Source organism: Diospyros lotus, chromosome 14 (assembly GCF_014633365.1).
Source record: "Diospyros lotus cultivar Yz01 chromosome 14, ASM1463336v1, whole genome shotgun sequence".
In the NCBI taxonomy this organism is placed as follows: Eukaryota; Viridiplantae; Streptophyta; class Magnoliopsida; order Ericales; family Ebenaceae; genus Diospyros; species Diospyros lotus.
The window spans coordinates 13,348,532-13,473,801 of record NC_068351.1 but is presented as its reverse complement, the minus strand read 5'-3'; the positions used below and the strand labels follow the sequence as shown (position 1 = coordinate 13,473,801).

Here is a 125,270-nt window from a genome sequence, read left to right as displayed (position 1 = left end):
AACTGGTGCAAGGTATCTTCCAAAGATCTCCTATGAGGAGGTTGGTAAGTATTGGATGAAGAACCTTGATTTTGTTGAAAGGTGTGTTGTTGTGTAGGGAAGGGAGGTTGAGAATGATTTCCAGAATCATTTCTCCAAGAAAAATTGGGGTGATTTCTATTATTGGGATGGTATGAATTGTAGTTCTGATTATTCCCATAATAGGCTCCACTCTGATTTTGATTTTGTCTCCCCTCAAAGTTGTGTGAATGATTGTTATTAGTCTGCCCATACAATACCTCCTTAAAAGCAGGTAGGGTAGGACATTCTTCAGTTGAATGATCTGTTGCATCACACACAGCACACTTTACTTCCACTTGATTAACAGATTGCACCTTTTTGGGTTGCATGTTTTCAACTTTCTTTGTTAAAGCAGTTAATCTTGCATTTAAATCGTCACTCTCACTCAGTTGGTATCTCCCTCTAGGTTGTGGATTTTCTTTTGAATCAAGAGCAGATGTTGGACCAACTTCCCAGTTCCTTGTATTCTCAGCCAATGTGTCAAAGAAGTGGAAAGCTTCTTCTGGAGTCTTCTCATAGAATTCTCCATTGCACATTGTAGAAACTAGCATTTTCAATTGGGGAGTGAGTGAATCATGAAAGAAACTAACCACTCTCCATTGCTCAAAAGCATGGTGCGGACAAGTGTGAAGAAGGTCTTTAAACCTTTCCCACGCTTGAGCAAAATTCTCATTTGGTTTACAGGCAAAGTTCATGATTTGTCTTTGAAGAGTAGCAGTTCTGTTGGCAGGGAAGTATTTTTTTAAGAAAGTTGTTTGCATTTCTCTCCAAGTTCCTATAGATCTAGGTGGGAGAGTGCTTAACCATATTTTTGCCTTATCTTTCAGTGAGAATGGAAAGAGTTTTAATCTTATGACATCCTCATTTGCTGTATGGTCCATGCAAGTGCTACATACTTCCTCAAATTCTTTCATATGAGTATATGGATTTTCAGAATCCATGCCATGAAAAGTTGGTAACAATTGGATTGTGCCAGGTTTGAAGTTAAACCTATGATGGTTGATGGGAAGAATAATGCATGAGGGGGTTGTCTGCCTAGGAGGATGAAGATACTCCCTAAGGGGTCTGATCATCTCCTGATCAATGGGATCAGGGTCACCGTGGTCACTACCACGTGCAGACATGTTCTGTGGAAGTGGCATGTTCTCATCATGTTGAGACATGAGTGACTGATTTTCTACAGTTTTACCTGACCTAAGTATCATACACTATGCACAAATAAAAAAAAAGTAAAAAGAAACAGAGTTACCGAATTTATCAGGAGATGCTTATTCTTATATTTTTTTTTCCTTTTTGTTTTTGCCTCAATCTCCCCGGCAACGGCGCCAAAATTTGACTGCACTCTCACCCTGCAATTAAAACACAAAACAAAACACAATAAAAATTTTATATTTTATTTATTTATTTAGGCGAGAGGTTTATACTCGTCAGTGTACGAGTGCAGTTGTAGTTCAAATTTAAATTTATACTTTCTGGATAAGTCCAGGTCGTCCACTGAGAGATTTATTTATGGCAAAAGAAAAAAAAGAATGTCACACACACGCACACGCATTTAGATGGATTGATAACATGATTTTTTATAATTTTTTTAGATAACAAATACTAGAAAATAAAGCAAGACAGAAGTTGAAATAAATACTAAACGTGAGAATATGAAATTGGAAAGTACTTGAGTTAAGACAATTTCAGTGCCAACCCGTTGATTCCCAAATATTAGCATAAAAGATTAGCAACATTAATTTAATTTCATATATGAGGATTTGTTATTAAATGCAATTAAAGATAATGATAGCTTTAGTTTAAGCAATCCCCATACATGATATGTGGGATTCTAATTTAAAAAACTACCATAAATTTAATTACAATTAATACACAAAACAACTAAATTAATCATCCGGGTTTGGGTATGATAGCGTTTCCAGTTCTAGTAACTCTCATGCGTGACATGAAAGCTCTAAGTTAGGCTTACGCTCCAATCCAAACCTAGTGATTTTTCAATAATCAAAACACACTCATATTGAAGTTTAAACCAATGTTACTCATTTAAAGCGTAGCTTTCTTTGGGAATCATTGGCGTTAGACACTGTCCTTGCCTTAACCCAAGATTAGATTTAGCTACTCATCTCTATTAAATTAATTGACAACAATTTAAATGACATAATTTAAATAACAGAATTTAAATGACAGGAATTAAAATAGAAGAAACTAACCGGCCATTTAGGCGGTAGATAATTAAAATACAAGAATTAAAATTGCAAGAATTTAAAGGCATAAACTAACCGTCCATTTAGGCGGTGAACAATTAAATGACAAGAATTAAAATTGCAAGAATTTAAAGGCATAAACTAACCGTCCATTTAGGCGGTGAATAATAAAGTAATAATAAATGACATAAGAATTTAAAAGAAGAAAGGAAGAAAGTAAGATCACAAGAGAAAATACTAAAGAAAATGAGAGAGAACAAAAGCAATTCTCAAAGAGAGAATTCTAAGGAAATAACTAAACTTTGATTCAAGAATAATAATCACACTTACAAATGCAATCAAGTGATCTATTTATAGGCCACAAGATGCAATACAAACCACACAATTTCAATTATTCAACTAGACATAATTATATCTAATGGGCACTCACACACTTAAAGTTAAATGGATTTTAGCTATAATACACACCTAATATTAAATGGATTTTAGCTAAAATACATACCTAATAAAGCATTCATAAAGTTAAATGGATTTTAGCTATAATATCCACCTAATAGTTAAATGGATTTTAGCTAAAAAACACACCTAATAAAGCTCTCACATACAAAATAAAAATAGATTTCTATAAATTGGTTTTTAATCTTCATTAGGATTAAAAATAATCCTTGGGCCTTCTCCAAATAATATTCTCCATGGGTTGCTCAAATTGGGTCTTAATTCTTCATGGGCTTGAATTCTTCATGGACTTGATTTCTTCATGGATTTGATTTCTTCATGGACTTTAATTTTTCATGGGCTTGATTTCTTCATGGGCTTGATTTCTTCATGGATTTGAATTCTTCATGGGCTTTAATTCTTCATGCCTAAAAAAAATAAAAATAATTTAATATTATTAATAAATTATATATTATATATATGTATTACACATGGCACATATATATATATATTATATTATATTATATATATTACATGAATGCATATAATGATATATATGTATTATATATAATTTTATATATTATTATTATTATTATTAAATTTTACTTTAAAATTTCATTTCATTCATTTTTCAATTTAAACTTGCATATAACCATAAAATATATATTAATATCTAATTTAAACTATTTTTAAGATCAAAAGAAGGGTATAATTATAACAAAATTTTTATAAAATTAACCACTAATCAACAAGAAGATTGATTTTTGTTTCTTTTACCTGATTGATTCCTTCATGTGTTACCTTTAATTTGTCCCAAATTTCCTTACCTATCTTGCACGTTGACGCTCTGTTGAATTCCTCTGAGCTTAGTGCACAGATAAGTGTATTCATAGCTTTTGCATTTATCTCCATGTTTCTTCTTTCTTTCACTGTCTAAGTCTCAATTTTCTCCATATCAGCTAGCTTGATATACAGCTTGCATTAAGCTTGAGTCCTGCATCAAATAAATTTGCATTCTTGTCTTCCAGTAGTTATAGTTAGTTTCATCAAAATATGGGGGATAAGTGGTGCTTAGACCCTCGGATTGAGATGAGGAGGCAAAATGTGCCATCTGATAAGATCTATTTTACATCCATCATAATCTGCATCAGTGTATGCTATTAGATCAAAAATATTTGATTTTGCATAAAATAGTTCTAGATTTGCAGTTCCTTTTAGGTATCTCAAGATTCTTTTAACTGCTTTCAAGTGAGATTCTTTGAGATTAGATTGGAACCTAGCACATAAGCACACACTAAACATAATATCAGGTTTACTAGCTGTTAAATAAAGCAAAGAACCAATCATACTTCTATAAAGCTTGTTATCGACACCTTTTCCTAGTTCATCTTTATCTAGGCTTTGAGAACTACTCATAGGTGTAGCCATAGTGTAACGACCTGTTAGTGGGTCTAGGTGTTATGGGTATTTTAGTTTGCACATTAGAGTTGTTGCCTTTATTAATTAATTGTTAAAAATATTATATGAGTTGGTAATGGGGGTAAATTAATGAAAATAATATTTGGTGTGAAAAAGTCTCAAAGTTGTGGGCTAAATGGGTTTGGGCCTTATTTGAATTAGACCATTGATAAATAATTAAATCTTAAGTGTAAATGAATTGGGTTGAACCCAAATCTCAAGAAAAGTCCATTGGGCCTTAGTTGGATTGGGCTATATATATATTTTGACTTGGGCTTGGGCTATATATATATTTTGACTTGGGCTTGGGCTATGGGCATAGAGAATGGTATCTTAATTAAAAAGAAAAAAAGATTAAGAAAATGGTAAAATGACCAAAATGGGTAAGAGATATGTGAATTGTGTGTGTTAGTATGAAGGGCAAATTAGAGAAAATTAAAAGGGAGATGGATTGAAAGGAGTTGGGAGACAAGTCTCCCACATTTTTTCCCTCCTTTTCTTTCTTCTTACTTTCTTGTTCCCTTCTTCTTCTCCCTCTCCCGATTTTCTCTTCTTCCTCCATTGTTCTTCTTCATTGAAGCTTTAAGTGGAGACTATGGAATTTTCAATTTCAAGGGGTGTCTTCATCTCTTTGGATTTGCAACCATCTAAGGCAAGTTCCCTTCCTTCTTGTTTCAAATTCAAGATCTTCTTCTTCTTCTTCTCCTTATGATTGTGTAAGTTCTTCTTCTCTTGTTTATCTTTTAATGCAAGTTCTTCAACCTTGTTTCCATCTTAGAAGGCTTGTTTCCTTCATCTTTAAGTTGTTGCTCTTAAATTCTTATTCTCGGATTCACTGACCATGTTATGTTCTTTGGTCTATAACTCCTTGTGTTTATATCCAAATTGAGATCCGTTTATTGGGTTGTAAACTAGACATCTTAAGCTTCATTTTAGACACAATAATCGAATTTTTTGACTAAGATTTGATCATGTTATAGCCTTGTAAATCCCTGCTAAGATCTGGAAATTTTACTACTTTCGAGTAAACTGACCTTGTTGTACTCTTTAGGGTATAACTCTCTGTGGTTATATCCGATTCAAGATCCGTTTGTTTTTGTATAAACTAGACTTGATAATATTCATTTGGTAATTTTTTTAGAATTTTTTGCTGTGTTTTGAGCCTACAGTATTCTTGTAAATTCTTGCCCAGAATCTGGAAATTTTCTGCTCTATTTTTGAATAATCTGTTCTTGCTTCGGTTTTGGGGGTATAATGCTCTGTGGTTATATCCAAATTGTGATCCATTTATTTTTATATAAAATAGACATCATGGGATTCAATTCGGTATACGATTTGAAATTTTTGGTTATGATTTCTACCCATAACAACCTTGTTGAATTCTATGTAGAATTCTGTAAATTACTGATACAAATTCTGCCTTGTTTCGGTTTTTGTGGAATATCTCCTTGTGGTTATTTCCGATTTCAAATCCAGTTGATGTTCCAGAAACTAGACTCATTAGGCTTTGATTTGGTATATCGTTTGTGGTATTTGACCAAATATTGAGCCCGGATTGGATTTTTGAAAATATGCTTGAAATCTGGAAATTTCTGAAATATATTGTTATTCAACTCCTCCTATGTAGTCTATCCTCCCTACGTTTAAAATTATGATTTTTGTATAGTTCTTCCATTTTTTTTGAATTATTCTTGATAACCCTCATTTTTGGATAAAAGGGTTTTATTCTCCTTATTTCGATAAATCTTGCAATATTAATTCGTTTTCTTGATGAACATTGCTAAAATCTAAATAGGGTTTTTGTGTCACCCTACATTTCTTAAGGAATGACATTTATTCATTAGGGTCTAGTGTCATGCAAGATTTGGTGTTTCTTGCATGTATAAATTTTGATTCCTTGAGATTATTTTTGGGGTAAAAATATACCGTAAATATTGGTTGGACATTTCTATAAGTATGAGTAAATAAATGTATTAAAATTTACCATGTGATCATAAGATGGTGCACACATTAATTTATCTAATTGTGCATGTTAAGCATGATTTGAGATTTTTTTTAATCATTGAGGATTGACATGAAATTGGGATATGCATATGTGATGCATGATTATACTGATTTGCGCACCTATTATTTTGCACGACGGCGAAGTCCGTGGGTGAGAAAGGATATCCTATGAGCGCTTGACGCGGGTGAGGTGGCCATCAACCCAGTAGGCGTGGCTCAAATTGTTATTACTTGGCCGTGAGAGCCTTGAGAATTATGCGGAAAAATTCCTTATTATTGGTGCATATGCATGAGCATGAGAACGAGTACATAAAATATGTAATAATCACGGCATGGGAAATTAATGTAAATGGAAAACTTATGAGTCGCGTTATACTAATATCTTCTCATAGAGTTGTTTATTCTATCTTGATTATCCCTGCCTTTGATTCTATATCTCCATGCTTTATAAATACACTTGCTGAGCCTTGTGGCTCACCTTGTTTACTCTCATGTCATTCCAGGTACAAGTAGAGCAGTGGTTGAGTGCGAGCCCAGTGGGGCTAAAGCCCAGGGTTAGAGGTGTACAGAGACCTTCCAAATTAGATGGTCTATGTTAGCATTTGTGATAAGGGCAAGTGTGAGGAAATTTTATGTTATAAAATTTGTTAGTGCCCTTGTATTTCATTTTGTTTAGACTATGGTCTAAGATGTTGTAAACCTTTATGTTAGCTTCCGCTGAGTTTATCTAAGGATAGTATTATGGTGTTGTATGTTATTGTTCTATATCACACTTGTGATGACCTCCTTTCGGATATCCTATGCTAGCGAGACTATCCGGTAGTGGGCCACTACACATAGGTTTACAATCTTGAACATCAAACCTCTTGAGAAGATCTCTTATGTATTTTTGTTGAGAAATATATATACCTTCTTCTTCTTGTTTTATTTGCAATCCTAGAAAGTACTTAAGTTCACCCATCATTCTCATCTCAAATTCTCCTTGCATAAGATTTGCAAATTGATCACATAGAGATTTATTTGTAGATCAAAAGATGATGTCATCTACATATATTTGAACTAATAAGATGTCCCTATCGTGGCTTCTTATAAATAAGGTTGTATCTATTTGGCCTCTTTTAAATCCTTTTTCTAAGAGAAACTTACTAAGTCTCTCATACCATGCTCTAGGGGCTTGTTTTAGACCATATAAAGCTTTAGACAACTTGAACACATGATCTTCATACTTGTGATTTTCAAAACCAGAGGGTTGTTCTACATAGACTTCTTCATTAATATACTCATTTAAGAAAGCACTCTTAACATCCATTTGATATAACTTGAAGTTTTTGTAACAAGCAAATGCTAACAACATTCTTATTGCTTCTAACATAGCAACAGGGGCATAGGTTTCATCATAGTCAATACCTTCTTCTTGGCTATAACCTTGAGCCACTAACATTGCTTTGTTTCTAGTTACAATTCTATTTTCATCCATCTTATTTCTAAATACCCATTTTGTGCCTATAATAAGATAATCTTTTGGTCTTGGCACTAATTTCCAAACTCCATTTCTTTCAAATTGATTTAATTCTTCTTGCATGGCTATAATCCAATTTTCATCTTCTAAAGCTTCTTTGATATTTTTGGGTTCAACTTGAGATAGGAAGGCAGCATATTGACATTCATTTCTAATGGAAGATCTAGTTCTAATGCCTTTGGATGGATCTCCTATGATTTCATTCTTTTTGACATATTTCCTTTCTCTTGGAAATGTTGGTTCTTTTTCTACTTGATGCACTTGTTCTCCTTCAAACGGATCATTTTCTTGAGTATTAGATTCATTTTGCTCTATTGAAAGTTTCTCAAAATTTTGGGTTACTTCATTTTCACCATCTTCCTTATGTTTTGGAGATTCAATGCTTATGTCATCAACTATTACTTGAATTGTTTCCTTTACTACTAAGGTTCTTTTGTTGAATACCCTATAACCTTTACTTTGAGATGAATATCCTAAAAATATACCTTCATCACTTTTAGCATCAAATTTACCTAGTGATTCTTTTCCATTATTGAGAATATAGCAAGTGCTACCAAAGACATGGAAATGACTTATGTTGGGCTTTCTTCCTTTAAATAATTCATATGGAGTCTTTTTCAATAATGGCCTCATTGAAACTCTATTTAGAATATGGCAGGCAGTACGCACAACTTCTGCCCAAAAGTATTTAGGAAGATTTTTATCACAAAGCATTGTTCTAGTCATTTCTTGTAAAGATCTATTCTTTCTTTCTACTACACCATTTTGTTGGGGAGTCCTAGCATAAGATAAGTTATGATCTATTCCATTTTCTTCACAAAACAGTTTGAAAGATTCATTTTCAAATTCTCCTCCATGATCACTTCTAATTTTTGAAATACAAAAGCCTTTTTCTCTTTGAATTCTTTTACTAAATATTTCAAATGACTTAAAAGGTTTCATTTTTGGATGCAAGAAAGATAACCCATGTGAATCTAGAATAATCATCTACTATTACCAAAACATATTGTTTACCTCCTAAGCTTAGAGTTCTCATTGGACTAAACAAGTCTAAGTGAAGTAGTGTTAGAGGTCTAGATGTTGATACTTCATTTATTGGTTTGAATGAAATACTGATTTGCTTGCCTTTCATGCAAGTGCCACAAATGTGATCTCTTTCAAATTTAAGCTTAGGCAATCCAATAACAAGATCATGTTTTACTAACTTGTTTATTAGATTCATACTAGCATGCCCTAACCTACTATGCCACAACCAGGAATTTTGAGATGAATTAGCAACTAAACATATCTCCATTTTTCGTGATTCTAGAAATGTGAGATAGATGTTTCCTATTCTATTTCCTTTTAATTTCATTTCCTTTGTCTTAGAGCATACAACTTTACAAGAGTTAGCATCAAAGCAAACTTCATAATTTAAATCACACAATTGACTAATACTGATCAGATTATGTTTAAGTCTATCAACAAGAAATACATTTTCTAATGTAATGTTTTCAAAAGAAATAGAGCCCATACCTATGATCTTACCTTGAGAGTTGTCCCCATAGAAAACCTTACCTCCTTCCTTGAAAACGATGTTGCTGAGAAGATCTTAATCTCCTATCATGTGCCTTGAGCACCCACTGTCAAGGAACCACTTGCTCCTTGAATCATTTGAAACCAATGCAGCCTACACAAGAAATCATTCACGTTGTTCCCTTTGGTACCCACATCATCTTGGGTCCATTCTTGTTAGAAGACACTATCTCTTTAGGAACCCAAATTTGTTTGAATTTTTGAGGGAAATTTCGTATGAAACATTTGTTAATTGAGTGACCATCTTTTCCACAGTAGTGAGAGGTAATACCTCTTTTTGAAAACTTTGGTTTGAGAGATGATTTTCTTTGAATAAATTTTTGGTTTGATGCTTTAACAAACACTGTTTTACTGGAGCTTGCTTGGAATTGATCAAATCTAATTCCTTATTTATTTCCAAAATTTCTTTGAGCTCCAAGTATCATTTCTAGTTTATTTTTACCTTCAACTAATTTTTCTAAAGATTCCATCATGTCTTTGTTTTCTTTCAAGAGATTTTCCTTTTTAGAACTTAGATTGTCTCTTTCATTTTCCAACATTCCTATTTTGTTTTTCAGATCATTTACCTTATTTTCTAAAGAATTTAATTCTCTTTTTAAATCACTGTTTTTCTCATTCATATGCTCACATTCACCTAGCAACTCATTGAATGCATCATGAAGTTCTTCAAATGTAAATTCAGAAATTGAATTAAGCTGCTAAGAGTTTACCTCGTCTTTAATATTGGCCATAAAACAAATGTTGGCAACTTCTTCATCTTGTGATTCATCACTTGATGAGAGCTCTTCTTCACCCCATGCAATTAGAGCCTTCTTCTTCATTTTTCTTTCCTTGCGATCCATCTTTTTCAGTTGAGGGCAGTCACTTCTAATGTGACCTAGCTTCTTACATTCAAAACATCGAAGCTCATTAGATGGATTAGACTCTTTTTAATCTTTTTCTTTCCGAAATGTTCTCCTTTGATTAAACCTACCTTTCTTCATAAATTTCCTAGCTAACAGTGCAAAATCATCATCTTCACTTTGAGAGTTTTTATCTTCATTCTCAACTTCATTTCTTTTCATCATTATTTCATGTGTCATTAAAGAACCTAACAAGTTGTCAAATGGAAGTGTATCTAAGTCCTTAGCTTCTGTTATGGCAGTGACTTTGGATTCCCATGATCTAGGTAAACTTCTTAAAATTTTTCTAACTCTTTCTCCATTTGAAAATGTCTTACCTAAGGCTTCTAAGGTAGTAACAATGTCATTGAATCTAGTGTACATGTCTTTTATAGATTCATATTCCTTCATAGAAAATAACTCATAATCATGGATAAGAAGATTGATTTTCGTTTCTTTTACCTGATTGGTTCCTTCATGTGTTACCTTTAATTTGTCCCAAATTTCCTTAGCTATTTTTCATGTTGACACTCTGTTGAATTCCTCTGAACTCAGTGCACAGGTAAGAGTATTCATGGCTTTAGCATTTATCTCCATATTTCTCCTTTCTTCTGGTGTCCAGGTCTCAATTTTCTCCATGTCAGCTAACTTGATGTCCTTATGAACAGCTTGCATTAAGCTTGAATCTTGCATTAAATAAATCTGCATTCTTGTTTTCCAGTAATTATAGTTAGTTCCATCAAAGAATGGGGGACGAGTGGTGCTTAGACCCTCGGATTGAGATGATGAGGCAAAATGAGCCATATAATAAGACCTTTTTCCCTAGGTTGTTAAACCAATAAGAAAACAAGGGAACTTGGCTCTGATACCAATTGATAGAATTGAACTGATATGGCACACACCAAGAGGGGGGGTGAATTGGTATAATTAAAAAAATTCTTTTGAGAAGTGAAAATACTTTCGTAAAGTGAAGAATAAAAATGAAATCTTATCAATGAATAAGCAAAGTCAATAGAGCAAGGATGCAAACGTAAAAAAGAAAAGATGAAGAGCAGTGAAGACACAGATTTATAGTGGTTCAGCCTTCCAAGCTTAGTCCACTACCTTAGCTATCCACTAAGGATTTTCAAAACCACTCTCACTATCAAATCCCCTACTCAATATGAGCAGGTCCTCTAGTCCTTGACTAGGAAGTGTACAACCTCCCAATTTAATGGGCCCTCTAGCTACTGTTAGGAAAAATATAGAAATTGAAATAAAGATTCTAAGAGTACAACTCTTAGTTACAAACTCTCTCTTTAAATGAATGATTAAGGCTTAAAAGTAATCGAATAGTAAGATATCAAAGCCTCTTAAATGAAAATACAGAGAGAAAGGGTTAAGAGCTCAATGTAACAATGAAGGCACGATGATTCAAGATATTCAATATTTCCAGCAGCCTTCAATGCGTCTTCAACCACCTATTTATAGTTGATGGTGGGCAAATTCAAAATTTGGACCGTTATGGGTGGTTGGGCGAGCATTTAATGCTCCAAAAACTAGCCGTTATAAATTTCTGTGAAACACATAGTCAATAGAGAAAATAGGTTAGTCGACTATTTTATCAAATAAAACTGGCCATAGTCAACAGACACAAAATCATAGTCGACTATTTCTTACACAAACTTTCCATAGTCGACAGATACAAAGCCATAGTCGACAGATGTTAAAATATGAAGAGAATTTTGAATTTAAAGAACAAAAATAGTCGACAGATGAAAAGTCATAGTCGACTATCCTTATATGATAGTCGACAGATGCCTTAAATAGTCGATAGATCAAAACAGTATAGTCAACTATCCTTAACAGCATAGTCGACTATTTTCAGGCATAGTCAACAGCATTAAACCACATAGTCGACTATCATTTTGAAAACATTGAAAACTCAACAAATCCTCATTTTGATCTTTTTGAAAGCAAGTTGGGATTATCAAAAGTATATTTATTTTGAATCTAAACACACTCAACCATACTCAATATTTCTTCTATAGGTTTTCATACCTTGCTTCAAAATTCATATATTACAAATGTATTTTCTCATTCATATAATCTATATAGTAGAGATTGATTTTCATATAGTTATTATCAAAACCATTTTATTACTAAGAGTAAAATATCAAGAATAAAAATGCTAATCAACGACAAGTGAAAAACAGAGAGCACAAGAGACCAGGATTTATAGTGGTTCAATTTTTCAAACCTAGTCCACTACCTTAGCTACTAACTAAGGATTTTTAAGTAATTTCACTATCAAACCCCCTACTCAATATGAGCAGGTACTCTAGTCCTTGACTAGGAAATGTACAAGCCTCCCAATCAAATGGGCCCTCTAGCTTATGCTAGGAAAAACCACAGGAATTGTGAGAATGAAAATCTAAGAGTACAACTCTTAGTTACAAGCTTCTCTCTTAAATAAATGATCGAGGCTTAAAATAAATGTAACGGTGAGATACATAAGCCTCAGAAATAAAGATACAAAGAATAAATTTAAAGCTCGATGTAACAGTGAAAGCTTGGTAGGTCAAGATATTCAATGTATTCAGCAGCCTTCAATGCGTCTTCAACCACCTATTTATAGTTGATGGTGGATAAGTTCAAAATTTGAACCGTTGTGGGTGGTTGGGCAAGCATTAAATGCACCAAAAACTAACCATTACAAGTTTCTGAGAAACAAATAATCGACAAACAAAATAGGTTAGTCGACTATATTTTCAAATAAAACAAGGCATAGTCGACAGACAAGAAAGCATAGTCGACTATCTTCTAACATAAATACACATAGTCGACAGACACATGCACATAGTCGACAGATACAAAAATATGAAGAAGATTTTGAAATTCATGAACAAACATAGTCGACAGAAAAAAATCATAGTCAACTATCCTTACATGATAGTCGACAGAATGAAAAATAATCGACAGAGGCCATATATAGTTGATAGATTAAACAAGCATAGTCGACTATCCTTATGACATAGTCGACTATATTTAGGCATAGTCGATAGCATTAAACCACGTAGTCGACTATCCATTTGAAAAGATTGAAAACTTAACAAATCCTCATTTTGATTCTTTTGAAAGCAAGTTGAGATTATCAAAAATATATTTTGAAACAAATCACACTCAACCATACTCAACATATCTTCTATAGATTTTCATATCTTGCTTCAAACTTATTTATTAAAGATTGATTTTCTCATTCATATAATTCATATAGTAGAGATTGATTTTCATATAGTCATTATTAAAACCATTTTATTATCAAGAGTAAAATATCATACTTAACTTGTTTTCATATAAATATTGTCTATAAAATTAAAAAAAGAAATTTAACTATCAAATGTATTTTTAATTTACAGGTATATAGTACATATCAAACCCCTAGTATTGAGCCTGTGTCAAATTTTTGAATCCAATAATGCCCTTTAATTTTCTTAAAAATAAAAAATAAATTTATCAAGTTTCAAACTGGTGATTTTTAACTTAAAATAAACTTATTTTACCACTGCACTAAATCTTATTTTTATCAAAATTTTACCTACAAAACTAAATAATATTTTTATCTATATTTTGCCTATAAAACTAAATAATTTGCAAATTTTATTGGAATAAATATTCATTTGAAATCTTATTCACTATTTTAAATAAATAAATAAAAAGATTTTCTCTTATACAAAACATAGGATATGGGGATGGGGTTTGGTGCCTCAGCAAAATAAAAACATCACATGTTGCACCAACGCATTGCCTGTGCCGGACTTTTAGTTTTATATAAGCATATCCACCATTTGGTGTTACTAAGATTAAAACTTTGGCCGTCAGAACATAAGTTGAATGGTAAAAAGGTTGGCGATATATCAGTATAATCTGGTAGATCATGAATTTGATTTCTCCCTTACGTAAGAGCTAAAGGCCTAATCTGTGATTTATCTATTCCTACATAATCGAGGGCACGAACACGAGAGGCTACGCAAGAAAAGTCATCTCAAGATTAAAACTTTGATTATTCTAAAAATACTATTTAATAATTTTAAAAACCAAAAGTACCCAATAAATTTTGGTGTAAAATGCCATTGTCATTAAACTCTTACATGTTTTATAAAGTTAGAACCCAAATGAGAGAGAGAGATGTCGAGAGTTACAAGAACCTTTAGAGAATTAGGTGAAAAATTGAGAGAAGAAAAATGACTTGATTTATTTTTTTGCAACCATGTCTTAGTTTGGTAAAATTGTAAGAGAAAAGAAAATGGATGATTAAGAGAGAGGAAGAAGAACAAAACTGCAAAGAAGAGAGAGAGTCGAGAAAATAAAAAGATCGAGAGAGTGTTTAGTTTGATAAGTTAGGTAGTAAAATGGATTAGTAGTGTAAAAATTAAATTGTTTAATTTTCAAGTGACTCCAAATAACTTTAGCCTAAAAATAAATATATTCATTGATATGAATTATACATGTATTACACATGCCTGACTTTTAATATTTAACAAAATGAACATATATAGTTCTTTCATTTTTTGAAATTAATGAAAATAACAAAATGGTGCTTTGGTATTAATATTTTGTTTTTGTTTTTCTATGACTGATCAACTCTTAATTGATTAAAGTTTCCAAAAAAGTCTTATTGATCAATTTTTTTTTGGTGTCAATTAGGGTTTTTAGGAAACCATAACTGGTGAGAAATCTTAATCAATCGAAAATCCCTAATTGTTGAAAATAAATTGATTATCAAATCCTAATTGATTTTCTAAGAACCTAGTTATTTCCTTGTTTTATGCTTAGATGACTGAGAAGAGAATCTCTCTTGCGCGAGACAAATAACTTTTAAGTGTAGTTTGGTTAGATAGCGTTTGTTAAAATAAGATTGTATCAAAATAAGTTTAGAATGTTTTTCGAATCAAGATAAGTAATGGTCAAAATAAGCCTAAAAAATATTTTAAGATTTTTATTAAATTATTTATTAAATTTTTTGAAATGCACTGGAACACACATGCATTATTTTTTCTTATCTGTAAGGTCTAAGATATACTTATTTGGAGAAAAAGAGAGAGAAAGAGAAACATATCTAAAAAATATCATATAAGAAGTCACGTAGCTTCTTTTCTAAGGGTCGGCAAATAAATTTAATAAACATATTGAAAATGATAAAAAGTTATAATGTTTTTTATATTTTATTTTTTTTATCTATATCCTAATTAACAAATACTACATTTAAGTGAAATAAGGTGGAGAGAATGAAAATTAAAATGAGAATGTGATAAAACTGCGTTTGATTGCAATTTCGAAATGAAACTGTTCCGATTCCATCATTTATCATTTAGAATGTTCATTCCATTTTCCTCCAATTACATATGTAATACTTTTTTTTTTTTTTAACATTTTCAGTTTAACATTGTTACAATTACTATCTTACCCTTTTATTGTTTTTAAAAAATTTCAAAATATATTTTGACGAAAAACTAAATGATATTTTATTAACACCCAAAAAATAATATTTTAGCATCCCAAAAATATTAAAATAACACCCTAAAAAAATAGTATGTTATTTTTATTAACAACATAAAATAAAATAATATTTTATTAAAACTCAAAAGATAAAAATCATATTTTAGCACCCAAAAATATGAAAATAACATTTTATTAATACTCAAAAATAAAAATAATATTTTACTAAAACCCTAAGAAGGAATCATATTTTATTAACACCCAAAAAATAAAAATACTAAGTTGTTAACACTGAAAATAGTCATTCAATTGTTGGTCGCACTCGATAAGTTAATCTCGCAATCAATTTTACCAACTAAAAACAAAACCAATAACTAAGCCGAGAAATTGAATCAGAAAAATAAGCCAGTCACAACAAGAACACAACACAAATAGTACACACGATATACGTACTCAAATTCATAAATGGATCCTAATCACGACAGGGGTTTTCGTCCCTAGTCAATGTACTATATCAAAGAGAGCACAATACGATTACGTACACTAAATCATTCAAGAACAAAACGATTACAGTATTGCATTAAAAAGACAAAATACAAAACTGAGTACAACCTACGACAAACCTTACATACAAAGTACTCATCACTGTCTCTTACTGTTATCTCTCACGACGAAGCAATTTTAACTAAAGATATAAAGATACATCAAAGTTCTTATCGATCGAAGGATTCACAAGTTGTGTTCCCTCTCTGGCTTTCGATTTAGGGTTTCTTGCTTGGAAAAGTAGCGATTAGGATTTCATTAGGCCTTTAAATACCGAGACCAAAAGAATGTAAGCCATATGATCACCGCTTATAAGAGATCAACAGCTGCTAATAAACACAGCCAAATAGCACTATAATGCAAATGAAATTAAGGTCAAATAAATTACACATGAAATGCAGATAAAATGTAAACATTTATCATGTAATTTTGAATCACTTATTACAACAATAATATATAATTATTTTATCCCATTCTAATTCACATTCCGCTTTTGTTTACTTCCAAACCTCTTTTTACATGCAGCATTGGGCAGCTTTTTTTTTTTTTTTTTCAACCTTATCATCTAATCGTATAGTGCTTTTAATGATTCCAACAGAGTTGAAATTATTATTATTTTGTTTGGTACGAATTCTTAAAAATTAGAATTGGAACAAGGCGGAAATGGAATTAATTTTATTTTTAATTGTTATCTACAAAAAAAAATGAACATCGAAATATATATATTCCTGTTTATAAAAACTTTAATTAAGATATTAATTAGCCAACCGCAGAGGGTTTTCTTGCAATAAGATTTACAAGTATGGGTACTTAATATAATTTTTCAAACGTCAAAGGGTTGTCTCTCTGTCTTTATGTAAAACCTGGGGGTGTCAAGTGCATTTTACCTAGCTATTAGCATGTATATTATCTGGAAAGATCCATGAAACGTAACGGAATGGGGTTACAGAGAGATACGAGAGAGAGAGAGAGAGAGAGCCTGCGTCTTTAAAAGGTTCATGAATCATCATGGAATGCGATTGTGACATCATCCACTGCTCTGTAATCGCTGGTTGCAACCGCGATGATAGCATTGAATTTTCTCTGCGTACGTGTCTGGAAGGATCCGCTAATGTATGCAACCCATATCGATGTAACTGACGTATATATGAAGGCTGGGAAGGTGGCTTGGACTTGGATGGGGTTGGTCGGCAATCGAGTGAAAACTTGCGTCTCGGATCGGAAGAAGAAGCGATCGCTTCAACCAGGTTCGTCGGCAACTGGTCACCGGACTAGTGTAGCTGGCCGGAAGAAGAGAAGATCGCTTCGACCTGCACGTTGTGGTTCTTTTCCCCCCTTTTTTGTGCATTTTTAACCTAATTTATAATTATATTTTATTTATTCAATGATCATTTCTTTGAAACCCGACCTCGATTCAATTCCTTGATCATCCTCCGATTTCCAGTCGATGCCTCGGTTTGGTTGAGACTATCGATTTTAACGCGACATATATATATCGTTGTGGTCGGTTGATAGTCTCTACAGGTGACAGAAATTTCTCTTCGGGTTATTTAATGGATGATTTTTAGGTATTGCTTAGTTGGCTGGGAAAAAGGTCGATAGAGCTTCTTTGGGAAGAAGGTTATTGTACCTGCTTGATTAGGAGTTTGCTAGTAGTCTGGAACACTGGTTTGTTGTATAATGTGGCAAATGTGGATAAGAACTAAAGGAGCTCTTGATGGAATAGAGAGTTCAGTTGATAATGTTTAAGGAACAATTCTCGTCTCCTTACCCCCTTTCCCTCTTGATTCTTGACTACAGCTTGTAGATGATATCCGCTTGTAAGTAGATAGATGATGAGCCTTTATTTAAGCAAAAACTGAAATATGGATCCTTATAATAGTCAAGGAACCATGAACCATAAGTAGAAGGAGCAAATTTAGTTTCATTGAGTTGAGTATACAACTAAAGGATGAAAAACTTCTAATAAGCTTCATGTGAATCTAGGTGCGTTTTTATTTCAGTACAACCTGATTTGAAATTTTTGAGAGAATGCTTGACCACATAACATAGACTTTATGGTCCTTGATGTCCATATCAGAAAATAGAGAAAATGATACAATGCAAAACTTGCAGGATCTAAAAGCTGAAAAACAAGCTATTTTCAAGAAAAAAGTATATGATAGAAGAGAAATTGGACTGCAGAGGAGAGGTTGACCAAATGTGGATTAAAATGGCTACTGATATTTGAAATATGACAAAAATCGTTCTAGGAGAGTCAAAAGGAAGCCGCAAACCTAAAAAGTCTTGGTGGTGGAACAAAGACATAAAAAAAAAAAAAAAATCAAAAACTACAAGAGATAGCTTCAAGATTTTACAAAAAAGAAGCGAAAGAGGTGTTAGTGAAGCAAAGTAAAAAACTTATGAAAATTTATATTGGCTCAACAGAAAAAACGGGAAAGAGATATATGTAAACTATATAAGGCCAGAGAAAGGAAACAAGAGATTTGAGTTAATGAAATACATAAAAGATGAAAACTAAAAGGTACTAAAGTAAATGAAGTGGTGGTTAAAGAAAGATGGAAGGAGTGTTTTTTTGAAGTTATTCAATAAAGGTGGAGAAACAAGTTTTACATTGTGGCATATTAGTAACTTTGAAGAGGATATGAGTACATGTTCTATAGATGTATATATCCAAATGAAATAAAGCTAGCATTGAAAAATAGTATTGGGCCACTATACCATCTCAATAAAAGCATGGAGATGCATGGGAGAAGAGGAAATTTTTTGGTTAGCAAAATTATTTAGTATAATCCTTAGATCAGAAAGGATATTGGATGAATGGAGCAAGAGCACAAGAATAAAAGAGATGCCCAATGTTGTGAAAATTATAGAGGAATTAAGCTAGTGAGCCACATTATGAAATTGTGGGGGAGTGATTGAGTAAAGATTAAGAAAAGAAATCAATGTATTTAAAAATCAATTTGATTTCATAACTAATAGGTCTACAATGGGAGCCATATAGTTGTGAGGCACCTGATGGAAAGATATAGAGATAAATAAAAGAATTTATATATAGTGTTCAAAGATACCAAAAAAATAAAAAACTTATGGCAAAGTTCCTAAGATGTCTTATGAAGGATTTTACAGAAGAAAGGAGTCCAAATTACTTATTTACAAGTTAGAAAAGACATGTATAAGGGATTAGAAACACATCTTAAAACATGGATATGTATAACACCAACTTTATTGTGAATGTTGGGTAGTATAGCACCAACATGTGTAAAACATGAGTAACAGAGATTAGGATGTTAAGATGGATGTGCAACTATATAAGAAGAAATAAAATTACAAATAAGATTCTTAGTAATAAGGTCGGCGCAGCTCCTATTGAAAATAAGATGTGCAATGCATAATTAAGATGGTTTGATTATTTGAGAAAAAGACTAATAGAGGCTTCTATTGGGAGAGTGGATTGCAAGAAGTATCCACCAAAAGAGGTAAAGACCCACAAAAACTTGATGAGAGACTCTTGGCTATACTATATTATGAGTTACAATGGCCTTATAGATATGTAACTTAGATATAGATAAAAATAGTAATGAGCTAGAACTCATGTAGCTAACTCTACCTAGTGGGAGTAAGGTTTTCCATGTTATTTTACAGCTTGATCTGAAATTTATCAAGCACACTCTTAGTGAAACTAAAATTAATCAAAATGAAATTAGTTAGCTATTGGCCAGGATCTCATAGTTGATTGAAAATTTCAAAATTTTGAAAATTATTGTCTTTTCTTCATGCTGAATGTATGATCCAGTTTTTTATGCTCTGTTTTTTTCCTTGACATTTTCTTGGTGATGAGATTTGCCTTTCTACAGTGTTTTTATTTATCTTGTGATAGAGTAAAGCAAAGGTAGAAAAAAAAACAATCCGCTACAGGTACATTTCGGGCTATAGGAAGTTTCACAGATGGTGTAGCTGGCGATATTTTAGGGATAAGTAACGAAATAAAAATATCGCGATAAATTGGAGAGAAAAAGCATCGTACAAGCGGGAAATGCAAATCACTTTGATGCTACTCCCAAATGCAGTGAAAACCAAAATCGGCTGAACCCATAAAGGAAATGAAGTGTGTTATACCATAGGAGCTGGTGATACGCAGCTCTTCTTTTGTATTTTGTGCTATAGTGGAGATACGATCCTGCTTGATGGAATTGGTATTCTGAAGGCAAGGTTAGAGGCAAAATGGGTATGTTTTATGCATCTTGTTTACTTCGTTTAGTTATCCTTATAAAAGAATTAATGCATCAACTTTTGTCCTTTAGCTCTGTATACAGTGGGTTCAATGTGACAAGTGTCATCAAATATGTGCAATGTTTAATGGTCGAAGAAATGACGGTGGGAAAGCTGTGACTGGAGAGGCACTCAGTACATTTGTTTAACATGAAAGCCTGGCATGTCTTTTTTAACTACAATATTTTTTTTTCGAATTCGTGCAGTTTGTATTTCTCCTGGCTTTTTTATTGTCATCTTCATCATCATTATTGCTCTCAACTTTCTTGATTATAAATCTGGTTCTTCTCTTCCCAGATTGGATATCTAGAATAGAATATTGCAACAAATGTGGTTTCGCAGAAGTTGCTACATATGGGCTTGCTCTCCACTGAAGGGTGAAGATGATATTTTCTATTGCCATCCAAAGATTCAAAAAACACCAAAATATGATAGACTAAGGGAATGGCGAGCCAAATAACTTCTAGATATGCGTATGCTTGTTACATGAAGAGAGCGTATTTTTTATGAATGAATTTCTTTTCATTTTATGTATTTATCAATGTTTAAAAAAGCTTCAAAAGAGAACATGGTGGTGGATTTGACTAATTTATATGACCGTTTCTTTATATCAATGGGCGAATACAAGGCTAAGGTCACTGCGGCTCGTTTACCATATTTTGATGGAGACTACTGGTCTGGTGCTGCTGAAGATATGATCTACCAGCTTCTTCATGAAGAAGGTAGAGGACAGCATGAGAAACAAAGAACCAAAAAGACCATAACAAAAGGGGCCTTAAAGGCATCTGGTCACTCTGATCTTTCCAGCAATGCATCAAAGGATTTGCTACTGATGGACAATGTAATACTAATGGTTTTTCAGTGCATGTTTGATTCATGGGATAGGATAAGATGGGATACAATCTCTTGGGAAGTAGTAACCTCCAGGAGGATTGTATGCCAGGAAAACATATATTTTTGTCCACTTTTTCTTTAATATTTGGTGAGAGTGGAATTTAGTTGGGGGATAGGTGTAAACATGTTTGTTTGGCTAAACTAAATTGTTGAGGTTGCCCATGACATTATTGTATTAAATTATTGTGTGCTTGTTTTTTGATACCATTTTATAGATGATAATATAACACTGTACAATTACTTTATGCATATTTATATCATTGTTATATAAAAGTATATCATAATTTTACATTAATATGGTTGCATTTTTGTATTTTTTTAATGCATTGTCTAAATATATGTGTCCTATGCTTGTTCACTAAAATTTAATTTCTTTTACACTACCATGCATGCTAATATCATAAGTACTTATATTTATGTTATAATTATTCTTAGCATGTAATTATAATAAGTTCTTTTATACATTATTCTTAAATAATCTTATAATTTTATGATAATTTTTCAATATTTAACATGTTCTCGGTATTCATTGTAATTTTACTATTGTGATATCATTTTGATATTTATAAAATGTTATTGAAACAGTCTTTTTTTGCAAAGCAAAGTAAGGCACCATATAAAAACAAGTCTCCCTCAACCCTTGCAAAGTGGGGAACTCATGCATTAGGGGCATCTTTAATGTAAATGTAAAATAATGTTTGCCAATCATGCAATAACATAATAATGTTATAAATACATACATATATTTATGCATCTAAGGGCATTTTGGTCCTTTAAGTGATGCAGTTATGAGAATAATATGATAACTTGGGATTATCGCAATTGTGCGATCCTTTGTCGCTCGTGTCCTTGATTTCAATAAAAGAAGTAGATTGCACGAGAATTTTTGACTCTTGTCTAAGTGAAGTATCAAACTCATAACTTATTAATACTAATCTCAGCATATCATTTGGTCATCACTTGACCTATGCCTTGAAGACAATAATATGATAACTTTGTCTCTTATTCAAAAGGCATAAAGCCTTGGAGATGACATCCCAACGATGCACGTAACTCATCCCATATATGCTATTTTCAGAGTCAAAGTTGGCACAGCATTCTTAAATTCAAATAATATGTTACACACACGAATTAAATAACCCAAATATATTGAATATTTTTAAGAAGAGGGTGACAGAGTGCGTAAATTCAATAAACATATTTTCATTTACACCAAAAATATATTTATTTTGTCATTAAGATGCGGGAGAATGCATGCAAATTCAACTAACATGTTCTAGTTATGTTAAATTTCACATACAACCACTATGTGCATTAAAAATGGAAAGGTACTGCTCTGCCCTGTTTTGTGTGGTTTAAATTTTGATCATTATAGAAATTCTTGTAAGAAGATGAAAGGAACAAGAACAAAATTATCAGTCCTTGTCAACTGAGGCAGCCAAGCACGCATCTAAATACGCACACAAACACAAATTGAAACAAGCTTTGGAAATTTCGAAAACTTACTTAGAATACATTGATCTAGGGTATCAATATATATGTACAATATATGCTATTTTTCCTTCTAAAATATAGAAGAAATATTAGACTACATATCTCCTAAAAATTAAGAGTTTTTATCTCTTAAATAATAGGAATAGATTTTTAGCTTAATCTCCAGTCCTCTCTGAATTATCTGTCTCTTTATCTTGATTTATCTGTCATCCACTTCTTTAAATCTTCTTTTTATCTTCCATCTCACTTATCTTTATCAACTTCAAAACTCCTCAATCTCGTCAACACTCCCCCTCAAAGCTAGAGAATAGATACATGTCATTCCTAACTTGCCAATCAATGTCTCAAATCCTGGTCTTGCTATAACTTTTGTGAACGCATCAGTTACTTAATCAGTTGTAAGAATGTAGAACAAGTCAATCCCTCGTTCAATCTCCCTATTTATAAAACTTCTATCTATTCTTATATATTTCATTCGATTATGTTGAATAAGATTTCTCATAATGCTAATTGTCAATATACCTTGGTTGTGATATAGGTACCAATAAGTCTTCCATTAGTCTTTCTAACCATATTACCTTGCAAGTTCCTTGAGCTATAGCTCGAAATTTTACTTCAGCACTGCTACGAGCAAGCACTGATTGGTTTTTGCTCCTTCATGTGACCACATTTCCCCATACATTGATACAATAATCAAAAGTTGACCTGCTATCAGTAGTGGAACTTGCCCAATTTGCATCAATCAAGTCTTCAATTCGTTTCTCATCAATCTTTCAAAATATTAAACCTTTTCTAGGTGTTCCTTTAAGACATCTTGGAACATGAAAAACTGCATTCATATGTTTTTGAGTAGGAGAATGCATATATTTAACTGACAACATTTACTGCATAAGCTATGTCTGGCCTAGTAAATGATAGATCAATCTCCCAACCAATCTTTGGTATCTTTCCTTTTCCACTGATTGATCATCATCATTTTCTTTAAACTTTCAGCCTTTATCTAAAGGAGTTCCAACAGATCTCCATGCCAATATTCCTGTATCCTTTAGCAAATCCATAGTATACTTCATTTGTAAGATGAATAATCATTCTTTGCTCCGAGCCACCTCCATTCTTAAGAAATATCTCATGATCCCTAGGTTTTTGACTTCAAATTCAACCCTCAATTGCTTCTTTAAGTTGTCAATTTCTTGCATATCATCCCCTATTACAATAATATTATTAGCATAGACAATTAATATAGCTCTTTCATTTTCAACATGCTTTATAAACAAGGTATGGTTAGTTTGTCCTTGTTTATATCCTAATTGGTTCAAGGTCATGCTGAATTTCTTAAACCACACCCTTGGTGACTACTTCAAACTATAGAGAGATCTTTTAAGTCTACAAACATTTCCACTGTCCACCTCATGTTCAAATCCTGAGAGAATCTTCATGTATATCTCCTCATCCAAATCACCATTAAGAAAAGCATTTTTAACATCCAATTGGAATAAAGGTCAATCTAAATTAACTGCAAGTAAGAGTAATACTTGTATTGAATTCAATTTAGCCACAAGGGCAAAGATCTCCGTATAATCGATCCTATACGTTTGGGTAAACCCTTGTGCCACCAATCGAGTTTTATATCTTTCAATGCTTCCATTTGCATGGGTTTTCATAGTGAACACCAATTTACACTCAACTACCTTCTTGTTGAAAGGTAGTTGCACAATATCCCAAGTATAATTTTTTACCAAGGTAGTCATTTCTTCCATAATAGTAGCCTTTCATCTAGGATCATTCATAGCACTCTATATATTCTTTGGAATCTCAAGGCTATCAATTTTTTCCACAAAACCCTTGAACTAAAGGTTTAATTTAGCATAAGTCAGATGGTTAGAAATAAGATATTTGACACATGATCTTACCCCTTTTTCGTCAGGTTATAGGAACAACCCAGTATAACCCATCTCTCTTTGTAGACTTGTTGTCCATGTTGTCAATAGCAGTATCACCCTTAGAGGAGCCATCCTGACCAACCTTTCGAAAAGAGTGCCGACCTTGTTGAGGTTCATGATGGTCTTTGAGCCTTCTGGACTAGACTCGTAGGGGGCTGCTGGTGGCAGTAGGAGCAACATGTTCAATAATAAGAGCTGTTGGATCGACAATAGGCTTAGCGATAACAAGTAAAAGAGAGGGACTAGGAGAGTTAGGTAGTTGAGGATCAAGAACTAAGAAGGAACTTGTTAGTATGTTCTCAAGAGTAAAAACTGAAGATGTTCCCCTTTGAGAACATACTGGTAGTAAAGGTGCGAGAATAGAGAGAGAAATCAGATGATCAATGTGAGGGCCAGGGATCTCTTCTTGAGAAGTGGTTGAAGAATAAGATGGGAAATCCTCATAAAATGTGATATTAGTGGATACAAAGAACTTTCGAGTGGTAGGGCAATAGCATTTGTATCATTTTTAGGATAGAGAATACCCAATAAAAATGCACTTGAGAGCTTTGGGGTCCAATTTTGTCCCAGAGAAAGAGTTGTTGTGAACATAGATAATGCATCCAAATACCTTAGGTTCAACTGAAGGAAGAAAGAGAACATTTGGATATAGATCACAAAGTGTATTTAGAAGGGTTCAAAACTGCAGGATTTTAGAGGGTAAGCAATTGATCAAGTAGACAACTATAAGGACCGTCTACCCTCAATAAAAATAAGAAACATTGGTAGTAAACATCATACCTCGGGTCACCTCTAAAAGATGTCTATTTTTTCTTTCAGCCACACTATTTTGTTAGGGTGTATATGGACATGAGCTTTGATGCAAAATACCATGTTCAGATAGGTAATTTGTGAAATCATGGGAGAAATATTCTCGACCATTATCACTTTAAAAGACATGAATAAAAGTTTAAAACATATTCAAAATAAATTTGTGAAATATTTTGAACATGTTGCTAGCTTCTAATTTTTCCTTAATGAGGTACACCCAACAAACTCTAGAATGATCACTAATGATGGTTATGAACCATCTAGAACCAATGATATTTGGGTGTCTAGAAGAACCCCATATATCACTATGAATCAGATGGAAGGGTTTAGATGGCTTATAAGACTGAATAGAATGATGAAAACGAGATTGTTTGGCTTGAATACACTGCTCACATGCAAGAATCTGTTCTTTATTGAAAAGTTACAAATACAAAGATTTAAGATAAAGAAAATTAGGGTGTCCTAAATGTTTATGCCATAGTAAGACTTTGGCATTAGTAGTTACATTTAGGACAGCCTTATTAGAAGAACTTGAAGCATTTCCTATCACATAGTAAAGACCATCTCTTGCCTTAGCAATGCCAATCATCATTCCAAAAACTTAGTTATGAAACACACAATAAGATGGAAAGAATTTAATAATACAATTCATGCCTCTGGTTATTCTACTAATAGAAAGAATATTGTATTGTACGTGTAAGACAAAATTTAGCCTTAATTGATATGCACATGATTCCAACTCCCACGTCAGGGGAGGTTGTGTCATTTGCCATAGAAATATTAGTAAAAGTGCTACATGGGGTGTATTCGGTCATTAAGTCAACAGAGTTTGACATATAATCTGATGCCCCGATATCTACTATCCAAACACTCTTAAGAAGCTTTCTTGAAATCAAAGAGTAATGAGAATTACCTTGAAAGGCTATGGATGCAGAGGGCTAAGGATTAGAAGGGTCTGAGAGGTTTATACCTTGGTTTAACAGCCTGTATAGAGTTTGTTTCTGCTCTTATGAAAGATTCAAATCAGTGCACTTCCAATTTTCAATTGATACCTCTGCTACATAGGCTGACCTAGGAATTTTCCTCTTGTTTCATGGCTTCCAGTTGATTGGCTTGCCATGAATCTTCCAACATGTTTCTTTTGTATGATATGACCTCTTACAATGATCACACCACTACTTTTCTCTTGATTCTTTAGTAAAGCTTCCTCTTGGTTGATAGTAGCAAGAGCCGAATTCTGATGACTGAGGCCTTGGTTATTCTGCAGCATCACTTTTCGTCTATTTTATTCCCTCTATGCTTTTGCAAATACTTCTTTAAGTGAAGGCAAGGGCTTTTTACCAAAAATCCTTCCTCTTACTTCATCCAAATCAAAGTTTAGACCAGGAAATCAAAAACCCTATCATTTTCAACCATCTTATTGTATTCGATACTATCAGTTGGACATTCCCAACTGACAGTATAAAAAAGGTCTATTTCATGCCATAATTCCACCAAAATGTTAAAATATTCAGTAATACAAAGATTATAGTGTTGGTTGTTTTAATGGCTGACCTAATTTCAAAATATTGAGAAGAATTCTCCAAGTCTAAATACATATCTTACACTAAATCTCATATTTCTTTTGTTGTTTTATAAATAGGTATGTTCTACCAATTCTAGGCTTTATAGAATTTATAAACCAGATAATTGAATTTTCTACTTCCCAAACACCATAAGAGGCTGTTGTTGTTGGTGGAGTAGGGATGGAACTAGTTTGGTACCCTACTTTACCCTTTCCTTTAATTATCAACATCACTGATTGAAACTATTCTCTAAAATTACTCTCATTCAATTTGTGTTGGGTAATTTGTAAATGATGATTATCAATAGGATTTGTAGAGAAAGTTGGCATAGGATTTGTAGAGAAAGTTGGCGGAGAGGGAGAAGGAATCATGCTCTTTGAAGAACAACCAATATGGCAATGTCATTTATGATCGAAACCTCAACTCTGATACTATGAAACAAGTTTTGAAAATCTCGAAAGCTTACTTAGAAAATACATTGATCTAGGGTATCAATATATCTATATATACAATACATGCTATCTTTTCTCCTAAAAAATAGGAAAAATATTATACTACATATCTCCTAAGAATTAGGAGTGTTTATCTCCTAAATAATAGGAATAGATTTTTAGCTTAATCTCGTGTCCTCTTTGAATTATCTGTGCCTTTATCTTGATTTATCTACCATCCACTTCTATAAATCTTCTTTTTATCTTCCATCTCACTTATCTTTATCAACTTCAAAACTCCTCAATCTCACCAACACAAACAAAGATGAAATTCAAATATCGAATAGGTAGTAGGGTGCAGCCAAAAGAAAGCTGTTTTAGCCCATGGCATATTCCAAGACCAGCGATTGTTGGTTTAGTTGAACCTCTGGATACCTAATCCTCAGTGGCAGCAAGGGTATTTTTGAAACAATCAGCAACGGTTTTTATACACATTCAGCAAGTTCCCCAGCAACCAAACAATTCAGGAAGAAAAATCAAACAAACTCACACCAGTAGCAAGAAACCGATGAGGGTTGAGAAAGTTATGGAAGCTACTCCCTGAGTCTCAGATGCAAACAATGATCAACAAACCAACAAATGAAATGAAATCAGGAATCAAGTATTGGAACCAGCCACACAAATAATTAACAGATCTGCAAGAAGAGATGAAGAAAAGCAAGACAACTGCTCTTTTTATTCAGGCAAGATGCTTTCAGGTACTTTTTGGCAGTGTCAAACTGGCCAAAGGCTACTTCAACAGCCTGGATCCTCGGTATCACAACACTCCTTCAATAGCCTGGATCTCAGCATCACAACCCTGCCTTCAGCCAGCAGCAATAAAAGGACTATATGAAGGTAAGGTGAGAGTTAAGAACGAGAACAAGATCGAGCGACATGGAGAAGAGTTAGGTGAAACAGATGAAGCAGAAGCTGAAGATGAGGGTGAAGAATGTTGGAGAAATTGAAGTGGAAAAGTAACAAAATAATGATGATAAAAAGTAAACTTGAGACGTGATGTCACTGTCCTAAGAGGTAAATTCCGCCACACACAATAATAATAATATCAAAGATGGCTACCCCCTGGATACAACAAGTTCTTCTTGTACTACAAGTTATAGAGCACTAATAGTACAAGACAATAGGAATAACAAAGAAATTAAACCCAGCAACAGACTCAAAGTGGCAGAAAAGGACAAACAGCACTAACAGAAATGAAAAGCAGCAAAGGAACTTAGTGGAGCAAGAGCACCAAACGGAAAGGAAAGACAAGCTTTCTGTCGTGGTTCACAAGTGCAGCAGGGGCTGCCTTTTGTAGGCACTGGAAGGTGTACGTTGAAGGGATAATTGGCCAAACAGGATAAGTGGAAGACCAAATCAAGTATAAGAAGATAAGCAGTAAACGCGAGAGACTCAGTCAGCAAAGACCTGGTCTTCCTCAACTGTTGAAGACCAATTCAAAGGGTTTTCGGGTAAGGCAAGAAAAAGAAAGAGAAAACCGAATAAAAGGTTGCAATGTGCAGGTCAGTCTAACTCATGCCGGGGGGGGGAGGAATTGACAATTTTTCCTTGGATTGGCTCGTGTTCTCATGCGCACGAGGCCCAACTCTCCAACAGCTCTCATAAGCCCAAGTAGAGTCCATGTGTATATAAAGATGATGAAAACCTTCTGTCCTACCAATGTGGGACAAAGGCACTCTACGGACCATTTGAAATATCATTGTTTTACAACAAAGAAGACAAAGGTATCAGTTCGGTGAAGAAGTTGAAGCAGTGAGTCAAGGTGCGATCAGTTCAAAATGAGGTGAAAAATAAATGGGCGATCAGTGAGTCAAGGTGCGATCAGTTCAAAATGAGGCAGTGAGTCAAGGTGCGATCAGTTCAAAATGGGGTGAAAAAGAAATGGGCCAACATGGAAACACCTAAAACTTTTTTAAAACCAGAAACATTTTTACCATATTGTTGCCAGTTTTTCTCTTAAAAAACAAAAGAAAACAGTAACAAGAAATTGAAAACTACAGCAAATTCAAACGGAGCCTTAAATTGGGGATCTCAGTATTCAGTTGTACTCACAAGAATAAATAAAAGGCTTCAGACCGCCACAAGGACTGAAGCCAAAAAGCAGCTGGAGACAGCAATTCATTTGATTCCCATCTCCTCAAAGTTCAGAACATTAAATATTAAGTACAGGATATATGAAGAGTGATATTTTACAAAGGTTACTTGTACAAGCACAATATGACTGACTAAACCTTAACACAGACTAGCACCTGAAGCTAAATATATTGCAATGGCTGCTAAAAGCCTCCTCCTTACCACAGCATCCACATGAGCTACAGATACAATGTAATGTTACTAATCGATCATTGGGTGTATGAAAGCAGCTCAACCTAGAGAAGCTAAGACTCTCACTTGTTGCCCCGAAAACTCCTCCGACTGTAGTCATAATTCTTGTCAAAATGTGGTCTATATTTGTGTACTAGACCAGGTGCAACTGACAATATATACAACAAAGGTCGGTGAGAGGATAAGAAGAAAAGATGCAGAAGATAAAGCATGGAAAAAAGCACATCAACATGACCATAGTTTATTCTTGTGCTGAAAACTTACGTGGTGTTAACAATTTTGGTGAATATGGAGAAACTTTGGTATTGTTCAATGGTACAGGGGGCAGCTCCATCTTGGTAGAAGAATTCAATGTAGGCATGGTTGCTAAGGGCAAGTTTGGTGAGGGCTTGTCCCTAGAAATCTGTTTCTGCAGAGAGCATGAGTCAATTATTTATTCTTAAAGAACACCGCTATCAAACCAGGGCCCTACAGAGGTGGTGGCTGGCTCCTCCATCCAACTTTTCCCTCTTCATAGAGCCTCAATTGACAGCCAGACAACAATGACTTAAGAGTCAAATCACCCAAGCAAATAGAGCTACATCATTTCACCAAACAAGCAAGAATCAATCAATAATAATTGAAAGGTCTTGAAGAAATACAAAAAAGTATCACTTTGCTAAGTCTAAATACAGTAAGCAAACCGAGGTAGACAATAGCAACAATGATTATTGAGAAACAATGCGTATGTAGGGCAGAAAGGAACTCTACAACTAACAACCAATTATTACAGAAAATTGATGAAAAAGCAAATTCATGCCCGAGGCCCTGTATCATGCCAACACAGCATTCAACTAAATTATCACAAGTACATCTTCAGAAGATTAGCTAGTTCTATGACAGAGAAAAAGCAGGGCGTACCGCAAATTTGAGTGTACGGTTATAGAGAGTTACAAGCCCAGTGAAAAGGCTAACAGCATAGTCTGCAATCTCTTCAGTTTCATATTCTGCAAAGGCAAAGCCTTTAGGTCGATTGGTTTCCTTATCTCGAGGAATATGCAAGTCCACAATACGTCCTGCTTGAATGAGAATATCATACAGCACCCTGTCACTTACTCTTTCATCCAAATTACCTACATAGGAAGATATTTAAACCATGTTAGGATCAAAATCAGTATCAATTTAATAACAAATAAATGCTGAAAGTTATCCTCAGGGGGCATTACAAGTTTAAAGATAACAATAATCAACCAGAAAATTGAAGAAGCATGTTCAGGAAGCACAACTCTTAGATTTCTGTTACATCCACTGAACAATGAAAGCATCACTATCATTGAGTGGGGGAGAATATCATAAGTCGCAAGTTGACTAAATAGCATCGTTCATTACCATGGAGAATATCATAAGTTGCAAGTTGACTAAAGAGCATCATTCATTACCATGGAGACTATTATGGTGATCAATGGAGTTTTTTTTTTTTTTTTGAATAATTATTTTTAAAGAAATTACTGGAACAGTACCAGGTTGAAAATAATTACAAGAATAATATTGGAGTTGTCACACCAACTGCCACACAAGCACGCCAGCTTGCATGGCAGTGTCAAAGGCATAAACGTACTTGCAAGTGTGTTTATCAATGGGAACAATAAACGCACTTACCAAGTGCATTTATTATTTCCCACACTTTAGAACAAACAAACACATTTACAAAGTGTGGGAACAAATAGAGTGTGGCAAACGATAAACGCACTTGGTAAGTAAGTGCATTTATTATTTCCCACACTTTAGAACAAATAAACACATTTACTAAGTGTGGGAACAAATATAGTATGGCAAAAATAAACACACTTACTAAGTGCATTTATTATTTCCCACACTTCGGAAAAATAAACACATTTACCAAGTGTGGGAACAAATATAGCGTGGAAAATGATAAATGAACTTGCCATATGCATTTAAGCCTTGGCAAGCAAACATACTTGCCAGGCAACTAGTGTGGCAACACCAATACTCCATTGGTAATATTTTCAACAGAGCACTATTTAAATATTTTAGATAATATTTAAAAAAAGAACTTGTGATCAAGGGTACATGTATGTGTGTGTGTGTGCGCGTATTTAGGAGTGCCTATGTGCACAAGAGCAACCCTCAGTGCTTGCAAGGGGTATGATAACCCCGTAGTTATTGGAGGTGCACCATAAAGACCTAATACGTGAAATGAGCTAGCCGGCTACGTCAAGGGCCTATGCTAGAGCACAATTGGATTGCTTGCACATGGGTTGTGGAACTGTTAAGGAATCATAGTGTTGTGACACATGCAGAGCCCCAATGTGGGCAACACTTCCAACAAAGCACATCGTGTGTGGTCCTCTGGCAGGAAGCTTTGATGATGTTTTGACCCCCCAAGGGGTTAGAATCATGCTCTTTGTAGAGCTTGATACTGTTGGAATAAAGGAAATAGAAGACTTGCTCAGCTAATTGGCTCACCATTGAATGCAGAAAATTATGTTTCCTAATGTAGATATAGAAGTTACAGTTAGCTGTTTCTTTCTGTATCAATTAACTGCCTAATTTAGTTTCCTAATAGTTTATGTTTCCTTAATAGCTAGTTTCCTTTAGAAGGTAGATTGATAGTTTCCTTATGAAGGTGTCAAGACTTGCCTTAAATATGACTGTAAATATGTGCTGTAAATATACAAGAATTATGAGAATTCCTACAGATACTCTACAGCAACTATTGGCCACCTAGAGATGCTAGTAAAGACAAACATGTCTATGTAGGTGCAAGCTTCCTTAAAGAAAAGATGATCTTTCAATAAAGCTTTTGGGTTGATTTGTAGCAAAGCAAACCATCCTTAAGACACGGATGATGGAAATCTGGCTGGACTTGTTCGAGCTAGCTTGTAGGTTTATATGTTAGCATTTGATTCCAAAATTATGTGAATCATTGTTTTTTTGGCTGGGGAGGGGCGGGGAAGGGGAGGTCGACATTAAGATGGAATTGCTTAATTTTGTAATGAGTTCAGGATTTACAATAATGATGATCATAATCACAATATTAATGATATAGCCATACTATATTACAAAAGGGGGAATCACATACAGTCCTTAGTCCTTAGGTTGACAAGGAATTCCTCCACATAATATTTATAGGGTTTACTATAACAGAATTGTTATTGGGAAGATTAGTTAGAGATAAATCTTATTTGTATTGAAAAAAACTACTAACTTAAAAGAAGTGTTTTCTGGGGGAGGGAAGTGAGAAGGGTGTGAGAAAGTATCTTGAGTTTGCTCCACAGGGCCACTGTTCCAATGGCACATGACCTTCTATGATGCTGCACACTTTAGGAGCAGATCTCCTCTTCACTGAAAATGTTGGGATCAAATATTTGATCACCAAAAGGGCATAAAGGTTGTAATCCATCAAATCCATTCTCTAGGCTCTAGCTAACAAGGGAGGTAGATAAAACTCAAATAAATGACCAAAAATTCCTTTCACCATTCATCAGCCAAATTTTGAGGGACACGGAAAACGCAGCCGCATAAGTGTATTTTATTTGCTTTTGTATGCTGGCTCGTAATGCTCCCGAAAAGAATATCAATCAAACAAGAAGGCAATTAGAACAAAAACCCTAGAACTCGATCATAGCTAGCAATTAGAACAAACCAAATATCCAATCACGTCAAAACCTCAAAAGTCTTCGCTGATTTAAAAGAAAGCGGTTCCGATCTAATAATATATTTCAAACAACCAAATATTATGTTCAGAATCGAAGTTGTTCCGGAATGCGGAGCATTCTTTGCTATGAAACCTTTCAAAAGAGGACTGAATAAAAAGAGGAAGATAAGTAAAAGAACATACCGACGTAAACCGAGCAACCGGCGTTCTCAGACATTGCGGATGCCAACCAAGAACTGAACAACTACAACGCGGGGAGACAGCGGAGAGAGAGAGAGAGAGAGAGAGAGAGGAAAGATCCAGAAACAATATCTCCGTCTAACCCGTAGCTACAAATATATACAAATGGGATTTCCGGTATATTCAAACAAATGGAATTCAAATTTAACTTTTTTTAATGTGGAGTTTCAGTTGGATTTGGATTTTAATTGTCTCTAATTTATATAGAATTTTAATTTTAGTGAGATTAAAATTTTTGATATATTATTTCTTTATAATTATGTTTTTATGTATTTATTTACTATATAATATATATTCCTGTTATTTTTCAAGTGAAAAGTGAGAATTTAATCTTTATCTAAAATACCTTTTTATCCTACAAGTATTTTCGTATCATAATTTAATTTTTTTTTTAAAATACATATCCTATAAAAGTCTTTCGTACATCCTTACAATTTATATGTTGTCTTAAAAATATTCATTTGTTTGACCTTTTATTTTTTATTTATTTTTTTTAATTTTACTAAATATTATTCTACTATGAAGTTTGGTTTACTTTAAGAAGACGAGATACTTGTGTATGCGCTAATTTTCATAAATTGAACCTAATTTAATTTATAATTCGTATTAAAAAGTTCAAAATTTTGATTTGTTTCAAAATATCGAAAAAAATAAAGAAAAAACTTCCGGGCATTTTGGCCAAAAAAAAAACTTCAGAAACCTTAGAATAAATTTTTAAGATATGAACATAAAAGTCATATGTTTCCACCAAAATAAGACATACTTTAAATGAAAACTTAATTTGTACATGATACACTTAATATCACTAAAATAAAATCTATACATGTTTATAGTGTGTCACATAAGAACACATATAGCATCTACAAAACATGAGATGTTATAAAATAATAAATCTTCTTAAACCTAACTTTCTTTTCCTTCAAACTACTTGCCTTGACTGGGATGTCTGTATATTCTAGATGATGAAACCCAAATTAATTAGGAGAAGAATCTTCTAAGTAAAAGATATTTCAAAAAAATAAAACATTTATATAAAAGTGAGTGTGTATGAAAGAAAATAAACTATGTAAAAAAATTAAAGAATAAATTTGAGTCAAAATGTATGAATTAAACCAACCAAAATAAAAAAGTTAACTTTTTCTAAATAGATTTGTTGTGTTATAGGCAAAAGCCCCTAAAAGATCAAAAAAGTCAAAAAGTCTAAAATAATTTTTTGAGCTAAATTGTGTAAATTTCTCAAATGAAGGTCTCACACAACATATAAATTAGATAACTCCAACATCCAAAACATTTTTTAAGTCATCTATAAGAGATAGGCATTATTTGAAAAAAATTTGATCCTAATAGGGTTAGAAAAAGTCAATATATATGTCATCTATAAAAATCTTAATTCTAGTAGAGTTAGGAAAAGTCAAGATAGACGTTATTTTAAGAATCTTAATCTAGGACTATTTTGGATTACTCTATATCCATTTATAAATAAGAAGACACTCATTCCAAAAAATGTACATCTCTGATACTAGTATAAATACTATTTTCGAGATTTCAGTACCTATAGTGTCTAACTTAAGCATCGGATGAGCATTTACTTGGGGACTTCTTTGCACCCTTTCATTATTTCTTTCCTTGTAGACTCAGGCAACCAAACGATGACATTTTTTGTCAAATAAATTGATTGTTGTATCTTGACTACAACAATTGGCACTATTTGTGGGAAGTGTACAAAAAGCCAACAAACCAGTCTACAATGGCTCGAACAAGAATACCACTAATCAACAACATCAAGAGATGATGGAGGTCCAGTCCCAAGGGTCTCAAAGGGCTCCTTCCTTAGGGCCAACTGGGGGCACAACCTCAAGGCCATCCAAGTGTTTATCCTAGGGCCAACTGGGAGTCCATCCCTAAGGCCAGCTAAGGGCACAATCTCAAGGCCAACTAGTTCTTTACCCTAGGGCCAGTTAGCAGTCCATCCCTAGGGCCAGCTGAAGGCATAACCTCAAGGCTAGCCAAGTATTTACCCCAATGCCAGTTAAGAGTTCATCCCTAGGACTAGCTGGGGGCATAACCAAGGGCTCATCCCAAGGGCTCGCTAGGAGTCCATCCCCATGGCCAGTTAAAGGTACAACCTCAAGGCCAGCTAGGTGTTTACCCCAGGGCTAGTTGGGAGTCCATCCTAAAGGCCAACTAAGGGCATAACATCAAGGCCAGTAGGGTGATTACCCCAAGGCCAGCTAAAGGCACAATCTCAAGGCCAACTAAGGGCATAACCTCAAAGCCAGCCAGATGTCTACCCCAAGACCAGCTGGGAGTTAAATCCCTAGGGTCAGTTGGGGGCACAACTAGGGGCTCACCCCTAAGGCCAGCTGGAAGTCCATCCCTATAACACCCTAGGTACGAGTATGAATTTAATTAAATAAATTATGAAAATAAGGGCATGTGGCGTTCCAGAATTGTCTTAGGTTGGCTGATGGAAGTTTATAAATTTGAAATATCTCTAGAAGGACAATATGATAATTTGGATATTATCCCATTAAAAGAGAATAATTATGGGTGAAAATGTGTAAATAAATCATATGTGAAAGATTTAATTTTGATTAACTTATAGAGAAATATTAGATGGCCAAGATTGAGGATAGGGGCCAAGTGGGTGTCAAATAGTGACACTTGGTAAGTTCTCATTCAATAAGATGAGATATTAAAGAAATAAGAAATTGCCACATTAAGTGCATGGATGACGCTTGGCAAATTCTTGGGAGAAGAGAGGTGTGAATTATTTTGTGGGTGGATATTTTGAGTAAAAATGAGTGATTAAGTAAATCAAAAATGATTAGAAAAAGAGTTACTTTAGTCTTTAGTGAGGGTAATCATTAGGGTAAATAAGGTCAAGGGAAAATAAATTGGAAAGTTGTTGTGCAATTATGATGGAAAAATAATCTTATTAAATTAAATGGGAAATCATGTGAAATATGTCTTTCAAAGTGATGTATATGAAATAGTCCCATTCAAATAAATTTTAAGAAATTGGAAATTCAAGGAATCCAATGGTTGAGAATGGGTCTTATAATAAGGCTTGATCCAAGGGCCATGAGTGGTTCTTGAAGATTGACATGAATTGCCAACATAAGGAGAGATTAATTTTAAGAAATGGGCAGTGGAGATCTTGTTGAATAAGAGAATTCTCTTTGGCCAAAGATTGTGTTTCTTTTCAAGGGTAGAGATTGAATTCTATGTGATTAAAGGAATGAGATTAAAAGTTCATTAAACACATGGATTGTGCTTGTAGTGAATGGTGGAGATTGGTTCTCTCAATTCCATAAGATTCAAAGGGTTGGATTGAATCTTGAGTTGAAGATAAAAATTAGAATGAGAAAAGAGGAGAAATATAAATAAAATGGAGGAAAAGAAGGCCAAATCTCTTTGATCGAGAGTGAATTTGAAGTAGAAATAGAGAAGCTTAAGTGAAGAGCAAGAGGTAAGCCTTGAAAGCCTTCTAGTTATTTAAATTTATAGTCTTGAAAATAGTTTTAATGATCAAAGATTATTTTTCTTTAAGGGTTGAAAGCAAATACGTCTTGCAAGCTAAATATTGTGGGAGATTTAAAGAAGTTTAAGGTAAGGGATGACCGCATGGGTGGTGGTCTTGCATGTTTAGCAAATGTTTGTTATGAGTTTCATGTGTTTGCAAATATATATGTATTTGTGTGCTCTAGTGGACCTTTGGCCATAAAGAGGATTAGGAGTTGGGAAAAAGGGGTTGGTTGAAGTCTCCATCTTGAAAGGTTATGAAGGCTAGGAAGACTACCCATATTTGTATTACATATCACATTACATGGTTATTTATGCTCTCATTTGTTTGCATTACACCCTTACTGAGATAAGGTCATTTTAGACCTCTTTGTAGGTAGTGAAAGCTTAAAGGGAAAGGGCATCTTAGAAGGGATAAGGGCTATGAGCATGGAAGACTAGTTGTATAGCATTTATATCTTGTAATGGTGGTTTAATACTTGATGACATTTAAACTTGGATTTGTAACCTATTTTGGTATATGTTGTGTGAATCAACTTATGGGTGGTATGATCTTATTTTTGGGTGAATGAGGTAGATTTATACTTTATTTTAAGTATATTTAGATTCTAGAGAATATGGGGGGGGGGGGGGAAATTAAAAAAAGGGCCAGTAGGCGTGTGCGGTTGGCACGCAGCGGGCGCGCCTAGCCCAACGCTCACGGCTAGCATGCGCTGGCACGACCCGGGTGCACGACCCAGCTTTCACGGCCAGCACGCGCTGGCACGACCTAGGGGCACGGCCAATGTGCGCGGCAAGTGTGTTGTGGGCGCACTGCTCGTGTTGCTGCTGCCCTTTGTTGTTGTTTTCATTTATTTAATTTTAATTATTTTATTTCTAAAATTTCTGAAATAAAAGCATGTTTATAAAAAATAAACAAATGTGGATTTGAGCCTCCAAAATATTTATTAATGTAAATTTTGAGGCATTTTCGAAAAATTCCTATATTTTGGAAAATAAAATAAAAGAGTATTTTTCTTGAATTTTGGGAAAATGGATGAGAAAACTTGATGTTTTGAATTTCAAAAATTTACTTCCTAAATGATAGGAATTGAGAGTATTTTGGGAAAAATAAATGGAGGATTGGTTAAGGAAGAATCATTAAATTTTTCGAAGGGAGATTAACCCAAATATTTTCCAAGAAATTTTGGAAGTGAGAAAATTAGGTTAATAATTGGGCTAAATTTATTTTCTTATAATTAAAGCCTTGTGTCATAGTTAAATCAAGCGAGTGTGGTTTGCTTATTTTTGAATCCTGGGAAAGGTCATCCCTTGGTTTTTCATTAAGAGCTAGAGAAGGGTGACACTTCACCAAGGTTTCGGGTTTTATTTCTGCAAGATTTTTTTTTATATTTTTCTCGAATCCTTGAGTGAAGCAAATGGAGGGGCGAAGCCTAGTTCCCACCTAGAACATTTAGCGAAACCTAGTTCCTACCTAGACCGTTTATTATTGAAACATATCCCATCTCTTTATTATTGCAATAGTTAGTTGATTATTCACTAGTAACACCCGTGGTAGGAGCGGAGCTAAGGGCACAACTTCAAGGCTAGCCAGGTGTTTACCTTTAGGGCCAATTAAGAGTTCATCCCCAAGGCTAGTTGGGGGCACAACCTTAGGGCCAACTAGGGGTTTACCTCTAGGGGCTTGCTGGGAATTCACCCCCAAGGCCAGCTGAAGGCACAACCCCAGGACTAACGAAGGGCTCACCCTCAAGGACATCTAATATTCCACCCCAGGGTTCACTAGGATTTCATTCCCAAGGCTAACAGGGAGCCACCTTTGGAACCAGCAAGACACTTGCCCCAGTACAAGAAAAGAATGCTGGCATTACAAAAAGTTCCTAGCTTATTACAAAATATAGCCCTACAAATAACACTACCATCAACCCTAAAGAAATTTTTGTTCAATCCAATCCCTTTTTAAGGAACATAAGAAGAGAACAAGAGTTCTTACTAATCTAATGAAATGAGGATCCAAAAGGCACATTCCAATGCCTCAAGCCCTCAAAAGAAATCAAAATCTTTGAATACGCTATAGGATGATAAATGCATGAAAAGAGCCACCACTCACAGTTCCGACAAGCATGTATACACAAAATTAGGGAGCCACGACATTATGACAAGAAATACCGTTAAGATATTCAGGGATCACTTGTCTCAACAGACGAATAACTAGCTTCAAACACATATGGGTGTTGAATATCGTTAAGATGTTTGGGGGTCACTTGCGTCGACAAAGGAAGGACGTGCCCCGAACACATACAGATGATGAAAAGATCGTTAAAATGGCCAGGGGTTAATAATGTCGATAGACGAAATAATTGACTCGGACACATACAGCAAAGCTACTCATGAAAAAATGTTAAGATGTTCAGGGGTCACTTGTGTTGATGGATAAAGAACCTGCCTTGAACACATGCGGAATGACAAAGACATTTTAAGATGTTTGGGGGTCACTTGTGTTAATAGATAAAGAACTCGCCCTGAATACACATAGATGTTAAAAAATTAAAGCACGAACGTGTGAAAATGGTTCAAAAAATTAAAGCACAAACGTGCGAGAATGGTATAATAACCAAAGCACAAAAGCATAAGAATGGTTTAAAAATCGAAATGCAAAAAATGTGAGAATAATCTAAAATCAGAAACATAAAAAGTGTTAGAATGATTTGAAATTAGAAACACAAAAAGCGTGAAAATGATTTAAAATCAGAAACGCAAAAACGTGAGAAAGATCCAGAATCAGAAACTCAAAAAGTGTGAGAATAATCTAGCATCAGAAATAAGCGCTGCCTGCGACATAGTCTACTTTTTCATCCGAGAAACTCAAATGAAATAGCAATAAGCAATTGTTGTGACATAAGCAAAAGCCCATTAAAAAATTAAAAAAGTCCAAAAGCCCAAAATAACTTTTTAGGCTAAAAGATGTAGATTTTCTCGTATGTTGGGGGAGGTCCCACGTAAAGCGCAAACTAGATAACTCCAACATTTGAAAAATTTTCTAGGTCATCTATAAGAGATAAACATTATTTATAAAAATCTTAATCATTAACTACTTCAAATTATTCCATATCCCTTTATAAATAAGTAGACACTTATTCCAAAAAAATTACGTCTTTGATATTGGTATAAACACTCTTATCGGGATTTCAGCATCTACAATGTTTAACTTAAATATCAGAGTGTTTATACAATAATCTCTTCAAACCCTCTCATTGTTTCTTTCCTTGTAGACTCAAATGGCCAGACGATGACATTTTCCGTCAAATAAATTAATTGTTGTATGTTACCTACAATAAGAATATTGTATTTCTAAATTTTAATTATGGATAACTCTCTTATTTTTACAATCTCACTATCCATTATGTCAGTTAAGTTTTATCCCAAAACAGTAAACAAATAATTTTCTTGATCTAAATAATTTTGTATAATATAATCAAATACCTCTCATAAAACTAAATAATTTATATTTTTATAATGTCATTAATTATGCATACAAAATTTTATTATATTCACACACCAAAGTTCACCTTCATTATTATGCCATGCCGTAGAGAAGTGTGAAGAAGGGCATTTGGAGTTGGGTTTGACGTGCAAACAACTCTTCTCTACTGGCAATTATTTTTGTTATGTTTTAAAATAGTAATTAGCAATAAAGAATTTTTATTTATTTATTTATTTGAAATTAAAATAATTATTAAAAAATTCATTATAGAGATAATTAAAATTTTTAACATTTATTAAAATAAACTCTAAATATCTGTTTAAAATTAGAATAAATTAAAAAAATATATATATTTGAAGAATATAAAAAAATATATATTTTAAACATTTATTAAATAAATATACAAATAGGTAAATGGGCGACCATTGTCATCCTTAACCATGACATCTCCCAGCCTTGTTTTTGATATCTTCATGCCACGCTTTTGCACCAACAACTAAATTCTTATGATTCATCTAACTAAAATTCAAACAAACATGATGAAAGTTAAGAAGGAGAAGACACAACCATAATTACAAGAAATATCGAACAAGATCTACCTAAGTTTAAAGCGAGAGTGAAAGCAACATGCATACATATGTCTTTCTTTTTAAGGAAAATATAACAAGTTTATTAAATATCATTGTGCTAATAGTCAAAAAAATTCAAACATTTTCGTAAAATTACAATCTAATCTAATTCTTTCATTTTTAGCAATTAGGTCCTAATTAACTCAATTGGGTACAATTTTATTCACCACGTAAAATCAATTTAGGGGGCATGTATTCTAAGTGACGTGACATGTCAGGTATAATATATTAATAATATATGTAGAATATACATGTATATATAAATAAAATATATATATATATATCTTCGCTGCAATCATTGTTATCGTCGTTGCCAAACAAAAATAGATAAACAGGAAAAAATGACCATCACAACCGCTTGCTCATCTTCTCCAACCACGATTGTCGTCTTCTTTGAGAGAGTAAACAAACACGAGAAGACAATCATCACGGTCGCTTATTTGTCTTTTTCTCTTCTTTGAGAGAGTAAACAAACACGAGAAGACAATCATCACGGTCGCTTATTTGTCTTTTTCTGGCCACGATGGTTGTCTTTAAGATAGAGAAAAGACAAATAAGAGAAAACTACCATCGTGACCGTCTGTTTGTCTTCTCCGGCCACGATAGTCGTCTTTAAGAGAGAAATCGAACATGAAGAAGATGAAGGTGAATAGGAGAAGATGACCATTGTAGCCACCTATTCATCTTCTCCGACTGCAATGGTCATCTTTTTTGGAATGACCACTCTTGCGTGATTTCTTGTACTCGTGTCCTCAATTACGTAGGGGGAGATAATTCGCAGATTGACTCTTTAATTCTTGTATAGGGCAAGAATCGAACTCACAACCCACCAAACTACACCAATATATCATTCGACCTTTTGTCATCTAACTTATACCTTGAGGGTCCAAAAATTCCTTCTTCTTCCATACAAAATGACATTTTTTATTGGGATATTGTTTGGGCCAACTCTTGTATTCCTACTTCATTTTTTTTAATATTTGTTTTATTTCATTTAAACATATACATTTATTGAATATACAATTTCTATCACTCTCAAACTTAAATACATCTTCCATCCCTTCTTAATTGCTTCTCATTTACACTTTTAGCTTCTACTTTTAAGAATTTCATTTGATTCAAGTTAATTATTATTTTCTCTCTTTTCTTATGTAACACACATACATGCATGCATACATGTATATTTAATAGTGAATTATTTATTAGAAGAGGAGACTCAATCCCATCCCTTTCTATATTTATTTATTTTTATTTTTTTATAAATATTTTTTAATTAATATAATTATCGAATAAGATATCTATTATAAATTTTCATTCTAAACTCACTCACCGAAGGTCACTACTACTTAAAAAATTATTAAATTATTATTTTTAAAGACATAAGTCGAGTGATCGGCCAAATAATATATTATGTTCACACCAATAGGTCGTGAGTTCGTTTCTCATCTTACGTGGTGACTAATCTGTCGAAATCAAAGACACAAGCGACCGGAGTTAGGAAAAGCTCAAAGACTGCTAAATTATTATCAGTGATTACGTAATTTTTTCTTAAACCCACGTAATGAAAAAAAAAAAAAAAAATTGCGGTGTTGAAACGTGCGTGGTTTGAAGCGGTTTTAGCGGGTGGCGGGTGAAATTGCCGTGCAGCCCAGACGGTCGGCAAACGATCCACATGGAGTGGCGGTATTGATCCCCACGCGATCGCCACGTCATTCCCCGATCTCGCTCTCTCTCCGCCATCATCACCAACTCAATTCAAATTCCTTCACTACTTTGCGTGCATCACACCCCATTCTTTTGTCACATTTCTACATAAACAGAATTTACATTTCTGATTTCTCTCTCCGACGATCGGATCTCTCTTCATAGCATCGGTTGATTTTGGAAACCCTAGAAGGTTCCTGGCCTGCTGTTACTGTTGTCGCAGTGAAATTTCTGGTTCTTGGCGTTTACTCCTGTACGTGTTAGAAGATTTATTAATAAGAGGATGAACCGACGGTTTCCCGAATTTTTAAGACCAGAGAGAGAGAGAGAGGTGGGCCATTAATGGCGTATAAAATGTATATGAAGATGAACTGATGGTGGCGGTGGTGATGATGATGGTGGTGGACATTATAATATCAGGGAAGAGACGGCAAGGCAGCGCGGAGGCGGAGAGGGATCGGCTGAGGCGTTCGAGGCTTTTCGATGCCGTCGCTGTCCGCCATTTTCCCGATTTGCTGCTTCCGGCGCGTTCTATGCTGATCTCGAGTTTTACGGCTATTGCTTGCTATTGATGATCGCAATCAAGACGGCTGCCTGCAGATATACCGTAGGGTATTCGATTTCAAATCAGGTGATTTGTTGTGAGCACACTTGATGATTCCATGCTGAGGGGGCATGATCTGCCGCCCATGTGGTCTGTCGTGTGTTCACTTTCTCCTTTTTCGTTTTCTAATCTCCACCTGCGTATGCAAGATATTCTGTTAGCCACACGTTACCGTTTCCTTATTATTGCTCTTTTTGGCAAACCTTGGATTGAGTAGAATGGGATTAAGATTTCTCTGAATTCTTTGCATTCAGCGATAGAATCGGATTAAGATTTTTCTTGATTGTTTCTTTTTCTTTCTCCGAAGTCTCTGCAACCCAAAATTTGGAAGCATAAATATTTCTTTCACTGGTTTTGTTTGCTGCATAGTTTTTCACTTTGTTATCAAAAATGAAATTGAGGTTCTATTTGTTGAACAAAACATGGTATTTGTGAAAAGGGGACTATAGCGAAGTACGGGCGGATTTTCTTCTCCGCCATTGGTTTTTGGCGGAAGAGTGTTTCTTGCATGTAAAGATTGCTTATACTTGCCTTTACTGCCAACCGCAACTTGTTCTTTTTTTTTTTTCCAAGAATCCCACTAAAATTTCTGACTGCTTAATGAGCTGGGCCTTCGTGTATAAGCATAATGTTCACTTTCATTCTATGATATATATGTATGTATAATATAAACACATATGAATCTATTTGTTTATATTGACTTAGCATGCTTATCATGGCAATAAAGACAAGTTCTTGCATTTCAGGGTATTCCCGTTTGGATTTCATTATTGGAGTTGTTTAAGGAAACCAGCTGCAGATTGGATTTATGCACAATGCAGAGATCTCGTAAGGCTCTTTTGCAAAGAAGAAGAAGTTTGGAGAAGGCAATGTATGGAAGGAATCGATTGTATACAGTTTCTTTGTCTCTGCTTGTTGTTCTGTGGGGGCTTGTTTCGCTCTTTAATATCCGAATGAGTGGTGGTGATGGTTACAATGGTCAGTCTTAACTGGACTCCTATCTGCATTTTCCTTTTAACCTAACCAACACGTATGGATACTCTTCTAGTTAAATTTTTTGTCCTTGGGGACGTGAATTATTGCTTTCACTTTTTTCATCTGCTTTCCATTATAGAAGTGCTATAGGAGAGATTAATGGATAATATTATTCAGTGTAATACCTCTCCTTTTTTCTTTCCTTTTCGTTATCCCCTAGATCTTGAGTCATCACATGTGTGCTCATCTTCCCATGTGAATGATCAGCCATTTACATTGGAATTTTGGTGTGTGTAATCTAGATATACTGTAATGGCTGTCATTTTTGCCGCAGTACCCTTTTTGGTGTTTAGGGTACAATAATGTCCGGGCTAACAGCAGGGATGGTGTATCAGCAGCCTACTTTCTCTTTCTCTGTTCTTCTCCTTTAAACATGGGATATGAAGCCACACATGATGAAGGGACTGATGGTTTCATGGAGGAAGGTTGTGCTTGTTTACATCCTTTTCCCTCTTAAATTTGTGTGCTTTTAGGCGTTTGTTCACGCAGATACATGCGTGTAACTCTGCTCTCTCTTTGAACTTAGGTGGACGCGTTTCTTCAATCTTGCCGTATATTTCACGTAATTGCTCATAATTTTGCTTGTATCTTCTCCTTACTGGCTTTTGCCGTGTTTGTTTGCGTTTAATTTAGATGGATCCCAAGAATTTCTTGCTGGTGTGAAAACGTGGGATGAAGATAAGCTTGGACTTGATAAGGGCTTCTGTTCTATGAGAGAAAGCCCTTTAAAATTTGATTCTGAGGGTTCTAATAAGAATATGTGCACAAATGGGGCTGAAACCAAGTGCAGCAGTGGAAAACTGAAAGTTAGTGAAGCAAGTGCAAATTATATTGTAGTTTCTCAAGAACGATCAGAGTTAGAGAACACTGATCTGGGTGAAAAATCTGCAAGGGATGCTTCAAAAAATGACAAGCTGTCACGTGCTGTGCTTCTGGGTCTTGATGAATTCAAGAGCAAAGCAGTCAACTCCAAGAGTAGATCTGTAACTGGTCATGCTGGAAGCATGATACACAGAGTGGAGCCTGGTGGCACAGAGTATAATTATGCTTCTGCTTCGAAGGGAGCTAAGGTCTTGGCTCATAATAAGGAAGCCAAGGGTGCTGCCAATATCTTATGCAGAGACAAGGATAAGTATCTTCGAAGTCCATGCTCTGCTGAGGGGAAATTTGTTGTCATAGAACTTTCAGAAGAAACCTTGGTTGATACTATTGAAATAGCAAATTTTGAGCATCACTCGTCTAATTTGAAAGAATTTGAGCTGCTTGGCAGCACCATTTATCCAACTAATACATGGGTCAAACTTGGTAATTTCACTGCTGCCAATGTGAAACATGCACAGAGGTTTGTTCTTCAGGAGCCAAAGTGGGCTAGATATCTCAAATTGAATCTTCTGACACACTATGGTACAGAGTTCTACTGCACACTGAGTGTCATGGAAGTGTATGGAGTTGATGCAGTTGAGAGGATGCTTGAGGATCTGATGTCTGTTCAGGATAATTTGTTTGTATCTGAGGAACGAGGTGGTGAGCAGAAATCAATGTCCTCCCCCCCAGGGTCCATTGAGAGTGATCTTAATACTAATATTAATGTTAAAGAGGAAACTGAACCTGCTCCAGAAAACGCTGATGCAAAACGTGGAGTTTCTGTTATGAATGTGCCCAATCCAGTTGAAGAAATACATCATCAACAGACTGGAAGAATGCCTGGGGACACTGTTCTGAAGATACTAATGCAGAAAGTTAGAAATTTAGATTTAAGTTTATCAGTTTTGGAACGATATGTAGAAGAATTAAATTCCAGGTATGGCAACATTTTCAACGAATTTGACGAACAAATTGGAGAAAGAAATGTCATTTTGGAGAAGATCAGATTGGACATGAAGAGTTTTCTTGATAAGAAGGAGGTCGTGGTAGGTGAATTCCTTGTTGCATTAGGATGTACGGTTGTCTTGCCAATTTATAATTAATTAACTGGTTAATGCTTATCATGCTCTATAACATGTCTGTTACTTTTGCAGAATAAGGAAGTTGGTGATCTTATTTCTTGGAAGTCTCTTGTGTCCATGCAGTTAGATAATATATTCACAGATAATGCTGTTCTCAGGTTTTTCTATTTCCTTTCTGTTGCTTTCAGTTTGCATGTATCATAGTTATTCTAATGATTTGCTGAGCATACCTCTCAATTCTTCAAATTAGATATTCTGATTAAGCACCCATTGAATGAAGTCTTCTTGTTTTCTATTTTGTGCATATATGAGGATGTTTTATTGTGCTTGTTTTCCCCTTTATGATAGTGACTGAGGAAGGGGTTTGTTATTCTGATGGGAACTTTGTACTGCCCTTACTATGGTTGTGATTAAAGTGCCAAGAAAATGCAAAGAGACACAAATAGGGCCAAAACTGAATCATCCCATACCAGTCAGTGATACTAGTACTGGCAGAGATATGTTTCAATAGAATGGTGCTGTTGAGGATTTGCTTCTTTTTATTGATGAACCTAGGGAAAAGAAGAAAGAGAATATCAAACGAAGAATGATACTTCTAAGATGTAGTGTGTGTATGCAAACTTGTTAGGCATGTGTTCTATGTTTTCTCACTCTTCTAAAACCAACGAGTTATATTCGGCACTTGGAGGACACATTTTTTTACGGCAGGTTCGTGCGTATCCATCATTCAAAAAATTTACTAGTGAACAAATAAGTAAGAAATTAAGTAGGATTATATATGCTAGTACTGGCTCCTTTAGGCTTTATAATGCCAAGAATTTCTTAATGTCCAAAAATTTAATTTGTTTATGAATTAGTGATTTCTGAAACAGAAATTGAGATTTTATGTTCATGTTTTTTCCTTTTTTTCATAAATCTACTCATCTTTTTCACTAAGAAGTTTTACTCAATAAACTCTGCTAAATAATTTTCCTATTAATTGGCTACGTGACCCATTTTCTTCGCTTCACTCTATTGGAATCAACTTAAATTAATTTTATGTATCTGTATGTTCCCTAACATTGTTTAAAATTTTAGTATCGTTGCATCTCCTGCTCAATACATAAATTGGTTTTTGTTAGACACAACTAAATCATCTTGATTGATTTCTCTTCTTTTATTTTAAATCTATTATACATATGAACTTGTTTATTTTTTTACCATAATGTAAGGTTATAACCTTTTTATCAAATTCTTCTTTTAATCTCACAGGTTTATGTCAATGACATAAAATATATGAAGTAGTTATCTATTTAGTCCATCTAGCCTTAATTGTATGACTCAGATTTGAACCAACCTCTCTGTCCTACTATTGAGCCTAGGCATCAAAATTGGTTAGGTACTTCTTGGGCTTTATTAATGACTACATTGAAGTACATTCCTTGTATTCAGTTTCTGTTCTATTTATCTGAAAACCTCTTTACTAAATAATTTGATTAACCAATAATGTAGTTGATGGTATTTTGTCTTGTACATATCCATTTAATTTGTCCACATGTAATGCTAAAAGATGAGGGTTAAAGATAATGTTTGGCACAAGTATGAAGTTAAAGGAAATGGCTAATTTCTTTGTGGCTCTTTCTTTCATACATGGCTTGGTATCATTACAATACATTTATTTATGATTTTTTTTTTTCAAAACCCAGCATATTAAGTCTCTAAGACCCTTATCGCATGCTTCCAAGTTTATATGAATAATATAGAGATCTTTCTTCTTTTTAACTAAACCTCTTAATTAGCTCTTCAATGCATAGATCACTTCTGTTGCTCATCCTTAGGCATTAACCTACCTGATCATTTAATATTGTTGTTTCAAAATGTAATTGTGGATAGCCACTCTCAAGTGCCCCATGCACCCGCTACTGATTGTTGTCAGGATGCTTGCCAGGTTAATGAGGTGACACTTGGCTTGCTGGACCCTTGAAGCTGTGGTTTGTGTAGCTCAGCTCCTTAAATAGAAGTGGTTTGAGCAATATAGGCTTGATGGCTCTCCATTTGAGTTAAAAGATTGCTGCCACCATTGTGCCAGGGACCATCTCTTTAAGACTTAGGATGCGATAGAGTAAGCATTTCCCTAACCTTCTCTGCTTGGGATTCCAACTTGTAGATTGGAGGGTAAGCTTCAAGGTTTTGTTGAGACATGCTCCTTCCCTCATATAAAGTTGTTTCAACATGCCTTGAGAGTGAGAATTGTGCATCAAGGAAAAGCAGTGCAAGCTTGTGCCCTGGTGTGTGACAACTAACTACTTAATGTCTCTCCACCTCACACTGTTGGCTTTATAAGGATCCAGGTATTCACAAAAGCGTGTACCTCATAAGAATGTATCTCTTATATCCCCAAACCAACATGGAAGTTGTTGAGCTTCTCACATGCTCTCTGGATTCCTTTCCTAAGGAAGAGTATCAATTGCCTATTACCGCTAGAGAGGCCATATTGATTGTATGGTCTAGCTGAAATAATAGATATGCAAAAGGAGAGAACCCAGAAAAAGATAGTGGAAGCTATCTTGACCCCTAAATGCCCAGGGCATGGGCTCCCAACAGTCCCAAGAAACCCTCTTTAATGGAGTGGAATTCTGAGCCAAACCGCAAGAAGGCTCAGGGTCACCCATGCTTCCCAGCCAAACAGTGTCCCCTTTAGTCCCTTGTATTCTGATCCAGGTATTCATGAGATCACGTCGCCTCACAAGAATGTAACTCTTACATCCCAAACCAGCATGGAATTTGTTGAGGCTCTCACATGCTCACTGGATTCCTTTCCTGAGAAAAGTACCAATTGCTTATTACCAATAGCCATATTGATTGCATGGTCTACCTGAACAAATAGACATGGAACAAGAACCCAGAAAAAGTTTATGGAAACTACCTTGGCCCTTTGGCGCGGCCCCCAACAATCCCAAGAAACCCCCTTCAATAGACTAGAATTCTGAGCCAACACTGTAATGGGGATCGGGGTCATCCACAACACAGTGAGCCCTCTAGTCCCATCCATTGTGATTCCTACCTAAGGAGCTGCTTTAGCTGCTGCTCCCCTGACATCTTCTACTGGAGACATATGGGAGACTCGCACAATTTCAAGAGCAATTTGCACAATTTTGCACAATTTTTGCTCAGAAAAAGCAACCTAAAGCATTACTAGAGTGAGATTTAGAGGATGTTTGGCTTACCCTTTTTTAAGATGGCTTTTAAGTCTTTTTACTTAAAAACTATGTAAAGCTTTTAAGTTGACTAGTGTTTAAGTTGATAACGTATTTAGATAAATGTATTTTAAGCTGTCATTTATATAGTTACATGTTTAGTTTAAAGAAGTTGATAAGCTATCAAAACTTAACAAAAAAAATTAAAATAGACATATTGCTGAATAATACAAATAAAATTCATACAAATATTAATTTTTAATAAAAATAAATTATAAATTGATGTTTAACTGACAAAAATTGTATCATTATATGTTGATAAATTATATGCGATTATTAAAAAATATATTAATATAATTATTAAAAATATATTATATTATGGAAGCTGGAGGCAGCGATGGAAGAGCTAGAGGCAGGAGGCGGCGGCTACGATGGAAGGGTTGGAGGTGGCAACGACGATGGGGTTGGAGGCGATGAGAAGGAGATGGAGGGAGGCGGCTGCCGCAATGGAGGAGCTGGAGGCAGTAGCAATGATGGAGGAGCTGGAGGCGAGAGGCGGTGACGGCGATAGGGCTAGAGGCGGCGAAATGGAGGCGACAAGGAGATTGAGGGAGGTGGCAGCGTTTTGAGAAAAGCTGGGAGGGGGAGTTTTTTTAAAATGCTGTCAAATAGAATTTAAGCTTGGCAACATTTAAACTTGACAGCGTTGAAACTCTTTAATTTTTAACAAATATTTAACTAAATAAGTTATACAGCGTTTAAGCTTCATTGATAGCTTATAAGCGGTCAAACCACTAAGCCAAACACCCCCTTATGCTTGCCTTCTCTAGAGGGGCGGCAAATGTTCTGTATTTAGAAGGATAAATAGTTTCAAAGCTCAATCAGTTTGACAAATACAACAAAATTGTGAATGAGCTGAACGTGTGATTCATAGAGACTGTGATCTTTGGGTTCAATATGGTTGAGGGAACTCTTCCAGAACTAATTGGCAAAGGATTTACATGGTATTCCAACTTGGTGGTTTCCCCAATATCGTCCTAGACTTTAATGGCGCAGAAGTTCCATGAGTTGTTTTGTATGGACGAGCATATAACCGCTCGTTGATCCACTAGACAGAAAAATTGCTGTATGTTGGGTGTGTTCAAGAGATGGCGGTGGACGTTCAAGACCCTGTGCCAGAGGAGCATTTAGTGAAAATATGTGTAAGCGTGCAATCTCAGTGCATGGTCTACACGATCAATCTTAACTTGTGTGGCTTCTCTTAGTCTTTTCCAAGCTGCTAGACATCTAGCAGAGACAGTTACGCAGCCATGTCCTTTCCTCCAACCAAAGCTGAAGGCTTATAGAGCCCTCAGCATGAAGGTCGCGTCACTTGCAGCCTTATATCACCAACCTCAAGAATCAGCTAGGTCAGAAGGGGAGATAGCAAAGAGGAAGAGACAACTCCCCACTCACCGCCACGTCTGTGTTAGAAGCAACCGCTTTGTTAGATTATAACATACTCCTGGACAAACCAGACTAGACTTCATTGTGGGACCTGTATAATCTGCCACCAAATTTCACCTAATCAAAGCTAATGTGCGCCCCGCCCCGCGCCCCCCCACCCACACACGCACACTCTCAGAAAGGCTTTAGTTTAGCACCACATTGCAATGCTATCCACATATCACTTGGAGCCATCTGGAACAATGAAGGGTTTTAGGTTTTCGTGTATCAGCCTTTAAACGTCTATTTTATCCCTTAAATTGTAATTTAGTATACCTGAAGACTCATCAATTATTTGCAAATTCATTCATGGTCCTTCTTCCCTTTCCACTTGGTTACTCCTATTCATTTTTTGACATGGGTGAGATGCGATTCTTAACAGCTGCGTTTAAACGCAGGTCGGAGGTCCAAAAGGTTCAGGAGAATCAGATATATATGGAGAACAAGGGAATTGCAGTCTTTCTTGTATGCTTAATATTTGGAATTTTTGTACTTGTGAGGTTATTAGTTGATTTAACGCTGAGTGTTTGTAGTTTGGAGCATTCCAGGAGATTTTGTACGGCGGGCTCTTCCTGGTTCTTTCTGTTGCTGAGCTGTAGCATTGTTATTATCATCCTCTCATTATAATTATGGTTTATTTATCGTTCTTTTCATTTGATTTGCTTAGATCTTCCTATGTTTGTTTATTGCTTAAGAGGCATTGATTCCTTTCCCACTTAATCCATTTGATGCCTTCCTTTGTTGCTCCTTTGCTTTGCCGCCTTACATCAGACTGCTTTTCATACTATTTATTATTGAGTTTCTTAGATACTTGTAGTTTGTAGTTTATGGATTTTCATTTTCTTTCTTTTGCTATTTTTAAAATTAAAAGCTTTGGACTTTGCACTTTTTGTTTGTATTTTGTCTGTGTGCGCGCGTATTTATATGATAATATCTTTTGATATCAATGGAATTATATCAAAATTAGAATTTTTTTTAAATGTCAAATTCTTTATTTGCAGTTTTTTAAATCAATCATTAAACACTTCTTCTTGAATCTATTAGACTTTCGAACTGTAGAACTATAGGCCAATAGATATATCTAATGGACCTACAGCTATCCAATCAAAATTTAGCCACAATTTGCATTTTCTAAACAAGAGGTCCATATTTGGAGGTACCAGCAGGCTGAAAGTTCTTTATTTTCTTTTAACTTTTTATTTTTTATTTTTTTTCATTTGTTAGCAAAAATAATAATATAATATCTAAGGATTCTAGTATGTCGGGTGAACTTTCTTCTACCGTCCATGAAGGTAGGGTTATGGGGGTCAATTTGATATTCTTTATTCTCATTGTATCAAAAGTTTATCCTCTTCGCTGTAAAGGACTCCAACAAGTTACTAATATCAATTAGCATCATTAATTTTTTTTCTACCAAAATTTGGATTAAACATATATGATAATATATGATAAATGATTTTTTTTAAAAATATACTTATATAGAAATGATTAAAAATTTAAAATTTATATAAATAATCCCTTTAATTGGATTAAAGGGTGGGTGTAAGATGAATGGTGGAGAAGCAATGTTGTTTGGACTGGTTGCTGATGTCTTGATTCACTTGTCTTGCTATTATTCAAATCCTAGGCAGGACCAAATGTCAATGTTACTGCAAGTCCATTTTGATATCTACAATAATAAGTGGCTCAATTATCTCATATATTCTCCAAGGGATCACATCCCTACTTTGGTATAATCATTAAAACTTGTGGGGAAACAAAACGATCAGTCAAGTACTTAGTATAATCATTAAAATAAAAAATATGATCAATTTACATGAAAAACGCTCTCAATGTGAAGAGTAAAAATCAAGGGATTAAAGTCCATCCAAAAATTTTACTAATATCACTAAATTTGGGTTATAAAATCCCCTCAACAATTACAATAGACAAGAGACAAAACACATAATCAAAACTTATCTCAAATTAATGAAATAATAAAAGAGTTAGGGAAGAACAAATAAAACCATAAGGCATTAGAAAAATGGCTCAATTCTCAAGGATCTCGGTCTCTAAATCAGATCTCTATCGCTCGGATCCTAGAACCACGAGTCTAGAATGTACCCTCCAAATTTCAACTCAATCGAAACACAAAAGACTGTCTGATTGTCTGATCAACAAAAGAATTAGAGAATAATAAGTCAAACCACAAGGTATTACAAAAAAGGCTCGATACCTAAAGATTCCAGCCTTCAAATCATATCTCCACCATTCAGATACTAGAACCACGAGTATAGAATTTACCCTCCAAATTTTATCTCAATTGAATTACAAAAAATTATCTAAATGTCTGTTTGAAAGACCTCTTCCAATTTTCTTCTTGTTTCTTCTTTTCCTTATGCACGACTTTTATAGCCTAAGAGGCACAAAACCCTAATCTCATTAAGGGTATTTTAATCTTATGAGATAAAAATATTAATAACAAAAATCGAGTCATCTTTTTAAGAATACCCAATAATTACTGGGCCATCCTCCAATTAAAAGGGAAGCCCGACCCAACAAAAGTGTGAGTGGGCAAGGTTATGTTGCTTGCATGACATTCTATACATAATATTTTTGAAATAAATGCATCCATACACCTTTGAAATTTGACCTTAAAGCAAATGATATTTATGAGGCTCAAAAAATACAAATGATTTTTCTTGACTTTTTAAATCTTGTTGATTTATTACACTAAACCCTTTACTATTATTTAATTTTAGTAATTTTTTTTAAAATATTCTCCTTCTCACCAAAGTTGAGGAAAGATTTTGTACTGTAGCTACTGCTTGAGAAAAGCTTAACTCGAGAGCTTATTGAAGTCGTCATTGTCTTCGCACGAAATCATCATAGATGTCTTTGCCAATTGTTGATTTATTTGTGGGCATTTAAATTAAGGGGGAAAAAAAAAGAAGTGTTGATCAAAAAATGTTCCAAGAGAGGGTGAATTGAACTTATTAAAAAATTTAAATTCTTTTTAAAAATCTTTTGATGACAGTTAGTTTGAGATATGTGATAGATTTTAATCTAAACAATAAATAAACACAATCACAAGAACACAATAATTTATAGAGATTCAACTATAAGATCTTATGTCATCTCTTCAAGATATTTTTTAAAGGTTTCACTAAGAAACCATCTCTAGCTTTTATTCAAGAGTTAGTAATCTCGATTACAATGCTAGCCTTTGTATGGGAATTAGAAAACCTCGAATATGAGCCTATCCTTTGTATAGAAACTAAAAAATCTCGCAATAAATCACCTTAGCCTTTTTATAAGAGATAAAAAATTATCACAATAAATCTCCTTGCAAACAAGACAATCTCTTAATGCAAGTAATACAAATCCCACAAAAAAATCTCAATACAAACTTACAATGCGTATATCACAAAGACAATGAGTGATCTCAGTTGCAACTCAATCTTCAACACACCTCTTTGCTTCAACATAATTACTCATTTGTATTCTCACACTTTTTGTACTTTTATTTGAAACACGAGAAGTCTTTTTATACACATTCCAACTGGCCGATAAAGACAATGGAAAAAAGCCTGAATGTCTTCAATACATGCCCTTACTTTTTCTTATAAGACAATCAAATGTATTTCAAAAAGATGATAAAGCTTGTAAAACTAATCTTAAGAATAATAATATCTTGAAAGAGCAAAAGCAATTAGGTCAACATAGATTAAAACTGGACCTAATATATGAAGAGAAAGAAATGACACAAAAGCTAAGTTGATTTTTTTTTTTTTTTTTTTGAAAATGAAAGAGATAATCAAAACACAATTTTAAGAGAGAATGAGTGTTTTTAAACATATAAGAGTCAGATGTCCAAGTGCCCAAGGAACAAGTAATCTTAAATTAAGAGTATTTCTTATAATAGTGTTTAGATGTCTAAAGAAAGGAATATCTTCAGTTGTCTGTAAGCTTTTAAGATGTCTGAAAGAACCCCTTCATATGTCTAGAAGATTTTAAGATGTCTAAACAACTTTGGTTCAAAATTCTGAATAATTTTTGGGAACAAGAACACTAACTGGATATCATTTGAATGTTTTCGCTCCTTGGTTCAGATGTCTATATAGACTTCTAATATTTAAGATATATTTTGGACATGCTTCAAATGCCTATAGCTTGGGTTTTAGATATCTGTATGGAGGCTTGAAATTGGGTCACATATTGGACAATTTTAAGATGTTTATGGCACAACCTTCAAATATCTGTACCAAGTCCTAAAACTAGGCTACATTCTAGACGATTTTCAGACGCTTGAATATATGCTTCAAACATCTATATAAAGGTTTAAACATGGTCAACTCTTTAGGGTTAGTTCAAATGTCTATTAATACCCTAAGGTAATGTTTGTTAACCAAGATATATATCGAAAAAGGTAAAATATGGAAAGCATCTAAGATAAAAGTGTTTTTCATTGTGTTAAATTTTCTAAAAATAATTTACTTGACTTTTTATCTTGAATTTTCAAGATAAATTTATCCCTCCCCCCCCCCCTCTCGGATAACTTATCTTGAACTTTACAGATAAGTTAACTTGATAGACTCTTATCTTACTCATTTAACAAACACTACCTAAGTAAATTAATGAATAGTTGATGATGTTGCCCAATACTTCAAGGATGCTTATGAGAAGGTGAGTTTTCATCAATGTTACCTAGGTAAATTAATGAATAGTTGGTGTCTGCCCACTCTGATGATTTCTATGAGTATAATGCATTCATCATATTGTTCTTGTAGGGTCTTATTGTTAGAATCCGAAAATCAATCCTTGATTTAGAGGGAATTATTGAAAAGATTAAATCCCCAAATTAAAAAAGTAATCAAAGGAATTATTTTAGGTCAACTTTCTATTTTAGTTTTTTGGTAATTTCCTATTCTTGTATAGCTTAAGATATAAAGATCTCTTGTATATATGTACTGTATAGCCAATTGTTGAAGGTAAGAAATCAAGTAATTTCTTCCAAAATTATTTATTCATGGTATTAAAGCCTAGCTTGACATTGGTCTGACATTCATCTCATCATTCATTTTTCCAAACCACAATATTAGTTCTTTATGGCAGAAACTAGCTCCTCTTCAACAAACTCTTCCATTGCTCCTGTTATTTCTACTACTTCAACTAATCCCATATCAACCCTTGATTTTCATTCTCTTCAAATCACCCAACACAAACTCAGCAGAACCAACTTTCGTGAATGGTTCCAATATGTGTTGCTTATTATGAAAGGCAAGGGCAAGGTTGGATATTTGATGGGTGTTATTCCTATACTACCTTCGATTGTTGTTAACTATTCAACTTTGGATGCTAAAAATTCTATAATCATGGCATGGCTCATCAATTTTATGGAGCCTAAGATAGGATGGACCTATCTTTTCTACAAAACTGCAAAGGAGATCTGGGATGCTATGCAAGAAATTTACTCGATTCTCGAAAACACAACCCAATGTTTTGAAATTCGTTTTACCTTTTGAACTACTAGACAAGATAACATGTCGATCACCGAATACTATAATGTTCTAATTGAACGTTGGTGGGAGATGAACTTTGTTTATGATATTAGTCGGCATTATCCTGAGGATAGTACTAAGTACACTAAACTGCTGAAGAAGGAAAGGGTATTCGATTTCCTACATGGCCTCAACAAAGATATAGATGAAGTTCATGGTCGTCTCCTTGGTACCAAACATTTCCTTTCCATCAGAGAAACCTTTGTTGAGATTAGACATGAGGAAAGTCGCAAACAAGTAATGCTTAGCAGCCCTTTAAACTAGCCCTCTAATTTGGGATCCCAGAATTCTGCCTTGGGAGTCCACTGTAGTCCATCTCATTTAAAGGATTAGAAACTTAAAGATAAACTCTAGTGTAATCATTGCAATAAACCTCATCATACAAGGGACACATGCTAGAAACTTCATGGCAAAGCTACAAATTCGAAGCCAGAAAGTTAACGAGAATAACATAAGTTAGCATATACAACTGACTCAACCATCATCTCTAAAAACAAAATGCTTCATTTATAGTGAAACTGATGGAAATTTTATGACAACTATTGAACCAGACCAAAGTGCCTAGAGAAACTAAACCTACCCCTCTATTGTTGTCTAACTATAACAATTATATTTATTTGTCTTGGAATCAACCAAAGTAGAGTCCTTTACCACGGCCAAGAGGTCCAAGGTATCACCAACGAGGCCAAAACATATCTAGATCAAGTCGGAGGCAAAGCTCGATGGGGTACGAGCCTAGAAAGGTCTTTGGGGCCTTCAGGCGATCGAGGTGCCCGAAAAAGTCTTCAAAGGGTTGGCCTTCCGGAGCTTGGGATAAGTAATCTGGGACTTCGTCTGCGAGCACAACAATGGTTAGAAAGCCAGTGTATGTCAGAAGAAGATATGAGAAATATGTCCAATGTATGTCCCAAATAATATGTATAAGGATATCAATATGTAAAGTATGTCACTGTTCCCAGATGGGGTACAGAGAAAAACAAAGTGTTAGCTCAATGGCATGAGAATGCAGAGTAGTAGAGAGTTGGGGTAAATCTCTCTCAAAGATCCTAAAACCATCAAGGAATCGCTTATTTGTAGGCAAAATCATGGGACCCATGGTTGAGCCGGATGGCTCTTCTATAATGGTACTTTTGGGAGGCTTGGAGAAGGCTTTGGGGTGGACCACCCTGATGGCTATCTCTAGGTGGCCCCGAAAAGGCTTTGGGCCACCGGATGGCTTGGTCCGAGAGACTCCGAAGGGCATCAACGACTTTGGCAAAAAATAATACAAGTCGATCCCGGGGACCCATTAAGGGTCCAAGAGGCTACCACCCCGAAGACTCTCAGAGAGAGAATGATCCAAAATTGTTTCTGAGACTTGAAAAAATTAGGAAAATTATAGGGCACCCCACAACACCCTCAAACTAGTACAACCACAGTTGCTCATTGAGGTAACACTCAATCCACTTTATTATCTCAATCACATTCTAGCGACTGTTGGATTATAGACACTGGGGCATCAGATCATATGACAAGCATATCAAAATTTCTTACCACTTATAAAGACTGTGCTCTAAGAATATTAAGGTTGCAGTTGCTGATGGGAGTGTAACTGGTGTGGTTGGTCGAGGCATTATTTTTCTACCTAGATTAACATGATTTTTTGCTCTTCATGCTGCACATCTTAAATGCAATCTCTTTTCTATTAGTAAATTAACTAAAGATCTCAATTGTACAATCACATTATATCCTATCTATTGTGTATTTTAGGACCTGTCTTGGGGGAGCATGATTGACAATGTTGAGGAGCAAAATAGCTTACACTACTTCTCAAGTGTGGTTCTTCCATCGACTCATAAGTCATTTAATCCTATTTCATTATCTACCATGTCTCATTGTGATGTTTTGTTATGGCATAAACGACTAGCCCACCTTAGTTTCAGTTATCTAAAAAATTTGTATTCGAAATTATTCATCAATAAAGATCATACTTCATTTTAATGTGAACTTTGTGTTTATGCTAAACATCCACGCTCACATCATCCCACGAATCCCTACAAATCCTAACAACCATTTCATATTATTCATAGTGACATTTGGAGGGCAGCTCGTGTCTCAACTTTAATCGGCACTCAATGGTTTATCACGTTTATTAATGACCATATCATGTTTGTTAGGTTTACCTCATGAAGGACAAATCAGAGACTTGTTCTATATTTAAATAGTTTCATAAACTTGTTGCAAATCTATTTCAGTCTTCTATTCATATCTTTTAAATTGATAATGGTAGGGAATACTTTGCACAATAACTAAACCAATACCTTATTGATCAAGGTATCTTGCACCAAAGTTCATGTCCCTCTATTCCCTAACAAAATGAGATAGCAAAAAGGAAAAATAGATATCTTCTTCAGGTGGCCCGATCCCTAATGTTTTCCAGCAATGTTCCAAATACTTAATGGGATGAAGCTATTCTAACAACCACCTATCTCATAAATAAGTTACCTTCCAAACCACTTAACTATCGAACCCCATTGAGTTGTTTACTTGTTGTGTTTCCCCAAATTCACATTATAAACTCACTAACCTCCCAAAGTGTTTAGATGTACATGCATTCATTCATAATCAACACCTTCACCGTGAAAAACTTGATCCTAAGGTACTCAAATGTATTTTTGTTAGGTATTCTCCCACCCAAAAAGGTTACAAATGCTACTCTCATTCCAATCACCGATTTTATGTCTCTTGTGATGTATGTTTATTTGAACATTAGCCTTACTATCCCAATGCTTCTCTTCAGGAGAAGATCTCTCATGAAGATAATCATTGGGACCCATCTATTTCACTTCCTATTTCCCTTCTGATTTATCCAACAAATGTTCTCACACTTGAACTATCCTTACATCCTTCATTAGACCAACCTAAACCTATATAAGAAATGAGTTAAGGAGGAGAACCTACTATTGAATCACAATCGATTAAGGTTTACTCAAGAAGGCCAAAAGCTCCTTAACACAGCCATTCGTCTGAAATAGAGCCAAGTCCTAGTTTGGAAAAGGATGTCACAGTTGATGACCTTGATGTTCTAATTACTATAAGAAAAGGGGTAAGATCGTGTACCAAGCATTCTATCTCCAATTATTTGACCTATTCTAAGTTATCTCTTAAGTACAAGGTCTTTACCACTATGATTGACATTGTGGAAATCCCTAAAGACATTCAAAGTGCCCTTCATAACCCTAAATGGAAAGAAGTAGTTTTGGAGGAAATGATTGCATTAATTTATAACAAGACTTGGAATATTATGGAGTTACCTGAAGGAAAGAGACTTATAGGATTTAAATAGATATTCACAGTCAAATATGGCTTGGATGGAAAAATAGAGAGATACAAGACCAGGTTAATTGCCCAAGGATTCACACAAACTTATGGCATTGACTATGAAGAAACGTTTGCTTGCAAAGTGAAGATAAATTCAATAAGGGTTCTTTTGTCTCTTGCTACCAACTTAAATTGGGAACTTCACCAAACGGACGTAAAGAATGTTTTTTTTTTAATGGGAAGCTGGAACAAGAAGTTTATATGATGTTTCCACCTAGTTTTGAATCTATTAAAGCCTCTTGTAAAGTTTGTAAATTAAAGAAGTCTCTCTATGGTCTCAAGCAATCACCCAAGGCATGGTTCATAAGGTTTATTGATGTTATGACTCAATTTGGATATAAACGATGACAAGTTAACCATACTCTCTTCATTAAACAAGTTGAAAATAGGAAAAGATCAATTTTGATGGTGTATGTGAATGATAAAAGATTTTTTTGAGCTAACAGTGATAGTGGTGATAATAAATGATGACACTAAAGAGATAAATGGACTTAAAACTAGGTTGCAGGTTGAATTTAAGGTCAAATATCTCTTACACTAAAATACTTCCTTGGCATGGAGATAGTAAGGAGTAAACAAAGTATTTTCATATATAACTCAACAAAAAAATATACACTTGATCTCTTGAATGAAATTGGAAAACTTGGTTGTAAACCTATAGGTACTCCATTGAAATTGGAAGCAGAAAGTCATAGAAAATGACTATTGTTGATAAGGAAAGGTCCCAGTGCCTAGTAAGAAAATTGATATACCTTTCCCTTACTGGACCTAATATTGCCTATATTGTAAGTGTTGTGAATTATTTTATGCACTCACCTACACAAAGACACCTAAAGACAGTAAACCAAATTCTTCAATACCTAAAAGGGACCCTTGGAAATAATCTTTGGTTTTGAAAGAATGATCATAGGGGAGTTATATGTTTTGCATATGCAAATTGGGTAGGTCCAATTGAGGATAACAAGCCCACAACTGGCTATTGCACTAAACTATGGGGTAACTCGGTCACTTGGTAGAGTAAAAAGCAGATAGTCGTGGAAAAAAAACAATGTTGAGGTCGAGTGCAGAGCAATTGCTCAAGGGATTTGTGAGTTGATATGGCTAGGAAGATTGTCATAGAACTTGAAAGTTACATGAATAGGACCTAAGAAGTTGTATAGTGACAACAAATTAGCTATCAATATAGTTTATAATACAAGCCAGCATGATAGAATAAAACATGTGAAAATTGACTGAAACTTCATCAAAATGGAGATTGACAATGGAGATATTAGCCTATTCTACATCCCAACTAAGACACAATAAGCTAAAATGTTCTAACTAAGACATAGTTGAAAGCAGGGTTTGAAGCATTTGTAAGAAAACTGAGAATGATTGACATCTATTCACCAACTTGAAGAGGAGTGTTAGACTCTAGAAATCAATCCTTGATTTAGAGGGAATGATTGAAAAGATTAAATCCCCAAATTAGAGGAGTAATCAAAGGAATTATCTTGGGTTAACTTTTTGTTTTAGTTTTTAGGTAGTTTCCTATTCTTGTATAGCCTAAGTTTCCTATTCTTATATAGATAGAAAGATCTCTTGTATATATGTATTATATAGCCGATTGCTAGAGGTAAGAAGTCAAGTAATTTCTTCCAAAATTGTTTGTTCACATACACCTTATGAGTTTTTCTAGAACATGAAAAAGAAGGGCATTCGCATGCCAGGACTTGGGCATGGGTATAAAACTTCTTTGCCTTCACTCTAGATTTTAGATTTTGTAGCCACACCACAAAAACCTTTATTTTACAATTGAAAGTCCATAATTTAGAGACAAAACATAAATTCCACTAAAACCACACTCAAAACGCGTTTACTTACTCATTTTCAAAAATGCATTTTTCAAAACAAAAAAAAAAAAATTGTACACAAAACTCAAAAACGCTGAAATGTCGTTTGGATATGTCTTTTGATGATAATACACCATTCCTTCCTAAAATCATTTATAAGTTAGAAAATGAAGAAATTCCTAAGCCCTTAAATAAAATGGAAGCAAATGAAAAACAATATGAGATAATCCAACAAAATTACTTTCCTAAAGAATGAAAATTTGTTCAAAATAATCCAAAATACCAAATCCTAGGTAATCTTGAAGGAGTAAAAACTGAAGTTTTCCCTTAGAAATTTATGTGAAAACTTAACTTTGTATATCAGTTAAAGCCAAATCTTTTGAGAAAGCTGAGAATGATGAATTTTTTATGATAATCATGCAAGAAGAGTTAAATCAATTTGAAAAAAAATAAAGTTTAGACCTTAGTATCCAAACCTAAAAACCATCCTATTATAAATATAAAATAGGCCTTAAAAAATAAGATGGATGAATATGGAATTGTCACTAAAAATAAGGCATGATTGGTAGTTCAAGGGTATAATCAACAAAAAGACAATGATTTTGATGAAACATTTGCACCCGTGACTAAACTTGAAGCTATTAGAATGCTATTGGCATTCGCTAGTTTTAAAAATTTTAAACTATTTCAACTAGATGTTAAAAATGGTTTTGTGAGTGGATACCTAAATAAAGAAGTCTATGTTAGACAATCTCCTAGTTTTGACAATAAAAAATTTCTAAATTATGCATTTAAATTAACTATAACACTATATGATTTGAAACAAGCTTCTAGAGCTTGGTATGTAAGGTTAAATAAATTTATTTTAAAAATTAATTTTTAAATAAGAAAAACAGACACCACTTTATTTATAAAGCATGAAGATGTCAATATGCGCATAGTTCATACGTGCATTGGTGACATCATCTTCGGAGTAACAAATGAAGAAATATGTACGAATTTTGCAAATTCTATACAAAATAAATTTGAAATGAGTATGATGGGGGAGCTAAATTTCTTTCTAGGATTACAAATAAAGCAATTAAAGAAAGGTATTTTCATAAATCAAACAAAATATATAAAAAATTTGCTAAAAAGATTTGAACCTGATCTAAATAAATCAATCGATCTTACCCCTATGAGTACCTCATTTAAGCTAGATAAAATGAAAATGAAAAGGAAATTGATTAAAAGAAATATAGAGGAATGATAGATTCACTATTATATTTGATCGCTAGTAGACCAAATATAATATATAGTGTTTGTCTATGTGCTAGATTTCATTCAAATCCAAAAAAGTCACATCTTCAAGTTGTTAAGCATATATTCAAATATCTTTTTAAGTATCCAAGATTTAGGACTATAGTATCCTAAAGGAAGTTCCTTTAAACTAATAAGATATATTGATGCAGATTTTGCCGAAAGCAAAAAATTGACAAAAAAACACAAGTGGTTCTTGTCTATTCCTCGAATTATCCCTAATCTCTTGGTATAGTAAAAATATATCTGTATGTCTTTATCCACGGTTGAAGCTAAATATGTAGCAACAAGTAGTTGTTCTGCTCAAAATCTTGTGGATTGAGTATCAACTAGAAGATTATGGCTTAGAGTATGATCACATCCCAATAAGATGTGATAATACTAGAATCTTGTTCTCCACTCTAGGACCAAAATACAAAGGAACTATATATCATTTTATCAAAGAACATCTACAAAATGGAATTATAGAACTTGAATAGTTAATACCAAAGATCAATTGTCAAATATATTCACAAAACCTCTAAATGAAGACCGATTCTATAAAATTAGAAGGGAAATAGGAACGAGATCTAAGTTTGAGTTTAAAAAGGCATAGTTCTTAAAAAAAATTCTATTTTGAAGCCTTTCGAACTTCTCAATAAAAATTCAGAAGTCCGATATGAACTCTTTGTATAGTGTTCAAAAGTTCTTCAAATGTCTAGACCAATCCCAAAAGCCTCCCATCTTCCTGACCTCTACTATCATTCATCTTGTCTAGATAGTCTTCTTGATGTTTGACAAAAAGGCAGAGTAGTCACAACCTCCTTTTGTTCCCTTTTTCTTGTGAGGACATTTTCACATTTAAAATTGAAATGTTTTCTAATGGCACTATGATCCTATTTGTTTGAATTTCTTGTGAACTTATTTTGAGTCAAATTAACTCTTTAAGTCTAAAAAATGAATTATGAATTTTATCATCATCAAAAGGAGGAGAGCAATAATCTCTCGAGTATCACTACAAAAAAAAAAAAAAAAAAAAAAAACTAGGTTTAGAGATAGAAATTATCCATCTCTAAACCCCAAAATTTTCGTCTTTAAAGAGTCCATTTAGATGTTCGGTTTGGAGAGTCGTGTACCTATATCAAAAAAATCAAACACTTGTATCCAAATTTTCTTGGATCCGTTGATATTAGTATAAGAAGGGATCCTTTAGGAAGTCAAATCTTTTTGATTTTCAAACTTTATCCCCTTGCTCATGACACATGAAGCAATGTCAAAGCTCAAAAATGTTAGTACAAGTTGTAATACAACATTAAAACTTAAGGATATTTTTTGCAATACAACATTAAAACTTAAGGATACTTTTTGGATTTCTCAAACATCAATAATACTTTTTATAATTACCCTAAACCTCAAGAATATCACTTAGAGTTTTTCCTAGAAATGAAGATGTTTTGAAAGTTTAAAATAATTTACATACAAAAGAAAGAAAAAGGTTTTAGAAATTTTTAATTCTTAAAACAGTTGAACAAAGAAGATAAAAGGAAAAACTATCAACAAGCTTTAATATTTTTTTAACAAATATACTAATATAATTTATATTGTTTTATTTAAACAAATTTACGTTTAACTGTTTACTACCTAAAATAACTATTATTCTTTATCGAGCCTTGGGATCTATTATTAATATAGTTTATAATTACAAAAAATAAAACCATACTATTCTACATGAACTTTTTGCAGGGGAAAGAATTGAAGGGCCATAAACTCTCTAAGAGGAGTCTTAATAAATTGGATATTCCCTGAAATACCCAGAGGAATTTGTTCTTTGTATTGTTCTGCTGCCAGTGCCATGTCCATCCACCAAGTTGGCATCTTTTCTTTAAGACTTTGATTTCTTAGTTTTATTCTTTCTTCTGTTTGCAGAAAACCTTTTGTCTTGCCATATTATAGAAATGGGTTTTCACCTGTCTGTCAAGTGGGTTCTGCTTTGCTAGCAGCTTAGCATCTGATGCCCCCAAAGCTCTCCAATTATTGCACATTTCATATATATTATGGAAACAATTATTTGAAAATCTAGGAGTGATATTTGTATTGTATAATTATATTGATTATATATTAATACAGAAATGTCACATTAAGTGTGCTCTTGAATGTCCAAATAACATTTTTTGTCCGTTTTTTATTTCTAACACAATTTCCATTTTAGCACCAAAATAGTGTTTCTGCCTTTATTTTTATTTTTTTATTTGATTTAACTAGTTAGCCCTACAACTAACTAGTCATTTTTTGTAAGGAATGAATTATACTTTTGTTAATAGAAATAATTTTGTTACCCATTGAATCATCTAATATGTATGCAACAAATTTTTTTTTTTTTTTATCAAATATCACTCTACTTAGCAAAAAGAATCAAAGATCTTTTTTAATTTTTCTTTTTAATTTTAAGAAATGAATACATTAATTATCAAGCAAACGTTCGATTTTTATTGTTAATTAGAAAGAAAAATGAATACAAGTGAAGGCGAAGACGTCGCATGTATTTTCTTTTAACATGAGAAATATTTATTATAATTTTTTTAAATAAAAATACTTAAAAAAAACTAAAAGAAAAGTAAAACAGACCTTACTATATATATATATATATATATATATATTACTTTAGTGATGAATGATTAAGTAGATATTGTTGTGAAAGCAACTTTTCTGGAGGGTATAATTCAACAACTATATATTTCAAGTGCTACTGTATGTCTGTATCTGGCATATCCTATGCTCATGCCCATGCGCATGCGCGCGCGCGCCTTGGCAATGCTTAGTTATCTTCCAATATTCCATTTGATAAGATGAAATAAAAGTGAGGCTTGATGCTCATTAATGGTTGAAAAAGGAAATCAAAAACTGTAGATTTGCAACGATTTTTATTCCACAAATTAACTCAAAGTTACCTTACCAATGAAGAGGCGTTAGATTCATACTTTACTAAAACTTCATTAGTTCTTGCTTGTTTGCAAGAAGTGTGTAATAATACTCCCATTATGTCGTATTTTTAGGACATTTAATTAAAGAAGTCTATATCATACTCTTAAGATATAAAATTTCTTCAATTAAATATCCTCAAAAAAGCTATATAATGCATGGTGTAGATAATAATGTGATAATATTTTTAAAGAATTAATCTCAAATTTGTTTTCTTTTTTTTTCATAATAATAACTTAATTTTAGAATATATTATCTCAAAAAATAACTGAACTTAACACGCATTCATCTACAAGGGGAAAAACTTATCGTTCTTTGTTTTTTTTTTTTTTTTTGGATTAAAAAGGTTAGCCTTAAGGAGATATATGTCTAGAGAGTAAATATGAACCTCATGAAATTCAAACTCAAAATTGATGAGAAACTAACGAGTAAAGCTACCTACTGTATTTGTATATTATATAATGTTGTTAAATAATAAACTAGGGTGTTGAGTGAAATATGTATTAATTAATAATTTGAATTGAGTTAAGTAGTTGAGTTTAAGTAACCAAGCAAGAAATCTGTTGTTGAAAGTAAAGAGATTGAAGTTATATTTAACTCCCATATATACATATAAGTCCAGAAACATCAAAATTCGAATATATAACACTACTGCAGAGATTATTATAAGAAGAGTTGAAAAGGGCAACTTTGTTTGGTGGTGGAGAATAATAATAGAAGAATAAGGATATTTGACTGATATGCTTCATGAACCAAAGGGCAAAGACAATCCATGCCCCACCAGTCCACTCAAATCCCAATCAAATTTTTATTTTTTTTTATGGAAATAATTAATAAAATCAAAGGCCAGGCCTTTAAAAGGTGGCCAGCTTCTCCACCCCCAACTCGGTTTCAAACTGCAATTCCTCAAAAATAACCACACTCATAATCAGTCTCTTCTCTTCTCTTCTCTTCTCTTCTCTTTCACACAACACACGCGCGCGCACAGAGATGGCAGGAAATGAATGGATAAATGGGTACCTGGAGGCCATTTTGGATGCAGCAGGAAGCAGCAGAAGCAACAACACTCGTAGTTCAAGGAGAGGGCGGTTTGAGGAGAAGTTGAGACTGCAGGAAAAAGGGTTTAATATTAATATGGATCATCATCATCAGCATCAGCATCATCATGACAACAAGGACAAGGAGGAGAAGCTCTTCAGTCCCACCAAGTACTTTGTTGAGGAAGTTGTCAATTGCTTTGACGAGTCTGACCTCCACAAAACTTGGATTAAGGCAAGCATGAGCATTAGTGTGCACTTTTAATTATTATTAATTAACTGCATCATCTCTTGCCAGCCTAAATATACATAAATATATGATGACTGTGGAGAGCAGGCCAGGAAAAATATAATTAGTTGTTTTCTGTTCCAAGCTCGATCAATTTCTTGGTGACAATACTAGTATATATATATATAAAAACAAAAACTTTGATGAGCAAGAGATGGATCTGTGAATTTGATGTATTTGTGTGGTGGTTGTGCATTTCATGCTATATATATTATATTAAGTTGGATATATCACCTCCTGGGCTTGCCTTCTTCACCATATAATACTTTTTGGTCAGGGAAAAATAAATATTTTCTAGCTACAACTTAGTATTAATTAATTTTGGAATCAATTTTTTCAAAACAATTTCTTAAGCATTTACATTTGATAAAGAAAATTCTTTTTTTTCTGCCAAGTATAAATAAAAAGAGAAAAAAAAATATAATTATATATCATTTCTTGCACAATATTAAATAGCTATAACCATCATATTTTTCATATTGCTGTGAATACTAAAGAAGAAATGAAATCCTGGAGATAGAATAACTAATGTGAAATGTATGAATTTGAGCAGGTAATAGCAACAAGAAATAGCCGTGAGCGCAACAACAGGCTTGAGAATATGTGCTGGCGTATTTGGCATCTCACCCGTAAAAAGAAACAGGTCCTTTATTTCTTTATATTTTTCATATTTAAATCCACATTATAATACTACTAGTGAAAGTATGGCCAAACTCTAAGGTTGCGTTCTCTTTGCTGTTTTCAAGTCATTTTTAGTTTTCAGTTTTCTAAAATAATGAAAACGCGTTCTCTTTGCTGTTTTTAAAAATGCATTTTTGAAAACAAAAAAAAAAATTGTAAAGAAAACTCAAAACAACAAAAAGTTGTTTTGAGTGTTTTCATCCAAAACAAAATCTAAACTCAAAATACATCTATTTATTTATTTATTCATATTTTATTATTGTAATGAAAAAAATATTACAAAATTCATTAACTTTAAAATGTATATATTTTTTTAATAATATATTAACATTAAATATTTATAATTTACTTAATAATCAAATTTATTGAATAAAATATCATTAAAAAAATATTTTCAAAATTTTAAAGAGAACGCGTTTTCTAATTTTCTGTTTTGAAAAATAGTTTTTCAAAATGACAAAGAGAACGCGTTTTCAATTTTCTAAAAATAGATTATCAAAACAGAAAACTGAAAATGAATTTAAAACTCAAAATTAAAAATTAAAAAGCAAAGAGAACGTAGCCTAAATCTCTTAAATAATTTTGTAATGGTCGGTGCCAACTATATTAAAAAGATCATTCATCAATTGTGCAGCACTATTATCAATGAATCCCTTAACATTAGACTTATCCTTTTTACTTAACTAAAAAAAAATACCACCAACATAAACACCATACATGCAACAATATTTATCAAAAATAATTAATAACGCTGAGTTGGATAACTTCTAATAAAGACTTTCATAAAAGCCAAATCCTCCCGCGCCCCCCCCCCCCAAAAAAAAAAAAAAAAGAAAAGGTGATGGAGTCTTTTTCCCCAGCTTCATAGAATTATGTAAATCTGGAAGGTTTTCTTCGCAAAATATACTTTAAAAAAGGAGGACTTGGGACTCGTATTTTCAGATAGCTTGGGATGATGAACAAAAGCTTGCTAAACGGAAATTTGAGAGAGAGAAAGGTCACAAAGATGCTGCAGAAGACCTTTCAGAGCTTTCTGAAGGGGAGAAGGAAAAACCTGATGCTAATCAGCCTGAATCTCATTCGGATAACATTCCCAGAATAAACTCTGGTATGGACATATGGTCCGACGACAACAAGTCCAGGCGACTCTACATTGTCCTAATCAGGTACTCCACATTCCACATTCTCTGCTCTAATCTAAGCTTAATTAATCTCTAACAGGCTACGAAGAAGAGCAAACTTAACAAGAATAGCATGAAAAGAGGCAACTGAAAACTGTATTAACACATGATATATAAGAAGACTCCACGAAGGTGAATATCCTGATGCGCCATGAGTTTGATGTCATGTTTATTTGCTGTTATGCAGTATGCACGGGTTGGTGCGCGGGGAAAATATGGAGCTTGGAAGAGATTCAGATACCGGTGGTCAGGTAATATTGTATGTTTGGCAAGACACAAGCTAATATGAGAAGATTTTAAGTTTTAAACTACAATTCTATCAACTATTTGGTTGCATTTGTATCTAACTTACTTGTGTGTCACAGGTGAAGTATGTAGTAGAGCTAGCTCGAGCACTGGCTAACATGAAAGGAGTTTATCGTGTTGACCTTCTGACTCGACAAGTCGCCTCACCAGAGGTTGACTCCTGCTATGGTGAGCCCATCGAGATGCTGTCGTGCCCGTCAGATGGCAGTGAAAGCTGCGGTGCCTACATTATTCGGATCCCATGTGGACCTTGTGACAAGTAACTAATTACATATACATATGCTCATCTGTTCCTTTTCTAAGATAGGGCAATCCACTAATTATTTCTCCTACAATTATGCTCATATGTTATGCCACTTGCAGCTATAAATATCAGAACATGTATACTAACTTGGAATGGAATTGGAAATCATGCTTGCTTACAGGTATATTCCAAAAGAGTCATTGTGGCCATACATACCAGAGTTTGTGGATGGGGCTCTCAGCCACATTGTGAACATGGCAAGAGCTCTAGGGGAGCAGGTGGATGGGGGGAAGCCTTATGTGATTCACGGTCACTATGCTGATGCAGGGGAGGTGGCAGCGCGCTTGTCTGGGGCCTTGAACGTGCCGATGGTACTAACAGGCCACTCACTGGGTCGGAACAAGTTTGAGCAATTACTTAAACAGGGCAGGCTGTCTAGGGAAGACATCAATTCAACATACAAGATCATGAGGAGGATTGAGGCTGAAGAGTTGGGGCTGGATACTGCTGAAATGGTGGTAACTAGTACAAGGCAAGAGATTGAGGAGCAATGGGGCTTATACGATGGGTTTGACATCAAGTTGGAGAGGAAGCTCCGGGTTAGAAGACAGCGTGGAGTAAGTTGCCTAGGGCGATTCATGCCAAGAATGGTGGTAAGTGCAATCCCTTTGTGCTTTGTCGCTCTTTATCCAATTGATCTACAGCATGATGAAGCTCAAATTATCTAATCACTTCATGACATAATACATAACCCTACAAAAATATCAGATTTAGTAGGTCCATGAAAGCACTAAGATAAACCATAAAGAGTTTCCTGTGAAATAACAGAACAATATGGTTTTACTATATGATCTTTCTACAAATAAGTCCATGTATTATACTATATTAAGGGTTAAGTATGAGAACCTCATATGCCTAGTTCCTAAATTACTTGAATGATCAGTGTTAGCTTCCCAGTGTTTAACCCTTAAAAAGAAAAAAGCCATCACTAAGTTTGTATTCACGAGCAAATTTTCATGTTTCCTTTCCAAAAGTTCCTCCTGGTGTCATCAAATTGTTGCTCATGAATACAACACCAACATTATCTAATTCCAAATTCATCGGAATGGCTATGTGCCCTTCTCAAATTCTACTCACTCACATGCTATTACTGTATCAAGACCATTCACTACAACCTGTGTCAACGCTCACTTGAATTAGGGTACATATTTCAATGTTACACCTTGAATTCCTAGCTTATAACTCTATAGCTTGAGTTGATTTTCTTGTGAATGGAACTAGGTAATCCCACCTGGGATGGACTTCAGCTATGTCAAAGCACAAGATTCATTGGAAGGAGACGGAGATCTTAAGTTTTTTGTCGGCTCTGACAGAACTCAAAACAAAAGGCAAATACCTCCAATCTGGTCTGAGGTCAGGCCACTTTATTTGCATGAACATACTATCAGCTTATTCGAATACTGCATATTATCAGATCACACCAAAGGCACAAATAACATTTTCTTCATTTCTATGGGACATCATGCCTTAATAATTACTCTTGAACCTTAATCTTCAACTTTGTTCATATTTGATGCAGATAATGAGATTTTTCACAAACCCTCACAAGCCTACCATCCTTGCCTTGTCTCGTCCAGATCCAAAGAAAAATGTGACCACTCTGCTTAAGGCTTTTGGAGAATGCCAACCACTTAGAGAACTAGCCAACTTGGTAATATTACATCCACTTCAATATATTGGTGGCACTTACTCATAAGAAAATCTAGGCAGCATTTGGATGATTCCAAATTCATTTGCAGACGCTAATACTTGGTAACAGAGATGACATAGAAGATATGTCTAACAGCAGTTCAGCTGTTCTTACAACAGTACTGAAGCTTATTGACAAGTATGACCTGTACGGTCAAGTGGCATACCCAAAGCATCATAAGCAGTCCGAAGTTCCTGAGATCTATCGCTTGGCTGCAAAAACGAAGGTAAAACATTCCCCTTGGCTTACCTATGAGAAAAATGAAGGTGCAATAATCATATGATGCAGTGACAAGTATCACCTACTTAGACCATGATTTTGAGAAGTTCCTATATTTTTTGTTTTATCATTTGCCTTTTCTGTTGCAACAATTACACTTCTAACAGTGACACACCTCTCACCAATTTGCCTCTTGAAGGGAGTCTTCATCAACCCGGCACTTGTTGAACCATTTGGTCTAACACTCATAGAGGTCAGTTAATTCACTCAATGAATGGACTTAATGCAGTTGTGGTTAGCTTAAGGAACTGGCATCAAAGCTATCTACCCCTTATCTGTTTCTTGCAGGCAGCTGCTTACGGTTTACCTGTTGTTGCCACCAAAAATGGTGGGCCCGTGGATATTCTCAAGGTAAACCCCAGATTAATCAAATCTCTTCATTAGCTCATTTGGAATCACAGAGAACAACAATCTACCAAATCCAACTAATTATTGGGCTTTGTCCAATTAAAGATTTTAACAGGGACATGAACCCCTTCTGTTGGGGTAAAACCCAGGATAACCGAAATTTATGCACTAGACTTGCCGAAGTTATAAGTTATCTCACAATAAACTACTCACTGGATCTGATTGGAAGCTCAATATTCAATCAGGTTCTCAACAATGGACTTCTCATCGATCCACATGACCAGAAAGCCATAGCAGAAGCCCTCCTAAAGCTTGTAGCCGATAAAAACCTCTGGCTTGACTGCAGCAAAAATGGCCTAAGGAATATCCACCATTTTTCGTGGCCAGAACACTGCCGTAATTATCTCTCCCATGTTGAGCATTGCAGGCAACGCCATCCTACAACCACTCTCGACATTTTGCCTAGTCCTGAAGAACCCATGAGTGACTCGCTAAGGGATGTGGAAGACCTGTCTTTAAAATTCTCCGTTGACACAGACTTCAAGGCCAATGGAGACCTTGACGCAGCATCTAGGCAAAGCAAACTCATTGAGTCCCTAACTCAAAGGGCTTCATCCAATGGCCATTCCCGTGTTAGTTACTGTCCAGGAAGAAGACAGGGGTTATTCATTGTAGCCACTGATTGTTATTACAGAGGGGGAGCATGCAGTGAGACGTTCCCATTAATCATCAGGAATGTGATGCAAGCTGCAGTTTCGAGCTCAGGCCAGATAGGTTTTGTTTTGTTAACAGGTTTAACTCTAGTTGAGGCAGAGGAGCAGTTAAGACGTTGCCAAGTAAGTTTGGAAGATTTTGACGCATTGATCTGTAATAGTGGAAGCGAAATGTATTACCCATGGAGGGATTCCATAGCTGATGCAGACTATGAAGCCCACATTGAGTGCAGGTGGCCTAGTGAGAATGTGAGATCTCTGATAACAAGGATTGGTAGAGAAGAAGATGGAGACCAGGATGATATTGTAGAGTATCCAGAAGGATTTAGCTCTCTTTGCAATTCTTACAGCATTAAACCAGGAGGCAAGGTGAGATTTTTACAGATCAATTCATAAGGTTTAGATAATTAAGAAAATCATGCTAGAGAGATCATAAAGCACACCATGTAGCACACTGCACTATATAGTATACTCTTCCTTATCATTTGCTAAATGTATGGTCAGCAGACTCGAAGAATTGATGAAATGCGCCAGAGGCTACGGATGAGAGGCTTTCGATGCAATCTTGTTTACTCTCATGCTGCATCACGGTTGAATGTCATACCTTTATCGGCCTCAAGAGCGCAAGCAATAAGGTTAGCCTTTTATTCCTAATTGGTTAACTTTATGTGCGCACCTGTGGTTTGTGTAACAAACAAGTGCACAAACCAGTCACATCCTAACCAAAAAAAATGGGTTCAGGCAATCAAATCTAATGTTCCTGCATGTTATTCAGGTATCTATCTGTTCGATGGAGTATTGACCTATCCAAAATGGTAGTGTTCGTTGGGGAACGAGGGGATACAGACTATGAAGAGCTGTTGGTTGGCCTTCACACGACTCTTATTCTAAGAAAATCTGTCGAAATTGGCAGTGAGATGCTTCTGCGTAGTGGAGAAAGTTTTAACATGGAAGATGTAGTGCCCCAAGATAGCCCTAGAATTGCTTTTGTGGAGGGTTATGAAGCCCAAAATATCTCTGCAGCTTTAAAAGCTCTATAGATAAGGTGACTTTTTATTTTGCATTATTTACTTCTTTTCTAGGAGATGGCTTCATTTCACACTTTGTAGATAACACAGGAGCAATAACATAATTACAAATAGCCAGTACATATATTCAGTACGGCACAAATAATAGCAAATTGTCAGATTAAAATGATCATTATATTAGCATTTCCACGCCAATTCTCCAACCGGAGAATCAATTGGCATGCTAAATTAACTGTGCCTGCATAGATTCTGATAGGTAAATTGCCAATTGCTGGTGGGAATTATTTACATTTTAAAAAAAATATCAGAAAACTATGAAACAATTTATGATATGAAAACGTAATAATTCATGAACCAGCACTATGTTTCAAAAAGTAATCAAGTTGCCTCATATTGCTCTATTCAAACAAATATAGCAGTTCCATTATATTCATTTTTGCACAGTTGGTTCTAAAGAAATGCCTTTACACATTTACCCGTCAAGTGACCATGTTGAACAACCATCTTCCTATCCACAAGAATGTCAAGAGTTCATTCCTCAGCCTATTTTGATTATGAAGAATCAACAGCATGCTCTGTTCAGTCATACACAGCAATCCCCTTCTACCTTGTATTCCTTTCCACAGGCACATTTAACCATACAAGAAATTCCCTGTAAAAAGCAGCGGTAACCTTTAATTTCTGTGAACCTACTGACGCATGAGTGAAAGTGGGAATAGAACAGAGGTGGAAAATATAAGTAGCAGCAAGCACCACTCTTCCAATATGACCAAAAGAAAAAAAGAAAATGAAGCTGCAAAACCAACAGAGGTGGTCCAACTCAAAAATGTTATGCAACAGGTATTAGTTTTCAACTTTTCACAAACAAGACTTTTTATGCCATTGCAAACATTTTCAAGGATGACCAAAGTAGATAACTGATTACTTTTTTGAATCTGTAGAAAATGTAGTTATTCAGTTTTGAATATTCTATTTGAGTGAACAATTTGTTATAATTTTATTCCTAGGATATTTCTTTTCCCACTGCCTTGTTCGGCAATTTATAAGTCATAACCAACTCCTATGGAGCATTTACATCTATACTATATATATTGCTCTATAAATTTCAAATGTAAGGATGTTGATTTTCTGTCAAAAACTACACTGTATCAGAGCAGTTCTAACACCGATCTGTTCATTCCAAATCTGCAACTGATTTCATTCCAAATCTACATCTAATAACTTGGGTTTGTTCTTCTCAATTTTGTACCTGATTCCATTTCTATTTTACCAAACATTTGGATCCTGTTTCCCCTGTGTTTTCATCTACAATCAGTGCTCTAAAAGGCGGCTGCCTAAGCCCCGCCTAGGCGCTAGGCTGCCCTTGGCCGCTGCGATTAAGGCCAAATCGGCCGGCCTGATTAATGGGGCTCGATCAGCGCCTAGCCGCCTGGGTCGCTGCCTAGGTCACTTGCGGCCTGGTCTTGTCACCACCTGGGTCGTTCACTCTCTCTCGTCAAACGCGGCCTAGACTTGTCACCTTGCTCCTTGCTGCTTGTTGTGCCATCTTCGTCCTTGCTCCTTGCTTGCAGCAAGTTACAGCAAGCAACAAGCATCATCTTGCTGTTGTTGTTGCTTGTTCATCTTTGATGTTGACCCCGTCGGGCGCCCAACTAGCACTTAGCGCATTTTAGAACACTGTCTGCAATGGCTTCCACTGTTGAAGTTTCTTCTTCCTCTCAAATTCCCTCAATTCTGACCCCAACAGGAAGATCCGATTCCTCTGCTCTTCTTATTACCGGACATAAACTGAATGGCCACAATTATCTACAGTGGTCTCATTCAATCATGATGTTCATCTATGGTCAAGGAAAGGATGATTATCTCACTGGTGCAGCCCCTAAATCGAAGACCGATGATCCAATGTACAAGGTGTGGAAGACAGAGAACAATATGGTCATGTCATGGCTTATCAACTCCATGACGAATGAAATTGGTGAAAACTTTATTCTCTACGAAACGACACAAGAAATCTGGACAGCTGCCAAGGAGACATACTTCGACACGGAAGATGCAGCAGAAGCCTTCGAAATTGAAGGAATTCTCTATGATTTCCATCAAGGGGATCTCACCGTCACCCAATATTTTAGTCAACTGACAAGATATTGGTAACAGCTTGATATGTATGATACAACAGCATGGGAATGTCAAACCGATGCTGGAAAATACAAGAAGATTGTTGAGAAGAAGCGAATTTATAAGTTTTTGCTAGGTCTCAACAAGAATTTAGATGAAGTCTAGGGGCAGATATTGGCCATCAAACCTCTACCAAATCTGCATGAAGTTGCCTCAAAAGTGCAACGTGAAGAAAGTAGAAAGAAGGTGATGATGGGCACTGCAAAGGCAGACCCTGGTGCGATCATAGCAAAAAGACAGGACAAACCCGAGATACTTGCTGGAATATCCATGGCAAACTTGCTGATTGGAAACCAAGAACTAAGAAAAAAAGTCATGGACATCACACTGCAACAGAGGAGAATTCTATTGCAGTTCCAAATGGTCAACTCAGCAAAGAACAAGTGGAAATTATTCAGCAATTAATTTCTCAAGCTCAACAGACATCAATCACTCCAACCACTGCCCATTCAACAACAACTACAGTAGCCCAAAAAGGTAATTTTTTTACTGCACTTAAGCCCAAAAAGGTGGACAACAATGGTATTTGGATAGTTGATTCTAGAGCTTTTGATCATATGATTGGTGATATATCTCTAATCCGAGATTTCCAACCTTGGTCTAAAAATTATACTATGCGTATATTTGATGGTTCCCTATCAAAAGTGTCTAGTACAAGTTATGTTATCCTTTCCTAGAACCTTACACTTGAATCAATTTTATTGGTTCCAAAGTTGGATTGTAATCTACTATGTATTAGTTAGCTTACTTGGGAAAAGAATTGTGTTACTAAATTTTTCCCAAATCATTGTGTTTTTCAGGATTTGAATTCGGGACAAATGATTGGCAGTGTTGAGTTACATTTGAGACTCTATATGTTCAACGTGACCGAGTCCTCTAGAAGACAAACTCAGAAGACAGTTGATGGGAAATGCTCCTTTTCAACTCTTAGGTCTAGTAATGATAATGAAATTATGTTATGGCACTATCGTTTGGGTCATCCTAGTCTTTTGTATCCCAAAGAACTCTTTCCATCCTTATTTAATAAAAATTCAGTTGATGTTACATGTAAAGTCTGTCAATTATCTAAGCATGTTCATAATTCTTATTCACATCAAACTTACCAAGAATCTCATCTTTTTTCATTAATTCACAATGATGTTTGGGGACCTTCTAAAATTAAAGTGTAGCCAGGGCAAGATGGTTTGTTTCGTTTATAGATGACCACACTCGTCTCTCATGAGTATTTCCCATTAAAGAAAAATCTGAGGTAGGCCAACTATTCAAAAACTTCCACATCATGGTTCAAACTCAATTCAATGCCAAAATTCAAATTCTTCATATTGATAATGCCAAAGATTTTTTTTATTTCTATTCTTGGGGCATATCTTGTTCAAGAAGGTATAGTCCATCAAAGTTCTTGTCCTAATACCCCTCAACAAATGGGATTGCTAAAAGGAAAAACAGGCATTTTTTAGATGTTACTCAAGCTCTTATGATATCCTCTCATGTTCCTAAAATTTTTTGGGGGGATGTTGTTCTTACTACTACAAATTTTATTAATCAAATGCCTTCTCGGGTTCTCAAATTTTAGACACCATGTCAAGTCTTTCTCGAGGCATATCCTACCAGTTGTCTCATCTCATCTATACCTTTTAAAGTGTTTGGTTGTTCTTTTTTTGTCCATATTCCTCATCAAAATCAAGATAAATCTTATCCTAGAGCCATTAAATGTATCTTCCTCGGTTATACTCCAAATCAAAAGGGATATAAGTGTTATTCTCCTCTCACAAAGAAATTCTATCATTCTATGGGTGTTACTTTCCTAGAAAAACAATCTTAATATTCCAAAACCAACATTCAGGGGGAGAGTGAGAATTCAGAAGAATTTTGGTTTTGGGATTTTGAATCATCTCCTACTACTAGCCTTCCTTCTACTCCTAGTCCAAAGTCTCATATCACTAAAAATCAGTCAAATTTAAAGCCTAGTCCAAAGTCTCAGGTCATTGAAAATCAGTCAAATTTACAACCTTTGAGTGTTCCATTACAGCAGTTACAGCCTTTCAGTATTCCTTCAATTGTTAACAACAAAGAGTTAATTGTCTATTCTAGAAGGAAAAAAGATCAAGGACACGCAGAAGAATAGTTATAACTCACTACTAACCACTACTAACCATAAAGCTGAACCAAATTCAATTCCAAAAAAGACACAAAAAGGTAACGCTGTTTCTAATTCTGAAGAGGTGAATTTAGATGATCTTGATCTACCAATAGCCCAAAGAAAATGTGTAAGATCCTGCACAAAGTATCCCATCTGCAATTTCCTATCTTACAAGAGGTTGTCCCTAGAATATTGTGTTTTTACTACTAAACTCACAGATATTCAAGTTCCTAATAATATACAAGCAGCTCTCTAGATACCTGAATGGAAGCAAGCTGTAAATGAAAAAATTAGAGCACTTGAAAAGAATGGAACTTAGGATGTAGTCAATTTTCCTCCTAGAAAGAATCCAGTTGGATACAAATGGATTTTTACCATTAAGCACAAATCAGATGGAAGTGTTGAAAGGTTCAAAGCCCGATTAGTTGCTAAAGGTTTCACATAGGCTTATGGTATTAACTATCAAGAGACTTTTGCTCCTATTGCTAAATTAAATACAATTCGATTACTTTTATCTCTTGCAGTGAATCATGACTGCAAATTACATCAATTAGATATCAAGAATGTTTTCTCAATGGAGATTTAGAAGAGGAGGTGTACATGGAGATACTTGCAAGTCTTAAGAATCAAACAAATTCAAACAAAGTTTGTAAGTTAAAAGAAATCTCTTTATGGTCTTAAACAGTCTCCTAGAGCTTGGTTTGACAGATTTACTAAAGCAATAAAGAAATTTGGTTATTCACAATGTCAATTTGATCATACTTTGTTTATAAACAGTTCTCCTAGTGGAAGAGTATCCATTACTATTGTGTATGTGGATGATATAATCCTAATATGAGATCACAAAGAGGAGATTAGCAAACTCAAGAGGTTTCTTGCAAATGAATTTGAAGTCAAAGACTTGGGGAATATGAAATATTTTCTTGGGATGGAAATTGCAAGATCCAAGATAGGTATTGTAGTTTCTCAACATAAGTATGTTCTTAATCTATTTAAGGAAACTAGAATGCTTGGATGCAAACCTTCAAATACTCCAATGGAGATTGTAACTAAAGATAGAGAGGAAAGGAAAAATGCTCCTGCTGACAAAGGAAGATATCAGAGACTAGTTGGTAGACTTATTTATCTATCACATACGAGACTTGATATTTGTTTTGCAGTAAGTGTAGCCAATCAATTTATGAACAATCCCACCAAAGAACATATGAACTAATTGTATCAAATTTTGAGATACATAAAGAAAACTCCTGGGGAAGGTCTATACTTCAAGAAGACTAAGAAAAGGAATATTAAGGTATTCACTGATACAGATGGGGTTGGTTCTATTACTGATTGCAAGTCAACTTCTAGATATTGTACTTATGTATGAGGAAACTTGGTACCTTGGTGCAACAAGAAGCAAACAATTGTGGCTCGAAGTAATGCAGAATCTGAATTTAGACCAATGGCTCATGGAATATGCGAAGAAATGTGGTTAAAGCGATTGCTCCTTGACCTTAAAATTGTATCAGGTGATCAAATTAACATATTATGTGATAATCAAGCTGCTATAAGCATAGCTAAAAATCCAATTCATCATGATCAAACTAAACATGTGGAGATAGATACACTTCATAAAAGAAAAAGTTGAAGATGGGACTATCAATATTTTCTACATACCTACTACTCTTTAGATTACAGACATTCGAACCAAGGCTCTACTGAAGATCAAGTTTGAGGATATAAGATCCAAGCTGGGTTTACTTAACATTTACAACCCAGCTTGAGGGGGAGTGTAAAAAATATGTAGTTATTCAGTTTTGAATAGTATATTTGAGTGTACAGTTTGTTATAATTTTATTCCTAGGATATTTCCTTTCCCACTACCTTGTTCGACAGTTTCTAAGTCATAACCGACTCCTATGGAACGGATACATCTGCACCATATATATTGCTTTATAAATTTCAAATGTAAGGATGTTGATTTTCTGTCAAAAACTACAAAATCAATATGGTCTTTTCAACTCAAATTTTCCCAAATTGAATAATCATTTTATAAAGAAAGACAGTGGGGCTATTTAACTGGCCAGCCCAAGTGACTTGAAAACTGCAAGGCTAAACTATACACAAAGATGTCCTTCATCACCACTAAACAAAAAGAAAAAAGAGTTGACAAAACAAACCAACCTTAAGTTTCTGAAATTGCAGCTGCAGAGAGAGAATATACTCAGTTTCTCCAGCCCTGTCAGATAGGAGTGCTTGATGCTCCTCTTCCAAAGTTTTTAGGTTCATTCCCTGGAGCTCTGGCTATAACCACTCGGCCATTAGAAAAGAAATAACATAAACATGCAACAGACAGAGATATAAAGTTAGTAGTTGCAATATACACAAGCATTGTCTCAAGATCCCAAATATTCATGTAGTGGCATCTTCCTATTGAGCTGTCAAAAGTGCAGAATTAGTGAATGGATTGGACGGTGATATTGGAGAAGGTAGCAACTGGGGGAAAGGTGCAAGCAATCAGTGGAAGATGTCAAATACTCTGATCAACTCACCATATGATCACTTATTCTGCACTTCAATAGCTCAATAGATTGCTTTACCTGAAATTGTAAAGTTATGAATGAAGAGGTCCTTTCTGAAATCTTCTGTTACCTATATGATAAGACTACTGGACATAATAAAAAAAATGGCATCTTAACATGAAAATTTTTGTTTAGTAATTATCAGCGACTATTTTTATCTACTTTATTAATTTATTACCCCGCCTAGGGGATTAAGGCTTGTGAATGTTGTTGATCAGATTGTTTCAAGGCCATGTTTTAATGCTTCATCCTAACCAGGAACAGTAAATAGAAACACAGAAACATATATTCACCTTGATGTATTTACATCAGAAACAACTTAATAGAAAAAGGAAGAGAAAAAAAATAAAAAAAGTTGACAAACTACTCTGTCTGCAAAATGGCAACCTTCTTTAGAGTAACTACGCATAAATAAATACATATGCCAAAAATGTTTGTTTAGATGAGTATCCTCACTTTTTACAGCAAGAACATAGAGGAAGAAATAAACTAATTTATTAGAATCATAACAGGACATAATTCCATCCATTGGGAAAAGCCAGAGGATAAGGAGAAAGGATAACATATATCTATTGTACATACATACATATATATATATATAGAGAGAGAGAGAGAGAGAATACAAAGAAGATCTTGTAGCATCTTTTCTCATACGTGCATATGTAACTACATGTATATCTACAGACCAAGGATTTGATTTTTCTTATGCTAGCAACATTTTGGCAACTGTTATTTGCTTTTCCCAACCAATTTGATAGGACAAAAAGTTGGATTTCGTACAATAAAAGATTCAAATATCTAGATGCACTAAAGGAAATCAGAACTTAGTAACAGAACCTTGCTATTCTTCGAAACAAGACTTAATTTTGTTTGCTTCACCAAATCAAGATTTGATTTTGCAGAGTGTAACTTGGTCTCAAGGTTCATCAATCGATCATCCTGAAATTAGAACTGTAAATTAGACAGTAAATACCAAATAGATATCTATTATGTCTATTACCAAATTTTCTATGCTGAGATGGCTCTCGACACTGCACTTCCCTGCAATTGAAGTTCAATATCTGAGGAAAATGGATATTGTACATAACAAATATACAAACTGTAACTTATTATACCACTACCTTGCTAGATGTTTGATGTATACATATATATATGAAGGATTGATTAGATTATGAGTCCTTTAAAACAATAATGCACTTATCTTCCATAAGAACATCCAGTGGCTACACATAGAGTTTAAGCTATCCTGGAGCACAGCTTCAGAAAAACCTGGTTAGAAGGATCGCGATTTTTTATAGGGATGATTGGGCTTATAAAACATTACCATATCCCTTAAATATAAAACATTACCATATCCCTTAAATAGACCCTAATGATAATGCCAAGTTCTTTTTTGTGAGTGATGTATTGCATATACACAATGGTAAGGGGAGCAGCAGCTGCGCCCAGTTGTGGTGAGGAATGAGGAAGGGTTTCTATACATGGCAAGGAAATTAGTCCACAATACTGAACTTGTGTCAGCAAGTTGGGATATAGGCACGCTTTACAGATAGAAACTGAGCTAGTAGACACTTTGACTAGAAGGAAAGTGAACAGCAATACCTACAAGAAACTAAATAGATACAAACTAAAGCAAAAGAATTGGAAAAGCTGGAAATAAAATCTGATATACTCACAAAGGTATACATAGGAATTGTTTGAAGAAACATGGGACTCAAAACAATGAACTCTGTATTGCTTTGAATGAATTGTATGGTTGTCACAGAGAGCTATTTATGAAGAAACTTGTATGAGTTATAAAGCTATACAAGAGCTAAAGATAAACATAAGGGATAAAGATAAGTCCATAATATGGTCAACAATTAAACCCAAAATATCGTGAAAAGAATTAACCTAATCTAATTCAAATTTGATATATCTGGCTCTAACCTTAACAGGAATGTCAAAGGCATATTATTAGATAGAGATTAGGAAGAAGACATTGTGACAATGAGTGAAAGGGGAAATCGAATAATGTTATCAAAACTTGTACTAGAAAGGAATATTATTAGTACAGTTAGTGTGTATACTCCTTAAGTTGGATAGATGAATGCGCTGAGAGGAACTTCTAGAAGCATATAGTTAATGCAGGGAATAACTCAAGGAGAAAATTATTTATAGGAGGGATTCCATTTAATGGTCAGGTAGGAAGATGGTTGGATGTGATGTAGACTTGGTATACAGATTTGGAGTTAATAATGTGGTTCTAGAGGCTATCCTAGATTTTGAAGTAGATCAACATGCCAAATACACTTCTCCAATAACTAAAGACTAGATAGACTAGAATCCAAAAGCCACAAGGTTATGCTTGACTTTGCAACACAGGTTAAGTTTTTTGCAAGCGATCATCAAAAGGTAACTAGTGAAAAGGAAAGATACAAGAAGCCCTGGAATTTGCCGGAACAGTTTGTGAGGGAGATTGTAGACCTGTTTAAACAATAAAGAGTGTTCTGAGAAAGAATATGGGACTTAGGAGATGGGCCAAATATAACGTGGAATAAGATGCACAAATTTGTAAAAAGGATAGCTAATTTGTTAATCGATTCAGTGTCTGAAGCTAATTCAAACCGTTTTCTATCATACAGCAACACAGTATCTGGCAGAAACTTAATTCTGCTTCCATACTTCTCTAGCCTAGCTGTCATATAAAAGTAGGGACACAAAAGTAGTTTGACATGTCCTGACTAGAAGGAAAAGTTTCCATTGATGGTACACTTAACTGTGATCACTGATCAAGCTTGGTCTTTGCCCAATTCCATACATCTGCCTTTCAAAAATTTAAACTCCTATGTCTTATCTCAACCCGTCCCCTGCAATAATGGAATCTCATGCTCTCATGTGCTCTTTCTTTCTATTAACCAACTTTAAACAGCAAAGCACCGTCCATTTACATAATTCTTTCCTGTCAAGGTCAGTTATCCTATTGGTCAGAAGATGGTCTTGATCTTTCCACATGCAGAAAATCACCAATCTAACCATATGTGGAGAAAAAAGTTCAGAAGCAATCTTTGCACGAAAAATATCAAACATTAGGATATTTACTGTACCAGTCATACCTCCAGTTTCATCTGTTCCCTGGCTATTTTTGCTCATCATCTATACGATAAGTGTCAGTAGCATTACAAGACTTCTTTTTGAAAGTAAGGAACTAACATGCTGTGACAAAACTAGAACAACAAATTACTTAAGAAAGAAGCCTAAAAAATCTCACTCAAGAGGAGCCTGACAGTGGGGTCTAACTAAAACATGACCTCATGTATATGAACTTATGTACATAATAAGATTGTGCCATATAATAATATTAGAACATGTATTAGGAGAATGTACTTGATATAACTAGCATTTATGTGAAAACATGTGCAAGTGCTAGCTTCTTGGATGCAAGACGCACATTTATTCAGATTTTATATAAAAATACTTATAAAGAGGTAAATACAAACTCAAAAAATCATAAATAACAAATAACTATATTGCTATAATAACAACTAATATTATTTAATTCAAACCTAAATGTTATAAAAGTAATTAATTAATTAGAAGAAAGAAAAATATAAAATTGCTTAATTGTTCCATAAGATCAACATTAAAAAATTCATTGAAACAAATAAAGAAAGAAAAAAGAAAATCAGTGAAAAAACACGAACACAAACATTGAACTACCAAAGAAAATGAGAAATAGAAAACAGTAAATCAAACAGTGAACTATCAAAAAAAATCAATAAAATATAGATTCATATGACCGAGTAGCTGAACAGTGAAAGAAATATATGTCACTAAGCATGTGAATCTGAACTCTAAAGAAATAAACCTGGTCTGAATCTGAACTCCAAAGGAATAAACCGACCAGTGAACTATTAGAAATATTTAACAAAATACAAATGGAAAGCAAGAATGAAAAATAGTCTTCAGAGGAGGTTCGCCTGCCTCCGGCGACACTCCAGTGAAAAGCTGGTCATCAGAGAGAGGCCCACGCCCTGGCAGCTTGGTGGCGCGTGAGCTTATGTGCTGGCAATTTGCTGGCACGTGGGTTGTCCTCCGGCCTCCATCATTGAGTCGCCTCTCTCCGATGTACATATGCAGAGGTGCACATTGGAACATCATTATGTAATCCAAAATGTACACCATGATGTACCAATAGCATTTTTCATTTCATATTGACCAAAAAAAAAACACTCTCCATATTCAAACTGTGCTAAAACCTTTCAAAAATAAGAAATATACCTACATATGCTATAGGCAGAAGAGGCAAGTGCCTTCGCCCTCAGAGCAAGGCATGCGCCTCTGTGTTTAGGCGGGTGCCTAGCCTTAGCTATGCAGAGGTGCCCTGTGTTTGGCCTTGCGCCTAGGCACACCTTTGACAACTATGGTTTTATTTGGGTTGGAAGTAATCGTGTATCGTTCAATTTATGTTTATTATTGGCAATGGAAATAGCTAATGATGACACATTAGATACAAGGCTTGCTGGACCCTCTTGAAACAATGATTCATCAAGAGTCTGGTGTCAATCACCTTTTTAGGCCATAACATCAAACATAGATTGTAATAATAAATAAAAACTGATCATGTTTTGGTTCAACCAAACTAATAACCCTTGATGGCACAAATTGAAGAAAAAGAACTCCTGTAGCCCAACCCCAAATAAATGGGAAAATGTTCATTTGAGTTTATTACGAATGAAGAAGTTAGGAGAACTAAGATCTTTAAATTTGTAGGCAAACATATTTTGAAAGACTAAATGAAAAAGTGTTCTGATAATAAAAAAAGGCAACATGAAGAAATTTTATATTGATGGTATAAATCACACAGAAATAATAAATAGTTTAACAATTCAAATGTAACACCAAAAATTCTTGTTATTTATAAAAAAATTGTTTTCGGCCCCTATACACTAAAAGAAACCTCAAAATCCACTCCACTCAATTAAAACTTTTTCCAAAATAATTTGGGTCAACTAAATGAATCATTTTTACTAACTCTGTTAAGATCACAGTTTAGGATGTATTTTCTTATTCCTCAATCCAACTTAATTTTAGCCCCCACATTCCTTAGCATTTCCGTCAATATGAATATTGTTGCTTCTCCAAACCAAGGCATCTAATGCTCTCGTACAAGTGAGCTATTTGAAAAATATATAGAAATGTATCTATGGTTCCATGCGGCTAGTCATTCAGTGCATTGGCATGTACAAACCAATGAAAGGCCAACATGTGTGCACACACGTATTACGAAAACCCAAAAGTATCGCGAGAGAGAGGCAGGGAGAATAGGGGGAGAGGGAGCATATGAAGTTGAAAATTACTAAACATGCTATCCAAGTGTGTCAGCATTCATCAACACTTAGACAAACAAATAATTTACAAATCGGAACCTTTAGCATTTAAAAAGAAAAGTGGAAATATTACAAAGAGCATTAAAGGGTATATAACCTGTTGATCATGTAACTTGGCATTGATATCCTCCTCGGTGTTAGTATAGTAAGTGCTGTTGCAGTAGAAAGAAGGGGAAAATGAATGAAGATAACATAAAAAAAAAAAAAAAAGTCTCGATCAATCTTGCATATTATTTCTTCCGCCTCTATCTTAATGTCATAATGGATTACCTTTTCTCCACAAGTTTGGCTGACAAGCTGTTTCGTTCTTGTTGAACAAGCTCAAGAGTCTGAACCATAACAGTCAAGGACAAAATCAAGAAAGTAGCAAATGTTTGAATTAACCAGTTTAACCAGTTAGTCGTTTCTTGACACACATATACATGAATCTGTATCTTCAAAACAAACTAAGGGCTTGGATTTTTGCTCAATATAATATCGCTGATTTCGATGCCCCCTTTTGAAAAAAGACAGCTCTCCTAGATTGCCCACTGAACTTCCAAAAAGCCCTATTCAAGAAGGCCGCTCATATCAAGTATAAGCACCATGCAAATCTGGCTTTAAGTTTGTCTGATAGTTGCAACAATATGGGTACCATGGAAATGAGGAAAGAGTAAATATTTACGTGCATCATTACCTAGTTGGTGTGATTATGTAGATTGTTAAAAACAAATGCAAGAGGAAGTCATCTGAAGTTTTCTTTTTGTAAGTTGACACTCCAGTGTTAGTGATCCATCTTTGTATCAATTTTTGGAATCTTTGATTTTTTTTTTTTTTGAATAGTAAGTGTATAGTAGCTACATGGCCTACTTTAGATCCTTTCAGTGTGTATGGGCAGTACCGCGTTGGTATTGCTTTAATTTACACGTCTTTAATTATCAGGGAAAAAAATTATTGTACGTACCTACAAGGATTCCCAACCTTCCGTATAGTCATTTTCACTCTACCTCTCCAACCTTTCTTTGATCCCTCTTCAATTCAGATTGTGCAGAAAAGCAAAAGATCGCTAGGCTCAGTTATCCTTCTTTCTTCTCCTTTCATTCTATTCACTATTTCCTGTACTATTTTAATTAAGCATCTTGGAATCAGAAAGCTAGCCAAAGAAGTTTGCAGACAAGTTACTGCCAGAAAATGTTGATGTCATCAGCAATCAACAAGGTTGACGTGAGCATGGCACATATGGTGGAAGAAGCTTTAAAAGCCCATATCATGGCTAAAGTTCAAGGACTGAATGTTTGCCTAATACAATGCTACAAGGTAGACATCATGTTGGAAGCCTCTAGTCCATTCTTTACAGTTGGCATTGTCAACTATTGCTCCATTCTTTTAAATTTCACACCAGTAGGTGCTCCCTTCTAATTTTTCTATCCGGTTATAAACAAATGCTTAAGAACTTTCTCAATAACCTTCTATTTCTTAATAGAAGCATCTAGATCCTATAATAGTTTATCACCTATTCAAAAGGTCTTGTGATATCCTGCAGAAAAATAGATTTGGCAGCCTATCAGTCTTGCATATGTTTTGCCTCCTACAAGTATGTAAAAGCTCAGGCAAACCATGCAGGTAACAGTACAAGAGTTACAATATGAGCAGAGAATCCATAAGAGCATTAGATAAAACAATAGTAATAATCTAGCATTTTTTATCGAACACATAAACAGGAGCTTTGAAAATAGAAAAGGTGTACCTGGGAAAGCATGGATGAGTCAGATTCTAAGGAGGAAAGTGTTCTCTTTTTTTCCAAAATATGGGAACAAATCTGTCCCTTGGCTTTCACCAGCTGATCAGTTTCCATTTTGATTCGCTTTATATCAGAATATGCTAAATTGGCAAAGAAGCAATCAGGGAATGCCAAGAAGAAAGAGAATGAAGAAAGAAAGAAATGGAAAGGGAAAAAATAATACCACAAACATACAATTTTACTCTTAAACTATCCCTAGCAACCATGTCGTGAATTAAAGCTTAATAACAGAAAATTTTTTATGTATGGATAACAACGTAACAAGTGGGGACCAGTATCAAATAACCTCGGTGTTGCACTTAATGTGGATACCAGGCTGTCGATTACCAGAGAAATCTGAACAGTTGGAATGCAAAAGAACCATTTTTTGCCTTTTTGAATCTGAAGACTGCAGTGGAGATCTCTCAATTATCTAAGCTCAGTGTAGAAGGAGAAAGACAGCATAGGCTCAAAGAAGAAGTGCTACTATAATTGAAAAGAAATGAACATGATTTACTGTTACATAATGTCACGATCCTAGGGTTTACCTAGGGTTTAGAATGGGATTTGGAGGAAATCAAGGGAGAATTAGACTGATAGAGAGGGAAGTACAGCAAGAATAGAGGGAGAAATTACAGTCAAAACAGAGAAAGAGGGAGAATCAGAGGGATCGGGAGAGAGATCAGAACAATTGAGAGGGAAAACCAGAATTCAATTCATTCAACAATGTCTTATTCTCTCCTACTTTAGCCTATTTATTGGCTGTTACATCCCTTCAGTTAGTAACTGTACAAACTGCAAGTACAACACTACAGTAGCCTAAGGTATAACAAAGAAAAAATAGATGCAATAGAACAATTACTCCTATGCCCTTGGGGTCATGACAACTAAAGGTTGTTACTTCCCTTCAATTATTAACAAACTACAAGTACAACATTACAATAGCCTAAGGTACAACAACAAAAAAAATACATGCAATAGAACAATTACTCCTATGCCCTTGGGGTTGTGACAATTCCCCCCTCCTTGAGAGGTTTCTTGTCCTCAAGAAACTTATTAAAACTAAGTTGTTGTTTCTTCATCCAATTCCCGATTTCATGATCTGGTTTATTCTTCGTCTTTTCTTGTTTTTTTTCTCTTACTTTCCTTTCCTTTTGCCTTTCCTTTTCTTTTTCTCCAAAAGTAGTAGTACTATGATTTGTTGCCACACCTAGTTCAGCCATCCACTCATTCCTTATTGCTATTAAAATTAATTCCAATTGACATGTCATACCTTCAACCATATCATCTCCAATAGTAGAGAGGAATTCAAACTTCTCTGCAAGCCAAAACATGATTCAATGCTAATGTTCTTCAACTGGAATATAAACAAGCAAAATAGCAAGAGTCTCGTTCCCATCAACAAAAAACTCTTCCACCATCTTCCTTTCATCTCGTTTCGCTTTTTCCTTATGCATCCTTCTCTGCTCCAGATCACGAATATACTATTGGAAGATTTCAATGTGATCAATTTCTTCCAAACACGAGCATCCTCCGTCAATCTCTAACCAACCTTGAACTGTACTCCATTGGTCATTCACTTTGATTAAAGCACATATGTCCTCACAATTGTCTGATTTTTCAGTTGGAGTTACCCAATCCAATGTAGGTAATTCAACAACTTCTTCCAGTCCTGGTGATTGATGGTTTACACCTTCAATAAAAACAAACTTAAAATCTTCAAACTCCAAGGCTGATGTAGTCGTATCCTCTCCGATCTTCGCATCATCTTCTCCTTCCTCATCTTTAGTAGAGATCTCCTCAATTGGAGTATCGTTTACTTCCTGATTGCTGGTGTACACCAAAGGCTCACTTTCAGCAGATTTTTCCTCCAGTGGAACTTCAATAGCTTCTTCAGCAATTACCATTCCTTTCTTGTCATCCTGAATTACCTAATCCAATTTAGGTTTTTCCTCATTCCTTGCAACTATCATTCCTACTCTTAAGACCTCATCAGCCTCATACCTCTCATCAGCTGCATGAACGCTATCTTTGTGAGAAAATAATTGAAAGAAAAACCTAACATATTAGCCTCTCTTAGCTTGTTATTTATAATAGGCATAATGGACCTTAAACACCTATGGGCTTATCCTAATTACAAAATAAAACACAAACATATAATAATTACCATTATACTAATAATTCTAACACTCCCCCTCAAGCTGGAGCATAGATATCATATGCACCAAGTTTGTTATAAATATATTCCACTCAAGGACCCTTTAGAGACTTGGTGAAGACATCTGCAAGTTGATCATTGGAGATAACAAACTCTGTAACAATAACACCTTTAATTAGTTTTTCTCTAATAAAGTGGCAGTCGATTTCAATATGTTAAATCTACTCATGGAATACTGGACTGGAAGCAATGTGTAAGGCAGCCTGATTATCACAAATAAGCTTCAAAGGGGACACTCCACAAAACTTGAGTTCCTACAGGACTGCAGGACTTGTTTAAGCCAGATGAGCTCACAAGTTGCATTAGCCATAGCCCGATACTCTATCTCTGCACTAGATCTAGCTACTACATTATGTTTCTTACTTTTTCAAGAAACCAGATTTCCTCCCACAAGAACACAATACCTAGAGGTTGACCGACGATCAAAAGGAAATCATGCCCAATCTGCATCTGCATAACAACAAATATCTGTGTGTCCCTTATCCTCATAGAGTAACCCTTTACCTAGCGCTTTTTTTATATATCTCGGAATCCGAATAACAGCATCCCAGTGAGAATCACATGGAGAACTGAGGAACTGACTAACTACACTCATAGCAAAAGCAATCTCGAGACGAGTGATTGTGAGATAGTTCAACTTGCCTACCAGTCTCCTATACCTACCAGGGTCTGAATAAAGCTCCCCTTGTCCCGGAACGAGTCGAACATTTGGATCCATTGGGGTGTCAACTGGTTTGCAGTTCACCATACTAGTTTCTTCTAGGATGTCAAGGGCATACTTCCTCTAAGAAATTGAGATACCACCTCCTGACTGAGCAACTTCAATATCTAAGAAATACCAAAGTCAGCCTAGATCTTTGGTCTGAAAGTGCTGATGTAGATGTTCCTTCAACTTCTGTATTCCAACCTGACCACTCCCTGTGATAACAATATCATCTACATAAACAACAAGGTAGATACATAAGAAAGAAGAATGGCGATAGAAAACTGAATGATCAATTTCACTTCGAGTGAGACCAAAGGCTTGAACCACAGTGTTGAACCTGCCAAACCACACCCATGGAGATTGTTTCAGACCATAGAGAGACTTATTGAGTTTACAGACTACATTAGACTCCCCCTAAGCAACAAAACCAGGTGGTTGCTCTATATAGACCTCTTTCTACAAATCACCATGAAGAAAGGCATTTTTAATATCGAGCTGATAGAGTGGCCAATGACGCGTTGCAGCCAGAGAGAGAAAGAGACAAACAGAGGCCATTTTCGCAACAAGAGAAAATGTATTACTATAATCCAGACCATACCATAGATCTATGTAAAGGCTTTGGCAACCAAGTGAGCCTTAAGAAGCTCCACCTGACCATCAAGACCCACTTTGGGAGTGAATACCCACTAGCAACCAATGGGAGTCTTTCCTGGTGGTAAAGGCACCAAATCCCAAGTACCATTCGAATGTAAGGCGTCAATCTCATCTAACATAGCCTGGCGCCAACCAGGATAGGACAAAGCTTCACCTGTGGTTTTAGGAATAGAAACAGAGGAAAGACTCGAAACAAAGGCACTATAAGAAGGGGACAAACGGTCATAGCATAAAAAGTTAAAAATAGGATGGGGATTACGAGTAAACCTTGTACCTTTGCGAAGAGCAACGGGGAGACTATTGAGCTCAGGATCCGAAGTAGAAGGGACCACAGATAGAGAGAGTGAGTCAGGAGAGTCCTGGGCTGGAGGAATGTTGGCGCCGGTAACGGGATGAGGATGACAGTGATATGTAAGAAGTGGAGGAGCCGTGGAAGGTGGACCGGAAAATGGTAGGGTATGCGCCACAAAGGAGACAGACAGACCTGATGAGGACAGCGGAAGAAAAGAAAAAGGAACAGGTAAAACCTGGTGAAGACTCTATGAATCAGGCTGAGCAACCGAAAAGAAAGATTGTTGTTCAAAGAATGTGACATCAGCAGACAAAAGATAACGGTTCAGCTCAGGAGAGTAACACTTATAGCCTTTCTGCAACCGAAAATAGCCGAGGAAGATACACTTGAGAGATTTTGCAGCAAGCTTATCTTGTCCAGGTGAAAAAGAATGCGCAAAACAGATACAGCCAAAAACACGAAGAGGAACAGAATAAAGCGGTTGTGTAGGGAACAAAAGGGAATGAGGGATTTGGTCATGTAACGCTGAAGATGGCATGCAATTGATTGGATAACATAAACACGAAGAGGAACAGAATAAAGCGATTGTGTAGGGAACAAAAAGGAATGAGGGATTTGGTCATGTAACGTTGAAGATAGCATGCAATTGATTAGATAACATGCAGTTATAACAATATCTCCCCAAAATTTGGTGGGAAGATTGGCATGTAAAAGGAGCGTCCGGGCAGTCTCAATAAGATGGCGATTCTTATGCTCAACAACACCATTTTGTTGAGGTGTGTAAGGACAAGAGGATTGATGCAGGATGCCATTAGCAGTCATAAAGGTAGTAAATTGAGAAGAAAAATACTCAAGAGCATTATCACTACATAAGGCTCGTATAGAAACTCCAAACTGTGTTTTTATTTCAGCAGTAAATGTCTGAAAGATAGAAAACAACTCGGACCGACTCTTAATAAGAAACAACCAAGTGCAACGAGAAAAATCATCAATGAAAGTAACGAAATATGAAAGACCAAGAGTATAATTTACACGACTAGGCCCCTATACATCAGAGTGCACAAGGGAAAAAGGAGCCACAGCCCTATTATGGACTCGATGAGAAAAACAATTACGAGCGTGTTTACCATGCTGACACGACTCATAATTAAACATGGACAATGACGACAAACTAGGAACTAATTTCTTCAGTTTGGAGAGACTGGGATAACCGAGACGATAGTGGAGAAGATCTGGGGAAGCGGCATTGGTGCAAGCTACTGGTGAACTAGGCACAACAAGATGATAGTGACCCTATGACTCACACCCAACGCCAATCGTCTGCCCCTTACCCTGGTCCTGAACACAAACAGAGGTAATAGTAAAGATAATAGAACAGTTGAGGGTTTTGGTGAGTTGGCTAACTGAAATCAAATTAAAAGGACTATTAGGAATATATAAAACATAATTTAATGAGAAAGACGAGGTGGGTGTGATTTGGCTGATTCCTTTAACTGCAGTTTTGGTACCATCAGTCAGGGTAACAGTAGGCAAGGTATCAAAATAGGTAAGTGAGGAGAAAAGTTCATTACCACATATATGGTCAGTGGCGCTAGAATCTATAATCCAAGAACTAACAGATGAGCCTTGAGCAACACAAGCAACGGGATTACCAAGATGAGACTGCTGGATGGCTTGGAACTTCAAGAAAGCATCATACTCAGCTACAGACATAGGGACCAATTGCGAACCTGGTGGAGATTAAGCAGGACTATGATCACTCTAAAATACATGAGCTAGACTAGTAGATGATGCAGGTCGAGCAGCTAGCCGACCATGTTTCTTCCAGCATTTGTCCTCAAGATGACCCAGTTTCTTACAAAAAATACACTGTGGACGTGAGCGATTATTATTGCGTCCTCTATTTCCTCCTACAGTGGAAGCCTGAGACACAAAAGCTGAAGATTCAGTTGGAGGAACAACATGAGAAGAAGAGGACATACCATGTGCACCTGTCATATTCAACAACCTTTTGAAAGAGTCCTTCATGGTAGGGTTAGCGGAGCTGGTCAACATTTGATGCCTAATGGCGTCAAACTCTGGTTTCAGACCGGAGAGAGCAATAACCATAAAAAACTTCTCTCGTTGAGCAATCTGTTCGGTGCAGGTCGTAGTGAGAAGAAGAAGAGCATCAAATTTTTGCATGAGAGCCCGAACTTGCCCCAGATAAGATTCCATGAACGACTCCTACTTGAGATTCTTGATATTAAAAACCACAATGTAAAAACGTTGGATGTCGTTTGTATAACACTCTTTAGCTTCCTCCACACATCAACGCGAGTTTCAAAGGGGCAAAAGAGCTGCATGATGGAAGGATCAATAGACTGCCATAGGAGACTACATAACTGGGCATCAACTTGTTCCCATCTAGCCCAATTCGCTTCTGGCACACTTTCAGCCTTTGTGGTAAGATGATCCGCTTGGCTCTGCCCTTTAAACCACATTTTGACAGAGGCTGCCCATGAGAAATAATTGGTCAACCCTATCAACTTGACAGTGGTAATATTGGTTGTCCCAAGATTGGAGACAGTAAAGGATTGAGGGGCAACAGGTGCCAGAGCAAGAATAGCACCGGCAGAAACAGCGTTATTGAAATCAGACATGGCGAGGGTTTTGACACCGGTAGTGGCTTGAGAGGTCACCGGAGATCAAATCTGGAGAAGTCGGAGAAGATTGGTCAGCAAACGCGTTGTCATGCACCGGCGCGTGGAGATGGAGGCAGCAAGTGGCGGTGGCACGTGGGGGCTCGTGGGTGGTCCGATGGCGGCGAGTCTTCGGCAGTCGGCCGATATAGTGGCGGCAAACCCTATGGTGGTGGCGGTGTTATCCAATGGTGGCCAGACAGTGGGGTTCTAGTATTGGGCAGTGACGGTGACGGCTAGGGTTTGACAATCGTTGGAAAAAGATACACAGCGACGGCTAGGGTTTTTCTCACCAGTGGCTCTGATATCATGTGAGAAAATAATTATGAGAGAAAAACCTAAGAGATTAGCCTCTCTTAGCTTGTTATTTATAATAGGCATAACGGGTCTTAAACACCTATAGGCTTATCCTAATTACAAAATAAAACACAAACATATAATAATTACAATTATACTAATAATTCTAACAATCTTCATCGCAACCCTCCTCTTCCAATGCTACTTCATCAGCTTCCTGCACTACTTGATTGCCAACCTTAAAAGTATTGTCAATCTAATGGTTGCTCATCGAATAATTTTTAGGCTGTAGCCCACGCTTTTTGTATATCACTTCTAAAGCAAGCTCATGTAACCTCGCTTTCTTGGCAGCCTGCTTAACAGCAGCAAGTTGCATCATTTTTACAATTCGCCTTAGTTAATCCTTAAGGCCACTAATGAAGCTGAAAACAAAGTAGTGCTCTGTTAAAGCAGGTTGAGAATTCAACATTAGAGACCCTAGTTCTTCAAACTGGATCTAATACTCTATCACAGATCCGACCTATTTTAGTTTATGAAATTCGTTACTCACAACGGTCATTAACTTCTCTCCAGACTGGTCACTTCGATCCTTCACAAACTCAGTCCAACTTATCTCAATTTTAGTCGAAATACTAACCCAATACATCCTAGCATGCTTGAAAGAATATCCAAGATGGGGGTGAATTGGGTGTTTTGATTATTTTTTACGAACAATGAAAATATCTTAATAATCTTGATGCAGTAAAGTTATTTGATGAAAACAATTTTATTCAACTCCAAACAAGTGCAGCAACGGATGAAAATATATGTGGCTAGATGCATGCATCATGAATAGTATAAGTAAAAAGACTTTTGTATGCTTTATGAAAACTAATATTTGAAGAGCATTTTATGCATATTATGAATGCTGAAAGAAAAAATACTTACTTAAAAAATATTATATGAATATATTTTATAGTTTAATGAAGAACATTTTATAAAACTGAAAGCAAGAAGGAATCATTTAAAGAGAGTCTTATGATAGACTATAGAAAAATGAATAGGTTGTAAAACAGTTTTCAAGGTATAACAAAAATATAATTTTAAGATGATTCCAACCGTACAAACATTTTAATGACAATTAGAATAGCTATGCAAACAGCTGAAATTATGTATGAAGAATGAAGGCATGGAGAATAAAGAATAATGTTGTTAAGGATATAGATATAAAAGCAAGCACAATGAACACAGCATTTTTGAGTGGTTCGGCCAACTGCCTAGTCCACTACCTTAGCTCATCACTAAAGGATTTTGAAAACATCCATTAAGGATAGTAGTTTTTCCAACTATAACTTCTACTTTTACGGGATAAGTAGGAACACTCGCTTTTACAGGCTAAGCACTAACCTCCACTTTTAACAGGCAAAGTACCATTACATGAGGCTTTTTCTTTCTAGGCTAACCCACAACCACTACCGTTTAAAGGATAAGGCGTAACATATAACATGAGGTTTTTTCATTCTAAGTTAAGCCACAACCACTACCTTTTAAAGGATAAGGCATAACTTTACAAGTTCACAAAATTGTGAAAGGATATCTCAAGAGAAAAATATAAGATGTACAAATATATCACTTTTCTCTTGGACAAAAGAGAGTTTGAAATATATGAATGAATAAACTATTCAACTCTCTTAAACATATTTGGTCTAGAAAGATATACATGTACTCTCACCAGATAATAGCTTTGAAATGAAGAAGAATAAATACGAAAATCACTTACTTCAAGCATTTGCTATCAGCCTGAAAGGATATAGCCAGCTGAGTTAAGAACAACATCAGCAGTTTGCATTAATCTCTAAGCGGCGGCTTCATCTCTTGCTGCTCATGGCCTTTTATAAAAGCTTGAGACTTTGAAGATTTGGCATGGAAACCTGCATGCACTTACAGCTTCTTTGATTTGACCATTAACGGTCAAATTTGTTAGAATCATGTGTATAATATATAGATTAGCATTAAGCACGCTTACATAAACATATTCTAACATTCTTTTATAAGAGAACACGGTTAGACGCATTGGAATAAGCAAATAAAGCTCTAACTGTCAAAATTGGTCCCTTTTTACTTTTTGAGTAATGGCTATAAATTTTGAAATCAAATGCCAATTACTCAACTAAGTCCTAGACTCACTTGACTAATGAAACGCACACTCAATTGAATAAGTCATATAATTGATTATATGGAAGCCTTGCAAAAGTCTTACTCAAGTATGATAAAGTCATTACTCAACTAACTCAGAGGATGTAGAGGATATGCAATAAGCACTCAACTACTGGGCTAAGCTTACTCGACTAACACAAGGATATACTCGAGTTCAGATAATTGATACTTGATTAAAATAAGCATAGAGACTTAGCCTCACTTCATCCAATCTTTTACTCGATTAACTCATATATAATCGATTAAGAAAAATACATTAGTCGATTGAGAGAAAGATATACTTGACTAAGGAGATACTTGGACTTTTGATAAAGGAAAAATACTAGATTGAAAACATTCCTTACTCGACTGATTTTGGAAATACAAAGAGCTTATAAAACTTACTCGAGTAGGAAATTTTAGTAATCGATTGAAAGAAGGTTTTGCTAAAATATTTAATCGACAAAGAGAAATACTCAATTAAAAATATACTCAGATTTTAATTGTTGTTTCACTTTTGTATATTAGTTTTGATAATGAAAAACATCTATTGGCTTAATCCCTAAGTCATGAGTCAAGGTTATGGTTTTCAACATATATCAATTTCAATATCAAGTATTACTTTGTTTAAAAGAAAACAAAATTAATTTCATTCTTATTCATATGGAGATTTGCAAAAACAAGTATTAAGATTTAAAAGAATCTCCTAAAGTGATTTTCAAAATTATCCTTGAAATCGTTGGTCAAAATAAGACTAAAGTTGTTCTAAGGCAAAAGACTAACTAGAACATATTTTTGAAAATGTTTTTTTTGGAAAACTATCTCCCGGTATTTCGATAGCTAATATCCATTGGTGATAAAATAATTTTTAATAAATTTTTCAAGAAATAAAAAGTGTGTATTTTGGAGGTGGTAAAATCGCTAAATCTTGAGTTTGTTCTAAAACCAAAATTCTACTTTCTTATTGCTATGGATTTTGATTTTTTTGATATTTTTATTGAATCCAAATAGAATGTACTTTCTTATTTACATTTATGTATTAAAGTAAATGGAAAGTAAAATATAAATAAAAGAAAATGTGGGATGTAAATATGTTGTAATGTATACATACTATGGATTGTGTTTTTAAGTAAATCCTTTTGAAACTCTGTCATGTTTCTGTGCATGTTTCGAAATCCCTTTTGGAAAGGTTTCAATGATCTCTATGTGTGTATGTTATTTCGAAACATCTATGTAATGCTTTTGTTTTCAAATCAGGTTTTGGACTATGTTTCGAAACCTCTAACATTTCTATCAGCAGATCATTTAAAAACCGAGATGCATGTGTGTTGCAATTTTGTATTTATCAAAATCATTTGTTTAATGCTTTCTCCATGTGCTAAGGATTCAAATTCAAATTTGAAAGTGGAGATCATTTTTATATGTTAGTGGGGAATAGATTATGTCTCCCACCTGTCTCTAAGTTCAAGTCCAGCTTGAAAGGCTGTATGTTTCGAAACATGAGGAGTATGTTTCGAAACCTTAATGTAAATTTGTGATGTTTCGAAACCTGTATGCTATGTTTCGAAACCTTCTTTTTTGTTTTGTCTCTAACGGTTATAAATGGCCAGATTTCTATCTCTTGATATAAATAGTAGGTGTTTGAAGACAAGAACAAGTTAGAGCAAGAGAGCACACACTAGAGACACATACACAAGCACAAGTGGAGATCAAAACGTTTATTCAAGCTTTCAAAGAAAATCTTCTACAAATCCTATTCTTGTGCATTGTAAGTGAGAAGGAGAAGCAAGCTGAAACAAGAAGTCATATCTTCTCTAGCTCTCCTCGTCTTAAGCTAATACAAAGGTTTGTGCAGCCATTGGTAAGATATTCATTGCTATAAATTCATTGGGCTGTAAAGATAAAAGTTTATTTATCTTGTAGATTGTTGTAAGGTTTGAGTTAAGCCTAAAATTCATTGTGGAAAAGGTTTGAATTGAGCCTAAAACTCACTTCTTGTAAGGTTTGAATTAAGCCCGTAAAAACTCACCTGGTGAAAGGTTTGAGTTGAGCCATAAAAACTCATTGTACAAGGTTTTAGGGTGAACCGTGGTAAAACCCTTGTGTTGATCACTAGTGAAAGTGATTGGGATTGAGAAATCCTTCAAGTGGAAAAACTTGAAGGTAGTGGACTAGGCGGGGTGTCGAACCATTATATATCTTGTGCGCAATTAATCTTTTGCTTTCGCTTATCCATTATTGCTTAAGATTTCAAAAGAATTGTTTTCAAAGACTAAAACATATTTTCCTTAAGCATAAGCCTATATTCATTCATATAAACATAAGTACCTATCTTTAATCTCAAACACCTTTGGTATACTCTTACTTATGTAAATCATCTTTGCCAAAGATTATTATTTTGAAATACCAGCTAAAAGATTTCGAATCAAGCAAATCAGAAAAGTATATTTCGAAACACACATTCTATATTTCGAAACAAGCTATAACAGTAAGGTATATTTCGAAACATATATAGTAGATTTCGAAATTTGCAAAACAGAAAGGTTTATTTCGAAACATATACCCTATATTTCGAAACATAGTGTTCTGCCATCAATCATTGTTTTAATTAATCAAAAAATTTATACGAATCCCAATTCACCCCCCCCCCCCTCTCTTGGGATATATTTGTCATCATTAGAACCAACATTAATGGCTATAAACATACTCGATTACACAAATGCCATACTCAATTATAGCTTTAAATATATAGATTTTGTACAACGCATACTCGAGTAGGTTTTTATGAAACTCTATTGAATACTTGATTTAATCTGAAAAATATACTAAGCAGTACTTGATTGATTCAAAACTATTTTTGGATAGAAAATCAATGTAAAAGCTTTAAAAATACATATACTGAGTTTAACAAAAAAAACTTTTAATACATAGCCAATTTTCAAAATATTTTCTCAAACCTTTTACATCAAGCTCAATCATTTCAAAACCATGTTTTTTTGTTTTGAAGAATATAAGAATATATAATCCTGAAGTTCTCCAATTTAAAGAAAGATATATTTATAAACTTCATACTCCTTGACCAACCAAAACCAATATTTAGCAATTTTGAAAGACATATAACTATATGGGGATAAGGTTTTTCAATATACAATATATAAAAGAATTTATAAAATATTTTGGAAATCATCAAGAAACCAAATTTACTTAAAATATATTTTCCAATATTATTTTCTCTATAAATCAAAATACAAATTTCTTAACAAAGCTGAATGAGCAATGCGTCCATTCAATCCAGCTTTTGGCCAAAATTATCAAGATTTTCTCTTTATTTATCAAATTCTCTCTGCATCATATGGTTGCCATATGCCATTTCCTCAAGTTACTTACCTCAAACAGTTCATTGCTCCAAGGGAAGCCTTCCAGTACTCGATTTAGAAACATGAGTAAGAGCCATCGAGATCTACAGAGATTGCTTGCTGATAATTTGATCCACTCTATTGCAGCTATGAAAAATAATCATAATCACAGTCGGAACTCACTTGGCCTGCTTCGCTTCAAGAGTTGAACACGAATTGCCAAAGTTTCTGCCAAGAATCGACTTATAGGTATCACCTCTTGGATTAGCTGCTCTGGATCTGCTTCGTCTTCAGCTTCTAGATTGCCTGAATTGCCTGGCCTTGCTTCGTTGTCTAGTTCATTAGAATTTCGCCAAGCTATGCTTCACCATTCAATTCTAGACCTCGACAATTGGAGTAGGAGAAGTCGTAGGCCACAGAACTGCTCTATTGCAGTCCCTTGAGGAATCGACTCGAACAGCACCTCTCAAATCGCTTGCTGCAACCGTTTCCTATAATTGTCTTGCAATTCTGAGCCTCAATTATCAGCCGAGAATCAACCTGACACCGCCTCTGTCACAATCAGATTTGAGAAATCGACAGCCTAAGAGTCGCCTCTAGCTCATCTCCCTGAATCGCTTCCTGTGACTCAATCAGTTCCAAGAATTACTTGTTTGGTTACGATCTGTCCCTAATACCTTCAAGTTAACTTGGAATTCACTACATCGAAGTTTAACAGCTGAGGAACGATCGACTTTGTTGCTCAAACCCACGCCAAACTCTTGTTCCTCCTTCGTGAGTCAAACTCGCCTCAATTGCAGTTTAGTGGCCAAGGATCACCAGCTCTTCGTCTCCTTCCAATTTTGAACAAAATTTATCGAAATTCACAACCGGAATCAACCCAATGCTTCGCCTTCAAATCCGAGCTAAGAATTGATCAAAAATCACCTATGGCTCGGCTTCGTTGGATCTACCACTGTACTCAATCACGATCTATCTTTAATGAAGTCAGATCAGAATTACTACAAGAGATCGCCGAAAATCACAACCAATAATCGTTGGCTATGATACCAATGTCATGATCCTAGGGTTTACCTATAGTTTAGAATGGAATTTGGAGGAAATCGAAGGAGAATTGGACTAAAAGAGAGGGAAGTACAACAAGAATAGAGGGAGATATTGCAATCAAAACAAAGAAATAGGGAGAATCAGAGGGATCAGGAGAGAGATCAGACCAATTGAGAGGGAAAATCAGAATTCAATTCATTCAACAATGTCTTATTCTCTCCTACTTTAGCCTATTTATAGGCTGTTACATCCCTTCAGTTAGTAACAAACTACAAGTACAACACTACAACAGCCTAAGGTATAACAAAGAAAAAATACATGCAATAGAACAATTACTACTATGCCCTTGGAGTCGTGACACATAATAGCACTATTGTCCACCCACTACTTGATGCTTGATAAATAAGGGCCATTTGGCATGGGATACCCGCACCTCCTAGTTTCAGGCTTCAGTTCACAGACTTGCATATAATAGAACTGATATATCCTACAAATCTCATACTTTATTGGAGCAAAAGAAAGTTCAAGGAACCAAAACCTATATATAAAGGAAAAGATCTAAACCCTATCCAGCCTGATGAGGTTATCATCATATCCAAAACAACACCTTCTTTGTCAGAGATTTTTGTCCAAAATGAAACTATTTATCAAACTAATTTCTTAATTAACGTCTCACCAAATAAATTTCCATTTCAATCCTATATTCATGCCACATGGGAAACCATAATAAGAGGCATTCCCATGTCATTTTTTCAAGAGAAAAACAGAATTGTGCCTTGTCTTTATGTGTGTGTGTGTGTGTGTGTGTGAGTGTCTATCATCTTTAAAACAAAACCAATCCCTACATAGAAGACAGCAAACTATAACTAGCCTAGCATCATTAAAATCTTCTTTCTAGTCAGATTTTAATAACTTCCAATTGATTATCTCCCATAGCAAGGAATCGAAAATTTCAAAAATTTTAATATACTTCTACTTAGGTAAAGATGACAAACAACTAACAAAGAGAAAACATATAAGAAAAAAGAAAGGGCAATAAGAAGTATGTTTACAGAACAAACTAATTAATCAACAAATGAACAACAGTCACAATGAGGTTGAACCTTTACTCCCTAGAACAAGAATTAGAGATAGAAGTATTTTATTTCTAGTCTCTTGCTTTCATAATGTGATAAGAAAGTAACTTGTCTTGTAGTTTGTCACTACTTGTATGAGGCCCTTCAACACTATCACATTCCTAGGGTTTTCCCAGGACTAAGAATGGAATTAGGGAATAGATCAAGAGTGAGAGAATGGAAAGGGAGGGAGAAACCAGGAGGAGGGAGAATTTCGGAAGAATCTAGAGAGATAACAGAACTAAAATTCATTCTTTCAGTCATAAGCTCTAGTCTCTATTCTTTAGCTTATTTATAGGTTGTTGCATCCTGTAACAAACTGACAGTACAATCCTGGCAGCCTAAGGTACAACAACAAAAATTACACGTAAAAGAACAAATTACTCCTAATGCCCTTGGGGTCGTGACAATTTCCCCCCTTGAGCGATTTCTTGTCCCTGAGAAACTTATTACAACTGTGCCTTTTTCATTACACAATTCCTTCTAGTTCTTCTTCTCCATCTTTGCCCTCTACTCCTATGCTCATTAACTGTCTTTGACATTTGTGGCCAGAGCTGAATTTGTGTCCACAAGTATAGCATAGTCCTAACCTCCTTCTTTGCTCCATTGTCGATGAGGTAGCTGCAAGGGTTAGGATTAACCCTAAAATTTTTATTTCCTTATTGCCTTCCAGTTGTTGATTGAGCGAAGGCTGAATGTCAGTTGAGGGTGCGTACATTGAAAATAGCTTCCAAGGCAAGCTCCTATAGCCTTGCCTTCTTAAAAACTTGCTTCATTGTTGCAGGTTGCATCATCTTGACAGTGGGTCTCAACTCATCGATTAACCCACTAATGAAGCTAGACACAAAATATGACTCGTCTAAGGTTGGATGGGAGATGGTCAACAATGATTTCAGTTCCTCAAATCTGAATAGATACTCATCCACTATACCTTCCAGCTTCAACTCGTTGAATTCCTCAATAACGTCCATCATAGTCCTCTTCCCGAAACGCATACAAAAATCTACTATGGACTCTGGCCAACTCAATTCTGTCCTCATTCTTCTCCACCCCCGAAACCACACATCCGCTATGTCGTTGAGATAAATCAACTGCCAAATTCACCTTTTGTCTTTCCGCCACTCTATAATAATAGAAGAATCGCTCGCAACGACGTATCCGGCATTGTGGTTTGTCTCGTTCGAATACCGAAATATCCAGTCTTGGCATTGGAGCAGGGTATGGATTTGTATAGGCTTCTCTTGTTGACGATTCCGGCATCAACTCCAGCCACTTCTCTGTTTCTATAAGATCAGGAGTACGTTGTCTACCTCTAGATCCAACAAGGATTGGAGTTGTGTTGGTCCTTGAAGGAAAGTCCGCCAGCAAGTTCACGTTTTGCATTCTAGAGAATAGGCTTAAAACAATGCGTAGTTGCTGACCAAAACTGGAGAATTCTTCCCTGAGACTAGCGAAGTCTTCTCTCATATTCCTCTCCACCATCATCATCTCGACTCTACTTCGACTCACCTCTTCTTGAGTCTAGCAGAGGCCAAGTTCCATCGTCTCCAGTCTCTCCTCCAGTTGCTCCTGATTCTGTCAAAGGCCGATCTCCAATGCATCCAATCGAGTTTCTAGCTGCTCCATTCTCGTGCCTTCGGCCATCTTTCAGCAATCTGCCTGATTTCGCCTTTAATTCGCAGAGAATTGCCGGCCACATCCACTGCACTAATCCCCAATGTTCGCGATCAGCAATGGCATGCAACGAATTGCCACCTCTGATAGTGACACTGATCGCTGATGGTCTCAAGTCCCTTGGATCACCGATTGCCCAGATCTAATCGGAATTTCTGTGAATCAGCGATCGCTCAACCACTACTTCCAACCACACCTACCTTACCCGCCTGAACCTGCTACTTGAATTTACCTGAAATGTTGTGCAACTTCTGAAACCAACCTTGCGCTTTGCAATTACCTCCACTTCGCAACTCTGAAACCAGCTTCCGATAATCGCTGGCCTGTTAAAATTCCGAAAATCGCTGATTATAATCAGCTTCTAGAAAATGACAGGCAGAGAGCTTTCGAGAACCGGTAGCTCTGCTACCAATTGTCACGTTCCTAGGGCTTTCCTAGGATTGAGAATGGAATTAGGGAATAGATAGGGAGTGAAAGAATGGAAAGGAAGGGAGAACCCAGAAGGAAGAGGGAAATTTCAGAGAATGGAGTGAGAATTTCAGAAGAATCGAGAGAGAACAGAATTCAAATTCATTCATTCAGTCGTAAGCTCTAGTCTTTATTCTTTAGCCTATTTATAGGCTGTTGCATCCTGTAACAAAATGGAAGTACAATCCTAACAGCCTAAGGTACAACAAAAGAAAATTACACATAAAAGAACAAATTACTCCTAATGCCCTTCCAGTCGTGATAGACACCTCAGGAAAATTCAAACCTAGGAAATCACTACAAGTGAATACCATAGCTCGGAAACTTTTGGTGGTAGTTAAGTTGATGAATTATGCTGCCACAATTCAAAGAGAAAAAGGGAAAGGAGAAACTCATATATGAAGGGGGCGTTGGCAGCTGCTTATGATGGCTTAGAGAGTGAATTGCTGGTGAACAGTCCTAAATCTTTTAATTTTGCCCTGATAACTGATAAGGAGGGAAAGCAAGTAATGACGGTCTATTCTGGATAGAAGGAGATTAATTTGAAAGCAGTCAAGTTTTTTGGTTCTTCATTGCAATTGCAGATATTGACCTTCTAACAGAAAGTGGAAAACCATGAAGGGAATAGAAGCATTAAGGGGCTGTTTAGTTGGAAAACAGTCCTAGTTTTCCAGAAAATTACTCCACCAAAAACGGGAACTAGAAAGCTTGTTCAAATTAAAATTTTCCAAGTGAAAAATGGAGATTTGGAAAACATGGTTTTGCCAAAATTGAACTAAACTTAGAAAAACCCCTAAAATGAGTTTTCTAAGTTTTCCTTGTTAATTTGGAGATTTGGAAAATGTGGTTTTCCAAAAATTTTGACAAATCATCTTCCTCTCCTTCTCTAACAGAAATTACACAAAAGAAATTAAAATATCTCTTCTTTTTTTTTTAACATATGTTATAATTTTCTAGATTGGAAATTGTTTCTCTATTTCTAACATTTCAATGAGTTCTCCAAATTTTTTATGGAAATGAAAACTAACTATTTTACAGAAAATTGGAGATAAAAAGTGGAAAACATTTTCCACAATTAAACAGCCCCTAACATTTTCCTTATTTCTTTGTTTCTTTTTTTACTATCTTCATAAAAAAAGACACGGAAATACATTACACTGTGGCATCAAGGTTGGCCAAAAAACTAATATGGGAAATTAGTTATTTTGAGAGGATTTTTATATTAGAATCTGTTCCAAAACTAATATTATTCTGGCTGGGTTGGAATGATAGTCTGGTCAGTCCATTAAACCCCAATGCAGCAAGAACACAAGAATTTCATGAAAATTCTTGAGTACTTTTACTTATTTTTTTCCAGTGATAATGCAAAAAAGGACAATAAAATCCTTGAAACAGTACTGAGAACGGAACCATATAATTTCCCCTGTCCTCTGTTTGCAGCTAATTCACTGACATCATGTAATGCCAGAATGCAGTTCAGACCTCAACAAGGGTGCCAATACATTGTTTAAATCCAAATTAGCAAAGCAACCTAGTGTAAGGCCAAGACTAGCAGACATTTTCACACTTATGTCATTTAGAGACAACCTGTAAAATAACCAAACTTCAATATAAGGTACACACACAGACAGAATACGGTGAATAAGTGCATTGGTAGTAAACTTCCAAAATATTTTATGAATTCAGCAGAACATTTCAGAAAATTCTAAAATAATATTCTCTTTGTTCGAAATGTGTTCACACATATATTAGGCATCTCTATGGTTTTGTATATATTCTGAGATCCTTTGTGTATTCTCAGTATATATATTTTTCCTTTATTAGCATTAGAATTATGTATATAACAGGTTGTTCACCTCTTGCAGAGGTATGAAATACAATACATTTTCATATATTCCGCTCTTGTTTCAACACTCTTGATTTACCTTTTCCTTTTTACAAGTTATATGAAGTGAATTCAAAAACGAAAGTACCGGTGCGCAGCAATTTCAGTAAGTCAACAGGAGATTCAATAAGTTCAAAGGCATATCCTAGAAACGCCAACGAGAAGAGTTTATGGTTAAAAATGTACACGCATCTCCCACGCCAGTGAGCATACATGCGTCTAGCGATACAAATACAAGCAAAAAGAAAGACGAGCTTAAGCAACAATATACGGTAAACGAGGAAAACCTAAATCGAGGTCTTTCTCAAGAGTCTGGACGGTAGTAATTCGCATCTGCTCGTCAACTGAGATCTTGGCCGCTTGATCCTCCACCTCTTCAAACGTAGCAACAAATATTTGCAAATTAATTAGAATTCCAAATCATATACAAAGCTCAAAATCATCAACAGACACGAACATCTCGAGTTCAATTTCCGTCTCGATCAATCATGCATAAACAAAAATACGCCTCTCTATTGTATATACCGTTCATATGAGATCGAAAAGCTTTCATGCAAAGCAAGTAGTCTTCCATGATCTTCACTGCCTCAAGCGTATTCCGACGAAACAGAAAGAGAATGCGATGGAGATTTCTCTGTAGAGACAACCGGTGAGAGAACCTACTGAAAAAGAGCGAACACATACAGATATATTTGGAGGGAAAATGACCGGTGCTGCACGGTAAAACAATGCTTAATTACATTTGCAGCCCTCCATGTATCACAATTTCTCATTATGCCCAAGGCTGTTTCCCGTACATTTCTCTTAAACTCTCCCCCACTCAAATAAGGAATGCTATAGTTATCCCTTAAGTTACCCTTAGGCCACTTAATGTATGTAAAATGACAAAAATACCTATTATTTAAGATTGAGTGAGACAGTAAAACACATGACTAAATTATCTTTCACTTAAAATGGTGAGACAACATGAAGCGGTGAGACTCAATAAGGCGAGACAATAAGATACAAAAGATATTTTTATCATTTAACATACATTATGTAATTCAAAAAATACCAATAGCATGATCCATCAAATAAATAGAAATTCAATGGCACTTTTAGTGTCATTTTTGTACAATGAATAGTATATTATATAATTATTAAATATAAATTTTTTTATATACATATTTTTTGTTACACACCACATTTTTTATGTTATTTAAGGTACTGTTACTCTCAGATAGCATAAATTTTCAGATGAGAAAAAAACAGAATAGGAAATAGTAAAAAGAAAATTACAAAGAGGAAAATCTGCTTATAAAGTGGCAGTCTACGGATAAGTTTTGTACTTGTCTTCCACGCATAAGATTATGAAAATTTTATTGATTATTAAATTACTATTTGGTAAATTTGGGTGGCAACAGCTACTATTCTGTTAAACAATTTTCAAATTAATATTACTACAAAATTATTTAACAAATTACGGTAGTGGTTTGGGTAGTAGTTCAATAAATCTTTATCAAAAAAATTCAGAGGTTGAGTGTTGAAAACTCTTCGGTTCCAAACCATCTAAATTAGCATTTCTATGCATTCGAGGATAAATCACAGAGTTTTGGCAAACAAACCACACTCATCATATACGCAATACATTGTGTGATTTTCCAGCGTTAACTTTTTTTAACATGTTCTCCAACCCAACAGGCCGTAAACAATTTTGGCATTTGTTCTACAATTGGCCATGATGCGTCTCCCTCTGGAGGGAGCTGCATGTTCTAAGGCACACACCACGACCTTCAGCTCGTTGCTACCTTACCATGGTATGTTAAACAAGTCAAATATGGCAATTGTGCATTGAAATATCAGAACATACACATAAAAATGAAGTGAAGATTACAAATGAACTTAACCAATACCAATGTGGCAATGTCTCTTAGAATAGGTTAAACTCTGAAGAGTGCTCAACAATTCATGGAAGTCGAGAAATACAGGTACAGCGCATAGCAGAGACTACTGTTTTTCAGTTCCTTGTCAACCACGCCGAACAGGCGCTGAAAATGGGGTATCTAACTCACCGGTCTTTCCGAGCTTTAGATCTTGAAGGCCTCGCGGGTTTAATTACGTAACCAAGCAGGATAATGACTACAGGAATAAGGGTCCCAATGAAATACACACTCCCGTATGCAACAAGTGTTTCCTGCAGGCTTAGCACCTGCAGAAGATAAGCAAGAACAAACATTATAACATTGTAGCAAGATTTTAGATTCCTGGAAGTTGCTTTCATTTGTTGTCCTTGTCCATGGCTGATTTGGTAAGAAAGAAAGAAAAGAAGAGGACGGTACCATGAAACCAACAGCAGAGTAGTTCAGCACCAAAATTGTATATGCAAAGTTAAGAAACGCTAATATCTTCTTCATCAGAGCCATATTAGGAGGAACAGCTTGCTGCCATCTGTAGATAACTGTTCATTGACTAGGAGAAATGATTAGCCACCTTAAGAGTGCATAACTGGATAAAAAGTGAAGGCTAAATGTTACCTCTGGAGCCATTAATCATCAGTGCTGACTGCACAAAGAATATGATGTATCCTGGATATAAACCCTGTAGCATGATGGAAGCATTTGAACAAAAAGTCAAATGACTAAAAACCACAGTTTGAAGACGACAAATATTCATGTTTCCTAATGTAACATATGTTACCAACTTGTTTCTTTTTATTTTTATAATTTTCTTTTCAGGTCTATGGAACAACCGCACACCTAAACTGGTGTACAAACTGCACTTTCCTTTTGGTGGTACATTAGATATAACTTCCATTAGTAATTTGAGGGCAATATAGTATTGTTAATCCAACTCACTAATACACATAAGCAACTTAACTTTTAGGAAAAGTTAGCATGCATTATAATTTAAAGACTAACAAGTTAACGAAATACCTAAAAATGCGTACAGTATTGATTTATCAATCGATAAGACAAGTACATTCTGTAGCATAAACTGAAGTATGGACTCACATGCCAAACAGCACTGACAGTCTGGGTAGCCAACAACTGAAAGAAACCAGGTCTCTTTCCCTTCTGAATAAGCCTCTCATAAACATCTGGACAAAAAGCCATGTTAGATAACAGCCATGTACAGAACCCAAACAAATCAAGAATTCAGAAACTACTAAAATTATTAATAATTCATTGCCTCAAAACAATCATATCATGACATGTATAAGACACTAATGCTTCTTACTGAATTCCAAGCCGTAATTTCTTCCTAACCTTCCAAATCCCACTTAGGTCTAAATGTTAACCCAAGACCCTCAGAGAAAAGAACCACAAACTATCTGCATTCATAATCCTTAAACATGATATGTTGACTAACATATCATCCAAAAAAAAGTTAAACCAATGAAATTCAACATCTCAATCTTCCCAAGCACCATGCTTCTCTCTCCCTCCCCTTGGGTTATCTCTCCCTCTCTCCCTGTATGTAAGCATTTTTGTCTTAATACACCCAAAGAAAATTTAAACAATTAGAACCTTATATCATTTGCATTTTGCATATATTCTTAATATCCAATTGACTAGCCAACACAGACCAGCTGGGAAGTTGTCCTGGCCAAAATTTTATATTTCTTGATGCATCTGAGTACTTTTCCACAAATGAACAATAAACATGCAGAATTTAAGACTCACTAACATTCAGCCGGTAAACCAATTGAATCAATGTTCTTAGCTGTGAACTTGAATGCTGAATAGGACTTCAAATTTTTATAGCTAATTAAGAAGAGACAAGTTACATATCCAATTTTCCTATTAAGCCAAATTCAGCAATCCATAATTTCTATTCAGAGCTATAGTGAAATCTATTTATGGTCATAACTATGGATTTTCACTCCATACATGCAAACAGAAATTTCAAGCTTTCTGATGAACTATCAATATTCAAGCTCTATTGAGATGGCAAATCAAAGGAAAGTAAACCCCTAGAAAACTCACAATAACGTAGCCAGGTGCTGACTTGTATGTTCCATGCAAGTGGTAACTGAGCTGCGGTCTTTGCCAATTCAACACCCAAAATATCAACATTCTTTGCACGGTCCCACCGTGGTTTTGGTGGTGAAGAATCTGTCCAACCACTGAAGCCCAGTCCAGAAACAATGATTGCAGCTTCTGAGATTGACCAGATGAAATAATACTTCCAACGTGCTGTAAAACCAGACATGTACTGGTAACCCAATCGTTTCAAAAAGCCCCATTCATGGTATACAGGTTCTGAGAACCGTGACAATGGAAACAGGGGTACAAGGTACATGTACAACCCCATACAGACACCAGCTTGTATCAGAGCTCTGACAGTGGCCCCATAAGGTGATGGCAAAAGTCCTTTCTCAGAGCGCGCCCAAAGCTAAGAAACAAAGTAAAGTACTCGTTAAATTCACTGCAACAGAAGTACCATAACATAAACTGATAAAAAAAAGTACTAAAATAGTTGAGTTTACCTCTTTCCCCTCTGTCCAGTCAAGATAATCCTTCATCTCATAAACTGGTCCAGCTAAATGACTTCCACAGCAAAGGCAGTAACCGATATACTCAACTAGTGAGGGCAACTTAAGCAATCGGTTTTTCTTTTGTGCCTCACTCAAGTCTTCCTCTTTCAGCAACCCATCATTGTAATTTATAGCACACGAAATAACTTTTAGTACTAACACCATCAAGGCACCTATAAACCAAGAAATAAAACACAACTGATTCAGAAGTAACCAACCTCAAATAATACTGCCTTGGGTTTTTGACGGGCATAGTTGGGGTGATAGTCAATGTCTTGAAGAGAAGATGAGGGAGAAATAACAGTTGATTGTTTGAAGTGAATTTAATGAACCAGTAAAACAAACTTACAAAATGAATATCTTCCATTATTCCCCTTTCTTAAAGGGGGAAAACTGTTCTATCAAAAGCCTTAAGGCTATAATATAATTTGGCAAAGAAGTTACTAGATCAGTTACTGAAGGAAAATAAAATTTGGGCACTACTGGGATGATTACAAGTTGATATTTGATTCACAATGTAAAATAAAATGATTTCATCAATAATGTGAACCAAAGCAAGAGGAAGCTATAGCCTGAAACTCCTCTGTGGTTGATGTGGTGCACTGGGAGGGAAAGGAAACTAATATCCTCTTCATCACATCTACACAATTTTTTGAGTTCAGTAAACAGTTGGACTATGGAACTTTCTTTCTTTTAACAGTTTCATAAATTGCAACTAGCGAGAAAAGAAAGTTTTGAGTTCATTAAAAGATTGGGTGACATGACGGATCAGCAGCAATAGTAAAATTATTTTCTAACTAGCGAAAGTTGCTTTTAGAGAATTCGACAAGTCAAGCTCGCGTCAAAACCTATTCGAAAGACTTGAGACAATGACAGTTGTGCTATTAAAAGATCAAGAGAAGAGCATGAGGAGTTTTCTGGACCTTACTTCCAGGAAATATTCCATTTTAACAGACAGAGATCTGGTTACTAAAAGCTATCCTCAAGACACTTAGAATTGGAGTATGGTTTGTTTCTCATCACAGGATGTTATGTCATGCATGTAAGAATAAGCCAATAGTGGTTCCTTGAAGTGATTATTACCAGCCACCAGTGTTTGTCTATAAAATGTGTCTTCTAGCGGCTAAAGGATACCCTTGCTCATCAACCAAGTGCCCCCAAAGATTCCTTTATCTTTACTTCCTACACTAGGAGGAGTAAGAGTGAAACATAGTTCTTACACTCATCTTCTAAAATTTAATGAAAGCTTCTCTCACTCGACTTCACCTTGTTCCTTTGTTATCATTTGCGGAAATCCTAGAATACAGATTGATCAAAATTAGATTGATACTTGAAGCTCATCTAGTCATTGAATAATTCATTTTCAATTGGTTAATGTCAAATTTGCTACAGGCATACAACTAATTAATTTTGTACATGAGTAACTTTTGCTTTATATTTTATAAGCATAAATGAGATAGCAGATGAGCTTCATTGGCATGAAATATAATAATTTATAAAATTCTGGTCGGATATGCCAACTTCATGTTTCAAAAGAAATATTCAAACAATCTTTTACAAAATAATTTCATGGAGTTCTTAAGTTGCTTTATTTTCTGACATCAAATGCATGAACTATCTAATGCTTGAATTGGCTAAATTTCAAAATGAGACAAATTGCAATTTCAAGAACAAGCATAACCAAATAGGAGTGCAATGAGTGCATTTTATGTTCTTGCAATTTCAAGAACAAGCATGAACTATCAATGGTTACAGTGCAATGAGTGCATTTTATTTTCAAACAAGGTGCATTAATTGCACCTTGTTTTCAGTTTTCAAACAATCCTATTGGTTGATTAAATATCTCAAAACATTATGCATTTGTCATCAACCAATAGGATTGCTTGGAAACTGAAAACAAGGTGCATTTATTGCACCTTAACCATTGCCATGAGGTCAATGGTTAGCATTGCCCTTTTATTAAAATGACTAGAGGGAGAAGGGAAGGAAGCCACTTCTAACCAAAACAAGGCATCACTGTTCATGCAAGTACTGCATTTGAAGCTCAAAAGTTCTATTTCATTTCTGGTGACAAGTTGTCCTGCAGTAGCTTAGTCCTATCTGTGGTACATGGACTTCTAAAATTGGCTGCAAACCTTGTCAGACATTTGACCACATGTTTTTTATGTTCTTAATAGGAGACGGACTCAATAATAGTTTATATTAAATATATGTTCTAATGGAATATGCACAAACCTCCTTGACTATGCATAAAACAATCTGTGCCAGATAACAAACACCATGTTACCCACTGTTAAAAAGACATATAATAATGGGACAGTACTGAAAACGCTTTCTCCTTGTTTGGGAGAGCAGTGAAAATGAATGAAATAAAACAACAAATGGCAAACTTGTTAAGCAAAATTGAACTTTTATAAAACAATTAAGGTTAATGTTGTCAATACACAAAAATAAAATTTCCCATCCATTCTCCCCTAATTTGGGGGAGACAATAAATAGGGTGTTACAGGAGAATGGATAGAAAGTGTTTTCATCCATTGTCATTCTGTTCCCTTATAATTGTCTCTCCCTAATGGGAAGAACCCCCGTCTACCTATTCCCATTCCCCACCCCTCTCCCAAAATGCTTTAACTAAGGAAAAGTACTTTTTAGAGAAAAAATAAATATGATATTTAGTCATTCCTTCAATCATTGAATACATTGTTGATAAACCCACACCGCGCTAGATAAAATCATGTATAAAACTAAGCACATTTTGTATCGACTTGTGCATCAATCCCCCCAGGTTGTACTGGCCTATATCAGCCAATATTGGGATTTTATATGTGGTACCAGTATGATTTTTCTAATTTTTAAATTAAAAAATAAATTCTATGCCATTTCAATTAAAAATTTGGCTCTTTTAAGTCATAAAAAGTGTTCTACATTATTGTCTCACTCTTTATATATTTATATCTTTTTTTTAACATATAATTAACCTTCTGAATTGAATCTTTAATTGATAACAATATATCTGGTGGCATCAATATCTGTGATTGAATATGCAAATTAGATGGTACACCTCTTAGGCATGCACTCAAAGGAGACACCCCTTTCAGAGTCCAGGTGAAATGGGCCTGTGGAGAAGACTTTTGAGGCATAATAGATGTCTAGACAACAAACAAGGATAAATAGCAGTTTTGGAAAGTGAACATGCAGTTTATTGAACTTTCTAGGCGATTAATGGATCTTTTTGGAGTGAACAGACTGAAATAAGAAGAAAGTCAAAGATACAAGGTATCCAATATAGTCCTTTTAACAACATAAGTTGCAGCAAAGTGCCATGACCCATAGGTATAGAAGTAATTGTTAGAAGTAACAGTTCAATACATGTAATTCTTCTTTGTTGTACTGTAGGCTGCTGTAGTATTGTAAGTTTCTGTTTATTACTAACTGACGGGAGAGAACAGCCTATAAATAGGCTGGATTAGTTAGAGAATGTAGTTGATGAATGAAATCTGAATTCTTCCTTCTCGAATTCTCTCTCTCCCTCTGTCCTCTCTGATTTCTCCCCCCATTCTTCTGATTTCTCCCTTCCTTTCTATTCTCTCTTCACCAATTCCTTCCAAATTCCAATTCTAAACCCTAGGTAAATCCTAGGTGCGTGACATTTGATTCCGGTTAATTCTTGGTTGATCATAAGCAGTCCTAGCAAAGCAAAATCAATTCAACATTCAAAAAGCCGTGGTTGGGCCATTTGAGTCACAGGAGGCGGATTCATAGCAACTACGTTAGACTTAGGCGAATTCCAATGATCTATGCAGCGAAGCAAGGCCAGGCGATTCTGGCAATCCAGGCGCAGCTTAGTGGTAACTCAGATCTAGGCGGATTTGAGTACTGCAAACAGTCCCCTGCGCATTACTCATAAGCAATCATTGGAATTTATCAGAGACGATTTGTGAAGCAAGCGAATTGAAGAAATGGCTGAAGGAACGAGGATGAAACAGCTTGAGGCAAGGATGGAGGCAATGGAATTCGGACTGCTGCAGACTCAGGAGGTGGTGAGTCACAGCAGGGAAGAGAGCTCTGCATTATGAGAAAGTGTGCAGAGAGAGCTCACTGCAACTTCAGAGATTGTTCAGAGAGAATTGGAGAAAAACAGAGAAACGCTGGATCCTTTTGGCCAGAGAATAAACAGCACGTTCAACATGTTGTCAACATTATTGCCTCAATTTCGTTTGTCAGTGGATTTTCCACCAAGATCCACTTCCAATCCAATCCTACCTGGTGATGGAATTGTTCCTCGAGTTTCAGAATTGTAGTTTCCACCGAGATCCACTTCTGATCCAATCTTGCCTAGTGATGGAATTCTTCCTCAAGTTTCAGGAATGCAAGAGGCTGAGGAATTTCCAATTCTGAAGCCAGCAGTCCAAATAAGAGGTTCTTTTCAAACCTCAAATTATACTCCCATGCCGAGGTTGGAGATACCAGTTTTTGAAGAATCAAAACCAAAATGGTGGATTCATAGATGCGAGAGATTTTTCCAGCATTATAATATACCAAAAGGACATAAGGTTAACCTTGCAGCAACCTATCACAACGATAAGGCTGACTCGTGGTATCAAGGTTTGAATAAGATTGAGGAGATTTGAGACCAATTGGACTGAGTTCATGGAGGATCTATGTGACCGGTTTGAAGAGAAGTCAATGACCAACGTGGTTGAAGAATTTAACAAATTAAAGCAAGACGAATCTCTGAAGGAGTATCAGATCCCGTTTGAAGAATTAAAGTCTTTAATGCTGAATTCTCAGCCTGCTTTAACAAAGCAATATTTCGTTTTCAGCTTCCTTCATAAATGGCCTTAAGGATGAACTAAGGCAAATTGTAAAAACGGTGTAGCCTGTTACTGTTAAGCAGGCTGCTGAGAAGGCAGGGCTACAGGAGCTTGCATTGGAAGCGATTCTCAAAAAGTACACTATCTTAATGGAAATTCAGCCTTCGTTCAGCCAACAGTTGGAAGGAAATCAAGACAATTTGAATTCTGGGGTTTATCCTAATTCCTAACCCTAATTCAGTTAAATCATCTACTATGGAGCAGAGAAGGAAGTTAGGATTGTACTATAAATGTGGAGACAAATTCAGTCCCAGCCATCAATGTAGAAGACAGTTACTGAATATGGAAGGCTTAGAGGAAGAAAACGAAAAGGGAGAGCCAGCACGAATTGGATGAAGAACAGCGGCTTAGTTGTAATAGTTTCTTGGGAACAAGAAACCTCTTAAAGAGGGGGGATTGTCACAACCCAAGGGTATAGAAGTAATTGTTCAATACATGTAATTGTTCAGCGGCTTTGTTGTACCGTACGCTGCTGTAGTATTTTACCTTTCCGTTTATTACTAACTGAAAGGAGAGAACAGCCTATAAATAGGTTGGATTAGTTACAGAATGTAGTTGATGAATGAAATCTGAATTCTTCTTTCTCGAATGCTCTCTCTCCATCTGTTCTCTCTAATTTATCCCTCCATTCTTCTGATTTCTCCCTTCCTTTCTATTCTATCTTCCCCGATTCCTTCCAAATTCCAATTCTAAACCCTAGGTGTCCGACACAGAGTAAAATGGTCCATGACAACCGAAGTTGGCATAGATAAGAACACTATTTTGATATATTCTTATTCCTATCTTTGGTAATTTGTGTCTTGAAGTTTGGTTTCCATCTAAAAATCAATGAGCACTAATGGATCACCTGCCTCAAGGTAATATAATTTCTTAATCACGACGTGTTCCTGAAAAATTTGTAGAATGATATTGTGAACATCTTCTGCCGATCATAAGCAAGCAAACAAGAACTTCATTAAGCAAGACAGCAATATTGCTAATGCCACTTCTCAATTAACTAATATTACTTCAATTTCCCAATAAGCTTAGCAAACACCTAAATAAATAGACTGAGCCAAAGCCATAGTTGTCACAATATATTCTCTTTTATTTAATTCTACTCCATTATTGATTATACCAACAGAAAAGGAAAACAAGGTAAAAGTAAAAGTAAATGCAATTCTCTATGAGTGAGCTTTCTTACGGCTTAAAAGCTAAAACAACCAGCAAAATGTGCTTTGAAGTTTCCCTTTTTCCCCATAATTATTCATTCATTATGGCACCAAAGTTCAAAGATTATAAACTCAAACGGAAAACGTTTAGTGCAAACAATCCAAAATTAATTCATCAAGGCAAATAGAAAATAAGACGCTTAAAATTTTGAGATGGTGCTTACCAGTAGCATCAATGCCCCCTTCCTTCCAAGCATCCCCACTCATGTAGTAAACATGGCTATACACATATACAAATAGTTAAGATCTTTAATATCTTCTATCAAAATTGCATGTTTTCCTTTAATTCATATATGTCTTTATAAAACAGAGATTCTCCCATATTCTTTAGAATATTGCAAGGAAAGACATTAAACTATGGAATAATACGTATTTTGATATAAAAAGGAAGCAATTTGATTACATGGAGTCAAATACAGATAAAAATAAAAGGACCAATAACAAGTATAACTGAATTACAGAAATGTAAATTCCAAGACCACCCTCAATTCCTTATTGTGGAGAAATTTAACTATCTATTAATATATCTTGTATTCTATATCAGAGGGAACTCAATCTTTAAGTAGGAGCACCACAAAACTATTTGGCAATTTGAAAAAAAATAAACAAATAACTGGCTTGTTGGAGAATGATCAAAGGTCATCTCAACCTATTCATTACTGGGGGGGCCTATTTGTATACATAATGAAAGATAAACTTCAAAACTTGGCCTGAGCAATTCCATGTATGTCCTAAGTTTAGCACTTGTGAAGCAAACATGCCATAAATATTTAGGCCTCATTCTTCCAATATGTCCAAATGAGCACTTGAATTAGTTTTGACAGTTCCAAAAGGAGGCAATACACAGGATAACAATGTTTTATCTGAAAAGTGAGCAAAGTTGAAAACCAATATAATTATTTGTGTATATTAAGCAGGAAATATGTGGGTTTTCCAGTTGTCCATTTGATGCAAAGAAATTAAATATATGAACATTTTCCTTTGAAATTAAGGATAATTATTTCAACTATCTTGCATTTCAGACATGCCCATTATGGTTCAGTATTTTGACAATTTGACCGAGAAGATAACAGATCATTTCATTGAAACAGGAAAATCCATGGATGCCATTGATTAAACCAAACATTTAGTTGGATATTTAATTAGGATAAGTAACTTGAGACACGGTAATCTAATGCATGACAAGCGTTATCTGCCCCGGGCATAAAACTTATTTGAGTCAAGAGAATCGCCCTCTGCATTACACGATCTCCGTAAATCTATCATTCTCTCTCTGAGTTGTGGATCATATGGAGGGCGAATTAGAGAAATGGGAGAGCTAATAGAGGAAAACAACCTTGTAAAACTGACTGCTATAACAACTATTTGGGATTTCTCTAAAGGGCTTAATAGCGCAGCTTAAATCCCACAAGATAACTGCATAATACACCCTAGTTAGAGAGTGACGTAGAGAAACACTGCAGCGAGAATAGATACAGACGCTGGAGGTTGTATTAGCACTTGATATTTTTTTCTCGGTAAGTAGCACCACAAATTGGATGCCTTTTTGGAGCAAACTGAATTCATTCACGTCTTTGCAGCAAGGGATTGAACTTTGATCTTTTGGAAAGTAAATGCTACTTGAATATAGTCTTCCCCGGGACCCTAACTACCGAAGGTTTAAACGATTCAAACTTTCAAGTAGCCTACCTTTCTCAGCAACTAAATAGACGATCAAAACGACGAAATTGGCGGCACACAGAATGTTTCGAAAAAACAAAAGGAAAACAAATATGCGTGTGTGTGTGTGTGTGTAGATCAGAAATTGATTTGAGAGGACGATGTGAACAGTGAATACCAGCCAATGAGGTAAGCGAAGCCGAGGAAGAAAGTGAGAACGCCACATCGACGGCGGTAGAGAAGCATAGAGCCGTAGCCGAGGAGCATGGGGACCAGGAAGAGGACGTTGGAGGAGAAGCCGAAGGAGAAGTAGGAGAGGACGGCGCCGGACACGCCGGCGTAGAGGTGTCTGACGGGCGGACCACCGGGGACGACGCGCCACAGGAAGCTCACTGGCAAGGTCGCCAGGAAGCAGATGAGGAACCGGAAGACCGGCACCGATACTCCGATCGCCGACGCCATGGCCTCCATCTCCATCCTGAAAGGAAGTCCGTCCGTCCGCTTGCCGGGCGATATTTGCGAGAATGAAATGTTGCTTGCGGTCCCTTCAGTGTAACTCAATCTCTCGCAATAAAAAGGTTCAAACTTTGGAAAATGCAGCTGCCGTTCAAATTTGAGGCATTTTGGCTTTTATAAAAGTTTAAAGATTCGTTAATTTTTTATTTATAATTTGAAATATTTATTTTTTATAATTTTATTTTTATTGAGAATGCATATTTTTTGCTTAAAAACAAATTTGCATGTCAAAAAAATAATCATAATACCTTAAATAATCTTAAAGAATAACATATAATTTCATTATTATAAATTAATTAAAAATACCAAACTTACCTTAATGATTAAAAATGGGGTTAATTAATCATTCAAATAGAAAAATTAAAAATGGTAAAATACAACTTTATAAAAATTATGTTATTTTGTTTTTATTCTTTAAAATTTTTCTTGAGGCTTGTTTGATCAACTTTTTGTTTCAAAATTTATTATTATAAAATAAAAATAAAAAATAACATTATTTGATTGTTAGTTTTTGTCTTCATAATCTTTAAAAAATAATATATGGGTAATTTTAGATATTACGTTTACTCATAATTTATCAGGTTGAAGCAATTTATAAGTTGTCATGGTTGTTGTCAAACACAAAGTAATTTTTAACTTTTAAAATTAGAAACACAAATATAATGTTTAAAAATTCAATCAAAATTCATATGTATTGAAAAATAAGAAAAATCAAATAATTGTAGGTTTAAATTTTAATTAAAATTGGTATTTATTGAAATATTAAAGTTGATAATTAAATTTTTAATTATTTAGATATTATCTTGCTTTGATAATTCAAAGATAAGTTAAATACTAATTTGTTAATGTAATTGAAAATAAATTAAATTTCATTTAAATTGTAGATTGGTTACCTTTTGCACCTTTTTTATAAAATAAATTGAAATCTACTTGAGTCTATTGAATGATTGGGATTAATACTTATATTTTTTACATTTTATGGGTGTCTCTATTAATAAAAACAGGAGATGAACATGTTTGAAGTTTTATGTTAAAATCTCCTAAAAATATTATATGGAGATTATATCATGATTTATCTAGAGATGGATATGCCCAAAATCTTATATTCAAAATCTCTTAGAAGTACTATACGGAGATTATATCATGACTTACTTATAAGTGTTGGTTGGAGTGAGATTTACTTTTCATAAAAACTAGTTAAGCAAAGCTTAAGATACCTCAAATTAAATAAAAAAATATAGTTATATTTGTTTATTTTTTTTCTTTATTATTCCACTTTAAATCATCAATTAAAGTTATTTTTCTCCATAAAAGGCAAGTTTGATATGTTTATTTTTAGTTCATTTGTAATAATAAATTTGAATGTAATTATTTAAAATTAATTGAAATATTGCAGTATTTTGTGTGTTAATCTAGATTTTTAGGAAGAAATTGGTGTCAACAAATATTTTTAATCAAAAATAAAATTACAACAAGATTAAGCATTTATAAACTTTAGAGGTTAGTGGATTTTAGCCAAATATTGGCTAAAAATACTTTACTAGAAGCCTGCAAATGGACGCAATGCATGTGTCATGTGGTGTTGTTATTTTTTTTATATAATTTTAGCATATAATGTTGAGGTGCAAATTGGCACTTGATGTTCCATGCTTGTGGGAGACAAAATTGATTTTTTTGTTTTATTTTTTAAATAAAATTTTCTTTTGACTACAATTTGAAATTGTAAGTTATCTTTGTTAGTAAAATTTAGATAAATATAAGATTTATTTTAAATTACAAGTCACGAATTCAAAAATTATTAATAAAATATTTTTTATTTTTAAGAATATTAAAAGACATTATTGAAATTCGTATATTAATATATTATATTTTATATTACATCAATATAAATATACAATATATTAATACATAAATATCATTAAAAGTATCAATTTGACCCTTTGAAAAATTAAATAAAATTAATTATTCATACTTCAGCTCTTGATATGATATTTTTTGATATTTCAGATATTTAATTGACAAAATTTTTATCTTTTTTGCTTAAGTCGTATATCATTTAAAAACTTACTCGAGATATGTTCAAAATTCATTTGATTTGATTTATGTATTATCTTTTCAATTCTAACTAAAACTTAGTTTCTCTGTCTAATATATTTGCATTGCATAGTCACTACTAAAATAACTGTACATTTTTCTTAAAAATTGAACAAACATAAAACAACATTTCATTGAAATTATACTTTCTCTCCTATTATCCAAATTTGTGCAATTTAAAACATTTTCTACTAGTATAGTAAAAATTATCAAAACAAACTGGTTTTTAATGATGTTTTGTTTTAGGTTATTCATATATGTTTTTAAAAAATTATGACTAAATGTAAAAAAAAAAAAATCAAATGGTCTTACAGCAACAATTCAATAACACATTATAGTTAAAAAAAAATATGTTAATTAGGACATATTTTTGAATCTAAATTATTTGGCCATTATTTTTGTGCCTGTGATATTTTGATATATTTTGATCAATAGATTAAAATGATTTAAATTGAAAAGTCAAAATTTGTAAATGATTGGATCTGAATTGGAAGAAGCTTCCTGCAGTGTGTGTATAAATATATGTTTTATTAATTAAATGAGTCGTAAAGGAGATTATTATGTGTGTGTACATGTAGATGTATTTCATGATTTATTAAATGTATATATGTATATATGATCATTTGTGTAAAGTGTGATTAAATAAAAAAGGAAAAAATAAAAAAGGTAAAAATATATAAAAGGGCATAGTTTAGATGTGTGTATGTGTGCAAATGGGAGAGGCAAATTTGGGAATGACCAAGTGGGGAAATGAAATAGTAGACATTCCCCAAATTCTTCCTTATTTCCCTCTCTCTTTGCCTCCTTGTCCCCTTCTCTCTTTCTTCACCGATTGTGTTATTTTTCTTTTTCTTCTTCTCTAGTTTAGAACTTCAAGGAGTGAAATTGCAATAATTAGCAGGCTTTTTTTTCTCCAAATTTAATCAACAAGTTCTGTTCATTTTATGCCTTCATTTTGAAATTATTAAATTTTTTATCAAATTATGCATGTTGTATGTTTCGGGCTATAATTTTTTGTGTTCATATTCAAATTGAGATTCATTTATTGCGTTATAAACTAAACTTCTTAAACTTCGTTTTGATATATTATTTGGATTATTTTCCCAAGTATAGAGCCTGTAAATGCCTTGTGAAATTCCTACTTGAATCTGAAATTTTTGTTTCCGTATAATCTATAATTACTCTGATTTTTGGCCTATAGCTTTCTGTGTTTATATCCAAATTGAGATTCGTTTATTGCTTTATAAACTATATTTTTAAGCTTTATTTTTATATATTTTTTGGATTATATGGCCAAGTATTGAGCCTATACTTGCCGTGCGAAATACCTACTCAAATGTGGAATTTATGTTTCCGTGTAATTTATCAATGCTTTGATTTTTGGCCTATAACTTTTTGTATTCATATCTAAATTGAGATCCATTTATTGCGTTGTAAATTATATTTCTTAAACTTCGTTTTGATATATTACTTGGATTATTTGGCCAAGCATTGAGAATGTAAGTGTCATATGAAATACCTACTCAAATATAGAATTTATGTTTCTGTGTAATTTGTCATTTTTCCAGTTTTTTGCCTATAACTTTATGTGTTCGTATCCAAATTAAAATTCGTTTGTTGCTCTGTACACTAGACTTCATCGGGTTTCTTTTGATATATTACATTAATTATTTGATTAAGTTTTGAGCTTGTAATCACCATGTCAATATCTGTTTAAAATCTGGAACTTACTATTTATGTGTAATTTTACCATACTTTGATTTTTGGGGTATAATTTTTTGTGGTTAAATTCAATTTGAGATATGTTTTATGTTCCATAAACTATACATATTAAGTTTTGTTTTGATATATTGCTTTCATGATTTTGGTTACGTTTTGAGCCTATAACAATCCTATTAATCTTTGATAAAAAAATCTAAAAATTTTACTATCCAAATAAGCTGCTTTGCTTCGATTTTTGGGAAATAACATCTTGTAGTTATTTTTTATTCTAAATTCATTTTTTGTTTCAAAAACTATAGATTTGGGGCTTTGATTTAAGTATATTATTCATAACATTCGACTAATATACAATCCCAAAATAAGCATTTGAAATTATCGTTCGAAATTTGGATTTTTTTTGAAAATTTGCCTAATTAATTCCTTTTGTGTTTGCTATTATTCCTATGATTGAGATGATGTTTAACCTTATTGATTTTCGAAAATACTTGATGTATTTTATTCAAAAGCTTCAATAGGGTTTTGATTCACCCTATATTTCTTGAGGAATTATGCACTTATTGATTATGGCCTAGTGTTATGCAAGAAATTGGTGCTATCTTGCATGTACTTTTGATTTCTTCTCGGTCGTCAATTAATTATTTATGTTTAGCTTTTGAATAGCCCTAGTAGTCGTTAATAGATATGGTGTAGTCCATGAGTTAATCTTAATAATGGTTAGACATTTTGAGGGGGTAAAAGCATGGTTATGGGATAAAATTGATAAAATATTTATAATTATTCATGAGTGTACATTTATGCATATAAATTGATACATCATTTATGTATTGGGGCATGAGCATAATATTGTTATGAATTGATACATGATGAGAGAAAATTGTTATGCATGAAAATTATTATATATGGGCATTGCATAGAGTATTTGGAAGCATGTGATCATGCATGAAATTATACATACTTACATATTGAGTTTGTATACATGATAAATATTCTTGCATAATTATTATTTTACGTGATGGTTATGATCGCAAGAGGGGAAAATGATATCTCAATATTTGGTGGACGAGTACTTAACGCTAAGGCTGACAATAAGCCGAGTTGAACCGAGCTAGGCCTAGCTTGACCTCAAATCGATTGATTTTAGCTTAGCTCATAGCTCGGCTCGAGCTCGAAAGTGACTATCACCTTACTTTCATGTATATATATATATATAAAAATAATATGTTTATAAATTTATTAAATATATATTTATATTATTGAGTATTAAGTAATAAATATTTTTTATTTAAAAAATTTATAAAATTAATATATATAAGTATATCGAACTGACTCGTGAGCCAAATGAGTCGAGTTAATAGTAGCTCAAGCTTAGTTCATTTACTAAATGAGCCAAATATTTGAATTCAAACTTGTCTTATTTGTATTACGAGTTAGTTTATTGAGATAATTATCGAGTTGAGTCTTGAGCCAGCTCATGAGTAGCTTGGCTTATTACCAGCCCTACTTTACGCGAGAGAGCTACAACTAAGAACCTCAGTAAGTGGAATTCATACCACAAATGAGTGGTTTATTTGAAAATATGATTTTGTATGTATTTTTGAGGCATTGGTGCTATTATGAAATTTGTGAACTTTGAGGGCCATATACATGGTTTAAGTATATTGGTAATGAGTAAGTCTTAAGGGCCGTATGCATATATTTGAGTACATGCATGTGTTACAAATATGACATGTGGCATATGGGGGGGGGGGCATAATGTTGTGCAACATGACATGGAAGTATGATGTGGTATAACATGTGCATGAGAATATAATGATTATATATAAT

At 34.8% G+C, this 125,270-nt stretch overlaps 5 protein-coding genes across 12 annotated transcripts; 2 read left to right on the top strand and 3 right to left on the bottom strand.

Moving 5' to 3' along the window:
• Positions 1 to 29,618: 29,618 nt before the first annotated feature.
• Positions 29,619 to 33,923, bottom strand: LOC127789611 (uncharacterized). 3 transcript variants are annotated; one of them, XM_052318546.1, is made up of 4 exons: positions 33,790 to 33,923; positions 30,849 to 31,060; positions 30,213 to 30,357; positions 29,619 to 30,096 (listed from the first exon to the last, which is right to left on the bottom strand). In XM_052318546.1, the coding sequence occupies exons 1-4, from the start codon at positions 33,821 to 33,823 to the stop codon at positions 30,011 to 30,013; spliced, it is 477 nt and encodes a 158-aa protein (XP_052174506.1). In that variant the 5' UTR covers positions 33,824 to 33,923; the 3' UTR covers positions 29,619 to 30,010. The 3 variants fall into 3 exon arrangements, with proteins under 3 accessions (XP_052174506.1, XP_052174507.1, XP_052174508.1); XM_052318547.1 differs by having other exon boundaries at positions 30,213 to 30,351; XM_052318548.1 differs by lacking the exons at positions 29,619 to 30,096; positions 30,213 to 30,357 and adding an exon at positions 30,364 to 30,525.
• Positions 33,924 to 43,120: 9,197 nt separating this feature from the next.
• LOC127791121 (SUN domain-containing protein 4-like) lies at positions 43,121 to 52,087 on the top strand. 4 transcript variants are annotated; one of them, XR_008020866.1, is made up of 6 exons: positions 43,121 to 43,819; positions 44,539 to 44,770; positions 45,461 to 46,737; positions 46,846 to 46,931; positions 48,701 to 48,874; positions 51,833 to 51,932. XR_008020866.1 is itself a non-coding variant. In XM_052320905.1 (5 exons), the coding sequence occupies exons 1-5, from the start codon at positions 43,760 to 43,762 to the stop codon at positions 52,059 to 52,061; spliced, it is 1,884 nt and encodes a 627-aa protein (XP_052176865.1). In that variant the 5' UTR covers positions 43,121 to 43,759; the 3' UTR covers positions 52,062 to 52,087. The 4 variants fall into 4 exon arrangements, 3 of the variants coding, with proteins under 3 accessions (XP_052176865.1, XP_052176866.1, XP_052176867.1); XM_052320905.1 differs by lacking the exon at positions 48,701 to 48,874 and having other exon boundaries at positions 51,833 to 52,087; XM_052320906.1 differs by lacking the exons at positions 43,121 to 43,819; positions 48,701 to 48,874 and adding an exon at positions 45,102 to 45,252 and having other exon boundaries at positions 44,608 to 44,770; positions 51,833 to 52,087.
• A 15,228-nt stretch (positions 52,088 to 67,315) lies between these two features.
• LOC127789857 (sucrose-phosphate synthase 4) lies at positions 67,316 to 77,488 on the top strand. 3 transcript variants are annotated; one of them, XM_052318896.1, is made up of 15 exons: positions 67,316 to 67,695; positions 68,303 to 68,392; positions 69,373 to 69,596; positions 69,799 to 69,862; positions 69,977 to 70,176; positions 70,343 to 70,814; positions 71,443 to 71,574; positions 71,741 to 71,872; positions 71,961 to 72,137; positions 72,330 to 72,383; positions 72,479 to 72,541; positions 72,784 to 73,620; positions 73,759 to 73,886; positions 74,027 to 74,296; positions 77,255 to 77,488. In XM_052318896.1, the coding sequence occupies exons 1-14, from the start codon at positions 67,414 to 67,416 to the stop codon at positions 74,289 to 74,291; spliced, it is 3,120 nt and encodes a 1,039-aa protein (XP_052174856.1). In that variant the 5' UTR covers positions 67,316 to 67,413; the 3' UTR covers positions 74,292 to 74,296; positions 77,255 to 77,488. The 3 variants fall into 3 exon arrangements, with proteins under 3 accessions (XP_052174856.1, XP_052174857.1, XP_052174855.1); XM_052318897.1 differs by lacking the exon at positions 77,255 to 77,488 and adding an exon at positions 76,027 to 76,055; XM_052318895.1 differs by lacking the exon at positions 77,255 to 77,488 and having other exon boundaries at positions 74,027 to 75,905.
• LOC127790907 (uncharacterized) lies at positions 74,785 to 107,484 on the bottom strand. Its single transcript, XM_052320639.1, has 12 exons — positions 107,380 to 107,484; positions 107,142 to 107,228; positions 88,254 to 88,387; positions 86,798 to 86,856; positions 86,625 to 86,679; positions 84,030 to 84,293; positions 83,577 to 83,624; positions 81,996 to 82,097; positions 81,129 to 81,176; positions 80,761 to 80,880; positions 79,977 to 80,089; positions 74,785 to 74,931 (listed from the first exon to the last, which is right to left on the bottom strand). Exons 1-11 carry the CDS (start codon positions 107,426 to 107,428, stop codon positions 80,069 to 80,071), a joined length of 987 nt encoding a protein of 328 aa, XP_052176599.1. The 5' UTR covers positions 107,429 to 107,484; the 3' UTR covers positions 74,785 to 74,931; positions 79,977 to 80,068.
• A 1,169-nt stretch (positions 107,485 to 108,653) lies between these two features.
• Positions 108,654 to 119,700, bottom strand: LOC127790727 (lysophospholipid acyltransferase 1-like). The gene is made up of 8 exons (XM_052320358.1): positions 119,293 to 119,700; positions 117,620 to 117,675; positions 111,323 to 111,543; positions 110,820 to 111,228; positions 109,845 to 109,930; positions 109,368 to 109,431; positions 109,173 to 109,291; positions 108,654 to 109,042 (listed from the first exon to the last, which is right to left on the bottom strand). Exons 1-8 carry the CDS (start codon positions 119,589 to 119,591, stop codon positions 108,902 to 108,904), a joined length of 1,395 nt encoding a protein of 464 aa, XP_052176318.1. The 5' UTR covers positions 119,592 to 119,700; the 3' UTR covers positions 108,654 to 108,901.
• Between the last annotated feature and the right edge of the window lie 5,570 nt (positions 119,701 to 125,270).

What these genes read in the sequence shown, in the direction of transcription:
- LOC127789611 (XM_052318546.1), bottom strand. Translation starts at nt 33,823, where the DNA reads ATGTCTGAGAACGCCGGTTGCTCGGTTTACGTCG. An exon ending in ACCGTACACTCAAATTTGCG is followed by an intron (nt 30,358 to 30,848) that starts GTACGCCCTGCT and finishes TGCTCTCTGCAG; the next exon opens with AAACAGATTTCTAGGGACAA. An exon ending in ACCAAAATTGTTAACACCAC is followed by an intron (nt 30,097 to 30,212) that starts GTAAGTTTTCAG and finishes ATATATTGTCAG; the next exon opens with TTGCACCTGGTCTAGTACAC.
- LOC127791121 (XM_052320905.1), top strand. Translation starts at nt 43,760, where the DNA reads ATGATCGCAATCAAGACGGCTGCCTGCAGATATACCGTAGGGTATTCG. An exon ending in GGTATTCGATTTCAAATCAG is followed by an intron (nt 43,820 to 44,538) that starts GTGATTTGTTGT and finishes CTTGCATTTCAG; the next exon opens with GGTATTCCCGTTTGGATTTC. An exon ending in ACAGATAATGCTGTTCTCAG is followed by an intron (nt 46,932 to 51,832) that starts GTTTTTCTATTT and finishes GTTTAAACGCAG; the next exon opens with GTCGGAGGTCCAAAAGGTTC.
- LOC127789857 (XM_052318896.1), top strand. Translation starts at nt 67,414, where the DNA reads ATGGCAGGAAATGAATGGATAAATGGGTACCTGGAGGCCATTTTGGAT. An exon ending in GGCCCGTGGATATTCTCAAG is followed by an intron (nt 72,542 to 72,783) that starts GTAAACCCCAGA and finishes ATATTCAATCAG; the next exon opens with GTTCTCAACAATGGACTTCT. An exon ending in GCATTAAACCAGGAGGCAAG is followed by an intron (nt 73,621 to 73,758) that starts GTGAGATTTTTA and finishes TATGGTCAGCAG; the next exon opens with ACTCGAAGAATTGATGAAAT.
- LOC127790907 (XM_052320639.1), bottom strand. Translation starts at nt 107,428, where the DNA reads ATGGAAGACTACTTGCTTTGCATGAAAGCTTTTCGATCTCATATGAAC. An exon ending in CCAAGTTACATGATCAACAG is followed by an intron (nt 84,294 to 86,624) that starts GTTATATACCCT and finishes CTTATCGTATAG; the next exon opens with ATGATGAGCAAAAATAGCCA. An exon ending in GCAGAATAAGTGATCATATG is followed by an intron (nt 80,881 to 81,128) that starts GTGAGTTGATCA and finishes GAGTGGTTATAG; the next exon opens with CCAGAGCTCCAGGGAATGAA.
- LOC127790727 (XM_052320358.1), bottom strand. Translation starts at nt 119,591, where the DNA reads ATGGAGATGGAGGCCATGGCGTCGGCGATCGGAGTATCGGTGCCGGTC. An exon ending in AGGGGGCATTGATGCTACTG is followed by an intron (nt 111,544 to 117,619) that starts GTAAGCACCATC and finishes CTTGGTTTATAG; the next exon opens with GTGCCTTGATGGTGTTAGTA. An exon ending in CTGTCAGTGCTGTTTGGCAT is followed by an intron (nt 109,432 to 109,844) that starts GTGAGTCCATAC and finishes ATCATGCTACAG; the next exon opens with GGTTTATATCCAGGATACAT.